This window comes from Eptesicus fuscus, chromosome 16 (assembly GCF_027574615.1).
Source record: "Eptesicus fuscus isolate TK198812 chromosome 16, DD_ASM_mEF_20220401, whole genome shotgun sequence".
In the NCBI taxonomy this organism is placed as follows: domain Eukaryota; kingdom Metazoa; phylum Chordata; class Mammalia; order Chiroptera; family Vespertilionidae; genus Eptesicus; species Eptesicus fuscus.
Window position 1 is genome coordinate 42436393 of NC_072488.1, and position 121896 is coordinate 42558288.

The 121896-nt window shown below is 44.4% G+C and overlaps 1 protein-coding gene across 1 annotated transcript; it reads right to left on the minus strand.

Moving 5' to 3' along the window:
• Positions 1–26726: 26726 nt before the first annotated feature.
• TGFA (transforming growth factor alpha) lies at positions 26727–121655 on the minus strand. Its single transcript, XM_008147492.3, has 6 exons — positions 121351–121655; positions 89307–89360; positions 46874–46994; positions 35071–35220; positions 32395–32504; positions 26727–30474 (listed from the first exon to the last, which is right to left on the minus strand). Exons 1-6 carry the CDS (start codon positions 121388–121390, stop codon positions 30467–30469), a joined length of 483 nt encoding a protein of 160 aa, XP_008145714.1. The 5' UTR covers positions 121391–121655; the 3' UTR covers positions 26727–30466.
• Between the last annotated feature and the right edge of the window lie 241 nt (positions 121656–121896).

Here is a 121896-nt window from a genome sequence, read left to right on the forward strand (position 1 = left end):
CTATTTTCACGTACATCTTATTTCCTCAGGATAAATTCCTAGAAGTGAAATTGCTGAGTCAAAGGAAGTACTTATTTTTTATGGCTTTAATGGTGCCAAATTGCCCTCCAAAAACATTTTGCCAAATTACACTTTCTCTGGTAGAGTAGGATAAAACTTATTTTCCCTAAACAACACAAGTATTGTTTTTGTATTTTTACAACTTTAGTTATGCACTATGTCATAACCAGAGGTAGAAATATCAGGGAACAGATGTCAGCCATATCAGAAATCAGGGTTCAGAGTCCTGGAGATCCTCTGCTAGTCATACATCAACCCTGTACTTGCTGGGTTGTGGGGTGCCAGGGCAGGTGATGGAGTGGGGGGAAAGGGGTCTTCTGGGCAGGAGCTCTTCACTGGCCAGTCTGAGGTAGCATGCTACTTGAATCGAGAGTATGGCTTTACAAGCAACACCTGCTACATGCCATTCCTAGTCACAGCTCTAAAGTGTCTCTCAATATTTATGAGGTTGAATGTCATTGACTATTTGGATATTTTTCTTTTGCCAGTAACATGTTCATTTTCTTTGTCCCCTTTCTATTTTTTTCTTATAGATTTTTTTATATATTGACTGCCATATATATTGAAAATGTTTTCCCCAGTTTGTTATGTAACTTTCAACTTAATTAAGGTGTTTTTCCCCCCTTAAAATATTTCAAATGTTAATGTAGTCAATCTTTTTCTCTTTATGGGTTCTGCTTTCTTTATCATGTTAATAAAATTCACCACACTTGCATAAACGTATATCTACTTATTTCATAAGTTCATTTTATGCACGTCAATCTTTCTGTGACATACATTTATATATGGTAAAAGGTATGGGTAGAGTTGTTCCCTTTCCCCCAGTGTTTTAGCCAGGTGCTTCATACCATTTATTTGAGCTGATTTCACTTATTATATCTAATTTAGTATGCACTTGGATCTGTTTCTGGACTTTTCTGTTTTGCTGATTTGTTGATCTAGTTCTCTACCTTACCACACTGTTCTTGATCTTAGTTTTGTAGTCTATTTTAATATATGATACAGTGAGTACTAAATTAATCTCACTTGCAGATATTTCTTTGCTATTTTATCTGTTACTTTCCAGCTGTACTTCCAAATCATGATGTCAAGTTTCAAGAAAATTCCATTGTATTTCAATTGGTGTCAAAACAAACTTACAAATTATTTTGAAGGAATCATTCCAACACACATCTTCTCCTTCTGAGCAGCATGTCTAGAATGCTGTATTTCCTTGATTCTAAGACAGCACCAATTATGAGCCACATCGTTAATTTGATAGATTTGCAAAAACCAAAACAAAATGTTATGTTACATTCAGAACGTAATAGTTCTTCTAAATCCCTTTGATCCATGGATAATAATCACAGTGGCAGGCTCCCTCCCTCTCCTCACTCCCCAGCTTAAGCAGTGAGGAAATGTATTTATCTTACATGTTTGGAAGTTCTGAGGTCAAACATGCTTCAGGGCTGGTTGATTCAGCTACTTAACAATGTCATCAAGGTTCCAGTTTGTGTCCATTTTTCTCCTCTGCCTCCCTGACTATCCTGGCTTCTCCTTCAGGCTGCCGGCAGGTGGGGGGTGGAGCAGTTCTGGCCCAATGTCCAGATACAAAGGGGACATTATTTCTTAGGATGAGGAGTCTTCTTAGAATTCCTGGCTCTGTCTTCTTTCTCATTTCAAGGATGGGGTGACTAGCCCACTCGAAACCAATCTCTGTCGGGGGATGGGGACCAGCATAATTATCTAAAGCCAAATAGAATGTACCCTTGATGGGTGATGGTGGTGGTTATTCATAATTGGAAATCTTGGACCTTGGGGACTAAGAAGAGAAATGGGAGGGGCAACAAAGATAGCACCTAATAAAATTAAATGGCCTAGTTTAGTTAAACTGTTTGAGTTAATATTGGAATTTAAAAATGTCTTCTGAAAGCCAGCTGGGAGCTTTAAACAGATGGATAATTCTTCGTAACAGGCATGACTTGATCACTCCAATCTGTCCTAGTATTAAATTCTAGAGTCTGAGGGACTATGTAATTGAGGTACTTTGTGTGTAGCAGGAAAAGTTCTATATAACAGGTTTCTGCTTCAGTGCTCCATATAATGTAATCTCTTTTCAAAGGTATTTTAATTGGTAATTAGGGATACAAATTTAAGAGTGAATGGCACTAAAATTGTAAATATTCAACTGAGATAAGAGTCAGATGAACAAATAACTTCTATGCATGGATAATTTCCCATATGTAGAGCTAATAACATTTTAACTTAGTTCTCTGCCTGGTGAAATTTCTTTTGATGTTGTCAGTAAGATATATCTTGATTTCCACAACATTAAAATTTGAAAAATCCAGTATCTTAGAATAGAGGCAGAATAGAATGGTGGTTTATATACTATGTTGGGTCACAGAATCAAACTTCAAGTCCATCCTGATAGCAATTAACTGAAACTAATAGGATGCAATTTAAGAGGGAAAAATGTCATGCACTTTATGTAATATAAAATCAGTAATATGTGAGGGCTAACACTTAGTAACTGTAGACTTGAAAAACATTTGAGGGATTTTGATGACATCAAGGTCAATGTGAGCTATATAATGTAGTGGATAATAGCTGAATATTTCCAGACTTTAATTTTTCACCCTGTATATTCCTCTTTCCCTTCCCTACATTAGGCAAGTAGTTTTCAGAAAGCCTAATCTTTTAGGGGAACAGGTCCAAGGAGCTCAAAGGGAGAAGGGCAGAGTCAGGGGAGATTGGTATTCTCCTCCAGGCTACAGATTTTTCCAAACTGACAGTGGGCAGAAGAGGAAGGGAGATAGCAGTTGGATCTGGGGTCCTTTTTTCATGGCAGTGAGCCAGGAAATGTCGAGACCCAGAGAATGGCTGTGTGGGCACTCTATGCACTTTAGGTGGCCTCAAATAAGGATCCCTTGCCCTGTGTGTGGCATAGTCTTAGCAAGGAGTCCCTGGATCCACAGGCCAGTGGGAACAGGGAAGAGGGAGCTTTTCAGGGGAAACCTGTGGGGACAGATGGATGACCAATGGGTCTCTTCACTCCTACCCCAGTTGATAGCCTGGTACTGACTGCATAAAATCCTGAAACTCCTGTCACCCAGGGGAGAACATGCCAAGGATAACCAGGTTAAACTTTCTGCCATTCTGTTGGGAAGGGGCATGGAATTAGAAACTGAATTATAAAAAAATATATTTCTTGCACACACTCGAAGTTAGCACCTGAGAAACCTACAGCTCATAATCTTAGGCTGAACTGACAGCAGCAGTGTGGCTATGATGTAATCCACTGTCATTTGCACTGTACTGTTCTCTACTCTGTTCTCTACTGTGTTCCAGGGGCCTGGGTTTCCAGTATGCAAGCAAATAGGAATGTTCTCATCCTCTAGGGCACATCCAAGGTTCTTTCTCTCATCTCAGGTGACACCCTGGAATGTGGATCCTGTGCAGGGACACAGAGCCTTCCTGATGGGGCTTTGGCCTCTCTTTGTATGAAGCCTGTCCTTTTCCTGAGTGGTCTGTGTGAGAAACTGGGAAAGCATGAGGTGGCTCAGTTCTACTTTGACCTTAAGAGAGAAAAAGGTGGAGGGATTAGGAAGAACAAGTTGATAGTCACGAGGATGCAAAGTACACATAGGAATTATAGTCAACAATATCGTAATAACTGTATATGGTACCAGTGGGTACTTGAAATATTGGGGGGATCACTTTGTAAAGTGTAATTGTCTACCACTATGCTGTACACCTGAAACGAATACAAAATAAATAAAAAACACACACACCCCACAAGTTATTTCAAGATCACTAACAAGGATGCAATAAATAAATGATCAAACTGCTGGAAAAAGAGCCCCCTCTTTCTCTCTGGAAAGGACTGAGTTTAAGATGTGGGCCTTGGGGAAAAAGGGCCTAGGAGTCAATGGCTAAAGTCATCTCACACATAACATGTCTAAAACTATAGCTCCAACCCATTTCTTTGTCAATCCTCCCCATCTCAGAAAATGGCTCTACTATTCACTAGTCTACGATTCATGGGCTCAGGCCAGTTAACCATCTTTGATTCCTCTCTTTTCCTCACAACACACATCCAAACCATTGGTAAGTTCTGCTGACTCTCACTTTATTTTTATTTTTTAAAAAATATATTTTATTGATTTTTTTTACAGAGAGGAAGGGAGAGGGATAGAGTTAGAAACATCGATCAGCTGCCTCCTGCACACCCCCTACTGGGGATGTGCCCACAACCAAGGTACATGCCCTGACCGGAGTCGAACCTGGGACCTTTCAGTCCGAAGGCTGACTCTCTATCCACTGAGCCAAACCAGCTTCAGCTGACTCTCACTTTAAAACATTCATCTCCATCCTGACCACTTCCCATTATTTCCACCAATACCAGCTTGGCCCAAGACACCACAATTCTTGCTTAGACAATTTAATAGCCTTGTTTCTTTTCTTCCATTTTTGCTCCTCTGTGGTCAATTATTCACATATTAACTTAGAATTATCTTTTAAAATGTAAATACTACTTTAAAATATACAACATTCCTCTGTGCAAAACTCTCTAATGGCTTTTCATCACATTGGAATAAAATTCAAACTTGTCACTACATTTCACTGGCTTACCTGATCCAACCCCACCAGTCTCTCTGACCTCATTTCCTTCCTCTCCTAACTGGCCTCATTCTTTTCAACTCCTTCCTCAGGTTCTTTGCATGGGATGTTTTTTTTTTTTCCTACCAAGAATACACTTGCCCCACATGCTCATGTCTCACTCCCTCACTTCATTTAGATTTTAAGAATTATCAGTGGTTCTTCCCCTGATTAACCTATCTAAGATAGCCACCCATATTATGGCTCTCTATCCCCTGACCCAGCTTTATTTTTTTCTCATAGCACTTACATCATATATAACATTATTATATATTTATTGCCTCGACTGGAATGTAAGCTCATGAGAGCAAGCACTTTTTTCTGTCTTCATCATTACATAGCCAGAGCTAAAACTATGTACACGTAGGTACTCAATAGACATATCATGAATAAATATTTGAATTAAAGAGAATGATGGTTCCTGGCATGTTCCTACATCAAGCATGTCAAACTCAAAAGGCTAACATAGGCCAAATAAACAAGGCCTGCGTCCTGACAGCCGAGAGTTTGACATGGCTGCTCTACATAGTTTCTTTAAGAACTTGTGATGGAGGTGAGTGGCCCTGGGTCTTAGCCAAATACCATCTCATGGAAATTAACAAACATAGTGAGGGCTGGTGAAGGGTCTTGCAGCCCGGTCTGATTGAGAAACCTGAGGGTACTTCTCCCGAAGAAAAGATTATTTAGGAGGGACAGACTGTTGTCTTCTAATGTTAAGAAGTATTATGTGAAAGAGGGATTAGTTTTATTCCTTATTGCTTTAAAGCTCTACTTTCCAAACTTTAAAAGCTCATCCATATCAGTAAAATATTTTCAGTACTCTTCCATTGAATGGATACTTCTTTACAAACTATATGCATATTAATCATGGATAATGACAAAGTGACCCAATTTTCTCTCTTGGGAAAAACCAATGCCAGCTTCTGAGACTAGACAACCCACTGGGTCCCTGGGAGAGCTTATTGGACCCGAATGACAATTGGCCCTTGTTTCAGTTCCTTCTGAGGGACCTTTGCAATCCAGGCTCAGAGTCCTATCCTGAAACCCCGCCTTCTGCATATGGCCTACACTACACCCTCATCACCCAAGGTCACCTGAGCGCATGTCTACCCTGGACCTGAAAGCACCTCCCTGAAACACTGTTATCTAAAGGAAGAACTTTCTCATGGTAAGAGCCATCAGCAGGGGAATATGCTGGCCTCTCAGGAAGTGTGTGTTGTCTTACACACTTGCTTCAACTCAGGTGTCCTGCCTTCCTGGAAATTTGGCATTTACTGGAAATTTGGACTAGGCTGTTTCTCAAAGAGTGCCATCTGCAACAGAATCAGCTGCTAGAAATGCAGATCTCTGGGCCTTACCCAGACCTCCTGCATCAACATACCTTGGGGGAGAATCTGCAAACTTATGTTCAAGTCCTGCTGAATAAAACACACTAGGAGCCTCCTCCCCATTCTAAGAGTCCATGATTCAACTTCTAGTGCTGCTTATTAACTGGGACTAGCAGGAAGCCCTTAGGCACATTAACCTTTTGGGCCTCTGCTTTGTCACCTTTAAAACAGAAGTTAAGCTACCATTTCTTCTAGCTCTTGAGTCTCATGCCTCTCTTTTCTACTTGTCTCTCTTTATGTGAAGCTTTTGCTTGTAGCTGGGTACAAGTGAGCATGTTAAAAAATGTTTGTTGCAGTCAAATGAAATATAGCAAGTGCTCAATAATTTTTTGTTGATTGATAGCTTGGTTAAGGGTTAGTCAAAGGAGACCATTCAAAACAGGAGGAAAGCCACATCTTAAAAGCCAGGAGCTTCCCAAATCTTGGCTCACTTCAGAGTCTAACATGAAAGCCGTTATTTAAGTTGTGCCTCTGAAGTGGGTTGGAGGCAGGAGGCAATGACTTACCATCACAGGTCTTCCACGGGCCAATAAATGCTCTGCTAGCGATGCTTGTTGCCTGAATGAGGTTTTCCCCCTGTGGCTTTATCAAAGGCCATGGCCGGCAGCCAGACACACAGAACTGTTCCTGTGTGGGCACAGAGACTCCTTGTCAGGCTGCCCCTCAGAGGAGCCACAGGGTTTTCCATCCCCTCTGTAGGGAGGAGGATGAAGGAGGAGAAGGAGGCCAATGGGGTTTGTCCAAATCCCAGAAACAGCAGGCAAGATAAGCAATACTCACGGTCACCTCTACTTTGTTTTAAAGAGAACATTTTTGAGTCAGGGACAGTGTATGTTTTTGGGAATCTGATGGAGGCTCCTGTCCATGGGACCTCTATGGCTCCTGTCAGCTGAAGGCGGTTCAGGTCAGACTGCCTGGATGGGGACCGGAGCTCTTTCATCGGAATCTTCACTTCTTTTCCAAGGACTGAAGGTCATCTGAGTGAGCTGTTCCTGAGGAAGGCCATCCCCATGCTCAGGGCCTAGGTGAGGACCCCAATGCGGTGACTCAGTGGCTCTCATCCTTTGTCCTCAGACTCTGGTCTCATACAAGTTTCATCCAGGCTCAAGAGTCCTCGAGTGTTCCCCTCACTTGGGCCCCTTCCTTGTCTTTCCTTAAGCTCCCTGCCTATACAGATAAACCCCCAAGATTCACCTGAGAGATATGAGGACTGGATGGCAGCCCAAGTATCTTTTTTTTCCAGCCTGTTCCCTCAGGGAAGAGCAAGAGGAAACATTTGCATTAATTAAACACCCACACATGTTTTTTATGCCAATACTCTCCAAAGTGGGGTGCAAGATCCCCAAGGATCTGGCAGAGCAGGAAAACATAACTAGGACTTCTATTTGTATTTATTTTCTAATCCAATAAAAAAGAAATTAAGCATTTAATGGAGACTAGCACCCTCATACATAGAACCTGAGGTATCTTGAGGGTAGAATGGAGGTTATGACCACAAAGAAGTGGCACCTTCAAGCTTTCATTTGTTCACTTTTAGTATATTAAGATAAACCATGATGGGCACAAAAGGATTTATAGATTTAAAAATAATCCTCACAAAGTAAACAAGTGGCTTAAAAGAAGCCATGGGTTGAACATAATACTGAAATTTAAGTATAAGTAAACAGAAAGGTAGTAGGGAAATACTTCCCCTCTTGGAGTGAGTTGTATCAGCCAGACATGTTATAAAGGAAAACAGTGGCCATCCAATCAGATCTAATGAGAAGTTGGTAAAAGCAGAAATTGGTAAAGACTATTTGAAATATGAATTTACACCCATAATCTGTAAGGGGATCCTCCTAAGTTTATACCATGCTTTGAGATAATACCTAGTGGGTATATAAAACCATCACATTTAGCAACATATTTAAAAACCGAGCACTCAAAACATGAAGATATGTCTCTACAGTTTTTCAGAAACATTTAAAGTCATAAAAAAATCAGTCCTGTTTGTTAAGAAATTTTAATAAACTTAATACCTGTTTAAAATCGCTTGGTTTCTTACACAATAGAAAAAGACAAAAAGCCATATACTATTGGAAAAATACTTCCTGATTTCTGACTGAAATACACAGAAAACAAGGACAAAAAATGATATTTCATCTGTCAGAAAATGATATTTAAAATTGTTGAATGATGCTCAGAAAACATTGCTGAAGATTTGAAGCAAGAACAAAGTATTAGATTGCTCAGTGTGAGAGCTATTCTACATATTTGGATGAAAGCAGAGTTGTATCTAACACATTTCAGCTTACGGTAATTCCTAAATTCCGTTTCAATGAAGAAATATAATAAAACTTCACTTCTTTATAGACTACAAAGAAGCCACAGGGGGTTATTGTATACATACTAGTAATGAGAAAAAGTTGGGCAAAGATTAAAAAAGAAGGTCATGAAATGTTTTGAACCTGTTAGAGAGCTGAGGTCTCAACCTGGTCAATTGAACTAAATTCCAGGGGATGGGAAGGTGTCCTGAGGAGAAACGGGAGGTGAACCCTTTGGTACAGTATGGTGGAAAGGAGCTGCCAAAACAACAAATAAGAAAAGGGCTGAAATGTTAATGAATTCTTGAGGGCCAACTGTGGTTCTAGAATGAAAATTTAGAATCCCTGGAAACTCCAGACTCAAGGGGAGCCCATACTTGTCAGCTCTTTTGTATGAGCTTCTACCAAGAGAAGACTGGGGGTGAAGTAGGAGACTGGGGAGTGTTCTCCCCACTGTATTGCACAGGCATGGAATCCAATTGCTTCCCAGATCCTATCATATGAAGCAAAAGCCACATGCTTCTGACATAGGGGGTGAGGAGAGGAAGGAAACTCTCCTATTCCCTGATCCTAGGCAAAGAGCTGCTACCACTAGGCTAAGGGTAGAAATAAAAGCCATCTGATACTCGGGGTAGGGAAGAAAACCTGCTTGGGGGTTTATAACATAGGCAGAAGGAAAATGCTAGACAAAAGTAGCACAAAGGATGAACTATTACTAGATATAAAGAGGGATGTTGCCGGGCCGTGTAGCTCAGGGGTTTAGCATCAGCCTATGAAGTAGGAGGTCATGGTTCAATTCCCAGTCAGGGCACATGCCCAGTTTGCAGGCTTAATCCCCAGTGGGGGTGTGCAGGAGGCAGCCGATCAATGATTCTCTCTCATCATTGATGTTTCTATCTCTTTTTCCCTCTCCCTTTCTCTCTGAAATCAATAAAAATATATTTAAAAAAAAGAGGGATGTTACATAATAAGAAAGGGGTCAATTTATTAAGAGGACATGATTCTAAGTATATATGTACCTAATAAAAGATCTTCAGGATACATAAAGCAAATACTGATGGAATGGAAAGAAGAAATAAATCCACAATAAATCCACAAACTTCAAAAAAGTTCACTACCAACTCACACTAACATTGAAGGTTCTGACTCTGAATTTTCTTCAAGCTATTTCTTTTTCCTTTTAAAAAATCACCTACAAAATGGGAGATATCAGTAATATGATCAACAATAAAAAATACGTTAAAAAATCACCTACAGGCAAGATGCAGACACTTTAGCCTGGTCTCCCTCCTCTGTTCTGAGAGGGTAAGTAGGCATGGTGAAGGCATACTTAGACTTTCAGAGCAAAGGCTACTATGAATGTCCATAGTGGAAAAGAGATTAACTAGAGGTTAGAGGCAATGACAAAGTCTATTCTTATCTCTTCATTTTATAGGTGAGGAAAATGAGGTCCAGAATCCTGAATAACTGCCCTGAGGTCACACCCCTGGTTGGTTATACAGCCAGGATTAGAACATAAGGACACCTGCCCTCAGTCCAGCACTGTTTCTGGCAAAGGAGGGGAGAGGCGTGGGGTGCAGAGTGGAGGGGAAAAAAAAAAGGAAAGGAATAGAGGATAGGAGGGAAAAGCAACCATTTTATAGCTGAGGACCCTGATGCTCAAATGCTTAAGTCAGCTTCCCAAGTACATGGGCTAGTAAGTGGCCAACTTGGAGTTTGATGCAGTTGACCTGACCCCTACTCACGTTTGGGGGAATGAGAGAAGGTGTGTAAGGGGAGTAATCATATTGGCACGGGCTCCCTTAGAGGGCCCTTGTGAAGAACAGAGAAGACCAAGGTGGATGGTGACACCAGTTGTGCCTGGGAGAGTCAAGGTTTCAGACAGAAACATCTTAGATGGCTGTAAGACCGGTTCCTAAATGTTGCTGACCATCAGAATTAATCAAGAAAGGTTAAAAAAAAAATAGGCCAATTCCAGGATTTCCCCTCAGATCTACTAGATCAGTATTTCAGGAGGAGGTGAAGGGGGGCTGAGAATCCACCTGTATTTGTCCCAATAGCTTCCCTGTAGGTAGATGGAGACCCTTGCAGGCCTGGTGGAACAGGGCTGGGAGCTGAGGCCGGCCTTAGGGGCCTCCAATCCCATCAGCTGCAGGTAGTTGCACCCCTCTTCTATGGGGGTGGATTTAGGGGTTTTCTGAATGGAAGGCCAGAGTCCTGCCTGCTACTCTGAGCACCTAGCTGGGTCGCATCAACAGAGCAGGAGCTCGTGATCTGTGCCACATGGACCCACTTACTGCCATCTGCCCAGCGACTGTGCGTACAGAAATGATTTCTTTGTCAAAACACACGACAGGGAGCCTGCTTTGGCCCCAGGCTTCTGTTTCATAACTCTTTTTTTATTGGAGCAGAAAGAAGCAGCACATTATTGTTCTTTTGTTCCACGTCTTCTCATGGATCAAGAAAGCAACGAGCACTTTGTGCAACTAGAAAAGGCTGCTTTGTTGTCTGAGGACAGGGAGGTGAGAGACAAGAAGAAGGCCTTTCACAGACCATAAAAGAGACACACCACACAAAGCAGGCTCGAGGTGGATGGGCGGGAGGGCTTGGGAATGGGTGGGAAGAAATCACTTGCACTTATTCACCCGCTCATCAAGTTTCACAAGGCTCAGTAGTAAAAGTGATCAGGGCAGGCATGTGTCAAGGCTCTCGGGAAGAGCCCTTTCTCCTAGGAGGACCTTTCTGGGACAATTTTTGTGCAATGATGATGTTTCTGTAAAACTGAGTGAGTTGATTCAGTTGTTGGAGGCATTTTGGTGTTTTAAGAAACCTTGGTACTAATAATATGGCAATAGGTAGTATGCTGTCTGTGTGTCAACTGCTCCTCCCCATGACCTGTGAGGAGACAAGGTGGCTGCTGTCACCCTCAGTGATAGATGAGGCAATCAAGATTCCAAGTCTGAGTTCTCTTCCCTCAGCTTACACAGCAGAGCCAAGTTCAATTCCTGACCCATGTGTTCATTTTACTTTATTCCAGTGATGTCAGAAACTAGTAATATAGCTATCTTCCTACATTATTTGCTTTACAAATAGGAATTTTTGCCCTAACCGGTTTGGTTCAGTGGATAGAGCGCCAGCCTGGGGACTGAAAGGTCCCGGATTCGATTTCAGTCAAGGGCATGTACCTTGGTTGCAGGCACATCCCCAGTAGGGGGTGTGCAGGAGGCAGCTGATCGATGTTTCTCTCTCATCGATGTTTCTAACTCTCTATCCCTCTCCTTTCCTCTCTGTAAAAAAAAAAAAATCAATAAAATGTATTAAAAAAAACACAAACAAAAAAACAACAACTAGGGATTTTTCCATTTTGGATTTTCCACACGCAGAAGTTGATTCAGCTGATAAGTTAGTACAACCTAATAAGATGTGTATGTGACTTTGAGAAACATCCCTCATTAATATAATTTTTTTTTCAATAGGACAGAAGTGAATAAATGAGTAGAAAATTTCCCCTAAGCTATGTCTCTGCCACTTCCAGATAAATGCTTTTTTTCTGGAGTAGTGATCCTCAAATTTTAGTGAGCAGAAGAATCACCTGGAGGGATTATAAATCAGATTGCTGGGCCTCACCCCTGGAGATTCTGATTCAGCTGGTCTGGGGCGGGGCCTGAGAATTTGCATTTTTAATAAATTTCCTAGGGATGCTGATGCTGTTGGTATGTGGACCTCACTTTAAGAACCACCGTTTTAAGACTCATAGATACAGAGAACAGACTGATGGTTGTCAGAGGGGAGAGGCGTTGGGAGACTGGGTGAAAAACTTAAAGGGATTAGGAATTACAAACTGGTAGTTACAAAATAGTCACAGGAATGTAAAGTAGAGCATGGGGAATATAGTAAATAATATTGTAATAACCATGGTGCCAGATGGGTACTGGAAATATCAGGGAAAACTTTGAAGTATGAAATTGCCTAACCACTATCCTGTACACCTGGAACTAATACAAAATAATATTGAATGTAAACTATAATTGAAAAATAACATTTAAAAAAGAATCACTGGTTTAGTGTCTTTTTCTGTTTATATAAAACACTAGAGGCCCGGTGCATGAAAATTCATGCACTGGAGGGGGCCTCCCTCAGCCTGGCCTGCCCTCTCTCACAGTCCGGGAGCCATCAGGGCAGGAGGTGACCTGGTGATCAGAGGAAGGCGACCCTACTAGCCGTTCTCAACCCATGGGTCGTGACCCACGGGTTGAGAACCTTTGCTGTAGAGCCTAAGACCATCGGGAAACACAGATATTTACATTACAATTAATAACAGTAGCACAATTATAGTTATGAGGTAGCAACGAAAATAATTTTATGATTGGGGGTCACCACAACATGAACTGTATTAAAGGGTCGCGGCATTAGAAAGGTTGAGAACCACTGCAGAGGATAGCTGTCCAGGCCCCATACACAGAGGGTATCATTTGCTCCAGATATTCCATCTACAAATGGCCTCAGCCGCACAGCCACCCTTACTGGAGCTGGAGGTGGGCGCCGGAGAGCTCCCACCTTGCTTAGCCCACAGTGACCAGCTCCTGAGGTCGCCGCTGCCATCTCTCGTGGCCTCAGCTACGCTGAGACCCCAGCGTCCCTTCCTCTCCATTATTTGTTGAACCTGTCTCTATTATTGGATGTTTAGGTTGTTTCCATTTTTCCTACAACAAACAAATACTACAACTCTTTTAATATATCTTTAACATTTGTGCTAATATTTCTGAAGAATAAAACCACAAAAGTGAAATAGAAGGGTGATAGCAATTTACATGTCTTATATTATGTACAAATGTCAAGTTATTCCCTCCCTGCCACACAGTTCCTTCCAAATTATATTTCTTCCAATAGAATTTGAAAAATCCCCCAACACTGAATGTTAAGAATCACTTTTATCTTTGCTTATCAAATAAGTGAAAAATGCTCTATTTTATTTATTAATTTATTACACACACACACACACAGAGAGAGAGAGAGAGAGAGAGAGAGAGAGAGAGAGAGAGAGAGAGCTAGATAGGTATAGAGAAACATTGATTTGTTGTTCCACTTATTTATGCATCCATTGGTTGCTTCTTGGATGTGCTCTGACCATCGATCAAACCCAGAACCTTGATGTACTGGGACGATGTTCTACCCAACTGAGCTACCCAGCCAGAGATGAAAAAAACCTATATTTAAATTTGTGAGTCTTTATTAGTAAAATTGGGAATATGTTATTGGCTCTGAGATGCCTGCTTATACCCTTTGCCTGTTTTTCAGGGAAAAGGAATCCAGAATGGCAGAAAAATGCACGGCAATCTCCTCACTGCGTCCGGGATGGCTTGGGCCTCTGACATGTTGCTGAAGCAATTTGGAGGAGCACAGAAGAGAAACAGGAAGCGAGCCACAGAAATGAGCAAAAATGATTAAGGGAGTGGATTTAGAAAAGCAAAATGAATTAAGATGGTTTGGGCCAGAGAACAGAAAGCTTGAAGGGGCAATGGAAAGGAGGAAAGCCTTAAATTCTGAATAGGGAGCCTTTTGAGAAGGGTGGCTGACATATACTCATTCTGCCAGGAACATGGGCCAACTTTAATTCCCATAGGTGAGATTTATTCAGTGGGAGGAAGGTCTTTCTGATTATAAGTGACAGGTCTAGTCAACATTTCCATTTTAGAGACATTTCAACTGAATTGGAAATAGTTTTGGTGTAGTTCCTCCTACACTTCAAATCATGGAGCACGATCTCCCAAATCCGTCTGTGTTCCTCTTTTTAAGCGAGAGAAATGTAAAATACAGTGGTTGGGTCAATCTGGTTTCATTTAATTAAAAGTTTGGAGCTCTTTCCAACCTACTTTCTGCTGTAGTGCTCGGAAGTGCCCCTCCCCCTCCCCAGCAGCATGTGACCCCAGTTCTTTGCAGGGCTCATTTGTGGAGCTATGTCCTTTGCCTGGATGTTGACTCTGGACCAGAATTTATATGACAGCAATCCAGCCCAGCAGCTGAGAGGTCCTCTCTCTCCAAGGGACCTGAGCAAGTGTTTTGCATTCAGGGAGTTTCCAGGGATCGGATCTAATCCAAATACCAGCTCTCTTTGCATTTGCTCTCTGTCTTTGCCCCATTGCCACAATCTTGACTCTAATATCATTACTTAGCTCTTTATCCTCTCCAGAAAGCATCCTCTTGTACTCAAAGCATTAGTGAGCAATGGCAGTAAGAGGGAGGTACTGTTAAGGCCCTGAAATACCCTGACTTTCATCTCCCAAGAGTAGAATTACAAAGTCCAAGCTGGAAACTGAGGCCTTGTTAACTGCTTCCAACCTCTTCCCATCCCACCATGCCACCAGTGACTAGATATTGCCACATATCTCTAAATATAAATTATCCTTATTATCCCTGGTTTAGTCTGTCCTTTCTCCCTTTCCTGAATGAATGCATTGGCCTGATGGCTTCTTCCAGTCAAATCCCTCTCCAGTCCATTTAGTCATTTATTTTTTCTTTCATCCATTCATCAACTGTTATCTGAGAACTGACGTGTCTTTGCCAAATACAGTCAAGCCATGCCACAAGATTGAATTATTAATTACTAGAGGCCCAGTGCACGAAATTCATGCACTGGAGGGAGGGGGAGTGTGGGGGGGTGCCCCTCAGCCCAATCTGCACCCTCTTCAATCTGGGACCCCTCAGGGGATGTCCAACTTCCAGCAGTCGGACATCCCTCTCACAATCCGGAACTGCTGGCTCTTAACCACTCACCTGCCTGCCTGCCTGATTGTCCTTAACCCCACTGCCTGCCTGCCTGCTCGCCCCTACCTTGATCTCCTGCCAGCCTGATTGCCCCTACCTTGCCCTCCCCTATCAGCCTGATCACCCCAAACTGCCTGTGCCTTGGCCCCCAGTGTGGCCTCCCTCTGGAGGCACCACCCCCATAACCCCAATGCTGCTGCCACTGCAGCTGGTTATGGCTGCCTGAGCCTTGGCCTTTGTAGCCACTGCGGCTTTGTCTGGAAAGATGTCCGGAAGACAACCACTCTAATTAGCATATTACCCTTTTATTAGTATAGATTTGGGGACCATTACAACCATGTAGAACTTGAAGAAAACACATGGCCCTGGTCAATTCGGCTTAATGGAGAGAGCATCGGCCTGTGGACTGAAGAGTCCAGGTTTGATTCTGATCAGGGGCACACATGCCTGGGTTTCGGGCTCAATCCCCAGTAGGGGGCCTGTGGGCAGCAGCTGATCAGTGATTCTTTTTTTTAAAAAAATATATATTTTATTGATTTTTCACAGAGAAGAAGGGAGAGGGATAGAGAGCTAGAAACATCGATGAGAGAGAAACATCGACCAGCTGCTTCCTGCACACCCCCCACCGGGGTATGTGCCCGCAACCAATGTACACGCCTTTAACCGGAATCGAACCTGGGACCTTCCAGTCCGCAGACCGACGCTCTATCCACTGAGCCAAACTGGTTTCGGCTGATCAGTGATTCTTATCATTGATGTTTCTATCTCTCTCTCCCTCTCCCTTTCTGAAATTTTAAAAATAAATATTTTTTAAAGAAAACACATGATCTTCACTTTGGCCTTTGTCATCTTACAATATCCTTTGTGCAGTGTTTTAACTTCCCTCAACTTTCCTTTACCCACCTTTAAAGTGCAATCTATTTTGGGGAAGATGATCAGGAAAGTGATTCCAGTGGGTAGAAGTTTTTTTTGGAGGGGATGGGTCATGAAGATATTTAAAAATTGAGCATGGTGATGGTTGTACCACTCTGAATTTACTTTAAAAAACCAGTTCATTGTACACTTTAGGTGACATGTACAGTATATGGGTTATATCTCAACAAAGCTGTTCTTTTATTTCTTTTTAAATAAAGACCAGTCTTATAATCAATTGCAGATGTTTTCAGAGGCCCCTCAAGATTTGCTTACCATGTCCCAAATCACGGCTGTGATTCCCAGTTGCCTCCAGTCCTGGTGGATCTGGATGGTGTGGTTTGCAAAGGAGAAGGTGGCAAGAGGCTTATGGAATTTTGGCAACCCCATTCCCCCGGTCTCCTCATAGGGCACCAGGGCCATTCCCACTGTGCCAGCTCTGCTCCCTTTAACCTGTTGGGCAAAAGAATCCTGCGTGCTCTGGCCAGAAAGTGCATTCTTTCTTATGTGGCCCGAATGCTTTTTTTAAGGTCATTTTATGGATTCAAAAGAATAAACAGAGATGTGGAAAGCTTTTGTCAAAATCCTTTTACATGGTTCTTCCAGTCTCATGGGAAATGAGATGTGGCTTTGAATTCATCCCAAAGTGTGTCTTTGGGCAAAAGCACCCAGAATGGCACAACTCCTGCAGAATGCCCCACACACTTTGCTGTCAGGACTCAGGGGGGCTTGAGGGTGAGCGAGGCAGCGGTGCCAGCACAGGACCTGGGAGAAGGTAGCGCTTTCTACACTGCCCAGGCCACGTGGACTACAGCAGTACCCGCCCAGGTGGGCAGGGTGTTTCTGCTGTTTTGTTTTGGTCTGGCCTCCACCCCGTCAGCCACGGACCTGTGCCTGCACTGAGACTGAATGCTTTGATGGCCCTACTTTTTGGTGGACAGTGGATGCACTCCCAGAGACTGGCAGTTAGACTCTGGCGGCTTCTGAGTCCCTTGCGGGGAGAGCCCGGCCCTAGGTCAAGAACAGACTCAGGCGTCCTCGGCCAGGAGGCCTCCTTGGGCTAGGGGCCGCCACAGTTTGAAGGCTGGCCATGACCCCAATTCTGGCAGGGGTCTCCTCTGGGGTGCTGGCAGGCCTGGGCTAATGGCCGCCCTGGTTTGGAGACTGGTCAAGCCCCCGATCCTGGCGGGGGTCTCCTCTGGGGCGCTGGCAGGCCTGGGCTCTGGTGCCGCAAAGGGAGAGGTTCCTGAACCTGCTTACCACACACCTAGGCTAGGATACATCTTGTAGGAGGCGGCTTCAATGCCGGGGGTCGGTGACCAGGTCCTCCGGAGCCTTGCTTTCTGGGTTGCAGTCCCACGTCTCCCAGTGCCCCAGCCTCGGATGCGCCCCCGCAGTTGCCCCCACCACCAGCCACCTCAGCGCAGGCCACAGCAGCTGAAGCTAGCCTCTTGGAAGCCAGGCCACCACACCCACCACTGCTGGTAGCTCTCTGCTGCTCACTCGCTGTGCCCTGTCCGCTGGGATGGGGGAGTGCTCCCAGCCCAGAGGCCCTCCCTCCCTCCGCAGCCTGGCTTGGGAAGCTGGCCTTGTGCTGGGGCTACGATGCCAGCGTCCCCACTCGGCCACTATGGGTGCGACGCGGACCCCACGGAGGCCAACCTGGAGAACGCGGACCCGAGCTCTGCATCCGGCTGCTGCAGATGGCCTCAGTGGTCAACTACCACCCTCTCCTTCCGCCGGCCCCATTGATCCCTCTCAGCACCAGCCATTTAGGCCAGGGTGGCGATCGCCGGGGACCCCCGCCCCGGGAGCGGCTGGCTGGGCCCGGCCACGCCCCCCCAGGGTGGCGATCGCCCCCAGGACTCCCGGAACTAAGAGGATTGGGCGCCTCCATCTTGGTCTTCTCAACGGCTGGATAGGCCACCCAGAGTCCCGCCCCCAGCCTCTCGCAGGCCCAATCATGGGCATAGCGGAGGTGCGGTCAATTTGCATGTTTCTCTATTATAAGGTAGGATAAAGAAAATATCCAGGCAATCAGCCCTCTGGGTTCAAAAGAGTTGGGGGGCTTTCTGGGGTGGGATACCAGAGGCAGATACAGTTGAGGGGGGCTTAAAGTGTATGTAGGTAGTGTGGAAAATGTCATGAATTGTCCATCCAGCAGTAATTCCTCATTCTTTCTGCAGTGGTGCTACTTCTCACATGCTCAGGAAGGCTGCATCTCTATTCATTTAGGCCACTTTTAGTTGAGTCTTTGGTTACTTGCAGCCCCAAGTATTATGCAGCCCAGTGCAGGTGTGGGGGGGCTGTTTCCTGGCTTGCAGTCCTGGGGTTGTAGTAGGCACTGTTCATTTCTGATTTCCCCAAGGTCAAGCCTGCAGACTACTATTATTAATACCAAATCTATAGTTTGACCCGATAGTGTGGGGGACAGGGGCTAGGACATGGGTCAGAGAGCCTCTCTTCCATTCTCATTTTATGCCAGGGACTGCCCAGCACATGCAGAAACATGAGCATCCAACTTGGAAAGGCATTTTGGCCACCATCTAGGTCAGAGGTCAGGCAACTGCTGTAAATGAATGAAATAGGCCTGTTAGCTTATTAAATATGTAGGAGTAGCCTTTATTTCATGAAGAAAGGTGTTTTCTAATTTTTCTTGAGGAAGATGGAACTCTTGACTTACCTTTTATTTCTCCAATGGTAATGAAAAAAGAAAGAATTCTCTATTGAAAAACAAACCACCTAATTCTCAGCTTCCAGGTTGGAGAGACAATAGGCTGTGCTGGGGGAAGTGGACCTATAAAGAATGCTGGCCTAAAGGGGATGGCAGTTGTTGCCACATGGGAATCCTGGAGCAGTATTTCAGGTCTTCTAATTTCTCATGAGAAGCCTGAACTATGATTGATTTAAAAAAAAATATACCTATGCTTGCTGACAATGTGAGTTAGAGGGACAGACGTCTGGAAGCAGAATCTGGGGACAGAGGCATTTGGGGTTAGGAGTGTAGAGCAAGTGGGTGAAGATACAGGAGATGGAGAGAGGAGCTTGGGCTTTTGAAGGACATGTTGAATTGTGGTCTATGTGAAAAACATGATAATGAAGTAAGCACACTATAGAAAATGCAGAAAAGCATAAAGAAGAAAATCCACATCCTGCTGTACTGAAAAAGCACTCATTTTTTCTTTTTCCTTGTAGTCTCCCCCTCCCCACCCCTATCCCCACCCCCACCTCTTACAGTTTTTCCTGATGTTAGAATGTGAGCATCCCCCCTCCCCCCACCATGAAAAGCTCTCTGCAAAGTTACTTCGAATGGTGATGTCTAGGTTTAGAGTCAGGGCCTTGTCTTGTGTCACCTTAAATATTCTAATTCTGTCAGAATAAAAGTCCTTCCTGAATCTTGGCTGGTTGCTGTGTTTGTTCTATATATTGGGTTCATCTGTCTCCTGTCCTACTATAGTGGTAGAATGCCTGCATCCCACCCTTGGGAGCAGGGTGGGGGGTGCTAGGAAAAGAAAAACCAGCAGAGCGAGAAATCTAGGGAGAGGACCAAGGTTAAGTCACTGCAGATCTTTAGGTGGAACTAAAATAAAACTTAAGCCGTGCTCTGAGTGTGATTCCTTTGAGGAAAGTTTAATTCAATAAATATAAAGCCACAAAAGCTCCTGGACTCCTTAGGGGTTCTGAGAGTGGGTAGGAAGCTTTTACACTCAGGCAAATGTTGAACTCAGATGGCCAGGCTAGGAATGGAAGAAAGGATCCAGGCAAGTTTATGCCCAGTTCTGGAAAGTTGCTTCAAAGTGCTCACTGAACCGTAATTTCCAATGGTTAGTCAGCCTTTCGAGGCCCTCTGGCTGTCCTCTCCAGGGCAGGTGCCTCCAGGGCAACCGAAAGGTGTGTGTGTGAGGAGGGCCTGCTGAGTCCCTCAGGAATGACATGGTCACATGGTCTCTGAGTCTCATTTTGTGTCTGTCACCTCTCACTGCCCCCTGGTTTAGGGGTGGGGGCCCTGGCAGACACACTATACCTGCTTTGTGACTCTGTGCACCTCCCCGAGGGCGTGTTCCCTGTGCCTTGTGCAATGACTGCTGAGTCGCTGGGCACAGGTCTGAATGCATTTCCCAGGCAGCTGGCATGATGAAACCTGGCTGGCCCAGCTTTCTTCAAACACTTGGCTCCTCTCATCTTTACTGTGTTCTCTTAACATGCACTTGACATGGTAGTGGGAACCTGCTTCAAAGATCATTCACAGCACACCTGTGATGAGTGAGATCTTGCTTAGTATATAACATGATTCCCAGGGATCAATCAGGGTGAAAACAACAAAGCAAATAGAAATGTAATGCAAATTGTTTGTATTGTTAATAATAATGAATACAATAGTTATTATTGAGCATTTGCCATGTGCCAATCTTTGGACTAAAAGCTTTAACTCATTTAAGCCTCACAAAACTTCCCTGAGTTTAGGTACAATTAATACGCTCATTTTAATAATGAGGAAATGAGGTGCAGAGAAATTAAGTAACCTGCACAAAGTGGTAGAGGCAGGACTTAATCACAAGCCTATGTACTTGACCTTGAAAACATGTTCATGGAATTAACTATAAACTAAAGAAAAAACTTAAGCACAGTCATTCAAGTATCAGTTATTTTAAAAATGTTTATTTTCCCATTGTAATTGTTAATGAAATATAGAAAAAGACAGTTAATTATTTATAACATCATCTAAACCAGAATCTAGACAGTCACTATTATTTGGTTTGTGTTTTTGTTTAAATGACAGAATTTAGTTGTTTTAACATAATCATCATGCTGTACATGCAGTTCTGCACCTTAACTTTTCCCTTACATTAAACCATAAATATTTTCCCATGTGGGATATAGAACAAAAAGCAACTAATGAAAAAAAAGAAACAAAAAGAAACTCATAGACACAGACAACAGTGTGGTGGTTACCAAAGGGAAAGGAAGTGGAGGGAAGATTAAAGAAGGTAAAGTGAGTCAATTATATGGTGACAGAAAGAGATTAGACTTTAGGTGGTGAGTACACAATGGAATATACAGATGACATTATAAAATTGTACACCTGAAACTTATATAATGTTATTAAACAGTTACTCCAATAAATTTAATTAAAAAGATAAAATACACAGTATGGTAGACACTGTTAGTTATCTATACAATATCCACAGCTTTTTTTCTTCCTGGCCAATACAATTCTAATTTTGTTGCTTGAATCAAGGTGATAAATTGTGATTAATTTAAGTAATGACAATCCTGTTGTTTTCCAGCTACTCCATGTCCCAGTGTCCCTTGCAACTAGCGGTGGTCATATAACCCAGTTCTGGTCAATAAAATATAAGGCAAAGACTGCTGCAGGATCTCTGGGAAAGTACAACTGTGGATGTCGTTACCCTTTCCCCTTTATTTTGAATATGAACATGATTGATGCCTGGAGTTGTAGCAGCCATCTTGTAACCATGGGGAGACAAGCATGGAGCAAAATGCCAACATGCTAAGGATAGTCGAGCAGAAAAACGTAAGAGCTTGGAGTCCTTAACCAAAACCCATTACTATTGACCTCCAGATCCTTGTTATGTGTGAAAACCAAGTCCTTATTTGTTTAAGCCTCTATTAGTACTGGTAATAATACAGGAACAGTGTTGACACTGGTCACCAAATACAGGATTGGGCAAAAGTACGTGTGGAAAACAATACAATAATTAATAAGTAATAATACAAGAATAAACTTTGCTTTGTGCACTCAAACTGTAAACCTACTTTTGCCCCATCTTGTATACTTTTAATCAGATACATACATATCTTTTGACCTAGCCATTCCTATGTATGACTCATCCTAAAGAAATGAAAGTGCCTGTATTTAGAGGTGTATATATAACATCGTTTTGGGACACAAAGAACTAAGAACAAATGGAATGTCTATCAATAGTCATATGGCTGAATAAAATGGAGTGCATACACACAATTAAATGTTATATAACTATGAGAGAATAATTTAGACCAGCAATTTTCAACTGATGTGCTGCAAGAATTTTTAAAACATTCATTACCTGTCTACTTAGTCAGGGGCACTGATCTCTTTTCCCTTAGATTGTCAAATAAAAAAATGACAACAGCCAACATATTGCCGTCTGGTGTGAATGAATCAAAATTACACCTGTTTTTGGTCAGATCAACCAAAAATACATGTTTGTGTGTGCTGCAGAAATTTAGTAATTAGTTTATGTGTGCCATGAGATGAAAAAGGTTGAAAATATCTGATTTAGACTGAGTTCTATTGACGTTGAGGAATGTTCATGATGTATTATTTTTATTACGTGAAAAATAGCAAATTGAATAGTTAACATTTATAATATAATCCATTTATTTGTTAAAAAATTCCGATATGTGTATAAATGTTTGTATATGTCTACACAAGAGCGTAAAGTTGCCTGCAGGAATGAGGGAAATTACACAGCTGAGTAAAACAAGCCTAGTAGAAAAAATAAGCTGCTCTAAGTATTATTAAACTTTATTTTTGTTGATCTATGAAGAAAAGCATCTATGATATAAATGGTATTGACAATTATATTTTAAATATGAAATTAAATAGAAGAAATATTATTTTTGTTTTTTCCTAGTTTCTTATTCCTTCTTTGTAGAATATGAATTCCAATTTTAATTCGCCCCATATCGATTCAAAGATAGGTTTCATTTTCTTTTAATGTGGAGGAAAGTGAGCCAGGTTATATCTTGTCACTCAAGTTTTCCAAAGTCATAGTTTCTCTAGAATGATCAAGGCAAATCATTCATTTGAGGAACTACTTGTGAATGTTCTTCAAAGTCATTGAAGATATTATCTTGACAAAGAAAAATACCAAAAATTGATTTCATTTTAATCGGTGAGTTTGAGGTTGGAGACCTTTCCTCAGATGACATGAATGATGTAATAACCCGCCCACCCCCCTCGTTAAAATTGCATTTACATCAAGACACTAGTTAGTCACATAGCCTCTGTGTAGTGCAGCAGCCAGCCATATTGTACAGCCAATTCACTGTGCATTGAACTGCCTGGGTCAAGCCAGAGTGGGAATCTAGTACACAGAGTTAATTACTACATCTTTCTTGTGTTCTCTTCTTACTCTTTTAGCAACAAAGACATTCCTGGGAATGACACAACGAATTTAAATTCTGCTTCCTTGCTGAGTAATGCCACCGTGGAAGTAAGTTTCATAAGTTAGTCCCATGTTAACATCAACATCACAGCAATTATGCTGACTAATTATGACCTGTCTACATTAAACTTTTCAAGAATGTTCTCAATGCAAAATAATTTATTTCCCAATGTTGTCTGACATGAGCACGTGTCCCAAAATTCTTATGTTAAAAACTGCAAAGCTAAAACCATTAACACCTACTGGGTTCCATAAATAAGCATAGCTAACCATATAGTATTATTCAGATTTGTGCTCTCATCAGTTATAAGAAAAATATGACAAATTATTTGTTTTCAACTAACTTGTCCTGAATGTTTTGAGCCTGATTTTCATCATGCTGAAGAACAGTATTTTCGGCAAATGTATATTTGTGTTGAGACAAAAACAATCAAAATCTCAGTCCATTTCTTTAGTTCAATGACTTTTTCGAGGCTTCCCCCTCTGAGCCCGCAGCTCCGGGAGGGGACCCAGCCGCTGTGGGTGCTGCACGGTCAGGGGAACCCTGCCTAGCACTCCCCTGCCTTCTCCTGGAGTTTAGCTGTCCCTTAGCTTGCCAACAGACACTCCCTGAGCGAACCTCAGCTGTTCTTACTCTCCGCCCCCGGACCGGGCTCAGAACAAATCTCTATTCAGCTGCCATTTTCCCCCACCAAGACCTCAATGACTTTTTCAAATGATTGTTTTTTTCCTTTTCTATGTAATGGGGTCTTTAGTTGTCTTTTGTTTTAGTAATAGCTTTATTGAGATGTATTTGATATATCATAAAATTCATCCTTTTTAGGTATACAATTAAGCAGTTTTTAGTATACTCACAAAATTGTGCAACCATCACCACTACTTAATTTTAGAACACTTTTAATGTCCCCCAAAGAAATGCTATACTCATTAGCAGACACTCTTTTCTACTCTCTCCTAGCCCCAGACAATAACTAATCTATGGATTTGCCTATTTTATATATTAGACATTTCATGAAAATAGAACCACATTTTAAAAAATCCATTAACAGTTGGTGGACATTTGTTCCCCTCCTCCTACTTTTTAGCTATTAAGAATAATGCTGCTATGAACATCAGGCACAAGGTTTTGTGTGAACATACATTTTATTTCTCTATGAAGAAAAGAAAAATATGCCTAAGAGCAAAATTTCTGAGTCACATAGTAACTCTATGATTAATAATTTGAGGAACTATTTCCAAAGTGGTTATATCATTTTACATCACACCAGCAATATATGAGGGTTTCAATTCCTCCATTTCCTTGCCAACACTTACTATTATCTGATTTTTTAATTCTAATCATCCTAGTGGGCGTGAAGTGGTATCTCACTGTGGTTTATTTGCATTTCTCTGGTGATTAATAATGTTGAGCATCTTTTTACATGCACATTGGCCAATTGTATGTCTTTGGAGAGATGTTTATCTAAATCCTTTTCCCATTTTATTTTTATAAATTTTTATATATTTTTATTGATTCAGAGAGGAAGGGAGAGGGAGAGACAAACAAACATCAAAGATGAGAGAGAATCATTAATCGGCTGCCTTCTGCAAGACCCCTACTGGGAACTGAGCCTACAACCTGGGCATGTGCCCCGACCAGGAATTGAACCATAACCTCCTGGTTCATAGGTTGATGCTCAACCACCAAGTCACACTGGCCAGGCCCTTTGCCAATTTTCAATTAGTTTGTCTTTTTATTGTTGAATTATGAATTCTTTATATATTTCAGATACTTGACTGTTATTAGATATATGATTTAAAAATATTTTCTCCTATTCTATGGACTATCTTTTTATTTTCTTGGTGGTGTTCTTTTATACACAAAATATTTTAATTATTTTGGAATCCAATTTATCTATTTTTTGTGTTGTTGTTTGTGCTTTTGGTGTCCTATCTAAGATCCATTTTTCAGCCTAAGTTCACAAGATTTACTCCTATGTTTTCTCTAAGAATTTTATAGCTTTAGTTCTTATTTAGGTTTATGATCTATTTTAATTGTTACATATGGTATGATAAAGGGGGTTCAACTTCCTTTGTTTGCAGGTAGACATCTAGTTGTCTTAGCACTATTTGTTGAAAAGACTACTCTTTCCCCATTGTATTGTCCTGGCAGCCTTGTCAAAGATCAGTTAGCCATAGATGTATGGCTTTATTGTTGGACTTCCAATTCTATTCCATTGATCTATTCTTTAAAGCAATCTTAGCTATCCTTGTGCCAGTGCCATACTGCTTTAATTACCATTCCTTTGTAGTTAGTTTTGAAATCATTAACTGTGAGTCCTCCTACTGTGTTGTCCTTTGTTTTGCTTTGTCCAGATACCCTGTAATTCCATATGAATTTTAGAATCAGTGCATTAGTTTCTACAAAGAGGTCAGACAGAGATTGCTTTGAGTCTGTGGGTCAATTTGGGGAGTATTGCCATCTTAGTAATGTAAAGTCTTCCAATCCATGGACTTGGGATGTGCTTTGGGTGTGTTGGGAAGGTTCTCCACGGGGGCTCCTGGTAGGCTTCACAGAGAGCGAGGTGTAAACATCTTTTTTAAAAACTGAATTTATTGGGGTGACATTGGTTTGTAAAATGATGCAGGTTTCAAGTGAAAAACTCAATAAAACATCCTCGGCACACAGCATCATGTGCCCATCCCCCAGATTAGTGGAGCGATTCCCTTGCCCAGCTCTCAATTCCATCTTTCTGACTTCCTGAGAGGGCCTCTTTCAAAGGACTTGAACTTGCCACAAAGACTTCATGGCAGCAGGGGCTCCTCTCATCCTAGGTTAGCTGTGCAGCTGCACATCAGAGCCTGAAGCTTCCATTGGAGCAAATGTACTGAAAGAGGACTTTCCCCCTCTCTCCTATTTCCCATTCAGCATAAATGTCGCTATGTTTTAATTCCCAATTTCAAAATTTGGCTCCCTGAAAAGCCACCACCCACTTGTAGCCATATGGTACTCCTCATGGCCCTTGTTGCCACAGGTGTTTTCTCACTTCTCTGCCTCTGATGATCCCACTTGAAAGGAGGCCCAAGCTTTCAAGAGTGCCCAGTGGCTAACATCTGTTGGACATTAAGGATACCCAAGTATGGGCTGAGGTGGGATGCCCTGGGTGGGTATGAGGTACTTGCAGCCCCAGGCATCAAACCTCTCCTATGCCATCTGCTCCCTGGGGCCTGGTAGATTCCAAAGTGTAGTAGGGACTGGATTAAAATCACTGGGAGAAATTTAAAATAATGCCCAAGGTTATAAAAATAGTAAAGTACAACATGGGGAATATAGTGAATAATATTGTGATAATGATGTATGGTACCAGATGGGTCCTAGAATTACCGTGGTGATCATTTTGTAAATATATAAATGTCTAATCACTAAGTTGTATACCTGAAACAAATAGAATGTCAACTATAATTGAAAAATTTAAAAAAATGTTCATGAAAGAAAAGTTCCAGTCTTGATTTAGGAAAACAAAAGTTCATTCCTTCATTTTTTCAAACAAGGTACAGTACAATTGAACAATGCACATTAATGAAAAAATGCAACTGCATTTTCTATTGCTCACTACTCTTTAAATAATTCAGATATTAAGGAAAAGACTGCTAATCACATTAATGCATTACAGAAATCAAAATTAACTTACCACACAAAATAAATTAAAACATTAAATATTAACCTTTTCAGTGCAACATATACAGAAGTCGGAGTAACAAGTTCTAAAAAAAAAGCATCAGGTTTGTATAATAAAGAGAATGAAAAGTTGAACACTTCAGTCAGTTATTACATTAGAAAGAGGGGTCGCTTTTCAGTACTGTGTGTGTGCTTACCACTGGATCTTTCAGAGAGTCTGGTAAAAATCAGTGGCTACAGAGCATAGGTCTTATGTTAGAACATTAGGAGCAAACATAGGTATTTATCTGTTTCTGTGATGTCCCCCATGGTCCTGGGCTTTTGAATCATCCCCGCTACCCCTCTTTACTGAGCAGGTTGGGAGAAATCAAAGTGCAGATCCTACTAAAAGGGTCAGGGTCCCCTGAGCAGTGTTGGAGGCTGGTTGACCCATTCTTGCCAAAATTGCCTGGAAAAGCCACCAGTGGCCCATGTGCACTGAGACAACCTGGCCCTGGAAGACCTGGTTGGAGATGCCAGATACTTTTTTCTACTTGCAGAGAATAGTCTCCCAAGAAGCTCTAGAACCAAACCCTCTCCTCCCTCATCAAAGTGGGTGGGGGAGTGTCAATCCTACCTCCTCCTCCTTTCTCAGGAAAATAGACTTGGGGGGCATTCTGCCCACCTCCTCTGCTGGAACACAATGGCAAGCTCAGAGCTTGCTTTTCCCACATGTGTCTGGACATGTTTTCCAGGCCAGGATTGGCTGCTGTATGTCTTCAATCTAGAGGACAATGTTTCCTGCTAATATGTTGAAGTTTTGGCTTGTAGAGCAGGCTCCATAAAAGATGTGGAAGCATCTCCTCCCCTTTTAAAAATGGAGTCTCTTCATTTTTCCTGAGGGAGATATGGAAACAGCTTTGTTTCCCACTCCCAGGTGTGGGAAGTCTTGGGAATGATTCCGGTCAAGTCTTGGGAATGATTCCTTAATCATTAGGAACACATGGCTTTCTAAAAGGCAAGGAAACACAAGGAACCCGTAGGGATGGATTAGAAGATGCATTTTTTTATCTTGAAATGGGGGCATTTTACAGCAAAACAAGGAAGTATCAATGCCATAAAATGGCTCAGGGATCCAAAGCTTGTTGGCCATCTGATTTCTAGGAATCACCAAAAGAAGACTATGTCATATCCTGGGAAGTGGACAAAGGTCCAACCAGGCCTGCCTTGACCCTGAACTTGCTTCCAACTCTTTTTAGGCCTGGTTTGCAGAGTACTGACTCCAGAGGCATGTCTAGGGAAGCACACATTCGAGCCTGTTCATTGCATGCTTGTACAGGCATAAGGAAGGGGGCGCTGGCAGCTGTGACTTCTTGGATCTGAGGACCAGGACTGAACTCAAAGACCCCACAGGGAAGCAAGAAGGTTCCCTCCACTTCCATCCATGTCTTCTCACACCTCTGCAAAAGCTCTTGGAAGCCTAAAGACCAGATACCAATCCTTCCATTCACTAGGTGAAGAAAGCCTCACTAACATTTTCACATCCGTCCAAACCTTTTAAAGGCAATCAGACCTCAAAGACTCTCTAAAAGACTGAGGAAAGATCGTCCTAAAGAAAAAATGTGACCTCAAGTTAACAAGTAACACTACTCCACTTCCATTAGTCTCTTTACCATCAGACTGTCAGAGGCTGAGGGGAAAAGTGAGTGCACACTGGGGTCTATAAGCCGGCATTAACTGGATTGGTCTCTGAGCGAGATGCTACATATATCAGCTTCAGCCCACATATCTGTAGGAATGGCCCAAGGAATGCAAACTTAGATCTATTTTCTTTTATAATTAAAACCTGAGAGCTGTGTCAATTACATGGTTAGGGGCCAACTGGTAAACAGATCCTATTTCTGCTCTCAGTGCTTTGGGTGTACCATGATTCAATAAAAGTGCCGAAGTTAAGACATGGGTCATATAACTGTCTCAACTGTAAGGAAGGGAGAGAAGATTCATTGAAATAGACTGGGGAAGAAGAATTAGGGGAGGACAAAATTAACTGGTCACTTTCAGGATGTGAGGAGCTCAATGCACTGAAGGGTTACTTGGTAGAAATCTTTCCTTTTTCCGAATATTAGTGAGGAAGACTTTCCTCATGTAAGGAGTTTGTACATTATTTCACTGTTATTCAGTTCCCGAATTTTAATGAAAATTCTTAGGGATGAACTCCCCACTACTTGGCAGGAGGGAGGCAGTGCTTCCCACAGGCAGGCCAGTGGGTCAGAATGTACCCTAACGCCCAGGAGAACCATTCTGCCCTTTTCGGAGGGGAAAGTGAGACTCTTATAGTAGACATGGCTTGTTAGGGTTTTTGTTAATAAAACCAGCATCCCGGATGAAAACAAACAAAAAGTCATTGAAATATTTCTCCTCGTGCTTGAAAATAAATAGAAAAGTTAATTTTTTCCTTTTAAAAATGAAGTAACAAATCAACCAAGTGACAAAATGGAAAATAAATGACCAGTCCCCCTTTCATGAATGTGGCCCCAAATGCCCATGGCTCTCAGAGGGCTCATGTTAATCATAGAGCAGTGTAGCAAGTCTTGTGTTTAACCCATGCAGACCCACACACAGGAGCATTCTTCTCTCTCCCCGACTGAGATGACACATCTATGCTGCTGGATTGGCTAACCTTTCCACCAGAATGTATCCAGGGGCATTTACCTGCTTTGTGTCTTAAATGGCACAATGTCTGAACCCTAATCTTTGTTCCCATCAGCAACTCAACCTCTGCTTCCATCTCTGTACCTCCTGGGTAGCTTTTCCTAAGCCTTAGCTGTCCCAAAGAGGCCAGACATTTTTAATCGGTATAACTTTGCAGCCAGCAATACATCCATCATTAATGTAGAAGTCTAAAAGAGTTTTTATGCTTTTTACATTGACTTGAGAGATTAAAAATAAAACCATCATCCAGCTAATAAATAAGAAATTATCTCCAAGGGTGGTGGTGACTTGGGAAGGTCCTCAATATCGCATGTTTGTGGAAGACGTTGGGCTGGTTGAGGGTCTCCTGGACAGAGGACAGACATAGCTCTTCTTAAACTTGGCATCCTCACAGAACAATAAGCAGCTACCCTTTCTCCACCTTCTTCCCCAACAAATGGATGAGAAAAAACTGTAACAACTATAGGAATCTCCGGTGTTGGGCAGGATGCATGCTGTCGTGGGTCCATGAAAAAGAAACACAGCCTGGCATCCATGAATGGTAGAAGACAACTACTCCTGGACTCAGACGCTGACTGACACACACATCTTGTACTGGTATAGGTAAACAGGAAGTCCGCCCCTTGCAGTTCTTTTTTTGACCAGTCTTTAAATTGTGATCCACTGATTTCTTTTCTAGGTCACACTGAATAACCCCAAGCAGACAGGTTCTTGACAGAGTTTTGAAGGAAGGCCCACACAAGACAAAAGGCTGCACAGGTGACTGCCGGCAGAGTAGGAAGGTCTGTCAGCACGTCCTAGGCATCCCTTGCTGGGCCGTCCATTCTTCATTAGGGCTGCCCCAGTCCACTTGGCCAAATTCCTCTTCTGGGCTCTTCAGACCACTGCAAGGAAGAAAAAACAGGTTAAGCTCTGTGGGCCAGACCCCAGCCATGCTGGCCAAACAGGCATGAGACAGAAACTTAGAGATGCATCAGCCAAGGTCACCAAGTTCTCTTGAGCACTCAGACCCAAGTCCAGATTCTGCAGGTTCAACTTCAGGGGAAGCAGCTTCTGAAACTGTGCTTTCAGTGCCAAAGAAAAGGCTGGCCAAAAGTGAAATGAGTTGTGGCAGAAGAGAAATGGGGATGTACTCTGTTTTGTGGGCCTCAACTCAACTGGAGGTGATTCGACCCAGTCTGTGGCTAGTACCCTCATAAAGTATGGTTTAGTGGGCAATTCATGAGCTGGTCTAGGGTTCTGGTGGTAGGATCACTTCCTCTACGGCCATACAAGAAAGGACCCATTTGTTTCTCAATGGGTGGGGGCCCTGAGGTCATCCTCTGTGGCTATAGTGGTGAGGCAGCATGGACCTCATTCCCAGCAGCTCCCCAGTCAGCCTGAACAACTTCCTAACCTTGGTCCCTCTCAAGGTCCCTCCGGAGGTGGGGAGGTATGCCTCATCTCAGAGACAGGGGCTTCAGCCTCAGTGGCCATCTCTGGAAGGCCAGATTTATCTCCAGGCTCAAGGCTAATGTCCTCTCAAATGTGGTAGAGAAGAAGTAATATTAAGGAGAAACTTAACTTTGCTCTGAATGACTCTGCTGAGGTGTGGACAAATGGTACAAAATTTACTATGAATTTTCTTGAAAGACGTAAATAACTTTTTTATTGGTGCTAAAAGACAAAATAAAATTTACCTCCATTAGCTCAATGGATGGCCCCAGAAGTAGTGGAAGAGAGATATGAGTGAGGCCTTCAGGGACCTTGGTTCTCATCCTAGTGCCCCCTCTCTCCTCCCATGGACTCATGGTGGGACCCAAGAAGGCCTTTGGCAGACTCAGTTTACCTATATCACCCACAAATCCTTCTCTTTGTTAAGGCTATTTTGAGGATTAATGCATTAGCATCCTCCCAGATCAAAAGAACTGCCCAGGCACAATTACTGTGGTTCTTAAAATGAAAAACAAATACAGGTGCTCCTGGGCCTTCCGTTCCCTCCAGGTCAGATACCATGAGGTTTCACAAACACATCAGTTGCTTTTCTCCCTATGCTCTCCATGCAACCTTGAGCTTCTGGAATGTCAACTGTTTATCAGAGAAGGACACCTTGGGTGGATCAGCCTGGGGCAATTGCCTCCTGACCCACTACTTCCTAAAAAGAAACTTTTATGACAGGCTCTATTGGTCTAAATAGCAATGCAGAAAAATGGCTGATGTGAGCTTTCTCAGAGCTTGTCTGGATAAAGGAGCAATTTGGATCCATGAGCTCCAAGCTAGTGATGCTTAGATGCGGGCTTCTGAGATGAGTGTTGGCTCACGTCTAGATGTCCAGTCCGCTTTGAGGATGTTGAAAAACATGCATGAAACAATGAAAAACGTAATGATGGTCACAGGATCTAAGAGTTTGAAGAGTCCTTAGAGACTTTCGATAGGCCAGCCACTCACTCCACAGATGAGAAAAGGGAAGTGATTTTTTTAAGAGAAAGAAAATGAACATCTATTACGTATCCACAGCTGGGGATACATGATACTAGATACTTTATGCCCATACTTACTCAATTTGCACAACATTTTAAAATAAGAAAACTGAGGCTCAGAGATGTTATGTAACTTGTTAAAAGTCACACAGTCACCAGTAAGGATAAAAGAGCTCCCCTTTGAGTAAAACACACATTAGGCTAAATTAAACCTGACTTGGTAGATAAATATCATATTTTCTCCCTCTTCCTGCTTCATCCTCCAAGAACCTCTGCCCTGACCTGGAGAAGGTGTCATTTCCACCCCCGAAGGGGAAAAGGCCCCTCCTCGATGCAGCCCCTTACCTGTTTCTGAGTGGCAGCAAGCAGGCCTTCCTTTCAGGAGGGCGCTGGGCTTCTCGTGCCGGCAGATGAGGGCCCGGCACCACTCACAGTATTTTCGGACCTGGCAGCAGCTGCAAAGACGCAGAGAACATGGTTGAGGCAGGAGCCTGGCAGGAGTGCCCAGCTGGTACAGTGTCTGCCCGAGGGGCCTTCTGGGCAGTTCTGGGCTTTCAACCAGCCTCCCATGGGGGCCTCCAGAGGGACAGACGCAGCAAGGGACTGAGGGCCTGGCTGGGTGGTGGCCTTTAGGGCAGATGCTGGCCAACAACAAAGACACCCATTGACCACCCCAAGGCCCCAGCTCTGTTTGTACAACTCTGCTCAGGGCAACTGAGCTCCAGCTTGCCCGATTGTCAGAGAGGCCCAGTCACCCACCCATCTGCCCGCCCCATAAAGCAGCAGAAGGGTAATTCCATGAGTAGGACTGGGACAAAGCAGCCGCTTCAGGCTGGCAGGGCTGTGAGGGCTTGGGAGGGGGGCAGCCCTCCATCAGGTATTGCCAGCAGCAAAGCAGGGGATGTGGATGGGCTGAACTGACTCATGGAAAGAACGAGAGAATGAGGCATGGATCTCAGTGGCTTTGAATCCTTCTCTGAGGACTAACATCCTCTAGTTGGGGCAAAGCTAACTTCCTGGTGAACCTGTGTTACCCAGAGTCCTGAAGCATTAGGACTGCTCCTGCCTCCTTGGGTGGGTAGGAAAGAACAGTTTGTAGAGTTAGCATGAAAAAAGAATCAGAGAACTCAAAGAAGGTCAGAGGAGAAGCACTAAGTCATTCATTACCTAGAGACACTGATGGCTCTTTTCCATGGAAGTCCCATTGAAGACTTCATTTCCTAACCTCAATATATACTAGTATATAATCTGTGAATCCACTGACCAGGGCTGGGAGAGATCTCTTGGCTGACATGAGCCCGAGAACAGACAAGGAAACAAGCCTGTTGCTGTGCTTCCTTCCCTCTTGGTGCCTGGTAGCAATTCACGATCCCCAGCTCTGGGAAGGTTCCTGGGACCCCTGAATCTTTGGGCAGCAGACTGAGAAGGGGCCCTGCAATACTTCTGCCCAACCTGTTCTGGCACAGTGGCCAGCAGTCTGCCTGGACGGGTCCCTCCTGAGTTACACAGTCCAGGTTGGGACCAGCTCCTCCCATGCTGAAGGCCTTGATACCAGATCCGTCATTGATTGCTGTCTTGCAATGAGCTGGCCAGGCGAGCTTGCCCCAGTCATGCCCCAGCCAGGAGCATCCCCAGGGCAGTGAGAGCAAAGTCTCTTTATCTCTCTGCCAGGGGATGAGTTGGTCCCAACCAACTCTGCAACTCAGGATGGCCCCCTACCCAGGCATCTAGCAGCCTGGTGAGCATGAGGGCTTAGTCTCTGGCTCAGAGATTCTGAAGTTGGTATCTGGCAAGGACGGGCTGGCACAGGACAGAGGAGAAGTGGGACTAGCTGCCTCCCTGGGAATGAGAGAGGCTGTCTAGTATCCTGGTTTATTCTTGTCTCCAAAAAATCTGGTGAAAATGAACCTTTAAGTCCCTCTGGAGAGGCCCATGTGGGCACTCAGTTTTATTCTAAGGCTCTAGGACCCTCCTTGCCACAGAAATAGGACTGTGAACGTGATGGGTGAGTGCAGGTAGCTAGCCAGCCAAGAGAATCGATGCCAGTAGTCCATTAAGTTGCTACTGCTCTCCCAGGGAGGGTCTTCATGAGTGGCAGAACCTGAGCTCTGCCCCAGCTTGGACCAGGGCTGCTTGTCCACTACCTACAGACATGTTTTTCCAAGATAGATGGGAATGGAACAGATAGTGCTAGGAGAGGAAGGAAAGGCCAGCCCAGTTCAGACCTCATCTCTCACCACTTAATGCTGGTTTATTCCAGGAGAAGGATGTGAGCAGGTTGTGGCTACTGTCAACTAGCTGGGGCTCTAAAGCGCATTTTATTCATTGCCAGAACCAGGGAAGATATGGGCAAGCAAACGGGGGTAAGAAACATCTGAAAACAATCTCTAATGGTCTGGGCCAGTGGTCGGCAAACTCATTAGTCAACAGAGCCAAATAGCAACAGTACAACCATTGAAATTTCTTTTGAGAGCCAAATTTTTTAAACTTAAACTTCTTCTAATGCCACTTCTTCAAAACAGACTCGCCCAGGCCGTGGTATTTTGTGGAAGAGCCACACTCAAGGGGCCAAAGAGCCACATATGGCTCGCGAGCCGCGGTTTGCCGACCACGGGTCTGGGCTCAGGAAGGCTTCCTGGAAGATGCAAGGTGGAAACTGAGTTTTGAAGGATGAGGAGGGCAGAGAAGTGCAAAAACGAGGAAGAGCTGTCATTAATCTGTCATAATATAACAGTGGCCTTTGACACGGCTTTAGGATTTACAAAGAGCTCCTGCCCAAATGAGGGAGAGAGGGGGGTTGCCTTTGTTCTGCGTGGCTTCCAGCAGTGCACAGGCCCACTGCTGGGACCCTCCCAGGACATGTGCCCTTTGACAGCTTGGCTGTCACCAAAGTTCCTCTTGGCTTAGCTGATACAATCAGACATCACAGCAACAAACTGCTGAGGTGACCCTGTTATCAGGGCATGCTGCAGATGTCCCTGGGAGGGCGGGAGACCTGACCTTAGGGCAGCAAATACTCACTGTATCAGCACACACGTGATGATGAGGCCAGCCAGGGCCACGACGGAAACCACCACTAAGGCGGTGATGGCCTGCTTCTTCTGGCTGGCGGCCACCACGGCCAGGAGGTCTGCATGCTCACAGCGCGCTCCGACATACCCAGAGTGGCAGCTGGGAAAGAAAGGGACATCAGCACACTCTCCGGTAGAAGGTCTTGTTTTCCCCAACTCCTCAGGGAAGGCTGGGCTGAAGGGAGCCAAAGCCCCAGGAAAAGCCCAAAGGGACCCCTCCAGGTATCAGGAAAGTCACCCCCACTTCCCTGCACAGGCACCTCTTGCTTGGAGAATGAGGGGCAAGGAACCAGCTTTATCACGTGGGGATGAAAGGTGCTGCTGAAGCACTTCATTATTATTGTCACCAAGCCAGCTCTTGGGGGAATGAAGGAGGCAGCAAATGTGTTTATGACACGGAGTTCATTTTGGCAGTTCATAAAAATTGAGGTTATTTTTAAACCAAATGTGTATATTCAGAATTTCTGATGATGAGCTTAAGAAAACACACTAAACCAGCAGGAGACACAGGCTGTGGTTTGCTTATCTTCTTTAAGTTTAATTAGTTCTGCAAGCATTTACTTGGTGGCCCAGTGCATGAGGCACATACTGACATTAGAACCAGCACTACTAACTAGCAATTGTAGGACTTGCGAAGCCACTGATCTCCTGTGAACCCTGGTCCTCATTTCCAACAACAGCTGGCTTTTCTCCACTAGAGGATTAGTAAGGGCACAAAAGAGGTTATGTTTGTGAGCTTTGTGTAATCTTTAAAAGGCAACATCAGCACAAGCCACTGTTATTATTGGTATTGCTACTATTCAGAGGCTCTTTGGCATCATTTATTTCAGTAACAGCCTCTTCCTATGTGCTAAAGGTGAATGCTGCTTCTTCCACCTTGCTCTGGCCTGTCCTACCCACCTCCATCCCCCACCCCGATTCTGGGGCAGCCACACGTGCTTCTCATGTGATGATTCCTTAGGACATGTTCTACTCATAGGAAGTGATGGCCATTTTCTGATGCAGGCATTTCCCCTCTTCAAAGCATATTATTCTTTTCAATAGAAGATACTTAGCTTACACATTGGTCCCTTTGTCTGGGGTGACTTTCAAATTGTGATGAAAATGTTTGATCACCTTGGCCTTCTCAGGTGGGGAGCCTTCCTTCTCACAGGGAACTTCCCAGGAGCAGCCTTGCACCAGACATCACACCCTGGTTTTATGTTTTGTTTTGCTCCCCCTCAGACATGGCAATGATAGCTAAACTTTTTTTTTTTAGTTTATAGAAAAGATTCCTTTATTAACCTTTGGTCGAGAATATATTTGTATATTTCCAGAAAACTCCTCCAAGCCTCTGTGTGGATTCCTGCAACAACGGACCCCACAGAGAAACTGACCAGATTTCTCCAGCCATGAAGACAAGAGGAGAAACAGTCTAGAGATGGAGATGGTGAAGATGCCTTGCCATGCTAGCAGTCAGCAGCTGTGCATCACTGCAGATTGCCAAGGATCAAGCCAGAGAAGGTCGGACCGGCATTGCCACCATTCAGACTAGCATATCATTGCTGGCATGTACACATAAGGAACTATTGAACATTAAAATTGGGACTCAAAAATCTGTTGGCCCAGAAAGAAACCCACTACAGACTGATTCATTTGCCTCTCAGCACAACCACTATTGCTTGTCTCATTTTTGTTCTCATATTTTTAAGGAAACGAAACGGGGGAGATGCAGAAAGCTGCCCATTGTCTTCACTAGCAGAGGTATGGACAAGGAACCCAGAAGGCTGGTGACCCTTGAGCTCTGTCAATGGTTAGAGTTATGCACCCATTGTTGAATCAAGACAATGGTAGCTGAAGCAACTTCCCTATCAGATAGTCATGTACACTGAGTGGCCAGATTATTATGACCAGCCCATCAGTACAATGAATTAGTTATGCTAATAATAATAATAATAATAATAATAATAAAACATTGAGAGTATTTGCTTAGTAAGTTTTCAATATTAAGTATTTTTGGAAGTGTCAATGAAGTACTGATGGGGTGGTCATAATAATCTTGCCACTCACTCTAAATACTTACTGATAAGATAGTCTGCCTGTTACTGGAAATTGCCTGCCTAAGGGCTATAGGTTTATCCCAAAATTGAATAAAGGGATGGTAAGGCCAGAGCCCAAGCAGAAAGGGATGGACTCCTGCCTGGTCCCTCAATATTTCCAAAGTATTTCTTGTCTCTTTTATTTGCGTGCGGCTCCTCTTCCAGAGCCTGAACCCTGAACCACATGGAACGTGGGGGAATCATTCACAATATACCTCATAATTTTTAAGACCTTATTTTGTCATTCTCAATGATAAATCATGGTTAAATCTTTGGATGAAAACTTTGTAATATTGCTCTTTCTCTTTAGAATGATTCCTAAAATGTTGAGTAGGATAGACTTCAGGTTAAAGGCTTTCTCACATTTTTTACAGTGTAAGGTTTTCCTCAGCTCAAAATGTACCAAATAAGAGAGATGTCTATAGTGGAGCAAGACCTAGCTCTACAAAAACTGGTGAACCACTGAACAGAATGGGCTGGGGAGCCTGGGCCTTGTGGTGAATAGTTAGATTTCTAACCAGGAGTTGCAGCCAAGCCAATAGCACTTCTCTGTAGACAATATTAGTGCAACTTCCTTCTAGAGAGGAGTAGTGATGAGGATTAGCATAAATATTTGTGAAAGGTCCAGGTTATAGGTAGGTGAACACCTATGAAGCAATTTCATATGGCTTGAAATGTTCCTCCTTTAACCTTCAGGCTATGGGAGAGACTGATCCTACCACCTCCCCAACCACCTGATTCTGAAAACCCTATGAATTAACAAATGAATGCTGGGAATTCTAAGAAATCTTATTTAAATAAAAGGGTGGCAGCCAGGTGCTAATTACAGCACCTATCATTTATCAAAGCAGTAGGCTAAACTCCGATATGAATTATCTCTTATTATTATTATTATTGTTTTAGAGAGAGAGAGGGAGGGAAAGAGAGAAACATTGATGAGAGATGAGAAACATCGATCTGCTGCCTCCTGCACACTCCCCAATGGGGATCTAGCCAGCAACCCAGGCATGTGCCCTGACCAGGAATTGAACTGGTGACCTTTTGGTGCACAGGATGACATCCAGCCAACTGAGCCACACCAGTCAGGGCAAATTACCTCTTAATCCCAACAATCACAGAGCATGTAAGGTCAGGGCTATATTTATCTTGTTTTGCAGATTAGGAAATGGGAACTTCTAGAAGTTTAAAAACCAATACTCTCAACTATGAAGGCTATCTTTCTGGGGTAATGCAAATTAGTTTGGATGATACTCTGGGATAGTGATTTAATGACAAACTCACAAAGCTCATCAAAAGAAATATGGGCTGCTGACTGCCCCATCAAGCATGGAAAATTGCAAAGATGCCCCAGATGCCCAGGAGAAAGAGAACATCCTGGGCTAGGCCACATTTTGTTGACTTCCCACGTTCTTCCTACCAGAGAAACATTTGTGTGTTCTGGGTCCTTCACAATCAGCTCTGCCTGCCTCAAAACAACCCTAGCAATGGTCCTAGCACATTAAGAATGTCTTCATGCCAACACTATTGCCTGTCACCTTAGTGTTACAGCTGCAAATACAGCTGAGCCTTGAACATCACAGGTTTGAACTATATGGTTCACTTATATGTGGATTTTTTTTCAATAAATACCTGTATTGTTTGTGATCCCTGGTTGGGAGTCCGCCGATATGTAGGGCCGACTATATGCATTCATCTATGGCATTTATATAGGGGACTTGAACATCTGCATATTTTAATGTTGGTGGGAAATTAATCCCCTGTGGATACCCAGGGATATCTAAATTTTTGGGGAGTCAAAAGTTAATATGTGGATTTTGTACTGCGTGGAGGGTGAATGTCATTCAAGGGTCTACGGTACTCAAATCTCAGTCTCATTGGGTTAAGGAGCCCAACGTGCTCTGAATGAAAACTTACCCAGTGAGGCAAGGAGGCACCCGGGTGACTGCCTAATAGGTAAGACTCCAGGTCATGGCCTAGGTGAGCTCTGAGAATAGCAAGTCTTAGCCCCAAGTAGCCCAAATGTAGCTGAGAGGCAGAATAGCCTGTGGTCTAGATGCTTGGGCTTTCCTAGCACATCCCAGGTCAAAATCACTCTGACAATGGGGTGTTTTAAAGAAAAGGCCAAAGGCAATTCTGATGAAGGCAGAGTTGACAGCCACCATGAAGGTTTTACCAGTGATATCAACTCTAGTTGCCCATTGGAATTGCCTGGAAAGGTTGAAAAAATCATGATGTCCAGGCCACACCCTAGACCAACTGAATCTGAATCTCTGGGAATAAGGCCTGAGCATCCCTATTGTTAAATCCCCCAGATGATTCTACTGGGCAGCCAAAGTTAAGAACCATAATTTAGACCTTCTGGCCTTGAGGTGGAGAGGAGGTCCTTTCTCTTTCTCAATCATTTCTAATAATGGGGATGCTTCCCAGATGGGGAAAAAGGAAAGGTTGGTGACTATTTTTTTGGTATTTTTTTAAACATCCCAAGCTTCTACTAATATTAGACTTAATTATGCTGATTATTTTAGGTACAAGTTATACAAGGAAGGGAAGAGTCACTTCACCTGGTCACAAATGAATGACACTTGACTCAGCTGCTATCCTCTCCTTTACCTCAGGTAGGCACTACCTGACTGCACATAAGAACCACCTGGGAAGCTCAGGGAAATGCCAGGGCCAAGGTCACACCCAGGAGATGACCATCCCATTGCTCTGTGTATCCAGGCGATTCCAGTGTGCAGTCGGGCCTAAGAACCACTGAGGTAGAACTATCATTTAAGTACACAGAATCAAGAACCAACAATGCAAAATCTGCCACTTCTCCTCCTCCCTCCCCCATTCTCTCCTCTATGGTCGCCCCTCCCCCGCCACTGGGCATTTCCTCAGAGTGGTGGCCATAAAATGGGCCACCTTATATCAAGTGCAGGAGAAACAGAGATGTTGTACTCCTATTTACAACAGGAATCGGAATAAAATAGGAGTTATTTTATCTATCACAGAGGGGAATGGGGAATGTGTAGGACTGAACTTTTTAAAAATATCATTTGACCATTCAATTTCATCTGTCTAGAGTGGGTTTTGCCAAACACAAGGTTCTAGGATGCTGTTTTGTCTTCATAATGCTGAAAATGAGGCTCTGGAATTACATGTAGGCTCTTTTTCCCAAAAGAAGAACCAAAAAGAAAGAAGTGCATAAAAAAGAAAGTGTAGCCCAGGAGGGCAAGGAGGTTGTCTGAGCTGGGAAGGAGGTTGTCTGAGCTGCGAAGGAGGTTGTCTGAGCTGCAAATGGAGCAAGTGTAGCTGGAGATAAAAGGCAACATGCTCCAGCCAGGCGAGTCCCTGAGGCCTTTGTATTTTTGTTCCTGATTATGTCTGAAGGTTACTTTGGTGCTTTTCCTAGAAGCAAATTTTGTGGCTGTAGGTCTCTCTGTTTTAACAGGAAGAGTGAAAGTATCTATGATAGGTCGTTCATTCTCCTCTCTTGAGGGCTTTAGAGTCCTCCAGTCCCGTCAAGTTGCTCAGTTTCCCCCTCAAGTCCCCTTTGTATGTGGTTCACAGCGAGCACCCTCTTTAAACTTTAAAGAAATACGATAAAGCATGTAGAGCTGTGCTCTTGAATTTTTTTCTTAGGAAAAAATTTCCCCAACCAGAAAAGGAATGTTTCTAAGCAAATTGTAAGGTATATAAATGATAATAAAGCAGAAAGAAAAAGAAATAAGAAAAGAAAGCCCACATTGTTACATACCCATATCTTCAAATGACAGTCCAATGAACATCTTCCCTTTCAGACTATTTCTATGTAGTTTTTTTAACATAGTTAAGATCTTTTTAATACTTTTGTATCAGTTTCTCATTTAACATCTCTTCACCATTTTACTACAGCATTTGAAACTCTGCAAAGCCGTTTAAAATGATTGTATAGTAATTTATGTACACGGTTTGCTTCACCAAATCCTTACCATTTAGGCTGATCCAATTTTGAGATCATACATAAAGCCAGGTGATTATCTTTGTGTACACGTCTCTGTTTGCATTTGGTATTACTTCCTCAGGACAGGGTCCTTACACGTTGGTACAACACAGTACAGGCTTTGGAGAAAAATTATCATGGGTTCAAATCCCATTTCCCACTTAATGCCTGTGTGACCTTGAGCAAATTACTGAATCACTCTGTGCCATCGATTCCACCTCTTTAAAATGTGATCGTCACTGTACTCACCTCCCAGAGTTGTTATGAGCGCTAAATGAGTTAATAATATATTGTGAAGTGCCTGGCACAAAGGAAGTGCTGTCAAAGTGCTAAAGATGTAAATAAAGGATGGGAGCATTTTTAAGGTTCCCGAGAGACCGAGAGACGTTGTCTTCATGAACAATGATGTCCTTTCTGGCAGGAGGTTAATGCTCTGATTTTTAGCCAAGCCTTTTGGCACAGGTCCCAAGACAAAGTCTTTAATATGGGGGCCAAGGACCAAATTGACTAAGGGCCAAGGACCTTGGTTTCAGAAATTTGTTTACATCAACTTGCCTTTAATATGGAGAAAATCCACAGGGCGGGGTTGGGAGTGAGGCCCCTGAGCCCAAGGACATCTGTATTGGCCTCACCCATTCGTGGCCTCTTTAGAACTGGCCAATAGGGTTGGCCAAGTCCTCTAGCCTCTCTGCTTCTGGGGCTCGGGGAGGAGTGGGCTTGATGGAGTAAAGACTTCCTTTGCAGCTCTGATTTACAGGCCTCATGGGACAGACCTGGTACCATGGTCTACCTGATTTTCACTGCTTCTTTCAGCAGAATCTTTCAATGTCCTTCAGCTGTGGTAATGGCAACACTAACCTGATCACAATGGAGTTAGTCCTGATGCCAACTGCTCTTATGCTCTGCTGGGAACTGGGCTTGAATGTTCTCCAGTGCTGTGTCATAGAACTTTCTGAGATGATGGGAACAGTCTCTATCTATGCTGTCTAGCACATCAGCCTCTAGGTATTGGGTGCTTGAAATGTGGCTTGAGCCCTAGTCAGTTTGGCTCAGTGGATAGAGCCTCAGCCTGCAGACTGAAGGGTCCCAGGTTTCATTCTGGTTAAGGGTACATGCTTGGGTTATAGGCTCAATCCCCAGTAGGGGGTGTGCAGGAGGCAGCCTATAAGTGATTCTCTCTCATCATTGATGTTTCTATCTCTCCTTCTCCCTTCCTCTTGAAATCAATAAAGATATATTTTTTTTTAAAAAGGAAACGTGGCTAGAGAGACTGAGAAACAAATTACTTTAAATAGCCTTGCCTGTCTTGTTAGTGTCTCTTGTCTTGAACAGCAATGGCTCTATCTGCATTATGGTCACTGGGTCCTCATCACAATCCTGTGAAGTACTAATGTCCTCATTTTATACACAAAGAAACTGAGGCTTAATGGGGCTAAGTCACTTGAGACTCAGGTCTGTCTGACCTTCAAATCTGTGGCTTTAACTGATGTTCTGTCCTGCCTACTGTGTGACCCTCAGTATCTGCTTCTGGCGGAGTAGACAGAGAGAGAATGAGGACACACACTTTCTGAGACATGTGGATGGTAGTGATGTCATAACTTCTTAAGGGGCGGGGAGGGGGCACCACCTGCTGGCTGTTGAAGTGAGAATTGATCTACATAAAGTGGCTCAAGCACCAACAAGAAACCTCCCAAGAGACCAGGATTGAGAGGTTGTGTTCCTGGTCACACACAGCAATCACTTTTCTCTGGTGTTTGACTCTGTTCAGATCCCACCGGAATGTGCTGTGGCCGGGCCATATGGAATGTTTTCCTTGGCCGACAGGGCTTTGTTTTCACACTTTGCTGTGGGAAAGTTGTCAGGGAGTTCAGTCACGGAGGAAGGAGGAGCTGTTTTGAACAGGTGAGAAACTTGAAACTTCAAACTAGTTGCCACTGGCTGCTGACACGAGAACCCTTAAAACTTGAAACTTGTCACTTGTCGCTTGGGTGGCTTCCTCCAACTGTTTTCCTTTGTTTGAAGGCATCTGCAGGCAGCAGACCAACAGTACGGAATCTGCCTCAGGGAAAATAATGTGCAAGTCCTGAGCTCGCATTTCTATGGCTTTACTGTCTTGGGATTTCTTTTCCCATTTGTTTCCTGATGTGGTTGGGTACCAGCAGAGTTTTATTAAAGGGAGACATAAAATACAATCTAGGGTTCATCTGAAGCACACATGTTTAAGGCCAGTTTTCACTACCTTTGGCTATCTCTGATGAGCTGTTTGAACTTCTTTGCTTGACCTCATAGTTTAGTGTGAGGGGTCACTTGAGATTCTCTGGAAACCTAAAGCCTATTTATTGGTCTTATGGAATACAAAGCTTAAGGATGACAGTACTGTAGAAAGAACTCCCTCTTTTGAGACTATGATCTTGGGTCGCTGTGGGTTTTCTTTATAAGGCCATGAAAGATGAGGCCTTACTTCAAGATATGTCAGTTTTATTGACCAGAATGTATTTGTCAGCTCCCCAAAGCTGGGGCAGGTCTTAAGATCAGGGACAGAATGTTCTGCTTTCTCTGTATGGGCTGAGATTCTGGTCTAGTGGGAACTGATTGACGAGAACAACTTCTAGGTACTGTAAATACAACAGGCATAAGGTTCGGTCCTGTCCTCACCGAGCTTACAAGCTCCTGTAGTACAGAAGTGGAGACTGGAGGACTGGAGAGGGCAAGCCCTGTGTTTATTTAGAGAAGCTGGGCCTCTGCATGGAGATGTAAAACATGGCTTCCAAAATGCTGACAGCTAAGTAAAACCACCAAAGAACAACATGGGTTGTCATTTACTGCCACATAAACCATGTCTGTGGGCTGAGTGCCACCAAGATCCAGTGGGGAAACTGAGGTAAAGAGGTGGTCACTGCTTGCACGGCTGTGCCTCCCCATAGAAGGTCAGCTTTCCCAAACTGCAAAACTGTCTTGGCTGTTTCCATAGACCCCCAACTGGGCCCACAGGAAGGACACCTTAGGAGTCTGTGATCAGGGCAACCAGCTGGGAAAAGACTCCAGCCTTTCTCTGGAGGAAGGTTTACCTGCAGGGGGAAGGTGCCAACATCTTTCCTGGAAACCAGGATTAGTGATTTCAGGTGAACTTTGTGAGGCTGAGGGGGTGTGCCCTCCAGGGCAGTGGCTGAAAACATGGGTTTGGGGTTGGAATTGAGCATCTGGTTCCCAGCTCTACCACTTACTAGTCCTGGGATTCTGAGCAAGTTGCTTACAATCCCTGGGCTGGCTTGGTGTTCTCATTTATAAAATAAGAGCAAGAATCCCTACTTGAAAGGGAAGCTGTGAGGACTCCATGAGCCACTGTAAGTGGTGTGCTGCGGCCATGCCGGGCACTAGCTACGGCTTTTATTGAGAGATCACTACATAGTAATATTTATAATGTGAATGGAGAAGAGACAATAATGTAATGGTGTGTAAATGTGATGGACAAGTTATCTCCCTGGGCCAAAAGCAGGGCTTGGGATCCAGACTGAGGAGAACAAAAGAAGGCTTCCTCCAGCGATAGGGGTCTTAGCTACACATGAGGTTATCGCTTTGGCTGGACTGCTGACCCAGGCTGGAGCCTGCCAGCTCTCAGAAAGTTTACACCAGCTCCTGATCTGGTGGGAAGGGAAAAGCTGAGCTTTGGACACAATGGATCAGAACTCAGCGAAGACTTGCCCTCTCTCTCTGAAGATGATCTTCTCAAGGCACAGCCAGGGGCAGCCTCCTGAGGTCCTGCATTGGGTACCTGGAGGGGAGAATGCCTTCTACCTGCTGTCTGGGAGCTTTCCTGATATCTGGGCCAAGAGGCAACACTTCCTCCAGGGCCAGTGTTTTTCCACAATGACCAGGCTGCTAACAAAAACAACCCCATCAGTCCCCCAGGGGCCCCTCTGTGTACCTTAATAAGAATGATAATAATGAATAATGACTGTGACTATTATCATCATTGTGCTTTGTATTTATGGGATGGGAAGGACTCCTAGCTCTGTAGACATGACCTGGGAGCCTCAGTCATTCCTCCAGGAGGAAGGTGGCCAGTGTTCCTCTCCAGGTGAGGCTCGGAGGCACCCCAAGGGGCCTGCTCAGCTCACACAGACACACCTCAGGAAGAAAACTCTACCAACCACCACTTACTGCCACAGCTCTCCTGGCTAATGCATTTTATAGATATTAAATCTCACTCTCTTTATTCTCTTCAACTAATCAACATGACCACCAGTGACACAACACTGTTATTGTCACACAACACTCAAAACTGGGGCCTCTCTGCACTCCAGGGAGACAAGTAAGGTGAGTGGGGCTTCCCTAATGAGGGCAAAGGAGTCTGGGGCGCATTTGATATTCTTAAGCATCATGGTTATGGACTCAGCCTGTCTGTGCTTATATCACAAGATCATTATGAGGTTTGCATGAGTTAACACATAGATTGTGCTTAGAATGGTGACTAGCTTGAACAAAAGCTCAACAAATGCTAGCTTTTATTAACATTTAGTATTATTTACTGCCACTGTTACATTGAATTTGCTGACTTTCAACCATTTTCAACCTTTAGAATGGTAACTTCATATAGATGGGTGGTTCTTAAGGGGGAAGGGGTGGTTTTGCCGCCAGCACCGGGACATTTGGCAATATCTGGAGACATTTTTGATTGTCGTGACTATGGGGTGGTGGTGCTACTGGCTGGCATCTGGTCGGTAGAGGCCAGGAATGTTGCTAATATCCTTTAATGCTCAGATCAACCCCTACAACAAAGGATTATCCAGCCCCAGATATCAATAGTGTCCATGTTGGGTATAAGACTACCTAACAGTTTTCTAGTATGGACAGATTGATTTTCTTAAAATATCCCTTTCCAAAACCGACGGCTTCCACTGCCTACAGAATAAAGGCTCATTTCCAAAAGGCCCTGGCCTCCCCTTCGTCTTCAGCCTCATCTCCTCCCTGCTGTAGCCGCACTGACCTGTAACAGCAGGTCTCTGACACTCAAGCCTGGAGTAACCTCTCTGTTCTCCCCACCACCCCAGCCCCAACACCTGCTCTGGGAAGCTTTCCTGAGCCTTTCTTCCCCGGCCCAGCTGACCATGGCTGGTGGCTCTTAACTAATGTGACTCCCGGGTCGCATTCCTACAGATTCTGATTCAGGAGGTTGGGGAGGGGCTCAGGTATTCTTTACGAAGCCGCTGCAGGGGGCTCAGCCTAGTGTGGAAACCGCCATGCCCTGGCATGCATCTTTATTTCCAGGCTCTTTCTTGTTCTGTTGCCACTTACATGGACTAATCCTTTGCATGTGCTTCTGCTTATTTTATTAGCTGCATGTAAAGATGCTACAGGGCAAAGACCTCATCTTAGAATCTCTGGCTACTCTAAAGATCCAACCCAGTGCCTTGCCGTCCAACATTTCTATGTTGTGAATTAAATTTGAACCCAGGAATTTTCAGACTTTGCTGAATTGGGTAGTTATTTGAGATGCTTGTTAAAATGCAGCTTCCCAGGCTCCCGGCTCTCCGGGGGTTCTGCCTCAGTAATTCTAGACTGGGGCCCTAGAATGTGACTTTTACATCAGCTGGGTTTTGATCCTCCAACATGTCAGGCTCCAGGAGTCTCGTGGAGGAAAATGTTCTTTGAATTGTTTGCCCGGCTGCCCCCAGCCCCAGAACCCCAGGACACCAGGGGACACTTACACACATGCTGGCTTGTCCTCCTGCACCAAAAACCTGCAGGTTCCGTGGAAGCAGAACTGACTGTGGGAATCCGGGCAATCATTAAAGTAGGACACCACAGCTGCGGCCATGGGTGGATTTGCTGGGGAGAGAAAAGACATTTGGTTCAGATCCATAGTACAGGAAGACACACCTGCTGGCCCCCACTGCTCAGGAGGGGCCGGCTGGGATTTTTTGGTCTGTACGGCATTCCCTCCACAGCTCTCACTTCTCTCCCAGCCAGTCCAGGACTAGTGCCTTCTACATCATGTGCTTGCCAGCAGGGCTTTATTTATTTACCTTTGTAGAAAACAAAACAACCTCCCCACCAGATTCTGTGTGAGTCAGAGACACCAGAGCCATTTTACTATTTAAAGCCTACTACCCCAAAGTGACCTAATTTTGCTTTGCAAAGTGACAGTGACCACTTTTAATTTTATTCTTACAATTAAAAATATTTTTATTGATTTCAGGGAAGAAGAGAGAGGGAGAGAGAGATAGAAATATCAATGATGAGAATCATTGATTGGCTGCCTCCTACACGCCCCCCTACTAGGGATCGAGCCTGCAATGCAGGCATGTGCCCTGACCCAGAATCCAACCATGACCTCCTGGTTCATAGGTCGATGCTCAACCATTGAGTCACACTGGCCGGGCAACAGTGACCAAATTTTAAAGATAGCCTTCATAAAAATTTGTTTTAAGCAACATGGAACCAGAAGAGAGGTACAAAAGAGTACTAGATAACCATTAAACCGATGCTTTTGCATTAATGATATAAAAAGATGTTTATGATACATTATTGGAAATTAGGTGCATTTCCAAGATGGTCTGTATAGTATCATTGTGCTGAAACAAACATAAAGGCTAGGAAGGGTATACATGCAAATGGTAGCAGGGTTTCTTGGGGTGGTGGGCATGGGAGATTATGCCATGAAGATGACTTAGGCACAGAAGTCCAACTGGGAGCAGCACAGACAGTAATGGGAAAGCTTTGAGGGGGGCAGGGAGGGAAAGAGAACAGAGTCGGGGGCAGAGACCGGTCCTACTCACAGCCCTGACACCCATAACTCTCAAGAGCCAGGGGCATTACCAAGCCTCTCAGGGCTTTCCTTCCTTGGCTTTCAGGAAGGAATAAAAATAGCCAGCCAGGGGCACTGTAAGGAAAAACACACGAACACATCAATGGACCAGCCCAAAGGGCATCACTTTGGATTTATCGAATTAGACTCCAATAGCCTTGTTTTGTCCACATAACCTGTGAGACACACTTGGTAGCTATTTCAAGATGACATGGTAGATGGTTTCTGTTGCTTCTTTCAAAAGGTCCTTTTATGATTGTGTTCTGGGTACTTGGGGAGTGGGTCTTTCCCACTCATTTTTTGGAAAAAATGTTCTTGGAGCTCTTGCTCTTTGAGAAAAGGCAGATCATTTCATATTGTGGGTTTCTAGACCACCACTGAGTATTAACCTCACATTGCTGCATTTCTATTCATGGATTGCTTCTAGAAGTACCAATTTTGGAAATCTCATAATTCCAGTGGAAAAAGCAGAAGCTCAAACTACAACAGAATCCTTGATGCAGAAGGTGAGAGAGACTCAGTGGTTATGAGCATGGGCTTTGGAGAAAGAGAGGCACAGGTCTGAATCCTGCCTCTGCCACCTGGAGGAAGTACTTGATCTTTTCTAGCCTGCGTGGGACTCTACAAGATGGGGAATCCACCTGCCTTATCGGTGGCTCTGAGGCTGAATGAGACAAAGCTTGATCCATACTGTACTCAACTGCCTGTTACATATCACTCAACTGTTAGTGTTGCTGTTGCCATCACTGACAAACCAAGATGCTAATGAAGTCCTATATGTGATAAGACCCCCCCACTCTAGTACACAACTTCCCCCTCCCTCCATAAGTTCAGTATAGTGTGCCTAAAAGTCCAAATGTCCCCTTTAGCCCTCAATGATAGCTACTTTCACATGTGAGGACAAAACAGGAAGCCCAAAGCCAGGTGGAGATGTCCACCCAGGGCTGCCGGCCAGCCTTGCTCCTCCTGGTGGCAGCACGTCCCTGTCCAGCAGCAGTCTGCAGGACACGAGGGCCAACTGCCTTGGCTGATCAGTTACCTGCAAGTCCCAGCCTTGGGTGGTTGATAAAAGGCTGGGCACTCGCTGACAGTAGACACTGGAAAGGTTTGCTGTAATTCACATAACTGGCTCCTCTGTGCTTACTAAACTTGTCATGGAGTGAACATGGCAAGATGAAGGGGCTAGAAACTAGCGAATCTGATTCGATTTAGACCTTAGAAAAGGCTTTTGATAAGCTCTACAAAAGGCCATTTAGACAACCATCTCCACGTGGCTGGAAGGAGTCCCTTGCCAGGGCTTGGAGCTGGCTCTGTGGACCAGCAGCTTCACCTTCCCGAAGCTTGTTAGGAAGCCAAGTTCCTGGGCCCCACACCAGCCCTACTGAGTTAGGATCTTCGGGGCAGGGCCCAGGAATCTGTGAGGCATGCTCTCCAGATGCTTTTTTAAAAGTCAGGTTTGAGACAGATTTCATATCAGTACCGTTTGCCCTCCAGGAAATTCATTATTGTTTGAGACACAGGCTTGTATTACACAGGAAACAACAGTAACCAAAAAAGGTGGAGACAAAAGGCCTCTTAGAGACAAAAAATGACAGGGATCCCTAAAGGCATCCTTTAGGAGCTGATCATCTTCCAGCAATTCAAACTCCTATTGCACTAAAAAGCCTGAACCTGCTGAAGTTCTTTTGCGGTCAAGTGTCAGCTCAATAGACTCTACTGAAAGAAAACCTCTGGATCCGTCTTTTGGGAGCACTACTCTCCAAACTGGTGAGGAGTAGACTCAATGTCCCTATCTTATGTATTTACTAGAGGCTCTGTGCACAAAATTCGTGCACTGGGGTGGGGGGGGGTCTCCCCTCAGCCCAGCCTGCCCCTCTCTCAGTCCAGGATTCCTCAGGGGATGTCCTACTGATGGTTTTAGGCCCGCTCCTCTGTGGGAGGCAACCGGGCTGATCAGGGGAAGGTGCTGCCCCATCACCCTGTTGCTGCTGCCACCGCTGGCCGCTGCGGCTGTGAGGCCTGAGTCCTGGACCTTGCAGCCGCCGAGGCTCACAGCTCCTTGAGCCCACGGCTGCCTGAGCCTACGGTTGCTGTGAGCCCACGGCTGCTGTTAGCCCATGGCTGCCTGAGCCCCAGGCCTCACAGCTGCTGGGGCTCATGGCTGCCTGAGTCCTGGGCCTCGCAGCTGCATGAGCCACTGTGGCTTTGTCGGAATGGAAGTCTGGAAGACATCCACCCTAATTAGCATTAGCATATTACTCTTTTATTAGTATAGATGAATACTTGCCTCTTCTCATTAATGATTTGAGGAGGCTTTATAAAAATGCTACCATAAAAAGAGGATGCAGATGGGAAAGGTGTGGGAGTGTGTGCACGTGTGTGTGCGTGCACACGTGTATGAGAGGGGGAGAGAGAGAGGAAGAGAGAAAGAGAGAGGAGAGACACACAGGAAGGGAAAAGGGAAGGAAGGGGGGAAGGAGGGAGATAGACACAGAGACACACAGAGGGAGAGGGACAGAGAGAGAGGCAGAGAAGGGGAGGGAGGAGGAAGAGAGGAAGAAACAGAGGCAGACACAGGTAGTGAGAAAGGAATGAAGATAAATGGGCAAAGGAAAATAAAGGTAGGTATCAGGCCATGCACGCAGACAAGCATCAGAAAATCACATTCATGTGCCGAATTTGAGTGGTGGATCCAGCTCTGTGGCCCCTAGCAGTCGAAGCGAGGACGCACACAGCGCATCAGATAGGAATGTACCCATATTGTACGGGCAGGACGGGCTCAGCTTTGCCCAAGTCTATGGTCAGAGAGCAAGTTCTCTGCTGTGGCTGCTTCTGCAGGGGACTTCATGTGCTGCGGTGAATGGCTTCCCTCACAATCTCCCAAAGACAATGCAGAAGCATCGGCCAATGGAAACCATCTCCGTCCTTCACACAGCTCACTAAGAAGCCAAAGAGGCCAGCGGACGAGGCAACTCCATGCCACCGTCACAAGGACAGCAGCCAACGTGCTGATTTTGCTCTCTGCAGTCACACACCAGGCGAGGACGGGGCTCCTCGCCCTCTACAATCGCATCTGTCTGACGCAACCGAACGTGCTGAGGGACCGAGGGAGCTCGATGCTAGCCGATTATCATGCTCACTTGATTTTTAAAATCCTCTTCCTGATTACAAAGGAATCACTGTAGAAAACCTTTTGTAAATGGCAATGTGGAATAAAAAAAAAAATCGTAGGGGAGAGATTTCACCTCTAATCTACCACCTAGAAATGTGTAAGTACACAATGCACACACGCATGGCAACTTAACTGTCCCTATTCTGCTACATGTCTTTTTCTCCCCTGCTATACCACAAACATTTTGAAAGTGAGCATTTAGTTCAAGCCGCCGCAAAGGGTGCGGTCCTGGCCTCTAACCCGGAGAAGTTTAATGTGTGTGACGTGAAGGGCGGGTCCTGGTTCCAACAGCACATTCTGCAGCTTTGGGGGATGTGGACAGGGAGGAGAGGACCCACAGCAGTTCCAAGAGTGAGCCACATTCTGGCCTGTGCTCCGACTGCTGCCTCAGGGTGAGCCAGCCCCAGACAAGGGGTGGCATCGGGGCGCTCGTGGATAGCCTCGTGGACTAATGCACCTAAAAGCTCTGTGCAAAGTGCAGAGCACGCCGCAGTGAGAGGGGGAGTGATGGTTCTTGTTTTGGGGCTTTTAAAGGGGTTTGTCTCGGATACCACCAGAATCGGCAAAGGAAACGCACACGGCAGCATGGTCAGGCCAGGCAGACAAAACCATCCAACTGATGTTCCCAGAAGCTTCAGTAAGTCCAGGAGGAATGAGACTCTGGGAAAGCTGAGGAGGGGAGGAGAGGGGTTATCACTTTGAGTGCCAGGTGCTGTCCTTACGGTCTCATGAATCCAGGCAGGGTAGGTGGTCACTGAGGATTTGCTCAGTAACTTAGGTAACGATGACCTTTATAAGGAAATCCCCAGATTCCCAGCATCTTCCCAGAGAATGACTCTTTCAGCCTCTCCGTCTCTTTTTTCCTCCCTCTCCCTATATTTTCTCTACCTTCCTCCACTCTTTTCCTCTCTCCTTCTTAGTTTTTCTTCCTCTTCTTTCTCAAAACTCCAGGAAATATCAAGTGAAGCAAGGAAAGGCCTAGACCCTCAAAGGGGAAAAATCCTGACTTAGAAAAGGAAGGCAGTGAAAGTCAACGGGGAAACTCCAAGGAGGCCCCCAGGAAGTCCAGGCAGAGGGAAGAGCTGGCCCTGTTCCCCAGGGCTCTGGCCCCTGCACTCGGCTCCTCCAGACACCAAGTCTGATTAGCACTCGGGGCGTTTGGGAAAATCAAATGTTCCGGTTTTCAGAACAGACCTCATGCTGAGCCCCTCGGCAGCTGGAGTTTCAAAGCTGTTCAGTTCCTGTTGTTTTGAAATTTATAAGAGGCTTCCAACATGTTAACCAAACGCATGTTTTGTAGACACCACTGTTTTCTGGGGAAGCTGTGAAAATCTATGGCCGGAGACCATGGACCCACTAATAGGGCTGGAGCCCAGCTTCACTCAGGGGAAAAAGTGCCTGGAATAGCAATCAAGGGGCAGGGAAACCAGAGAATCAAGTCACAGGAGGGGTCTCTCCAGTTCAGAAGGGCTGGGGAGGCAGTCATCCTGGCAGCTCCTTCCGACAGCCTTGCTCCCCAGGGAACTGCATCCACACCACCAAGCACAGTCACCCCCTTTTCAAAGCGGCCCTAATTGGACTTTCTGCTGGGCTGGTGGATGGTGGCCAGCTGAGGCCGCGGCTCCTCACTCTCTTCTCTAGATGTCAGAAGTTGCAAACACATTAGTCCGTTAGGAAGCTTACATCATTTATAGCCATTTCATTACTTCCTCAAATGTCATGACTAACTTTCTCATAATTTTCTGACAATTTAATAACGACGCCTGGCTTTGTAGTAGGAACTCTCAGCCAAGGTTTTTGACCTTGGACTAAATAATTTCTCTCTTAGACACTACAAAGGCAAAGCCAACGCATGCTGCTGGAATGTCCAGGAGAAAAGGCAGTAGATTAACTTAACAAAGATGGGAGTCAGCAAGCAGCCCCTCGTGACTGTAGGGGAGTGTACACAGCTGACACCCACTCTCTGAAGCTCCCGGGTACCAAGGCCTCCATTCTACCGCAGGGCCAGGCTAGAATCACACACAGTTCTAGGCTCAGTTCTGGGATGGGGAAGGCTTGCTTCAGGCCACCAGTAACCCATTCTACAGGGATGGAACTCCAAGCTCACAGGAGACAACGCACAAACCTTCACAACTGGCCAGCGTGTGAAGAAAAGGCTGGTACAGAGGGCCTGACAGCCGGGGTGGCGGAAGTGCTAAGCCAGTGGTACAGGATCCTCTCCAGATAGAACCTGGTGAGCAGGCACCCTGGTCTCCGGGCATTTGGGGGAGGGGGGTTGTCGATAAGAACTCTGAGAAGTTTTACAAATGATCCCAAAGAGGAAGAGCATTGTCAGTACCAAGTGTGGCAACATACTGACCTTTAGCACAGAGGGGAATGCCTGTCAAGGAAGCTAATCAATAAGGGCATTTCCCGAGGCTGGGTGAGAGGGCAGAGAGCAAGGGGGCAGTTTTCAAATGACCAGCGGAAGTCAGCAGAGTGCAGAAAAGCCGTCCAGTTACATTGACAGCAGGAGTGGGAAACTCATCTCAGTCCCAAGGACTACCGACCAACAAGGAGAACTCGATTTTGCTGTTTTGGGGATGTGTGCAGCGGTAGAATGAGATAAATATAATCACTCAACTCATACCCTCTTAAAATCAAGAACAGCGAGTACTTTAAAAAGAATAGATATGAAGCAATTTGAAAACAGTTTGGCTTCACAGTTCCAACATTTAAGAGAGAAGGGACGTTCCTTTTAGTGAAGCGATGAAAGAGAAAGGCAGTGCTGCAGTTCCTCCTGCCACCCACCGGGTGGGGTGTGTGTGTGTGTGTGGTGGGGGGGGGGGGGGGTAGTGCCATTTTGTCACTACCATTCTTCACCCCAAGATTCTCAATTTCCTGAGAGAGTAACTCCTATACTTATAAAATACATATTTTTTTCTATCACCTGATCCCTGAACACAGAGTAACTAATTCTTCAGCAATCTTTTTCAAACACTGGCTAATTCTGACCCTATTTGACCTTAATCTTACCCTGATCTTAAACTGGCTTTAAGCTCATCTACCTCCACTTAGAGGCACCGATACTGTACTATCTCATTAAACCCCTAACCAACCTAAGGGGCAAGCATTACCAGCCTCTATTTTTCAGACGAGAAAACAAAACTACAGCTTGGATAACCTTGCCAACAGACAGGTAGCTAGAAAGTACTAGAATTGGAATCTTATCTCAGTTCTCTCTGATTGTAAGAGAATCAAGAGCTGTAGAAAATCAGGATGCTATTCAAGTCTAGGAAGACAAGGGATGGGAAGGCATGCAATCAACATCTACAAATCATGTGGCAGAGGAAGGGGAACGCTTCTGAGGCAGCTTCTGGTCATCAGAAGGGCACTTTTAGGAGAAATAGGAAGTATTGCTTTATCTGGGGGCGGAGTGGGGAACTGTACATATGGAACTTATCATTCCCACAAGGGAGCAGCGGCTATAAAACATAAATAGACGACAAAGAGATTTCTATACGTCTATGGATGATGGTTAATTGAGGAGTAGCTGAAAGTAAGGTGGTTCCCACAAAGTCTGCCCTGGAGAGCCCCCAACCTCTGGGCTACATGGCACTCATGCCCTGAGACTGGGGACTTCTGGCTCACAGCAGTGCTCAGACTCTTGAATTGCGCTTGCAGCATTAAACAAAAAGCCACATCTGAGTTAATGTAATTCCCTCTGGTCATTTCTCTTTGGATAAAACCCAAGGGGTATAGGATGGTAGGGAACCATATTGAAAGAAAGGTATCGGTAAAGAAGCAGACAACATATTTTCTCCTTTCCTACAAAGGTATGGGTATTAGTGACACAGCATGTGTGTGTGATGGGGAAATAGATACACATTCAGAGAGAAAGTCACCAGTGGTATTGACTGCAATGGGGTTCATCCTGCATGTTCATCCTGTTAGTTCGAAGGCAAAGGCAGTATTTGCATCACCTTTGGTACTTTTTACTAGTCCTACAGGGAGAAGATAATCAGGTAACATGAACATAGAAATACTTTGCTACCTAAAGTACGTAAGAGCTTTTAACCCAATGTGGATTTTCTGAGGTTCTGGACTACGATGCTACTGCTGATTATTATTGTTATGAATAATAGTTACTATTAATAAATTGTCTACTAACTGCAAGCACGATGCCTAGCATTTTACCAGTATATAGAGAATTCCACTTAATCCTCACAAAAATCCTGTGAGGTAGCCATTGCTATCCCGGTCTTACAGATGGAAGTGAAGCCCAGGGAGTTGAGGCTGTCAGTGCTGCTAAGTTAGTAAAGGCAGGATCGAAACCAGAACTCATGGTTGCCTGTCTTTAAAGATCTTGCTCTTTCTAATACATCACCTTGACACCTCAGAGGGTGTGTGTGTGTGTGTGTGTGTGTGTGTGTGTGTGTGTGAGTGAGAGAGAGAGAGAGAGAGAGAGAGAGAGAGAGAGAGACAGAGGGAATATGAATGAATGAGTTGAGGGTTAAGAAATCCTTATGGGCACCATAAACAAATCAGAAATTACCAGGAAATTCTCAGGGCTATTTTAGAATTAAGAGCTAAAAGTCCCAAGGCAAAATGGCTTTAATTAGTAGAGACTTTAGGAATCTAAAATCTCAGTGAAATCATGTATAGTATGGGATAAAACCAGAGTCTGGGCATATTCAACTAAAGATGCAAAGCATACATATTTCAGCTTGGCTTCTTACCTGCACCCAGCTCTCAACCAATAATACTACTTCCTCAAAGGGCATAAGGAAGCGAGAGGCACATGTGAAATACCCCAGGTAGCCCCCAAACTGCATTCTAGATCCATCATGGGTTAAAATGGGATGGAAATAGAAGGGAAATGAACCAGACACAGATGACTGCTTCCTCCCCACTGAGCTCCTCTTCCTCCTCATGACCCCACTCTCTAGCTCCCAGGTTGCTCCTTCTATCCCTGCCTTGGCCTTAGTAATTTTAAGACGACCGCCCCCCCCCGCACCCCCCCCCCCCGCCCAGCCAAAAAAAAAAAAATTAAGAAAATCGCAGGTCATGATTTTGCTTTGAAGACTGAAAACCAAACCTCTTCTCTCTCTTTTACTATTTAATATTTTCATTTCAAAGAGACAGATCATGTCTTTCTTTCGTATCTTCAAACCAGAAAGTCCCTTATTCTAATTACATCCTCTTGGGTGTCAACCAGCATTTAGGAAATAATTCACTTCAAATTTCCATTTACAAAGTACACAAGGATATCTATGTTTGGCTCTCATCAGCCAGTGTTGAACCAGAACGTGAACGGCTCTGGGAACTGGAGCCAAGTCCTGCTGGACGGGGAATTCTGGTTTGGCTTTGTTGGAGGAAGAACCCCGTTGGAGCCCAGGGCTACCTGGCTTTGCAGAATCTGAGTGTCTGTGTTTTTTTTTTAAATTAATATAAAAATTGTTAGGTGAAGTTCTTGGCAGGAAATCCTTAATTTACCCTTAGGAAAAAATGCTTCCTCTTGTTGAGTCTTTGAACCATTATCCTTCAAACACTTTACACTAAATACATGTAAGCACTACTGGGACAATTGTTTTTCTAGAACAATCTATGCTCTCAGAACTTTTGACAGATGCCTTTTTCATTTACAGTCTGCGGTTGTAGTCTGCATGGATGAAGGATACTCTTCGTTTGAAGCACGGAAACTGAGGTATCCAGAAGTAAATTTCTGGCAAAGCTCAGTACCCTTAAAAACATTGATGTGCGTTTGTGACTGGGACTTTGTCCCATGACAAAAATATGACTCTTCCTTTTTCATCTGAGTTTTATATTGATGACTTTTGGTTGACCTAAGGTAAAAGCCCTTTAATTAAGATTATCTTCCAGAGGAAAAATAGTGTGGTGGGATATGGGCAATTATTTTTTTCTTTTATAATTTTCCAAACATTATAAAATGAACATTTTAGAGTTTGAAAATAAACATCATTAAAATGAAAACCGCACAACATTATAAACATGACTGTTTAAACTACTTCTTCTTTTTATTGTTTTACTCACAGATTGATCTGTAGTTTTATAAAAGAGTGGTCTTTTAGGAATCTAGATTTAAATCTGCATAAGATAAATCATGTTACTGCTTTGTCTTTGTAATGATGATGATGCAAGAAATTATTGACCACATGAAAAGATTCATTATATAAGAATGTTCTTGAGGAATTTCAATGACTTTCTCTACTCCTAAGAAATGGGAGATGTTGGATAATCCCTAATTTGTGTCTTCAAGACAGAAGTTGACATTGCATCTATGAAATGACAGCATGGAGCTATAAGCAAGAAGCAGCTGCAAGGAAATGAAAAAATACGGCAACCAGTTTTGAATTCACAATGAACCTATGAGCAACAGATTGGTTATTACAGTAAATCAAATCAGTGAAATGAAAAAAAAAAAAAAAAAAAGACTTGGGCAATTTCTCCCCAAATGCAGAAGGACACGAAGACAAAAATAATGAGGAGAAAAAAGAAATCTGAAAAACAGAACTAAATGATCCATTATACTGATAATAATAATGCCAAAATAAGAAAAGAAAGCAAACTAAGGTTGACATCGTTATCAAAGAAATAATTAAAGAGAACTTTCTTAAGCTGAAAAAGACTTTCCCTAAGACTGAAAACATTAACTTTCAATGTAACTAGACAAGTCTTCATTACAAAGAAAAAGACTCATTAAGCATTGAGGTGAAAATAAAAACAGATTATTTACAAAGGAGTATAATAAAACTAGCTGTAGGTTTTTCTTCAACCACAAGGCAGAAGTCCGTGATGGGAGTCCTAGGATAAATTACTGTGTCAAGTATGATGGGGAGTTAGGGAGGTTCCATCAGAGACTGTGGGATCCTGTCCAATATTTTGGGCCCAGATAGAGATAGAAAAGAAAACGTTTAAATATACTGACTTTCAGTAGGTGAAGAATCTGTTTGGTAGAAGCAGGAGACAAAGCAAATACACAGAGGATTGTATCTTTGGGTCAGAAGGTGTTTTTGTTTTGTTTTTTCCTTCCTTTGTTTGCCCGGCACCCATGCCAGTCAGGAGTAAGAGCTGAGTTAATTACTCAGTGTAGCCCTGACTGGTGTCTTTTCTGGGGCACTAATAGGCTCCAGATATACCTCCCCCAGTTCCACTGCTACACGGCCTGCCCTCACTCCCATAACCTGGCCTTCCAAGGTTGGACTCTTGATGTGTTTCTGCTCATGACAATCCCTTCACCTCCTAGAGAAGTGGTCGCTGCATTGGGGGATGAATCGCATCTCTACATCCAGTGGCAGAAATTCCTCAGAGCTTGGAGTACTGATATAAGATTAGAAAAAGTTTCATATTGCAGTGGTCACTCATATCAATGGGCGTCCAAGGGCAGATGGGAGAAAGGAGGGGTAGGAGTGGTATGCTCCAGTCTCCCTTCATGTTCCCGGAAGAACTTCATTCTCTTCTAGGCATTTCCTATATTATATGTATCCAGGGTGACCACATCCACCAACCATTTAAAAACTTTCTCCTTGGCTGTTTTAAACATGAGTGCATCCTCAGTTCTCTACATGGGAATCCCCAGCCCAGGGTCAGCAGTCCTTTGCATGTGTTCACATTGTAGGCTGGTTTCCCTGGTGGATGTGAGCCTGACGGGGCCAACATCCCCCAGAGCTGCATCCTCATCCCTCTCTCCGAGACCTGCTGGGATTCCCAAAGAGAAAACTCAGTGCCCACGTTCCTGCTCCTTCCATGATCTGAAGGCTTTGCCTCATGAAAAGTTGGGAATTCCTGGTTTAAACCCCATGGTCTTCAGTGTAAACCCACCACATCAGAACTTTGTTCTTAAAAGAAATATTACAGGATCCCCCCAAAATCAAGGTCAATAGTTTCTCCAAGCCATGCTGGTTCAGGAACAGAGACCTTATATTTTGCTGAAACATTTCTTTTCCATCAAAAGTACAATAATATAAATGAAGCTCTAAAGAAATCTCTGGCGATGGGCTTGAATTCTGTTTTTGGAAGCCACACAGAGTAAGTCTTCCTCACCAATGCAATAGTCCTTTCATGTATCTGCAGTCAGCCACCAAATCCGAGTCTCTCTGGTGATAACCCCCCTGCAATAGCCAGCCTCCATGATGGCTCCCAGTGATCCCTGCCTGCAGGTATCCATGGCCTTGTGAAGTCCCTTCCCACACCGTCTCAGGGTTGGTCTCGGTGACGGATAGAATATGGATGGTATGTGACTCCGGCTAGGTCGCAAAAGGCACTGCACCTTCTGCCTTACTTGCTCTCTCTCTTGGATCACTCACTCTGGGGGAAGCTAGTTGCCAGGGCATGAAGATACTCAGTGGAGAGATCCATGTGGCAAAAAACTGAAGCCTTCGGCCAAAAGTTGTGTGAGTGAGCCATTATCTGGCCCCCAGTAAAGGCTTGAGGTGACACTGCAGCCCCAGATGACATATTGACAGCAGCCGCTATGAGAGATCCTGGACCAGACTTCCAAGATAAGCTGCTTTGAATTTCTGACTCTCAGAATATCTGAGATAAATGCTTATTAATTTAAGCTGCTCAATTTTGGAGTAATTTGTTATACAGCAATAAATAACAAATATGCGCTCCAAGTTCTTATACAAGCCCTTTAAGCAAAAGAATCTATAAACTTTACACTTCAGGATAGATTCTGACTTAAAAAAATATTTTTATTGGTTTCAGAGAGGAAGGGAGAGTGAGAGAGAGATAGAAACATCAATGGTAAGAATAATTGATTGACTGGCTCCTGCATTGCCCCTACTGGGCATGGAGCCCACAACCTGGGCATGTACCCTGACCAGGAATCGAATCATGACCTCCTGGTTCATAGGTCAACACTCAACCACTGAGTCGGGCAGATTCTGACCTTCTTAAAACAGTAACTAGAATGTTACAATGACAACACCAATAATAAAAATATTGACCAAATGATTTAGGCGTTGGCCTCTGTGCTAAGAGTTTTACACGGACCATCCAAATTAATTCTTATAAAATCCCTATGACATAGTTCTATTATTCTACCCATTTTACAGATGAGAAGTACAGGTTCAGAGAGGTTTTAAGGCCTTTCTCAAAGGCACAGCACTAGAAAGAGGCAGAGAGGAAATCCGAAAACAGGCAGTGTGACCTCTGAGCCCACACTAAAACTCATCTCCTATGAGTTGATTTCTACACTATTGTAACTTAATTCTCCATAAATTTTTTTAGCAGTTCTGGAATGCGGTTGGATTATGTAAGCTTGTGGCCAACTTTAGCCTCTAACTTTTCTTCACATAAACTACTGTCAAACTTGGCCTTAATCCTTCCTAATTGAATCATTATTCTTAACCTAAATACTGTTAATGTGTCATTGTTCAATTTAATCTGGTCGGTTGGCTTCAATCTATCATTCTAGTCAATACTTTTGCATATTCTATCATTCAACAACACTTCAGCTATCGTTCCGGGCTTTGTCACCTCTACATTTCATAAATCTGCCTTCTATATCTTTCTTAAATTTGCTCATAAAATTCTCTGAGGAAAGGAGGACAATCCCACTGGCACACCCGACACGCCCCCCCTCCCAGGTCAACATGAATACAATGAATACATCGGTGAACATTTTCTGAGGATGCCCCGGTTAAAAACTTCCTGCCCTTCCCCAAAGCTCCCAGGTGAACCTGTATAGGGTATACCGGGGGTCGTTCATTCAAGGTCACTGTTATTCCATCTCACTGACAAGTCACCCTTTTTAACTCCTATTTTTCCATTTTGTTTTACTGACTACTTTATTTTGTCATGTTCCTTCCTGAAATCTCACTGTCTTATCGTGATAGCATTACCCTGGCAGCATTTCCCTCACCAGTCCTGTAACACTTAAAAAGAAATAAAGTTAGTCTGCTATGACTCATTCTGGTGAATTCACTCAGGGGCCCGAGTATTCATTCATGATCTGCTGTAATAATTTGGTCTAGAGTTTTCCTGGGAGTATCATTAAGTTTTATCTATATTGTAAAGAATCTTCAGGTGTTTTTTCCTTGTTTAAAGTAAGAAACATATTTGTCTTTTTCTACTCTTTGAGCATTTTTTTATATTTGCTATTATTTCTTAAGAATTACCAGCAATACTATATGTAATACTTTAAACAACAAAGAATAGAAAAAAGAAAGAAAAGTAAAAAAAAAAAAAAAAAAGAAAAAAAAAAGAAAAAAGAATTACCAGCAAGAATAGTTTTTTTTTTTTTTTTTTGCTACAAGCTTCCTTAGAATACTGAGTTGTAATTCATCTGTACCCTTGAAAATAAATTAATTTATGGCATTAGGTGGTATTTTACTAGAAGACCTTCTATTTCTTATTTACTATGTTTTATTTCCTCTTGTTTGAAGCTCCTTCTTGACAGAAAATAGAAAAACTAAATCATAGTACTAATTTTTTCCTGGTTCTGCACTAACATGGTTCCATCTGTTCCATGGAATGAATTTATTTCTTCCTTTTTTACGTGTTTGTTCCCAAATATAGCTTTAAAAGCGTGCGCGCGCGCGCATGCGTGTGTGTGTGTGTGTGTGTGTGTGTGTGTGTGTGTGGTCAATAGCCATGTGGGCAACCCTCAGTTTCTTCCGTCCCTCGGTCTTCCTGACATTCTCTAGACATCTGCCAGCCTGCAGAGCAACACCTGCTCCCAGGGAGGCACCAACCTGCTTGTTCACTCAACAAAGTGCTATTCAGTAGGGCTGTTCTGCCTCTTGGGACATGTCTTTCTTCTGATCTTCTCTGCATAACTCCTTAAATGGTGCACCAGAGAACCCCCTCTACAGATGCAATTGAGTCTCTTTAAATGTTTATTCTTTGTCTTTCTCATGCACCCTCTGACTATAAATTGGGAACCAAACTCATAGCCTCCCGACTTCCCCAGGCCTCATTCATTTTTAGAATCCTACTCATGGGATCACATCTGTTTTTTTCTCTGAATTTTTGTAGATGGTGCTTTTCTGAAGTTGAACTATGCCTAGTGTTTCTTTCTTTCATTGTTACAAACTTTAAAGTGATACATACAGGTACCACCTTAGTAGCAAGGCTGCATTCAAAAAAGCAGGTGTCCCTGTTGCCCTCTCTACCTCAGCCAACAGGTATGTAAGGAATTTTTTAGGTGCTCAATTTGTGGCATGCTAAGGTTTCCAGAAAAGGCACCAATCTGACATTTGCTGTCAAACCACATTCTATCCTTATGACTACTTTGTAATCAGGATCCAGACAGTATTAATTACTTGGATAAACCATCTATCCACAGAATGGATCCAGGATAATATTACTTTTGATAGTTCCCCTTTTTCCTCTTGAACCAAACATCCACATCCCTGTTTAGCTTGTGCTCAACAATTTAGGGCTGCCTGGTGAACATTTCCCCCTCCTAAGATCACCTAGATTTTTAAAAAATTACCTTTCCACCATGGGTTTACAGCCACAATAAGATGCCCCACCCTTCCTTACGTCCTCTCTCCCTAAAATTTGAATCTTGAGAAGACAAAGAGATGATGCGGGTGGAGTTCATGCATGACCACTGTGGCATGTTGAGCACAGTTCCTGTTCTGAAATGGGTTCTCTAATTCCCATTTCCTCGCTCCCTGGAGCCACATTGGTTACTGTTCATTTCCAAATTCCATTTTCCAGCTTTCTTGCTGATTTTGTGGGCTTCCAACAGCCTTCCAACAAGGTTGCTTTTATTTAAGTAAACCAGCTACAATCAATGTTCTCCAGAACAAGCATATTCTCCCAGTGACTTACCCCAATGATGTTCCTTCCCACCAAGTCTCCAATGTCCACAGAGTCTTGGAATTGGCCATTCAGCTCACTGGACTCACTCATGTATTTCAGTTTTTCAAAAACATTTCCTTGGCAAGCCCATAGGCGTAAACTGGATTAAAAATTCCAAGTTTAATCTACTCACTGCCCCCAATGTGAACTCAAAATCTATAGTTACCCAGGGTCTTAAGAATTATTTATAGTAATGCTGTGTTTTACATTATTACTGTTTTTTTCTTAATTCAAGCTCTCCCTTCCTAAGTTGATAAACACAACTCCATGGCCTTCTTTAATGGTTTGTGAAACTTAAAAATAAATTCAGGATTGTAGCAGAATTGAGAGTCAATCCAAAAGGGCTGAATGCTGCTTGGTTTTCAAACTGCACTTGCCTCTCTCTCCATAGCATCTGGCTTTACCATCCTTTTGTCTTCCTCTTTCTCTCCCCCACATTGCTGTTCAAGGACAACTGATCAGCTGGGTGGCTCTCTTGCCAAACAGGTACTTACTTCCCTGTCTTTACATGCTACAGTCTGTCCCTTGCTGGAATCTTTATAGGCCATGATCATAGTTTTCTGTCTGTAATGTTTATATAGGCAACAACCCAATTTGGGTGGCTGCCATGGCCATTCTCTATCATGTCTCAGAAAGATGGTCAACATCATACCCTTCAAAAAAAGAGTCACAATTCACAACCACACTGCCTCCTCCTGGAATTGGATCTTCTACTCTCCCAGGTGTCAAGGAGATAGTATCTGAAAGGCAAAAGCTCACATAGCAAAGTCTCCTAATTAATGTGTCCTGAGCATATATTTCTTAGCCTGCAAAGTCAGGAAGCCATTGCTTTTTATGGCCCACTGAAGTAGATCTTTTTTTGTATGTACCCATTTTTGAGATATTTCCTGCAAATGGAGAAGGTGTATATTTTGCCCTCAGACAACATAGCAAAAATAATGCCCTAGGGAGACCTAGAATAGATGGTGAAACAAGAAACTTTCAGCTCTATTCCACGGAAGCCCTTATAGGGCGGAGGGCTCAGGAATAAGGGCAGGACACTTTGCCTCCTTTGGTCATTGTTTGGGCACCTCTAGATGCCCCTCTCCTAGTGGCACCCGACCCCAACTGTAAGTGCCTAAGAGGTTTCTCAAAATCACCTGAGTAAATCCCACCCAGATTCTTACAACTGCACCCCATGCCTTTCTTTTTTTTCCACTTTAATCATTTTTAAAATTGCAAAAGCAGCATATGTTCAGGGCAGACTACTTGAGCGAACAGAAAAGCACAAAGAAAGGAAAACACCTAAGTTGCCGGTAAGTCCACCACTCACTGACAACTACCGTTAGCACTTCGGCACAGAGCCTTTACACTGTGCCCCCGTTCCTTCCCCAACAGGAATAAATGACACCATCATGAACCCGTCCCCAACTCAGGAAGTGTTCTAGGACAAGGTCATCTTCAATGGCTGCGTTTCTATTGATACATTTTCTTTCTCCAGTTTTCTCTTGTTGGACATTGTGATAGCTTCCCAACATCTCACTTTTGTAAATGATACAGAACGGAATATCTTTCTACATAGATCTCTGTGCATGCACACTTATGATTATTTTTCTGGGAGCAGAATTAGTGTGACAAAGGAATGCTCATTCTAAAGACTTCTGAGACATAATGTCAAGCTGCATGCTGGGACATTTGTAACAATTTATACTCCCGTGAGGAGGAGATGAATGTTTCTTCATATCCTTTCCAACACTGGATATTATCTTTCCTTTCCCTCTTTGCCAATCTCATGGAGGTATATTAATTTGCATTTTCTTGGATGCTTATGATGTCAAATGTTTTCTCCTGATTATTAGCACTGGCATTGCAACTTCGGTTAATTAGCTGCTTATATCTTTTGCCCATTTTCCTATTGATATGTTCTTTCTTGTTTATTTGTAAGAGACATTTAAAACAATAAGAGCTAAATAATAACAAATAATAACTATATATATAAAGCAATCTGTGGTTTATGTCTTCATTTTGTTTATGCAGAAGTCACACCTCAGCGTTATGGTGAGAGGCTTTCCCTCCCTTAAGATTATATAAATATTTACCGAGGCTCCCTTCTACTGCTTTATTGTTTACATTTAATCCTAAACCATCTATAATTTATTTTTGTGTATAGTGTTTGCTTTATTATTTTCTAAACAGACAACCAATGATCCCAATATCATTTATTGAATAGTTCATCATGTCCCTATTTATTTGAAATGATATCTCCGTCATACACTCAATACTTACTTTGTGGTCTTCCTGTTTAGTTCCATTTAGATTCTTTCTATTTCTATATCAGTACCAAACCATTTTATTTATTGTAACCTTGTCATTTGACTTAATGTCTGGCTGCACAAATTTGTCATTCACCCTTGCCCCACCCTTCATTTTTTAAAAACAGAATACTCCCATCTGTTTATTTTTTCCAGATGAACTTTAGAATCATTTATAAGTTTTCTCCCAATATCCAAATCTTTTGAAGAGTGTGACATTATAAATTAACCCACAGGTAACTGGCCCATCTGCACATCAAGTTTTCCTAGTCACAAACATGCTTTTCCATTTCTCCAGATCTCCTTTGTGCATCGTACAGTCAAGTTCCATGGAACTCCTGTGCACACAATTGCTGGACTTACTGTTTCTTGCAATGCTCTCGGCTTAGTGTTAACCATCCCTGATTGGATCTGCAAAGGCCTCTAGCCACACTGGCCTGCTGCATTAGCATGCGCTGGAGGCTGCAAGGGTGTGCCAGGGCTGGAAGGATGGCAACACAAGACACTCCAACTTGGCAGCCTGGGCCCTAGTAGTGACTGGGACAGCCACTCTGGTGACTCAGTTTACTCCTCTACAAAATGGGTTCCCCCTATACAGCCAAGGTTCCTTTCCTATTAACATTCTCATTCTATCAAAAGTGAGATGGTGGATGGGAGAGCCCGTGGAGGAGGACGGAATCACACAGAGATCCACATGTAATGTCTGTTATTAATGGTATGCTTAGATGCTGAAGGAGTAAAGAATAAAGGAGTGATTGTTTAGACGTGGCTGGTTTAATCTGAGAACACTTGTTGGAGAAGGTGAGCTTAAGCATGGGATGTTTAAAGGCACTGCAAATATATAAAATCAGTGCCCCTAATGTGGAACGTATATGTAAAGGTACAGGGGGTAGAGGTGGGAGAAGGCAGATTAGATGTAATTCGACTGGAGAGCAGGAACCATGGTAGACTCCTGACTAGAGAGCAACGCTGTCGGACAACAGAGTTTGAGCCAGTTTTTATGTATGTTTCTTTTAGTTCTGTCTTGAGTGGCAGTTCTATAGACTCCACCCACTCTGCACACAGAGGGCCTAGGGCAGAACGTGCAGCCCAATCCCAAGATTTCCTTGCTCCAAAGATGGTCAGAGAATCCAGGTAAATAACTCAGGGGTCTTGGCCTTGAATCAGACCTTTCCAGGAGCTGAGAGGGCACCGGGAGCAAGATGATCTTTCCACACCCAGGCCCAGAGTGAGGCTCTGACAGGCCGTGCACCCAGAGCTATGCCTGAGTGGCCAGGGCCCTGTCACCCTCGCGGGCACATGTGTCCTGGTGCCCTGCACAGCCTGCCTCCCCTGCAGGTGAGCGCCTTCTCCCACCAGCTGTTAGAGACGTGGGCGTTGGAATGCTGCTCCCAGGCACCCTGGCCTCCCTCAACCTGGCGGTTCACACACCCATTCCTTAACCTCATTCTCTGCCCATTTCATTCCTCTTCCCACGCAGTGTTTACTAAAATCTCTCTTCCCCATCAGACGGAGCAGGAGACCAGGACTCCATGGACTCCTGGGGAATGTTCCCACAACCGGGCGAGCCGCCAGGCCAGAGAACATGGGGTGCCACCCACTCAGGGGGGAAGGACCCCAATCTCCACCTCAGCGGGGACGGATGTTCGCAAGGTAAAGAAGACCATCAGGCAGTGTCTGAGAAAGAGGAGCTTTTCCTTTGGGGTTTGCAAACAACAACAACAACAACAACAATAAAACCTTATAGGAAAAGGAAGATAAAGAACTCCAGCAGCTTTGCTGTTTACAAAGCTGGGGACAGCAGTCAAGGGACAAGTGAGAACCTGTGCAGCACTTTGTAATCAGTGTCTACAGTCTAGTGTGTAGCTCTAAGTTGTCTTCTCTAGTCTAAGATCTTGCTGCTTCAAGTATGGTCCACAGACCGGCAGCGGTGGCACGGCCCAAAGCTCACCGGGGAGGCAGAATGGCAGACCCCACCCCAGAGCTGCTGAGTTAGAATCTGCATTTGAACCAGCCTCCGCCCCCCAGGGTTGTGTCCACATCACAGTTTGACAAATGCTGCTCTGGTGTCGTGCTTCTCAACCTTGGCTACACACAGGGACCACCTTGGAAAAGCATCCGTGCCTGGGTCCACCCCCAGAGATTGATTTAACTGTCTGGTGTGCAGCTGGGACAATGGGATTTTTACAGACTCCCCAGTTGATTCTGATATGCAGCAAAGTTTGAGAACCACTGGTCTAGTATTCATAGAAATAGATTTAAAGAAAAAAATTAAGAAATGCCTTCCTTTCTATAAATGGAATCATAGGAAGTTTTGCAAACAAGTAGGCAAAATTCATTGAGAAGAAACTCAACCTATACTGTAATCACCGATTTGATGTACTTTTACCATCTAGCTTTCAAAAATGATGTAGTTAGAAAGAAAAAAATTAAAACAAGGTTGAATCCTAGTCTTCAGTGAAGTTAGAAGATAACACTTCCTCTCTCCCATCTTCTTCCTGTCTTGTGACTAAAATAAAAACACCCGCCTCATACAATAATTTTCAAAACATGACCAGTGGGGATATTTTTGTGCTTCAGTCTTATCCGAACACTTTTATTTTTGCATTGCAAATTTTGGGTTTGATAATGCACTTCGCACTACGCTTACATGAGAACAGTGGAAGTTCTTGTGTTCATTTGGGAATACAGAGTTTCCTTTTACTCACATAGTCCTTTAATGTAGTTGGACATCAATCTTTCTAGCCTAGAAAGGAGGTTTTATTTCACTGCCAGGGAATAGAACTTCCAAAAAACACAAATGTCTTTCAGCATCATGTTGAGTAAATAATCAAGGGGGTATGAATGGGTCTCTCTCTGACTTCCTGCCTTCCTTTGCTTTAAACTCATAGGTGAGCTCTGAAAAGACATCTGCCCTAACGTTTCAGCCACCTAGGCAGCACGTCAGCCCAAAGCCAAGTCTAGGCTTCCGGGCCTTCCTGGGCTTTTCGAACGTTTATCTGGTCCTGGAGCATGCCAACACAATGCGTGGACATGTCTGGGTAGCAGTTGGCGCCTTTCCTTTCAATTCAAGCCATTCAATTCAATCCATTCAATTCAAGCCATTCATTGAAGTGACTCCTGGCTCAGGTTTCCCCAATCATATCAGGTTTTACATATGACATGATCATATTCATTGGGAACGGAGAGTGGAAAAAACGGCCAGTATTCAGCATTCCAAGCCCAGGGGCAGCACGGAGTTTACATACTCACCCACCCACCCACTTTTTAAAAAAAAAAATGTACTTGGGTGTTTTGTTACAATTACTCTCTATTAACACAGGAAGAAAGTAGAACACATGGAATAGATTGCAAGGTGGTTCATCATTCATCTTTGACTATATGCATTGTAAGTGATGTTGAAGAAGGTCTGATGGAGAAATAGGGCATAAGTTTTTCTGCAAAACTTTCACTGAAAGTATACAAATGGGGTCTATTTTTTAAATTATAAAATGAAACTTCCCCCAACTTGTAGTGCAGAAAAATGCCAATCCGTTCACGGTTTACCAAATCCCATGTGACAAATGTATTAATCCAGAGCTGAAGCTGCCAGCAGCCATTTCTTGGAGATGGTGACATAGAGGATTTCTGGGGAAAGATTCCTTACACATGCCTAAGGACCATGCCCCTGGGCCTCCTATGTTTTTTTTTTAAACAAATCTTTAAAAATATATATTTTATTGATTTTTTTACAGAGAGGAAGGGAGAAGGATAGAGAGTTAGAAACATCGATGAGAGAGAAACATTGATCAGCTGCCTCCTGCACACCCCCTACTGGGGATGTGCCCGCAACCAAGGTACATGCCCTTGACCAGAATTGAACCTGGGGCCCTTCAGTCTGCAGGCCGACGCTCTATCCACTGAGCCAAACCGGATAGGGATGTGCCTCCTATTCTTACCTCCAAAACATGCCTGCCAGAATCAAATCCTCAGAACATAGGACAGCTAGGTCCTATATGTCACACTTTTTCTTATCTCTTGAGATAATGGACTTGGATGGGCTGTTTCAGGATCCAGTGTCAAATCTACCTGAAATGTGCGGCTCATTTTATGCAGGCCCAAATACTGTGGGGGGAGAGAGCAACTCTCCTTAATTCATATGAGAAGACTGTCAGGGTCTCTAGGTTTTCATACCTGTTATGGATACTTTCAATACGTGTGAGTAAATCCACCCACCCACCCACCCACTTTTAATTTGACTCCTACAGAAAGCACTGTCAGCTCCCATGGTCCCACCACAAAGTTCTCTGACAGTGGGGCTGAGGACAAGGACCTGAACTGCTGGGCGATGCTTCTCTCAGGCTATTCGGCCCCCAGCTAGACTGGGTCAGGAATGGGGTTGAAATGGAGGCCCCCCTGGATAAACCCACATTGAGGCAGGCAACATTGAAGTGTCAGGAGGTTGGTCAGGGCAAGTGGCATTCAGTTTTGTGGTGTGCAGGGGACCAACAATCCTCCAGACCTAAACCAAACTTTCCAGCTTGGCACGATCCAGAAGTCACCCCACCACGTGTATGCAAAGAGACCTACTCTACTCAAGATGGTGCAACCAAAGCCCACCTGTGCTTCTGTGATCTTCCTTGGATTGTAAACTGGCTAAATAAAACTTGGTTTAAAAACATATCCATCCACTTTACCTTCTTGATTTTCAAAAGGAACACAAGTGTACATGGAAAAGTCTCCCTCTCACCCTGTCCCCAGCTAGCCAGGCCCCCTTCCTGGAGACAGTAGCATAACAGTGTTCCTTCTTGGTAGGGTTCTACTCTGGTTGGTGCAAGGTCCTCTTTGTTAGCCTCCAAGCCCCTAAGAAAGGCTCACATACAGCCTCCTTGCCATGTCCAAGATACCACAGCTTGGTCAGTTTCCTACTCTCATCCCTTGGACATGCCCAGGGCACCAGTCCACATGGCATGGATTAAGAGTTCATGCAGCTCAGGAAATGAATTGCACAAAGGTATATCTCCAGTGTTTTGTAGGTGAGACCTTCAATTCTATAAAAATTTTCACCAAATCTTAACTGAGCTCTTTATCCAGGTAGGGACACTTACAATAGAAGAGAAAACTTGCTGTAGAAGAGAGAAACCATGAGCAAGTCATGCCCTACCTTCCCAGGATCGCATACCTGGGTGAAGTTAATACCCCTTCTATGGCGATACAAAGGAGAGAAAAACAAAGATACCAAGAAGGATGAGAGGAAAGAAGGCAAGACTGTAGATAAAACCTTGGGCCTCAACACAATAAGGGGTTGAGATGGGGAAGAAGAGTGATAGAGCTCTAATACGGGAGCCTTCTACAGCCTACCATGGGCCTGGACAGGTACTCCCAAGTGGTACTTCCTTCTTCACACCTGGCCAAGGTGGGGCTGAAGGGAGAAGACTCTAGAGCACGAATTAATGAGCTGTGTCTTGGATCGTGGTCAGTTGAGCATGGCCCTGGCATCTTCTCAGTTAGATTTTGCATCCCTTGAGGCCAGGTGTGGACAAGATGAGTGGCTAAATGTGTCAGCCATGACCCCTATTTCTCAGCACCACCAGACAAGTATATATTATTTTCCCCATTTAATAGGCAAGGAAACAGACTCATGAGGTTAAGTGACTTGCCCAAGGTCACTGCTGATTAGTACATGGCAGGGACCCAAGAGTGTCTGGAATTGTTTTTTCCTTTTTCACTCTCCTAGGCTGTTTTGTTCACCGGCTGCTCCTTGATATCCTTTTTGATTATTGAACTGAATCCGGGTAAAGTAGGGGTTTTCCATATTCCCACATTTAACTTCAAAATGTCAGTTCCAATTTACAACCTTTCCACATGTTGGGATAACAAGTTATAACTACGAACGCCTCACATGTGTCTCAATCATCACTTGCGCTTCAAATGTGCTCCGAAAAACAAAGGTGTCTTTCATGCCATTCCCTGATAAAAACAGCTTTCCTTTGGGTGTGAATGCTAAATTTCACAGGAGTTTGTTTCTAAAGGTGATAAGATTAATTCATTCTCATTTTAAAACTTAGCTCCGATCCCTTATAGGCACAAACACTACTTTGAAAACTACATGTATACATTTTATTTTTTATCTATTCAAACTCAAACAGTAATGGATATTTACTATGGTTCTTGTGCTTATTTGTAGAAGAAAAATGTACGTGATAAAACTCCAAAATGCCCACGTACCAAGTTATTAAATATGCATACACTGCGGTATTAAGTGAAAATTGTCACTATTAATGTTTCAAACAGTTTTCTCAGCAGCATTTACTGTGTCCCTTCTGTGGGTCAGAAAGCAGACACCAGGTGAGAAGAAAAGACTGAAAAGACTGAAAAAGGCCCCATTTCTCTTCTGGGCAGGTCCTGTGGGTCTACTGGGCAAATGAATGTGGACACCTGGGTTGCTCCCCCTCAGGGCCTTGATGTGACAGTATAACCTCAAACTTCCCATTCTGTATGTGTAACACGTTGCATCGATTTGAAGTAGGGGTCTGAGTAGGAGGATCTTCTAGAACATCCTTCTAGAATGATCCCAGATCACGACAGAGACTCTCTGAGGTTTGCATGCCCAATCTCAGGTGCACCTTGCCATCCATTTGTCATAGTTCTAATAGCTTCTAACCTGGGTATGTCCTCACTTGCCTCTATAGGGCTTACGGCACTGCTCCAGGATCCTCCACACGAGAACACAGCACACACCCAGGCACACACCCCAAAAAGGAAAATGCTAACAATAGTGTAGCCAGCTTCCAAAACAAACTCACATCTACTCACCAGCCTCACCCATACACATCAGTGTCAAAACAATGACGTAGCTAATGATGGTCAACACATGCTGAAGGAGGAAAAGGACTTTAGGGTAAGAAGGGAACCTTCGGGATGAAGAAACTGAGATCTAGAGAGGTGGCTTCTCCAGGCTGTGACCAGAATGCAAGTCTCTGAACTTCTCATCTGGGAACCAACTAACACAGTGGTCGGTAAACTGTGGCTCGTGAGCCACATGCGGCTCTTTGGCCCCTTGAGTGTGGCTCTTCCACAAAATACCACAGCCTGGGCGAGTCTATTTTGAAGAAGTGGCGTTAGAAGAAGTTTACGTTTAAAAAATTTGGCTCTCAAAAGAAATTTCAGTTGTTGTACTGTTGATATTTGGCTCTGTTGACTAATGAGTTTGCCGACCACTGAACTAACATATAACTACAGCTCAAGTATAAGTTTGCTTTTTCACCTTTTTCAAATGTATTAATTTTCTATTGCTGCTATAACAAATTACCACCAACTTCGTGACTCCAAGCAACAGAAATTATTGTTCTGGAGGTCAGAAGTCTGAAATGAATCAATGGCGTTATATTCAAGATGTCATCAGGGCAGCTTCCTTTGCCATACTCTAGAGGAGACTCCTCTTTCCTTGACTTTTCCAGCTTCTAAATCTGCTAGAATTTTTTGACTCATGGCAGCATCTCTCCAATCTTTGCTTCTCTTATCTCCTCTCCAACTCTGACCCTAATCCTTCAACTTCCAATTCAGAATAATCTCCTCATTTCAAGGTCCTTAATTTAACCAATCTACAAAGTCCCATTTTGCTGTGTAAGGTAACCTGGTCACAAGTTCTGGAGCTTAGGATGTAGACATCTTTGGGAGACTATTCTCCAGCCTACCTCACCAACTGAAAAGGGAAGAGGAAGTCCACAGAATTGTACACTTATAATCCAAGGGCCAACACAAGTCAGAAATTCAAGCAAATGACTATGTCCACTAGTACTATCCAAACCTAAGCAGGTGTTCAATAGCAAAATGAGAAATGTGGCCCCAAATTCACAGTAACTTGCAGGATACAAAACTGATAAACTTCCATAAATATGGAGAAAAAATTCCCTAGACAATAGATCATCAAATGCATCGTTGCCATTTACATGTGTGACCTGAGCACTAAACATTCCAGGTGCTCCAGCAATATGGACACAGGTCCTATCCATCAGTTTCAAAGCAATTGTAAACTTCCCCAGCACTTCTTACCATATCAATGCTTGGGGTTTTCCTGATCAATATCTTGCTGCAATGAACATCATTGTAGTTGTCTTTACACAAATCTACCCATGCTTATTTCCTTAGGATAAATTCTTAGAAGTGGTATTTCTGGGTCAGTGAGTAAGCAGGACATTCTAAAGCCTTATAAGTATTACCAAATGGCTCTCACAAAAGTTGTAACAACTTGCACACCCAAAAATACCAGTCTCCAACCTTATCTGCTTTGTACTCCAACACTTATTTCTATCTTTGCTCATCTGATCAATGACAATATCTCAGATTAATTTGCATTTCTTTGATGACTAACAAGGTAGGACACCTTTTCTATGCTTATTGGTCACAGGTAGTTATTTTGTGACTTATCTATTCAAATAATTTGCTTGTTCTCTTACTGGTGTGTTAAATTTTTTGTTACCTATTTGTATGAGAAATTTATGTATTAAAGATATGAATCCACTTTCAGATTCAAATATTGGCAAATATTGCCTATGGATTTTCTTATAGTGGCTTTTTTGTGATGTGCAGAAAATTAGGATTTTAATGTATCTATTTCCCTTTATGGGTTCTGTCTTTAATGTTCTGATTAGCTGGCCTTTTTTGTAAGTTATATAAATATTCACCTATATTTTCTTAGAGAAAATTTATGCTTCCATTTAAAAAAAACATCTCAATCAGCTAATATGTCATTAGGTTTTCGTCTAACATTTAATGTCTAACCTGGGACCCCAGAGTCATTTGTGACATCATCCCCTTTTCCTTATGGATACAAGATGCCACTGTTTATCCTGTCCACCTGTTATGTGTAACTGGCTCTCTACTGGAGCTCCATGAATGTATCTATTCTTGTGCCAGTTCACAATGTTTTAATTAGTGCAGCTTTATAGTATTTATTCATATTGGATAGCACAAATCCCTCCACCTTTTAAATCAACATTTTCTTGTGCCTTATTCTTAAAGGTAAACTTTACATTTATTCAAATTCTCCCTTACCCATTCTGATCCTAAGGCTAACTAGAACTGCCTTAAGTTTCTAAAGTAATAACGGGAGGAACTAACAATTTTATAACATTATATTTTCCTATTGCGGCACAGGCCTCTTTATTTAGTCAAATAAATGACCTCAAAAAGAAAGTTGTATGGTATTTTTCAAATAGATCTCAAACACATATTTTTTGTTGTTTTTGTAGTTCCTATTTAGGTTATAGTTTGTTTTATAACTATTTGCAGGTGATCCTCTCTAGTATATTTATAATTGGTTATTGATGGTTTATAGGAAAACCGCTGATTATTTATTTTCTTAGTTGCACCTTATTAGATACTCTTAATATTTCTAACAGGTGGTTTGTGTGTGTTTTCCAGGTATATAATTATGTACTTTGTAAAAACAGTGATTTAACCGCCTTTCCAACCAGAGTGTAGCGTACTGAGCACCCTTTGACAGTGTTCTAGCCTAAGAAGTCTGGATGCTGCGCAGATCTCAGCAACACTGCAGAGCTGCCGCTACACCCACTCGCTGAACCTCCGAGCTCCTGCCCCTGGGGGAAGGGTGTTGTTACCAGAGCATCATCAATGCCGTCTGGAGCTTGGCCCTGCTTTCCATGTGATGCCATCATTATTTTTATTGTTTTCTTTTCCAAAAGCTAGGCTTTCTCAAATAAGAATCATCTATAATCCTCATGTTCAAGCAGATATCTATAACTTCCTCCAAAATAGGCATCTACTAGAACACTTGCTTGTTACTTCTTTTGCATAAAACTGTGAGTAATGACCTATTTCAAGGCCATGGACAAAAAGTTTGAAGTTATAGGAATAAAAAACAAAATACTTCCTACTACTCAATCGATGAAGGTCAGAATAAGGCAAAAGCTTAAGATTGAACCATAACCTCATAACTGATTCTGGCACAGACTTTTGCAGACAGGCAGACTGAGATCAAATATTGCCTCTTGGTTACTGATTATGACCTTGGGCAAGTCACTGAAACCCTCTGGGCCTCAATCTCCCCATGTATCAATAGTGAATGTTGTAAAGATGCAATGGTGATGTAAAGCACTGGGATGGCACTTAGTATTCCTTCATTCCTCCATTCACTCACTCACCAAAATATCAAGTGCCTTCTATTGTCAAACACTGTGCTGGGCCATGGGAATACGTGAATGGACTAGACAGACAAGATCCCACTCTTAGGTCTACGGAGGGGAGGCAGGCTCAGATAAGTAAATAACCAAATGAAATCATTACAGACAGCAGTGAGTGCTATGAAGGAAATGAACAGAGGTGTGATGGAGAGCAGTTGCAGGAGGTCCCCATTCAAGGAAGGCCACTCTGAGAAGGGGAAGCAGGTCTGAGACCTGAAGGACACAAATGAGTGAGTCATGAAGAAAACTGGGGAAAGAGAAACCCAGGAACAGCAAGTGCAGAAGCCTAGAGACAGACAAAAGTCTGACACATCTGAGAAAAAGAAAGGAGGCCAGAGAGTTGGAGCAGAAAGAGTAAGAAGGAAAGAAGTGTGAGCTACAGCTGGAGAGGGAGGCGGGGCTGCATACAGCAGGACCTCGCAGGGCAGGAGTGTGCTTGGGTCTGATTCTGACAGCGTGTTGATACTGTGGTTTGCATAATTGATGGTTAAGCGGCAGATATTGCATTGGGTGCGACTTAAACCAGAAGTTCAAATACATGTTCAACTATTTCATTTGTAGGAGTGTATACCACAGAGATCTTCTCTAAGGAGGCTCATTTTAGGATTGCTAAGCATTTCTATTTAATTCAATAAACCTCTAATGTCTCGATGAGACCTAACACCATGCATATATCAATGTTAAACACCAACAGCACCTACTACGCGTGAGGCACTGAAGATACGGAAAAGCTGCGCCGGTGATCCCTGCTGACAAGGCGGGGAGCTCCTTGAGCATCTTTTCCTTTGGAAACATCGCATTCCAGCCCTGCCGACTTCTGATTAAGGACTGCCGGTGGAGGGGAGGGTCAGGCTGATGGGTAGGAAGGCAGTGGGCTCCAGCCTTTGTTTATAATAGGATGCTCGACATAAAACCTCCACTGCCAAGGACCTCAGCTGTATAAGCATTACCAATAAGGATCATTTAAAAGGACCTATATCATAGCTGTCTAGGGTGGGGGAGTCTTTTGATCCTTTCATAAAGTCAACAATTCATATCAAATGCACAAATCTGGGTTTTCATAAGTAGTATTGCATTTATTTCCTATGAGGTACTCCTGCATTGTTCTGCCTTGAAAACTTTTAGACACGAGAGGAAAAATAATTAAAAACAGCTTATTCCACCATTAACTCTTAACTCTGTCAACGAAAGAAAGCCAATGCGGTATTTTTATAACTCAAGAAAACTGACTTCTGAGGCAATTTCCAGGTTATAGAATGGTAGCATTTGAAGAGGTTGTTTGCAAATCAGTTGGCTAGATCTCAGGATATAACCTGAAGCAAAATAAAAAGTGGGCAAGAGTGCCAGACCAGCTCACAAAAGCTGACCTCACTTATTGCATACTTTACCTCTGGGAGTGCCGCTGAACCTGCCAGTCCTAACAATACCACTATGGGACATGCCTAGGGTAAGAATTATCTGAAAATATGGCTTTCCTATGCTGCTCAACCATCAGAAAGCAGGAAGGGGCCTTGCCCAGGCCAGGTGCTTGCTGTCTGTCCTGGCATGGGACCAGGGTGTCAGTGGGGAATGAGCTACAGGAAGAGGTTGGAGAGAGGTTTGTAGGGGATTAGAGGTCCCCGGTTGAATGGAGAGTGAAGAGAAAGGGGCCTGGGGAAGGCAATGGCAGAATAAAGGTTAAGGGTTTTGGAAAAGGGCAAGGAAAACAGAGTCAGGGAAGGAGTTTTTTTTCCCTCTCCTTTTTTTCGCCTTGATCCCCAAGATAAGCAGACAGGAGGGAGCAGGGACGCCCACTTACTGACTGTAATATAAGGAGACAGATGCAGAGGTGTGGAGGGCACCTTCCTTCCTCTCCTGGCTCTGTGGGAGGGAGACAAATGTCATACGTGTATAAGAGTGTACACAGATCCAGTTTAGAAAGAAGTCCACACCTGCCAATGCATAACAGCCAGTATTTGTTCAGTCTTGTACTTTCACATGTTTGATCTCCACTGCCATTGACAGATATGCAAACTGAGTCTCAGGCAGTGTTAGGGTTGGGATTCCACAGGCCTTGCTTGCGCTCCCCCCACACCTGTGGTCTCTACCTCAGATTAGACTCCTCTTGGAAGTCTGAAAAAAAATTCTGATGCTTAGAGCTCAGCACAGCACCCATGAATTAGGGTCTCTGGGGGAAAGGCCAGTGCATCCGTTTTAAAAACTCCCAGGTAATTCCAATGTGTAGCCAAATGTCAGAACTCCTGTCTTACTCTGTGGTCTTCAAACTTTAGTGTGGGTATGGAACACTCGTGAAGTTAAAACTAGATTCTGAGGCCCTGCTCCGAGATTTGTATGTGGCCTGTGTACCAGTATAGGCATGCCTCTAATGGGCACACAGAAGGCTTGGTCATCCCCATCCCCTTGAAGTTAGGTTATGGCCACATGAGTTGCTTCAGGCAATGAAATGTGAGCACTAAAAAGTGACACATATGTGTGTGAGTGGCCAGTGCTGTCACTACACCTTACATCCCACTTGCTGATACCGAGGTTCAATCTGCACCATCAGCTTCCCTGGAGAGCCGCCCAGGGCCCACGGTGGACTTCAAGTGAGTAAGAATTTCACTTTTGCTATTAAGGCAATGAGATTTTGGGTCATCTCTGCTCACTCTCATCCCACTATTTTGCTGCAGCCCAGTGGCACAGTGGTTTCACATGTCACCTGCACCTGTGAAAGGTTCTGCTTAGGGAACCTGTTCTTTAAGATCCAGGTCACACATCTACTTCAGCTCCTATTGCTTTACGTTGGTTCACGGATGAGAGATCCTGGTTCCTGAACACCTAGGATCCTCCCAACACACATTTCCAAGCGTCCTGTCGTTGCGGAAGCTGATTCCCAAGCTGGGAAGGCCGTCCAGGGTGGAACACAGGTTCAACAGGCACCCCTGCCCCCCCACAGCGCCTCCTTCAGTGTCCTCAGGCAGAGGACAGCTGGCCAGGCCCTTCCTGACACTGATTGACTTATAACTCTTGGGGCGCAGTCATTTCATTCAAGGTTTGAATGGTTTGCATTCTCTTCTAAAGGTCTGTGGTTCTGTTCCTCACTCCCATCACTTAAAGGACCGTGAGGGCAGGGCATGACCCTGTCCATCTATGATGCCCAGCACAGCCCTCTGCAATCAGCCTTCACACTGCATTATGAGGATAAAAAAATCAGAAAAGTAAGCCAACTCTAACTGGGGCAATGGTCCCTTCAGTATATCATCCTATTTCTTCAGGATCCTTTTTTTCTCTTTTAGAAAAACTGGAATTTCTTCCAGGTTGTCATCTGATGGTTAATCCTAAGAGCCATTTAATCTCAACAGCTCCAGTTTCTCAATTAGGAATGCTCTTCATTTAACTATCTAATTATTTCCCCATCTTTATACAGTCTAACCTGTGCTCCCACTTAGAGTCTTAACTCATTAGAATCAAAAGGGGAAACAGTGAACTCTTCTCATATAAATCGCTATAAATAGTCCCCGCATGTAATCATCAATCTCTCCCTGAACCCTCTCATGAAGGAGGAGCAACCCAGCTCGACTTTATTTCAAACAACAGTGTCAAAGGGCTTCAAAGCAAGTGGGGACGTGAATTCCTCAGGCAAGTGACGGTGCCGTCTTCACTCTGTGCCCCTGTGACATGAGCTGGGCCCTGGGCACAGGGAGCGAGACTTTCCTCTTTGTTTTCAATCTCTCTGTTCAAGTCTGCTAGAAGTTTTTAAAATATATTTAGGTGCTCCTATATCGGGTGCATATATGTTTACCAGGGTTATATCCTCTTGTTGGATCGATCCCTTTAGTATAATGTAGTGACCTTTGTTGTCTCTTGTGATGGCCTTCATTTTAAAGTCTATTTTGTGGGATATGAGTATTGCTACTCCAGCATTTTTTTCTTTTCCTTTTGCATGGAAAATTTTTTTCCATCCCTTCACTCTCACCCTGTGTGTGTCTTTTGTTTTGAGGTGGGTCTCTTGTAGACAGCATATAATTGGGTCATGTTTTTGTATCCATTCAGCTACCCTACGCCTTTTGACTGGAGCATTTAATCCATTTACATTTAGTGTTATTATTGATAGGTACTTATTTATTGCCATTTTAATTCTGTATGGCTAGGTTTCTCTCTCTGTTTCTTCTTCTCATTACAGCAATCCCTTTAGCATTTCTTGTAATGCGTGCTTGCTGGTGATGTACTCCTTTAGCCTTTTTTTTTTTTTTGGTCTGGAAAGCTCTTTATTTGACCATCTATTTTGAATGATAGCCTTGCTGGATATAGTAATCTTGGTCTCAGATCCTTGCTTTCCATTACCTTGAGTACTTCATGCCATTCCCTTCTGGCCTGTAAAGTTCCTGATGAGAAATCAGGTGTCAGCCTTATGGGAACTCCTTTGTAGGTAACAGTTTTCTTTTCTCTTGTTGCCTTTAAGATTCTCTCTTTGTCTTTAATTTTTGGAATTTTAATTATGTGTCTGGGTGTGGGCCTGTTTGGATTCTTCTTCTTTGGGGTTCTCTGTGCTTCCCCTCTTCCTTTTCTGCCCTCTGGGCCTCAACTGGCTTTCAACCTTTCCACACTGTGGTTCTCTCCAACTGCTCTCTGTTCCTCCTAAATCTCATTGCTCAGAATAGAGCACAACATTCCACTATGTCTGCTCTGCTTTGGGTACAGTAATTCTAAAAGACAAGCTTCATTTTTTTGCATCGGCTAGAGTAGCACGTTTCATGACTCCACTTCCTGACAGGCAGATTGGGACGTCCTCTGAGCCACTCTAAGTTTCAAGGACATGCAGGCCCTTGAGCACTGAGTTATACGGCCTACTCTGTCACAGCCCTTTCTGTCTTTAAACGTCAATCATATCCTTGCCACCAATTGGCTCAGGCCATCTTGGTATTTCAGATACTATTTCTTACATGTGTGTTCCTGCTTTCTCTCTCTCTTTGTAAATCTTACAAATAGAACCTACTGTGCACCGGACACTATTCAAGCACTTTACATATGTCATCTTGTTTAATCTGAACAATGACCCTATGAGGTAGGCTCTATTGTTAACTCCACTTCACAGATGGGGAAACCGAGGCACGGAGTGGGTAAGTAACTTACCGAGGGTCACAGCCCCCAAGGGGCACAGTTAAGACTTGAACCCAGGCCACCTGGCTCTAAACTCTACTGTAACTACTGTGCTATCAGATTCTAATGATTTTATTTTTAGGCACCTTTCCATCAAGCCAAATTTAAATAGATAAAAAAGGCACAATTCCCTCACCTGCTAATGAGAAGCTGAAATCAAGTAAAGCAGAAGCTCTGAGAATAATGTGAGAATTTCTAACCTAGAAACCACCCCCCACTGGATATACACCCAAGGTAGCTGGCAAACGGGGAACACTGCACATAATAAAGCGAAAGAGTGGGCGGGCCGTGTAATTATCTACATGGATTTTCTGACTTGGAGCCCTATCGGCTTAATCCTCTGTGGTTCATAAGCCTAGTAACACAGCCATTTCACAGAAATCTATGAAAAGATTTTTTTAGGAAGCACCTACCTGTGACTAGATGTAGGCAAAACATTCACATAATAATGGTGTATACACTTCAGAACAACGTCCATGCACAGGCTTCCTCAGCCAGCTGCTGCTTTCTTCCAGCCTCACCTCTCTACCCCTACAGGCACATCCTCTCCCCCAAAGCCGGCCTGCCTAACTTCACCTCAGCCTCCGAAACTCAGTTCAAAGGTCACCGCATCTGAGACGCATTCCCTGATGCTTCCCAAGGACCTAATTTGGGTTCCCTCTGCCCCTCCCACAGCACCTGACAGCAGGCAAGCCACACAAGAGTGTGATTATTTGTTAGCCAGACAGCTCTGCTCTGAGATGGTGAACTTCTCCAGGGCAGGAACGATGTCTTAGTCGCTCCCCTGCTACTCTGCACGTTGTAGGAACAGAGTCAGTCTTTGATGGGTGGAAGAATAAATGTATAAAAGAAGATTCCACAGTTTCGTGTTAAGAACATAAAATTAGAGATTATATATACACACATGTACACACAGGAATGCTCACATATGTACATGCATACACGTACACACATGCTCATACTTTGCTTTAATAACCTTTTGCACTCGGATGTCGAGTGTGACTCGACACGGTTAGCATCAGTAGCAGCTTGAGAAAAAAGCAAGCGAGTGCAAAGGGTTAAGATATATGTCTAATTTTTAGTGGCAGGGAGGATTAAAAACCCAAGGAAGTGCAGTTCCCAATCTGTTTTGTGGAAGGGGAAAGAAGAGAATCACAGTTACTTAATAGTGCAAGGTGTAAATGTCCCCTCAAACAATGTCTGTGGTCGGAATGAGATTTATGTGTGTATTTCTAAAAGCACAAGAGGTGAAGTGCTTAGACCTCTGTAGTTATCTGGGATCAAACCCCAGCTCCGCCATACGTTACTTAACTTCTCTTGCTGCCGTTTTGTCAACTGTAAAATGGGGTTAATAATATTACTTTTTTCTTAGAGTTGTAGGAATTAAATGAGGATATATAGAACAGTACCCAGTATAAAGTGAGAGTATTATAAATTCTAGCTCAGATATTACTATTCGGATTCTATTGTGATCAATAAAATACAAAATTATTTTAAAGTGTTACTGAGTTCTCATAGCAGCTTTTGTATGTCACGTTAATTATTTAATTTAATGCAAAAGGCACAATGACTATCTGAGAGACCGCAAACACTGTTGATGTTCAAATTTGGTCTTGACTCTGAAAAAGGTTGGGAAGTACTGGCCTGGGGTTCAGTCCTTGGGAAATGGCCTCCACTGACAACTACAATCTGGTTATCATTTGGTTAGATGTGCATCTAGCTTTCCAGAGCCCTTCCCTGTGCTGGGCTGTATTTATTTAACAGCACATCAAATGGAAAGCCTGCTAGACCCAGAATTTTATAGGGGCTCTATGGACTGTTTTACATGATTCATGATTATTTTTTTCCATTTGTCGTGCTACAGAGCACCAGGAAGATTCCCCTGCAGCAGATTTCATAGAGGATCTTACACCTTCTATTTTCAAGATTCCCAAAGTACTTTCTAGACCTACTGTGTAAGGCAGAGAGAGAGATTTCACTATATCCCAAGCTCCCAAAAGTCAGGATGAAAACAGGCCCAGAAAAAAAAGATTCCTAGCCTGGTCGTTAAGTGACAATGGGAAGAAAAGTGTTCTGAACCCAGGCCGCATGGCACTGGCACGTGAGTGGAACAGGCCCTCCAGTCTGTTTCAACTTCTCCCCCACCCCCCACCCTTGTTTAACACTAGCGTGTTTTGGTATTTAGGAAATATTTTAGTCAATGCAACCTGGTAATAAAATGGCCAGATGTGTGAAGTCATATTCCATTACACATTCTGATAAGAGAGTTGGACCATAACTTTCAAGACAGGAAAGAAATCTGGGCCATAACTTTCAAGACAGGAAAGCTAAGAATGAATCTGTAAATCAAACAGGTGCTGAGCCTGCTAAGGAGGACACCAGAGCCTGGCTGGATTAAAACAGCTACAGGTCCCTTCATTAGTAAATAACCAGACACTCCAAGGTGATCCTCAAACTTGGCTTGGGCTCTCAGATAACAAAGCTGATGCCTTTACCCAAAGCCTCCCTTTCATCACAGCAAGGCTGACAGGAAAGAGGATGCTTTCAGGTGATGGCCCACGTTCCGAGGTTTGTGATTCTCATTACCAAGCTCCGGAGTGAATGCTGGAAAGTCAGTCCTGGAACACAGACATTTCATAGCCTCCCAGAACCCAGCACTGTCCAGCTGAGGAGGAGCGAGAGCTCCGGGGACAGGGAAGGGCTGCTGCCTTCAGGAGAAGGCACCTCAGCCTATCAGGGTGTGTACCTCAGCTTCTCCCCATCGGGCTGAGCAAAATGTGGTTGAGGACTGAAAGGGCAGATTTCTGGGCTATATTCTTAACTGTTTTCTCAGAAAACACTACCTATACCCATTAGTGATATACGTAGCCATCTTACCTCACACGCACTACCATTCAATATTGACATTCTCAAAAATATGCTGATTTGATATATGAAAACATAATATGTCTATCTTTCTTAGGGGAGTAGAAGGTCCTTGAGAAAAGGCCCTTTTTCTGTTGTGATCAGAGCCTGGTATATAGTAAGTGCTCAATAAATATGTGATTGAATGAGTGATTCAAAGAATCAGCCTGGAATAGGGAGGCTGGTCGTTGCCTCCTCCAGGTCTGATAAGGGACTCTGCCCTGCCCAAGTCCCACACTGCGCTTTGGCACCTTGCTACCCTGCAGCCTTCTCCTCCCAACCCTGCCACAGTTGCTGGGTGACCACTAACCAAGGAAGACAAACCAATCCGATTCTCCCTCGAGACTCTGAGCTAAGAGGCACCAAAGTGAAATGAGTTGGTGTTATCTTTATGGTAGGTATGGAGTACGTGGCCACAAACTGCCGCAGTGGAGATCTGAGCGGTCACCTGGCTCCTGCACTCCCCGTGGGCAGGCAGCTCAGCAGTGCCATGGATTCTCTAAGGGTTGACTCCTTAAAACCAACCCCTGTTAGGCTGATGTGTGGTTGGGTTCTGCTCTTGCAGCACAAGGTTCCTGGCAGAGATACCCTTTTTGCCAACGTCACAAATGGACCACCGCAACCAGAGGAGTGATGGATCAGCTGGAAAGACAGCCCAGCACCATGGGCCAAACAGAGTAAGATGCAATGTAACAAAGAGAATGAAAAGTAAACAGTTTGGCACTTGGATTAAAAATGGGAAGTCTGAATATAGTAGAAGTAGGTCTTTTCTTCAAAGAAACCCATCTTGGTAGATCAGGACTTTGCCTATGTTTATGATTGACTTTGGTATATAAAAATCACCAACATTAGCAATTGGACCCTAAGCCCTGTGATGGTGGGCCTCATTTGTAATCCTCATGTGTATCTCCAGAGCCTAGCACAACGCCTGGTATGAGGTGGTACTTGATTAATGTGCACTAAATAAATGTAAAAATCACTAAGAGGTGGGAGAACAGTAAGGCTTTAATAGGCCTAGGTTTTTTTAAAAAAAATCATGGAATTGTGTCACTTTTGTGCTTCTTACAAAGATGGCGGATGCTCTCTTCACTGGGCCTGACTAAACCAAGCCCCTGCTTCACCCACTCCTTCCTCTCCTTTGCTAAAACATCTAGACCCGTAGCTCAGTTAGTTGGCTACTCTAGTTTTCTAGCCCATTTCTGTTTTCACCCGTTAAGCTGTATATTTACCAAAGGACGTCTGTGTTTATTTCTAAGCCTGCTTGTTAGTTGCACTCATTATTGTATTTACGTAATTTAATTACTTATTACGTAAACGAATGAAATGTCTTTTCATAAGGAAAGAGCTGTGGTTTCTATTATAAGTTGAGTGTTTGGGAAGACTTTCTTGATAAAGGTGAACATAATAAAATCACTGTGAAATTAGGAATAAATAAGAACTAGAGACCAGGTGTGTGCGTGTGTCGGGGGTGGAGGGTGGGCGGTGAAAATATATAGGTCTAGAAGGATTATGGCACTTACTCTGCAAGTAAGTTCCTTCACTAAAGAAATAAAATCTGGAAATTATAAAGGTGTAATATGGGTACAGCTCCTACAAATAAAATGATGCAGAATGTCAATATAGGAATCCATTAATAATGAAAACAAGAGTCTCATGATATAATACTGGTCCTTTCTTCATATAATGCACTCCAAAATTCTCTATTCTAAGCTATTCAATCTCATAAAAAAAGTTGGTCATGACCCACTAAAGTGACTTAATGACTCACAGTTTAAAAAGACAATGCCTTAATGCCACTCCTTAATCTTGTTGATGGGAGAACCGAGGTGCAGGGCGATTTAAGAGGGCTACACTAAGGTCACCCAGCTAGTGAGTCAGAACTATGGATCCTGATTCCATATTCTCTGTCCTGTCTACTACCCTGAGCAACCTTCCATCTGACCCAGCACAGTTTCCTTTGCAAAAAGTGGAAGGTAGCCCAGCCAGTGTGGCTCAGGGGTTGAGCGTCGACCCATGAACCAGGAGGTCATGGTTTGATTCCCGGCCAGAGTACATGCCTAGGTTGTGGGCTCGATCCCCAGTAAGGGGTGTGCAGGAGGCAGCTAACTGTGTAGCTTCTATCTCATTATTGTTGTCTTTATCCCTCTCTCCCTCTCCCTTCCTCTTTCTGAAATCAATAAAAACATATTTGGAAAAAAAAGGAAGCTAAAATGAGGAATTGGATGACAAGGATAAATCCTAGAGCAGAAAGGAGAGTCCTTCCTTCTCTGAAGCTCTACATTCCTGTAAGCATGGAAGCGAGTCCCGGCACACACAGACATATATGCTTTTATTCCCAAACTAAGACACACCAAGTCTCTTGTGCTAAAGTCCCATTTGGATCAGTGCACCCTGTACCTGGGTAGAACACGTGAGCCTTCTAATTTTAGAAGGACTGCAGCTCTACATGGGAAAACTCCAGATAATGGAATGGGGAAGCAGTTTGCATTCTGAGAAGCTTTTGTTTGGCAAGGTGAGCAACAAACAGATCCCTGGCTTGCTGTCTGACCCATGTTCTACCTGTTTCCCCAACAAGTAACACCTTCCAAGACTTTTCCTATCATCTGCTTTGCCCTCCCTCTGTGCACCTCCAGCCCAAACTCGCCCTCTCAACATAGTTAAGCCTAATGTCACCATCAAAATCTGACTACCACCTCCTCAAGCAAGCTGCTAATGGTGACCTTCCCCATGAGTGACACCACTGTGAATTTTCCATGTTCTTTCATCACCACCACTGACACTAAATTAAGCAAGCCTTCAAACACTCCCCGATTCCATGTGGGTGGATTAGACACAGGCTAGAGGAAGGAGCAGTAGTTCAGAGGTTTAAAGAACCACCCTGAGTACCGTGATCATGCAAGGCAGATAGCAGAGGGAAGCCTGGAGCCTGGCTCCCAGGTGCCTGAGCGAGGCCCTCACCACACCCCTCAGTCATTAGAGTGAGTCTCAGGAAAACACGAGAACCAGATGGGCAGCCTGAGCACTGTGCAACATTTAGGAGGGTTAAGCAAGGAGCCACCCAACAACTTAACCGGGTGCATTCTGTCCCTTTTAAGGGACATTAAAAGGTGCTTTTTGAAGACAGGTCATAACTCCTTCCTCAGAGGGTGTGACAGATGTTCTCAGCTGTAGGTGCTGTCACCCTCACCCTGCCTCCAGCTAATGTTTCTCTGCATGCTTTACAAATTGTCAACCAACCAGATAAAATTTTTTGTCCTAACCCCCAGACTATTGATGTCACTCCTGTGTAGCCTTAGGTCATTATGCGGCTCTCATGGGTGCCCATGCTGTCTTTTCACCTGTATGGTGGGCCCTTTGAGGACAAGGACAGAGAAGGATTGTATAGTTGGAAAGAGAGTCTTGAAACCTGAGTGTAAAATAGCATCTGGTTTCAAGAGAATTAAATACATGACAGTCACACTATCACTTCCCTACCTTGGGTCCAAGGCAGGCATCGCCTATGATCATCACTATATTTCCTAACAGCCTAAAGGTAGCCTAATAATCCTTCTCAACAAAGCTTTCCAAGTAGTCTCCACCAATTCATTAGAATGTGAAAAATTTTACAGGCCATTCCTGATTCAAGTCCAACAAATGAGGAAACTAAGATCCAAATAGGAGCCAGAATAATAACTTGCTCTGGGACTTGGTAAAACTGAGACCAGCTGGGCCCAACTTCCAGGATTCCTGACCTCCAGCTCAAGGCATGCATCCCTCCAAGCCCCACCCAACGCAGATGTCTGAGAAGCATTTATTGATGACAATAATGTCAGTTTCCTATTCCTCTGGCATAATCTACCCTGCACATTTGGGGATCTAAAAGAGAGGAAGACTGGAAGAAATCAATGAAACCTCAATAAGACAAGCCAAGGTTAACTGTCAAGTAATAAGAACATGGAATTTTCCCCACAAGAATTACAAGAAAGCCACATGGGATCAGCCTCTATTGCTTTAAGCTCAGGTACCATCCTTGATTGGCATATGGAGTTTGCAATTTTCTCATCATGCTGCTCCATCGAAGTGTTTGAGCTTGATCTCGAGTATGCCTGCAGTCCTGCTCCAGAACTCATTCAGGAATGTATCAAACCCTTCTTATATCCACTATTGTTTCTTATTCCTGTCAATGCTTAGAGTGCATAGACCTGCATATTTACACCATGGGTTAAGCCCTTGTCACTTCTGTCCTAAAACGACCCATCTTTACACCTGAGTGGATAGATAGTCTGGGATTCGGTAAATGAGCCCGCCGAAATCCAGAGTATAAGAGGTTAGGAGGGATTCAGACGTGAAAGTCAGTCAGGCAGTATATAAATGAGCATGTTTTACAAAGGTAAATATACGTAGAAAGCAAAATATGAAACCATGAAAGGAAATGCAAATTAAATGAAGTGTCACAAAATTGAAAGCATCGTCATCTACCCTCCATATTTAAGAGTCCAACAAAAAAGAATCATTGTTGCTTTTGTGGTGTAATGGACTGTGGCTTTGTTCTAAAAAGTCCTTATCTGTTAGATAAAAGTAATATTCATAAGTGGGCTTTGCTTTAAAATATCCCAGCAAAGGGAAAAATAAAAAAGATGGGAGAACAGATGAAAGAGAAGTGGCAGAGTGATGCTAATGGTTAAGCCGGGTGATGGGTATCTGGGGATTGATTTCACTACCATTTCTCTTCTTCTAGTATGAATGTTTCCTTAGTAAACATTAAAAATGGTTTTACATATTGAATTAGCCAAGGGTAACACATACACACACACACACACACACACACACACACACTCTCTGACATTGACCTGAAATAACTAGGGAGACACAGACAGGTCAGGGGGTCACTGCAGTAACAGATGGGATGAGGGAACTGTGAAACTGGCAGACTCATGCATTACTGGTATAAAAATCAGCTCAAATTCACTTGGAAAGTGGCTTGGCCATTTGTACCAAGGATCATAAATATATTTATTCTTGCTCCTGAAGATATATCCTAAGGAAAGTATACAAAATAAGGAAAAAGCTTCTAGGCATGAAAATGTAGCATCATACCTTGAACTGAAGGCAACATAACTATCTAATGAGGAATACTTAATTCAATGACACATGTCCATTTTAATGGAACATCATGATATTTTAAAAGGATAAAATTTAGAACTTTCTCAAAACATGGAAAAGCACACAACGCCAAACCTTGAGTTTAAAATAGCAGGAATCAAAATAGTCTCCCCACTATGCCTCACTGTTAGTGCATACGGACAAAAGTGATGTGGGGATGTAACGGGGATGCTTCTGCAGCACTCTGACCGTGAGTGGTTTGCCTCCTCCATTTCCCCAACTTTTCAGTCTGTTTCTCCAGGGTCTTTAAAATGAAAATGTGACTACAAATGTCAAAAGACAAACCAGAACACAACTAAACCAAGATCACCAGGCGGAGGCAGACACAAGGGCTCAGGAATCTGGGCTCTTCTTTAGATGGATTATTAGATGAGCTAGTTTCAAGTTCTCAGGGCCTGCAGGCTGTTCCCAGCACCCCTGCCCACACTGGTTGTCTGGACAGAGAGATGGGAGGGGGTGAGCCCTGAGCGAGCAAATAGCTCCCTCCGATCTCCCAGTAGCACAGTCTTGGCCCAGGGGAGGCCAAGCAGAGAGCGCTCAGGGCACAGCTGGGCGTGAGCACAGCAGCAGGAGCCCCAGAGGGAAGCTTAGAGTTCAGGCTCCACAAACGGGCCAACGTCTGCTCCCTTCCCATCATCCCCCATGTGCCATCCCACACCAAGGGGCTGAGGGGACAGGACTCACCACTCAAGGCAGATGTAGTGTTCTCCAGGGCCTGACACACAGCCAACACAAGACCTGTGGGGGGAGAAGAGAGAGAGGAGAGAGTCAGCTCAGCAGCACATGACTTTCAGGATTTGATGGCAGGATTCTTTCTGAAAAGATAAAGACTGGGTAGTTTTGCAAGTTGGCCACAGGCAGGCTTGGCTACATCATTTAGGGGGCTCAGTGCGAAATAAAAATGCGGGACCCTTGTTCCAAGAGCAGGAACACTGTGCCATTAAAAGGACTAAACAGAAAGCTTTTTCCTTTCTTCCATGGTCTCTCTCTCTCTCCACCTGTCATGATGTTTCTTGTTTTTGTTTATACCATATAAATATTTTTATTGTAGCAAAAAATATATAAAATTTACTACTTTAACCATTTAAAGTGTAGAGTTCAGTGGCATCAAGTACATTGTTGTGCATGTCATGATATTTTCTATTTGCTACATGTCACTTCTGTCTTTGAAGTATGGGAATAACTGCAAGGTGAGCAGAGCCCCTCACAGGCACAGGGGCCCCAGTGACAGAGCATGCAAGGGCACGTGTGACCACCGACTGGCAGTATCCCTTCCAGCAGCATCTGGGTGGATATGCAGTGACCCGGAAGAGGCACAAAAGTCTAGTCAGTTGTTTCTTCTTTCTAAGGACCAGGTGCCCCAACCAGAGGTGGACAGGTGACCCCCAAGGGTATTACAACCTCTGCACCAGGATGTATTAGGTACCTAAATCAGGGATAGGGGAGAGGCTCATGCCTATCTAGTCATCCACTGATCATCATGAGGACAGCTGCTACCAAGCCCTGTCCCAGGATGCCGTGGCTGCATGCACCTAACCTCGACCATTTTTGTGTCCATATCCAACCAGGGGAAGCAGGAGGTGGGATCACATGCCCCTGTGCACACTCCATTGTCCCACTGGACTTCACTTATGAGAATACCAATTTAAAGGTAAAACTATCAAGAATTTCAAGACTGCAGCCGCAGCATCAACCTCTTGCCCAGGGCCCATCTGAGCGTGAGACTCTGCGGCTACACAAGTCACATGCCCATGAAGCCACCCCTGTCAACGGATGTCCTTGGGTGCCCAGACGTTACAGTAGCAGAGGTTTCTGGAAACACTGCAGCAATTTCCAATGAAAAAGGAACCTCTTATGCGTTATGCAATCAGCATGAACTGAGTTACAATGACTTCCTAAAACTGAAATGCAAAAGATGCCACGGTGGCCACGCAGAGTCCGGGCCACCGAGAGGTTAGCCTGGAAGGCAGATGAGTCAAGTCATGCAGAAAACAAGCTCAGTTCTTCACTGTGACCCCCTCCGCTGCACGGGACCAGGGCAAACCCCGCCATGCATGTGGGGTCTGTATTCCTCTTCCACTCGGGGGTAGACAAAGAAGCCTTGACTCTCAGTGGAGAAACACGTTTGGAACAGAAAGAGCAGTCATGCTCACAACTCTCCTGGGCCAGCTATTTGGGCTGGAGCCAGGGGGCTGGGGACAAGAAGAGAAAATAAGTAAAATCATCCTGTCTTCCCCGTGCAATTGCTTTGTGCTGCTCAATAGACACTACTTTTGGAAGCACAGCCCCTAGGTTCCCTGGACATAGGTAAAAGGCTCAGTTTGTAATCCACACACCAAGCGCTGAGGTGAGGCTTTCCTGCCAGAGCCAGAGGTCTTAGTGGTTCCACACTGTCAGCTGGGACCTGTCACACTGACTTTGCTGGCACTGCCACAAACCACTCAAGGGCCAAAGCCAGCCAGTGAACCTGTGGTAGCATAACAACGCGGGGATGCTTGGCATACCTCTCTGCAAGAAGTGCCACTGGCCAGTCACAAACTGTCCCTGAACGGATGAATTATCCTGCCACTTCCCTCCCTGGGCCCATATTCTGTAAGTCAGCGGAAGTCCAGTTCCTGAGCTCCACGTCGACCTCTGCATAAACAAAACCAAGACAAGAAAGCAAATATCGTCCAACTGCAGCCAGGACAGAGCAGAAACATCACTCACTCTCCAGGGCTGGGGAAGGGCCGCCCCTCAGCCTTGGGGCACGTTACTTGCCCCCTCTGCTCCTCCTCTGGGGGCTGTGACGTAGGTGTTTTGGGAACTAATCAGAGTCTGCAAACCCACCTTGTTCCACAGATGAAAGACGCTGGGTTTTGATTCATAATTTGAGCAATGTGAGAAGACCAGTTCCATGGAAAGCAGCTTCTTAGTGCTCTGGGCTTCTCTCTATAATCTTGATTGAGGCACAACCCAGCTAAGGCTGTGAGGAAAGGTGAGGCCTCTGCTTTCCCTTCACCGTGTGGTGAGCTCCCTAAGAAGGTCCCAGACCAAAAAAGTAGGGTCACGTCTTTCACTTCTCAAGTGGGTGTGTACCACTTAGTGGGCATGTGCCAGCACTTTTAAATGGGTTGTCTTTTGGGGTCTTCAGAATAACCCACAATACAGGCACCTCCCAGCCCCGCGACTTCTGGTCCAGCCTGTGGAAACAAGTGGTTTTACAGACAAGGAAACTGAGGCTCAGAGAGGTTAAGAAATGCGCCCAAGCTCCCGCAGCCCAATTCAAACTCAGGTCTGTCCAACTCCTATGCCCAAGACAGAGTTTAATTACCACACACACACACACAATAGTCCTTCCGACCATAGTGCGTCACGACACATTGGTAGGTATGTATTCACCAGTTACAGCCTCCAGAATGAGTCCAAACCACAGATTCAGCAGGTCTAGCATCGAAGCTGGAGCCCTCTCTTCTGGAGGCCACATCCATTGCCTCTTGGGAATTTCCACAGCCTCCAATCCCCCCTCTGTGAGCAAGGTCTCCTGAGGGGCAAGGGTGTGAACGTCCAGACCCCTGACTGCCAATCTGCGTAGGCCCAGGTGTCCAGACTGCCGGCACCCCTGGTTGTGCTTGGAAAGCCTGGCTCTGTGAAGGCCTTCCAGAAACATGTGGCCTCTGAGGCTCATCAGAGACACAGGAAATCCTTCCCCGGAGCACCTGTGTGGGGACAGCGCAGCCCTGGGACAGCTGCCACGCCCACTGACTCCAGGGAGACAAGGCACAGTTCAGACAGAGGCTTGTGGCCCGAAGCCACAGGCACCTCTCGCTTGAGTTTCAAAGCTGGACCTCTCCTGCCACAGGCCACCCAGGCAGCCTCCTTCTGGGGCAGGAATCCTTTTAAGTGGCTCCTGCCAGCATCCCATTTCTGTTTAAATAGTTCCAAAGAGGGGAATCCCTGGATTATGGACTTAAAAAAAAAAAGGTGAGAGATTGGTGAGGGGAAAACCACACACAACGGAAGGAAAGCCTTATGAAAGGCTGATCACCCCCACCCCACGGAGAGTGGGAACCAGACCTGCCCTCCAGGAAAGACGAGGGCTGCAATGCTTATAACTCAGCTGTTAGGAAGGCAGTAAGAATTTCCAGCAGAAAGCATGTCGGGAGAGGGGAGTCTATTAATCTCGTGAGTACACATAATGGAGCCAGCGTGAAACCCACTCACAGGTGCGTCAATGGGAAATGCTGTTGAGAGGGGCTGGGCCCCCATCTCGCCTGGACCACAAAGCAGGGAGCCCTCCCCCAACCCCTCTGGGCAGCCACTCACTCATGCACGGGATGGGCACCTGGGCTGTGCCTTCAGCATGGGACACCCTCCATCCTTTCCCACTCATCAGCCTGGTGGCTGTCTCCTCTGTGGACACTCAGCTCTGGTGCTGGCTCACACAGCAGAGTGGACCATGCCCGGCTCTGGCCTCTGTCACAGCCCGTGTTTGCTTCCAGGCTCTTACCCACTCCACTGTGCTGGTCAGCTAGCTGTCTTCTGGGAAAATCAAGAGCTCCACATCCCATCCATTTTTGGGTCCCCCATGCCAGGTTTTCTACACAGGGGGTGAAGGTGAGGTTTTGGTGTCAGGGAGATGTGGGGAGGATGGAGAGAGGTTGCAGCAGGTCCTTTGGATGAAGGATGCCCTCGAGTTAAAGGAGGTGGTGAGGAAAGGCATACGGGTAAAGAACGAATGCAGGCAGGAGGAGCAGGAGTCAGGCAAGAGAGATGCAGAAAGGAGTGTGGGTGTTTGGGGGACAGCTAGGATCCCCCCTTCCTCTTCTACCATGCTTTGGGGTCATGAGGGACAGAGCGAGGAGCTCAGGTAGTGGTGGGTGGTCCCTAGAAGGCAAGAATCCCGCAGCTCAGCATGCGGTCCACAGGGGATACCCCTGGAGCAGCCACATGGGCATGAACATATGTGTAAATGGGTCACATGGAACCCAGGACCTGCTGGCACAGGTTTTAAGGCCTCTTCCCTCATGAATTACATCCCAACATTAAATTTTATCTGCAAACATGGCCGGGTTTTAACTGCCTAGCAGAAACTGCAACGTTTTAGGGCTTTAACAGGATTTTTTAAATGCAAGAGGTTTTGACAGCCTGGTGAAGATGCTGGTTGCAGGGTAAGAACTGATTAGGAAGAACGGTTGTAGGAGCAGGGGGGAGCCCAGGAGACCACAAGCCCACCCTCGTGACAATATCCATAAATGCAGAAAGCAGCCCCGGCATCCACCATCGCCCCAGCACTGGGAGGCCAGCCCTCAGACAGGCCATGGTTGCTTTTGGAGGAGGTGACACTTCACATTTGCCCCAGCTCACAGACTCGAGTGACACTCAGTTCAGACGATGTCAGGCAAAGCTGCAGAGGAATTTGTGGCGGAACTGGCCGGACGGGATTAGGAAAACTCTGGGGATGGCAAGGAGAGTTTAGAAACATGTGACACAGGAATGAGTCACCTTGGGCAGACGGGCGCTGGACAGAGGGCTCTTTCTTTCACCATCCCAGCATCTGGAACACTGCTTTCAAAACACAGGTTGGACCCTGCTACCCAATGAGAGAGTCTTATCGAGGCATTATTTGAAAAGATTAGTGTTGTGTTTCAGGTGGCAGGTCTTTTCGCACGGAGCAAAGAAACCAACTATGCAGGGAGGGGCAGCTTTCGGTTCCAAACCACACAAGCGAGGTCCCGACCCCTGCGCCCAAACACAGCTGTGGCATGGGACAAGTTAACCCAGGACACAGTTCTAGGCCAGTGGCAGGTGGTGGAGGGAAGACCACTAGAGCCTGATTGGTGTCCTGAGCTCCCTCCATAGGATTGCCATTGTGGCTAATGGGATTAATAATAATAAGAGCAGCAACATTTGCTTGACTACTTACTATATGCCCTGCATCATCTTATTCAATACTTTAAGCAAGTCCTAAGATGTAGGTACCATTATGCTCCCATTTTAGAGGTAAGAAAGTGGAGGTACAGGAGATGAAGTGACTGGCCCAAGGTCACCCAGCTTGTAAGTGACAGACATTGCAGGCTCATATTACAGGGCCCACTGGCTTTACTTTGTTTCTGCTTGTCCTGTGAAGTACAGCAAAGAACACAGAAATGCTAGAAAAGACCACCTCCTCCTCTTCTCTCCTGGACATAATCCATGTATGTCCTGTGACATGGGGAACATAGCTAAAGGGGAGCCCAGAGACTAGGGTCATCCATGAATGGTGTCACCTTTAGCAAGTCACTTCACCTCTCTCACTCACAGGTTCTTTATATTTTTAGAGAGAGAGGAAGGCAGAGAGAGACAGAACCATCTAGCACACAGAGCACCAGCAAGGAGTACCACCACTGGCCTCCTTCCAACTCTTTGTAAGGTGGACCCCTTGCCTTGAAAAAGGATCAGACAATAAGAAGGTCATGTGTGTTTGTCTCAATGAGTGTGCTCAGTTGATGGTAATTTTGTCTTTCAGTTCAGCATGATGACCTTTACATCAACTATCAGAAGACGGAAGAGGTCCTAAATCTGAACCTAAAATTACTATGTTCCATCTCTTCATTTTCCATGCAGTCTTCCAATTTTAGTATATATGCTGCTGAAGCGAGCACAATGCGGTCTTAATTTAGGCTTGGTGATATATTGCAAGCTCACCATCTATGAGGGAATGGACTTGGGCCAGTGAGCTTGGGGCCCTCAGCTGCCCTTCCTAATGGGGTGGCCATAGGCAGCAAAGTCCAACTTGGTGAGGCTAAGGCCTTATGACATCATGGAAAACAAGCCAGTGCTACCTGAATGCTCATAGGTATTTTCCATTTCCATCTCAATATCTCTGTGACTAGGAAAAACCAAAGTTTTCAGCATGAACCATTAGGATCAGGGAGGTGGAAGAAATAAACAGATGGGTGTCCACACTGCAACCCTCTACCATTATCTAATTCTGACTCAGGGTCCGTTATGGCAGAGCAGAAAGGAGACTTGACATCAGACCTGGGTTCCAATCCTGACTCTGCCACTCTTTTCTTGTGAGACCTTGGCTATGTTATCCAATCTTGCTCAACTTGGTGTCCTCATACCGAGTACATAAGGATGACACCTCCTCATACAGCTACTGCAAGGATTAAATGAAGTGAAATGGGGTACACAAAGTCAGGGAGAAGTGGAATCTTCCATACCACAGCAAAGGCAGATGAATATGGGGTACCAAAGCAGCACAGAGCTCCCCCGTTCCCATAGGCACTGCCTCTGCTCCCCTGCCCCAAGCACCATCTCCAACCCTGACCACTCTTCAGAGGCCTGGCCCTCAAACCATGTGTTTAAAAATAACTTCATTTGGTCTCATCCCTGACCTGTTCCACCTCCTCCTCTTCACTTCTGGGCGGGGCTGAAGGCCCAACAGACATCATCCATCCCTCCCTCTCCTTTACCTGGTATCCAAGTCAAAGCCTCCTACACAACCTGCCTCCTCATTGTCCATCTCATCCATCCCCTGCATCTGCTGCCGCTGCCCCAGTTCAGGCCTCATCATCTCTCCTGGGCTATCGCAATAGTTGTCTAACTGATTTTCCTGCCAACAGCTTTTTGTACTTTGCTCCTGCTGCCAGAGAGACCTTCCTGAAGCACTCGCTGGACCACAGCACCCCTTTCCTCTAACCCCCCTATGGGCTTCCTGCTCACAGAACCCAGTCCAAGTCCCGAGCAGAGATTTAAGGTGCAGGTCTGGGTCCTAAACCCCATTTTCACCTGCTCTTCCCATCACTCCCATCAGGCACTGCCCTCCTTTCCCTGCACATGACTTGCCCTCACTCAGAGCTTGGTGCCTTGGGTTCACACCACTAGGGACCTGACAAGTCCTTGCAGCTGTGTGATATTTGCTTCACTGCCTGAGCTTTGGTTTCCTTCACTGTAAAAAAGAGAGAAAGCTATCCAGCTCCTGCACAGGGTTAAAGATGAAGTGAGGGGACACATGAGAAACGTGTAGTATGTTGAGTGGCACACACATGGTAGCTGCTATTATAGAGAGTTACCATGAATATCTATTGTGCCGATCTCTCAAGTTGGCAGGCCCCTCCCTCTACCCGTAGATATCAAATTTGCCTCTCAAAGCTTTACTCAAACATCAGAAATAATCATTTCTTCAGAGAAGTCCTTATTTGATTTGCCTTGTAGTTCAAAAGTTTTCACATCTGACCTCTAGTGTGGTCAGGAACCATGCCTTACTCATATCTACCCTCACACCTGGCATAACACCTACCTAGTTAGGTTTTTGATAACTGGAGCTGAATTTCTCTAAGAGGTCACAGAGTTGGAGGGGTGGGTATTGAGAGTGTGCACCTGGGGAATAAAAAACCCAGCTGATCCTTGGTAAATTCACTCCTCACATCTATCCTAGACCCCACACAGCTCTAAGCTCTAAGTCTTGGTTCTTATTCTGATTTCAGTGGAAATGAAGAACACTTGAACCCTGGCATTCATTCATTCAACAGGTGCTCACTGAGCACCCACCACATGGCAGACACAGTTCTAGGTGCTGCTGAGATAGCAAAGGACTAACAGTTCCTTCTCTCACGTCTGCAGCGCACTTGTCCCATGGAAACGAATCCTTCCAATTCTCGGAAACCATTTACATTGAACTCCATTACAAATGTCGGGCTGCACCACCATTCAGATGGGTGGTGAGTTAAAATGCGTCTTCTGTTTCAACAATGATGTTAACTAGTCTCGCTAACATGGAGAGAGAGTCTGGGAGTGTGGGGAAGTGCCGTCCTTCTGAGCTGGGAGTGCAGCTGCTGAACCGCATGCCAAGATGATCCTCAGTTGTTTCGCCACTGATAAGATGACCCCTGAAATGTTTTTTTTTTTCTTTTTAGATCCTTAACTCATTTTGTAGGCCCGCCTGAAAACTTTATGAGAAAACAGGAAGACCTGCACCTCGGACCCTACAGGGGAAGACAGAGGGTGTGTAAGGGGTGTAGAGCTCATTGAATGGCTTGGAGCTGCCGGTTGGCCAGCCAGCCAGTGTTTGCTGAGCACTACATCTCCAGGGGCTCCGCAGGCAAAGGCAGGGCTTGCCACAGGTTTACAATCCAGGTGAGGAGACACAACGGAAGCAAACACACTAACTTGTGTTCTCTGACTATCCACCCAAATGTGTGTACCTGGCTCAGATCTCCTAAGTACACTCACTAGTTTTTTCATGCCTAGAAAACCTTCCTGCTGCCCTGATCTCACTTCTATCCAGTCTTCCAGGCCCAGCTCCTCCCCCATGTCCTCCACACACCCTGCTGACCACTCCAGCAGGTAGCATTCTCACCTTTCACCTACTGACCCCTGTCAGCAACAGGGCCGGTGCATAGCCCACTCCCGTCACTCACAGCGGTCTTCCCTGTCCCTCTCAGCCCAGACCTCATTTTCCATCATTGATTCAGGAGAACCAATTACTATCTTCCTCTCCCCACTTCAAGGGAAAATGAGAATATTTATAAAATGCTTTCAGTTCTTTGGAGTCGAGGGCCTAATTAATGCCCAGGACCGACACCACATGCATCAGAGAAGTGTTGCAGCTGTAAAAGAAGATGACATGTGTTCTTTTGACTTCCAGGAAAGTGTGTAAAAAAAAAAATAAATGACTAAATAAAAAAGCCTTGGAGACCCTCTCAGGAGGAGATGGGTGCTGCCTTGTTGAGATACCTTTGTTTCTAAGGACCAGAAGGTGATACAATACACCTCTCCTCGCCATTCTCCCCAACTCCCCACCCACTTAAAAGCCATACAGAACACTGCAGTCTGCTGATCTGGTGGTCTGAAAGGACCCCTGCCAATAATGCAAAGAGCATAGAGGGGCAAATTATCTCTTCCAATCAAACAGTTAACCAGGATGCACGGGCATCTCCTCTGGGTGAGGAAGGCCTGGTGACTGATCTTATCCCCCCACATCTATGCTACACCCTTTTTGTTCAGAGGCAGCAGTCATATCTCCAGCAGAGTTAACGCCTTATCAAAGACCAAGGGCTGGGTCCTGAGTCAAACTTCCTCTTCCGCAAGTCCTGCTCCTGCGCTGGCGGGCTGAGGGCCCCCGTCCAGAGGTGGCAGAGCAGCAGGGCAAGTATCCCAGGCTAGCTGGAGTTCCCTGGCCACTGAATCACCAACAGGCTGTACCAGCACTGAGCTCCGAGGTCGCAAGAAGCTGTGCCAAGCCGAGGTGCTCTGAAATCCTGTTCCAGCTGACATAGAGTTGAGGCATTAAGGTGTCTGTGGAAGGGACTATGCTGGACACTCCCTGAGTCCCGGAGGAAAGAAGGGGAGGGAAATGTACTGAAGATAGGCCAGGATAAAGCAGTAGACACAATGGCTCTATTTGCAGGGCCCAGGCCCCTCAGTACTGTGAACCAGTGAGTAGAGACCTGGCTGCCAGGAAATTCAGGAATCAAATGCCAGGTCTGGAAGAGCCCACTGCATGGTGCAAGCCATTCCCCGTCCAGGAAGGCCCACTGGCCGCATCTCAGCTTCCCCTGGCTTGTGGTGGCCCCAGAATTCCCATCCTCTGGTCAGCAGGGGCTTTGTCTGTGCGGACCTCAGACCAGCAGCGTTAGCTTCTCAGCAGAACCAACCAAGCCAGGCGAATCCTTCAGCCCCATCAAGGCCATATGTAAACATCACTTACTACAAGTGGCTTGGAAGTAGGCTACGAGCAGGGAGGAGGTAAAAAATAAGCAATCTTTGACTTCTGCCCCACTTCCTCCATGTGAATAGCTTAGTAATGACAAACTCAGCCCTTCCTACCGCTCTACTCAGGGCAGCCCCGGAGCCACCCCGCAGAAGGCACTGTGAAATTTGGGGTTTGGGCTAAGATAAATACCTGTGTGACTTGGCAGAATTTCAGATCAATGTGGTACCAGCCTGTGGAGGGGCGGGGGTCGGGGGGGGGGAGGGGGCAGAGGGGACAGTGATGCCCCAGTGCTGATCACCACTGTCAGGCTTCCCCTGTGATCTGTGTCTTCCGGGGTGGCCACAGAACACCCCTGTGGAGAACTCATTTGACTAGATCAGGACCGCTGATTGAGAAGCAAGGTCCAAGCAGAGGAGACAAGTTTCCAGAACTCCAGATTTTTGAGAGTTAAGGGGAAAACACCGTGAAGTTCTGATAACCCCACATTTCTCAACCCACATCATGCTGCCAACTGGGACAGTGTCTATGTTCTTTTTCTTGGGCCCTGGAAGTGAGGGGCAGGAGGAAGAGGAGAAGGAAGAGAAAGAGGAAGAGGAGGTGGAGGAGGAGGAAGAGGAAGAAGAGGGCGAGGAGGAGGAAGAGGAGGAGAGAGTGGGTGAGAAAGGGCCTGAGTGACAAGTGCAGGTGCCAGCTGCTGAAAGGGCCTGGATGAGCAGTGGGCAGGAGGTGCTCAGACTGACCTCCTTTCCCCGGGAGACCCTGCCACCCTGAGCCCTGACAGGAGGGGCACTGCCGGCACTGCCTCCGAGGGAGCACCTGGAAACCGGTGAGGGTAGTTTTTTTGAGGGTAGTTTTTGGTTGTCACAATGACTCAGGGGCACTCCTGGTATGTAGTGGGTGAGAGCTGGGATGCGAATTTGCTGTAATGCACAGGACTTTGTCCTGAATAAGATGCTAATAGTGCACTCGGTTAAGAAATTCTGGACCCCAACAGGGAAACTCTCTTCAACCGCAGGCCATTCAGCCTCCGAATGAATGGGCAGAAGCACCCCAAACTCAGGGGAAACGGAACAAGCTGGCAGTCACATCAACAGCAGGGCCACTCATCAGAGCCTTGCAAAAGGTCTCGGGGAAGCTTGTAGAGCAGGGGTGGGAAATCTTTTCTCTGCCAAGGGCCATTTGGATATTTATAACATCATTTGCGGGCCCTACAAAACTATTAACTTAAAAACTAGCCTGCTGTACTTGGTCAAACATTTGATTAACTCACCTCTAATCCCTTGGCAGAGTCAGACCAAATGATTTCATGGGCTTTATGTGGCCCACGGGCCAGCCGTTCCCTACCGCTGTTGTAGAGTAGCCATGGTGATCAGCCTGCCCTCAGCTAACTGGGATGCTCCCTTCCCCATTCAGCAATTCCCTCTCTTCTTATGTTCATCTGTCTGTCTGTCCGTCTCTATATTAACCTAAAGTATTTGGGTTGCACAATACAAAGCCCACCTATAAAGTAACAAGACCGACAAGCCACAAACAAACCCACACCCCGTGTTTTACAGTCATGAGGTGCCAGACAGACTCCCAGGAGCCCCGAGAGGGAGGGAACTGACTCTCTCTTGGGCCACCTGCCTGATTTTAGGCCCCTGATGTATTGCCCTCAGAGCAACGCGAGTTCTTCTGACCTCGGTAGCAAAGCTGATCATGAATGCCGCCAAAGCACTTAGTTGTATGGGGAGAGTCTCGTTGTGGACTGACGCAAACCAGTAAGGGACAGGCTCCACAGTGTTGGGGCAGAGAGCATCAGATTCCTTTTAGTGGTGTCAACTTAAAGCATCTTAAAGGGAGACAAAAATCCAGGGAAGACACAGTAGCTCTTGCAGGGAAATGGGAGTGGGTCCCCCCCCCCCACCACCACCAACAACTCTGCTCCTGTACCTATTTGCTTCTTTGAAGACAGGTAGAGATGAGAAGCAAAAGAGCAGAAGGAGCAGGAAAAGAGGAAGTTTTCTGCCAGCATGGTTTAGCTCTAGCAAGAATAGGAGGACGACAGAAAGAAGAATGTGGGTGGCAGCCCTTTAAGTCCCAGGCAGGGGTGCAGGGAGAAGAGGGTGTTAGATTATGAGCATTCAGTGTATTATTGAAGCACTGTTTAGGAAAACCAGGCTCATCTCAACGAGAGTGGTGTAGGAACCAAAATCAGCTGATAAAATGGTACAGCCTCTTGGAGGGCAGTTTGGTGGTTTCTTACAACACTAACCACAGTCTTACCATATGGCCCAGCAACTGAGCTCCTTGGTATTTATTCAAATGATTGAAAACTTATGTCCACAGAAAACCTGCACTCATAATTGCCCAAACTTGGAAGTAATCTTCTATAGGTGAGTGGATAAACTGTGGCACATACAGACAATGGAGTACTACGCAGCAATGAAAAGAAGTGAGCTATGGAGCCATAAAAAGACATGGAGAAACCTTAAATGCATATTACTAAGTGAAAGAAACTACTCATAAAAATCTATGGACTGAGACTGTGTGATTCCAATTATATGACATTCTGGAAAAGACAGTAAAAAGATCCGTGGTTTCCAGGGGCTTGGAACAAGGGAGGGAAAAAGGTTATCCTTTAAGGGAAACGCTGGGGGTTGTAAGGGCAGTGAAACTATTCTGTATGACACTACAATGGTGGATACAGGTCATTTTGCATTCGTCAAAACTCATAGAATGCACAATGCAAAGAACAGACCCTAATGTAAACTAGGGGCTTTAGCTCACACTTAACTCTAGTTAAAAAACATTACTTTTAGTTAATAATAATGCACCAATAATGACCCATCGATTGTTGCAAATGTACCACACTAAGGCAAGATGTTAATAATAAGGGGAATTGTGTGGGGGTGGATAAGGAAGTATATAGGAACTCTGTACTTCTCACTAAATTTTTCTATAAACCTGAAATTTCTCTAAAAATGTCTATTAAAAACCCCTAGCTGAAAACAATTACAACCCTATGAGGCCATATTATTTTCTCCACATTCTAAATTGTCTAGTCTTACTGTTTCCCTAAGTCCAAGTACAACGTCCTTCTCCTAGGAAGTCCAAGCTGGCACAAGCAGCTTGGGTTGGACTTTTCTGGAAGACAGAGGAGACACTGTGCAGCCTTCCATGGAGCCCACGGCTCTGGGCATCATCACTGCCTCATCAGCTTGGCCGAGTATAAAGACAGACAACAACGCTGAATTCCTGACCAGCCTTTGCCATCACTGTGAATCCTGGCCAGCTGAAAACTTACTAGTAAGTACAAGAAGCACACTGATTTCTCCTCGGCTGTGAAATGTGTTGTAGGGATGTGCTCACTGAACGTTGACAGTGGCTCCCAGGAGAGGCAATGGTCAGCTTTGTCAGTGGCTGATCTGACTGGGCTGCCGTGTACCCTGCGCCTCCCTCTCAAACAGGGAGCATGTCCGATGAGAGAAAGCAGGGGACAATCACGTTCCCTGTGGAAACAGGTTGGGGAGAAGACAGGGTATGGGACTGGAGGGGAGGGAAGGGGAAATAATGGGTGAGGGGTCTTCAAAAGAAGTCTTCAAGCCGAGAGGTTGACAGGCACAGCCAGGAGTCTAAGCAGCCTCTGAAACAATCAAGGAAACCCAGGGCCCGGTTTCAGGGCAACTGGCCTTGCTTCTGTGGCCCCTCATGTAAAATAGATGATGTTCCCCAGTGGTTGAGTACTGACTTATGAACCAGGAGGTCACGGCTCGATTCCAGGTCAGGGCATATGCCCGGGTTGTGGGCTTGATTCCCAATCATGCAGGAGGCAGCCAATCAATGGTTCTCTCTCATCCTTGATGTTTCTATCTCTCTCACTCCTTCTTCCTTCCTCTCTGAAATTAATAAAAATATATTTCAAATAAATAAAATAAAATAATATAGATGACTTTTCCTAGATGTGCTGTCTCTCAGAGAAGGACAAGTTACAAATACACTTTTCAATCTGTTGTCACCCACCGTCAGCTCTGAGGCTGAGGGAGCAGAATATGAGAGTTGCTGGAAGGATAGTTTCATCCAGTTTCTTGACCTTCCAGCTGCATCTGAGAGTATGCTCCCCAGTAGGTGTCAAGCACAGCCTTTATCATAACAAAACGAAGCTACAGTTAGAGACTTTCCCATCCTCCTCTCCCTTCTTTCTTACACTGCAGGCAGGAAAGGGTCAGAACATCACGGGAGGCTGTTTAAGTGTTCCACATCATCCTTCTATGAACACCTATGAGCAAGGTAATGAAGCAAGCGGCTCACTCCCCATCCCCAGCTCTGTCACAACCTGACATTTTATTGTATGTTTGTTTGTTTATGTTCTGTCCTTTTGGGATCAAGTGGGGGGAGAGCGAGAGGTGGTGTTTTCTGGTTTGCTGTATTCTTCTCGGTGCCCAGACAGTGCCTGACACAAAGACAGCTCTCAACAGTACTCGTTAAATGAATTCAGTTCCTTTTTGAGTCAAACCTGCCCAGAGATGTCTAGGGAATGTGAACCAAAGCCATCAATATCTGAGCGGCAAAACTTTACAAGGACTGTGTGGAATCTAGGTTCTTCATTCTGGAATAAGACACTATGAACACTTGTGTGTGATGTCAGATCTCCAAGAAATAATGCAGACACTGGAAATGTGTGTGTGTGTGTGTGTGTGTGTGTGTGTGTGTGTGTGTGTCTAGACCAATAGAGTCATCGTAGATGTTCTTTCTGAACTGGTGACAACTAACAGAGACCTGGATAAATGTAGGGAACCAGTCCTGCAAATACCTGGGGGAAAGCATCCAAAGGTAAAGAAACAGCAGTGCAAAGGTCCTGTGGTAGAGTGAGCTTAGCCCATTCAAAGAAGAACAAGAAGGCTGGTGTGGCTGAAGCAGGACAGTGGTGGGAAATGAGGCTGGAGAGATGCAGACTTCTCTCACGGGGAGCACTGGAATGAATTTTATTCTAGGCTGAGCAGCTACTGGAAGGTTTTGAGCAGAGGAGCAATATGTTCAAAGGGTTCACTCAGGGTACTGAGAACAGACAAGGCCTTACCAGAGGCAAAGCTGGAAGTGGAAGGAGTGAAGATGAGAATACTGCAGAAGTCCAGGTGAAAGATGAGGGGCAGTGGGGAAGGATGTGAGAAGTGGTCGGATGTTGAAGATAACATAATCAGAGTTGACAAGACTCACTGAACTTGGGAGGACTGAACATGGGAGGTGCGCTTTGGTCCTGTTCCTCAGAGACCTGCTCTCTTTACCCATCTTCATCTCTACCATTCCCCTGCCTTCTCTTCACCTTCCCAGGCCTTCTTCAACTTCCAAGGCCAGTTCAAACATCAACGGCTTCAGAAACCTTTCCTGACCACTCTCCTCTCCCAAAAAATTAAAAAGCAAACAAATGAATAAACATAACAGAACGCAGGCCTAGAGAAATCCATTAGCAGGCTGAATGCCCACAAGGGTCAAATCCACAGTCTTATCTTGGTCCTGATGATCTCAAACTTCTCTAAAGAGCTTTTAATAAAATCCCTTCCAGGGTTTACCCACTATCCCTGAGATCCTCTGGGATGCCACAGGCTAAAATGAAGGTCCTTTCCTGGGTCATCTCCAGGCAGGTCCTAAGAACCTCAGTCTAAGGTAGCCTCAGACACACCCGGAAGACACACAAGGAGCAAAGCGAACAGGCTCTGTGCGGACTTGGGACCAGAACACGCGCACGTTGCAAATGTACAGACTCAGAGGCTATTCTCTGCTCCAGGTTTCTCTGCACTAAATGCCCTGCCTCTTATGCACCTGCGGGCACAGCCTAGCTCTCTAGTTTCCTCAGAGGCCCCCCTCCACCCTCCTACCCCCCTCCATCTCTCACCCCATGATGCCTGTGGGAGAGAACTGAACAGACAGTGGCCCTCACTGATGCAGGTGTAATGATACTAAGTTGGCCACTCAGCTGAGCATTCAACATGCCACGTATCCTCTTGGGGAAGGAGTCCTTCCCTCGAGGATGGGTAGAAGTCAGTATTCCTTGTGAATCAGGAGGCAGCCAGAACACTCTTGCTGATAACTCAACAAGGGCCCCAGACTGGCTGACTTGAGTCACCACAGAGCTTCGTCACCCAGCATTAGCTGTGGTTTTCTGCTTCTTACTTTGAAGGGAGGCAAACACCCGTGTCCTGAATGATGACAGGACATACCAGTCCACACCCTCAGAGGCTTCTTGCCTTGCTGGGATGCTAATCCTGCCTAACAGGACTCCATAACACTTCTATGGTTATGGTATTAGGTTTATGGAACACCTTTTAAAAATCAGAGTAGTGTGTTAAAAAGGGCATGAAATGTAAGTGACATAAGTGGTACGTACCATTTTCAATCAGTTCCTTGAAAACACATATATTTTTCTCATTCTTAAAGTGTCCTACCATCTCCAGCAGGAATCAAATACAATGCACATGTATCATCCCATCCATACTGAGCCCGCAGCAGACATTACTAATTGATCACAGCACTATTCCCACAGGTGCAGCCTTAAATCCTTCTGAACAGCCACTTCCAAGTAATCACAGTTGACCTAGAAAGTGGAACCATTTCCCACTTCTGCTCCTGTAATATCTGTTGTTACGTCAATGAAGTTTTGGAAATGAGGGTGGGAGGAGGAGGAGGAAGAGAGAATTGAAGAGGGAAACTGGGGGTAAATTACTTGTCATTAATAAAAACGTATTTGTCAACCACTCAATGTTAGGTTTTGTGCAAGGCACTGCAGAAGTTGAGAATAGGGGCAAGAAAAAGAAAAGGCCCATGAAGTAGGAAATGAAACCTCTACATGAAACGCACACACTCTCACACACAATTACTGTCAACGGAGCAAGAGGCCATCCAGAAGCACTGTTGGTATGACGACAAAATCAAAGTGGATTCCTTTCCCCCCAGCATAAAGGAGGTAGAACCCAAGAATATCAATAGCTATTTCTACCAATTTCTCCGCCTCCTCAAAGCCAAAGGCTTTTATATAAACAAAGCCCCAGATTTTCAGAAAATGTCTGCTGTGAAGCCTCTGGAAATAGCTAGCTCATCAGGTGTTAACATAGCTAGCCCAGGTGAAAACAATGACAGAACCATTTATGAAAGAGGCTAAAGTGGAGAAAACCAAGGACAGTATGTAGGTGGGTAGTTCAGAACAACCCAGATTTCTTTAATGCTTTCTATTGGGAGCCTAAACATGCTTTTCCACAGAAGTTAATGACTGTTATCTTCAAGGCCGAACAGTGAGGCCGTTCACCCACAGTGGCTCGGCTCAGCTCGCAGTGGAGTCAGATGACATCACAGCCCCCAGAGGGCATTCCTGGCTGAGCCAGAGCCGGGCTCTGAGCTGTGTAGGCCTCAGGGGTGAAGACCACGCACACAGGAGAGAGGGGTTGACTCTCTCTCCCAATCACAAGGGCAGCTGGTACCTGCCTTGGGTAGTGGTATATTCCATGGAAGGCACGCATCATATCCCATTTTCTGGCATAACAAACATACCCACACCCCTCTCTGGTTCACTTCTCAAGGCTGGGAACTCAGATAAACTGCCCATCTGCAGGGCAGGCCTGTGGGCTCTCTGCAGAGGGAGCTGCCTCTCAGACAGACCGCCTCCACCCTTGGCCTGGGAACAGTCACCGCTGGAGCAGAACCCTGTCCCCGCTTCAGGCACCTCCTCTCAGAGGAGAAGAGCAAACAGCTGGAAAGCGTTGTTCCCTGATTAGCAGGGGAAGCTCATCTAGGAGGGATTAAGCACATTTATTTTCTTTTCCGCTGGGAAAGAGCAGGCTCATTTCACCCAAGTCTTTTCCTTGTCATCACTCAATAGCTCCTTGCAATTCTGGTTCCTTGGGTTCTGAGTTGCAAGCTGGAAAGATGAAGGAATTTTGACCCAAAGGGACTGTTCTGTTCCAAAAGGTTAAACCTTTCTTTCTCCAGCTGAATGTTACAACTAAGAGCATCAATCAAGGAAGAAATGTTTGATAGTGGGTCACTAGATATTAGGTGACGCAAGTGAAGATCAAGAAAGCCTGTGGGGCAGTGTGCAGAAGCCCTGCGGAAAACACAGGCAGGCACTCAGCTCTGAGAACAACGCAATTTTTATAAGGAGCTACTATCTGTGTATTTAAACCTCAGGAGATAATTTAGTTTCCTGGCTCCCTAAAACATCAGTATTTCCTCCCCCATGGGCCAGCAGGATGGGCTTTTAACTACCAAGCAGTCACTATTGGGGGGTAGGGGTGGGGATTGAGGGGCACTTCAGTGGAGGTGATCCAAGTTAAGCAAACCAATTAAGGGGAGATTACTATAGAAAAGGATTATCAAATAAGGTCCTTTAATTAAGACACTGATTTTTAAAACGTACATTTTTTTTTTTCCAGCTGCTCACTCATTGCAAAGGAGGTCCGTCCCACTGGCTGTTTCAGGTGTTAGTGATATAGTTTGCCAATGCGTACAACACCTTCACCTTTACCTAAGGGGGAAAATCACCTTTAATAATCGTGGGTGGATGCTAACACCTGAGGATCCAGATATAAACTATCTCTTCAGAGGTGCAAGGGTCATCAAAAAATGCTGCCAACTGCATGAAGTCCCCATGGACAGGTGAAACCATAAATGCTATTTTGTTCTGATGAGCTACTCCACCAAATCAATGGAAATGCCTGTGCTTTTTTGTGGGTTCATATCATTGCTAAAGTTGGGGGTGAAGAGTCTGAAAGTAAGCCAGCTATTAGCAAATGTGCTAACCCAAATTCTATCTTTAGTTGGACTGTGAAGAACTAAATGTGTTAAAGTAAAAGTGTTAAAGACTCTGCCATGTTATCTGGGGGAATGTCACCTGGGGAGGTGTGGAAACGGGGTGAGGAGGAGGTGAAGCCAGCACCCTAGTAGAGGGCTTTAGAGACTACAGTTCACGTGCTGTGACTTTCAGGCATAAATGGAAGAGATCATCCTTTAAAACAACACCCTTTAAAAAATTTATGGCAGAGCCTGGCCAATATGGCCCAGTGGTTGAGCACTGACCTATGAACCAGGAGGTCATGGTTTGATTCCCAGTCAGGGCATATGTCCAGGTTTCGGGCTCAATCCCGTGTGGGGCATGCAGGAGGCAGCCAATCAATGATTCTCTCTCATCATTGATGTTTCTATCTCTCTCTCCCTCTCTCTTCCTCTCTGAAGTCAGTAAAAATATATTTTAAAAAAATTATGGCAGAAATGCCAACAGGCCTCCATTAATGAATTTCTTATTAGAGGTTCTCTGGTCACAACAAAAAATGGCAGGTAGGACAACTCATGTGATCTTCTGTCTTCTGAACATCTGAAGTCTTGACCAAAGGAGAGAAAAAAGAACCCTACCACGCTCATTTCTTTATGATATTTCACAATGTTGGGAAATAATAAGATTTCTTTTTAGCCAGCATGACACTTACATGCATGGAAAGTACTCTCAATATGGTAAATATTTAGGAAAGTGGCTGTCTGAAAATCTGATTACGTTGAGCCTAATGTCTGCTGCAAAATGGCACTCTCCCATTCAAGTGACTCCAGACACCTCAGCATCCAGAGCCTTCCATGACCGACACAGAGAAGCACACTAGTGAGATGGCTAGATCAGCGGGCAAGGATTCTCGGTTCAAATCCCAATTCTGCCCCTTGCTGACTAGGGGAGCTTGTGTGAGTTACTTTGTATTTTGTGCCTCAGTTTGCTCATCTGCAAAATAGGGATAACCATATCACACAGGATTTCTAGATGGGTTAAAGGGGTTTGTGAAACACATAAAGCACTAAAAGAAATTACCATATACAGGCACTGTGCTAAGCGGTGGCCATTATCTCCTCAAAGAGTACCTTGCCCTGGCATACCAAGAACCCTCCTCTTGATCCCTAGGTGCCCGCTGTGTACCTCATCATATTGTGAAAAACTGTGTGTCTGCTTCTGCTACGAGCCATGAAAAATTCAGGGGCACGGCACCAGAGCTAGGTCACGGCCCTCTGCATTAGTATCACCAAACCCTGCAGAGAATCTGCACAATCCATGCATAAAATAAGTAACTTCAACAAACAAGTAAACAGCATCCCTCACTTTGAGCTGATGAATCTTATTTTTGTTATTCAGCCCATTAGCTCTATAATACAGCATTAAGTGAATAAAGTGGCTACCATTGGTGAATTAAGAACCCCATTACATTAGCCCCAGCTTATAAAAACCACAACTGTTTGATCACTTGGAGATAGTCTACACGGGATGACAGTGGAGGTACTCTGAATGCCTCTGTTATTACTGTTAAAAGAAAAAAAATGTCCTGCCTTTTATCAGAAATAAAAGATAAATCCAATTTAGTTGAAAGGACTTTTGTTTATTTTCTCTCTCTTCCACACTAAGGGAAAGAGGCACTTCACAAGAAATAAGCTCACGTTACACAGTGAGTTGATGTTGTTTTCCTAAGCGCAAATCTCTAACTTTTAAGTTATTCACTGGGGCATAACCAGTTCATTCACCAAAACCTTTTACAACCTACAGGAGGTTCAAAATGAGAACTTACTTGAAATGATGGCCTTCATCAGAGGTCCCACTCTCTTGATCCTAATAGAGCATTTGATCCCAATATAGGAACTTGGAGTAATGCCTTTTGTACTTTTTTCTCCCCTAAGGAAATTTAAAATAGAGCAGAACTTTGCTTAACTAAGTCAGGGAGAAAACTGCTCACTGGAACTTCTAATTCACAGGTAGCAATGGAAGTTCTGCAATAATTACAGGTACCATATGGGGATCAGAGTTTACTAGTGATGACCTTCAGGCACAGAGAGACCCTGAAATAGCTTCTGAATCATGAAAGAATGATGAAGTTACATAACAATCTTTAATGTGTGTGCACCTAACAATAGAATGTCAAAATACATGAGGCAAAAATTAATTGAATTGCAAGGAAAAATAGAGAAATCCATTATCAGAGTTGGAGACTTCAACACTCCTCTATCAGAAATAGGCAGATCCAGCAGGCAGAAAATCAGTAAGGACATAATTGAACTCTACAACACCATCAACCAACTTGATGTAATTGACATCTATAGACTATTTTGTCCAAATACACATTTTTTTATCAAGCTCACATGAGCATTTATCAAAACAGATCACATTTTGGGCTATAACACATACACTAATAAATTTAAAAGACTAGAAATCATTCCATGTTTGCTTTTAGACCACAAAGGAGTTAAATACTGAAGATTAGGCAACACATTTCTAAATAATACATGGATCAAAGAAGAAATCTCAGGAATAAAATGTATTTTGAATTAAATAAAAATGGAAATACAACTCATCCAAATGTGTGGGATACAGCTAAAGCAGCACTTAGAGGCAAATTTATAACATTGAATAAATATATTAGTAAAGAAGAAAGAACTAAGATCAATAATTTAAGTTTTTACCATAGGAAAAGTTTGAAAAAGGAAAGCAAGTTAAATTCAAAGTAAGAAGAATATGATAAAGTTATTTACTTTAGTTACTTATTCTACTCTAAATATCTGAAAATTAGTCATCCACATGGGACAGTATTTCCCAAACATTTTCCTTAAAATCCCTGAAATGGCAAAGAGAAGGAACGCATACCCATTCCTTTAGAGTCTGGGGGCACAGTCTAAAACAAAGGAAAAAACACACCCTAATTTATTTGAGGTTTTATGTGTTGAAAGTTAATTTTGATATTTCAATTTTCCATTCTATTCACTAATAAATCTGAGTATGTTTTAATATAGAAAATGTTCTAACTTGCCAGCTAAGTTCCTTTTAGATGTTTCAATTATTCCTTGTTCCAGGGAGATGTTGCTGGGTTTGGTCTGTGGTTCCAGGTCTGCCACGGCATACTCCATAGTACTCCCATTTGAGAAGGGGGCATGAAAATATAGTCTCTGTTAACCAGAATATCACACGGTGGATTGTAGGCCTGCCTCGTGACCCCCAAATCCTGCAAAGCACAAATTCCAGAAAGAATAGGAGAGCACAGACAGGTTCATCATGCCTTTCAGTAGAGACCCAATGCTCATCAGTCCTCGACCAAACTGAGGATGAGTGAGGTAAGACATCCTTTCTCCCCAGGGATTGAAATATGGTAAGTAATCCTTCTCTCTGTCACCATAGGAAATGTTCGTTTCCTCCACCACCACAAGTGTTTCTTCTTCCAACATGCCCCGGGTGGGAGGGAAAGAGAAGTCTTGCCATGAGAGGGAGAAGTGAAGTGATACTCACTATAATACACTATCTGCTTTCCCAGTTCTCAATATTTTCTGCCCCAACTTTCTGGGGCACTGATGTGTTCCCAACGCAAAAGAATGATTCATTACAGGGTGAGCCTCATATTAATGAACAGGACAGAAATTCCACAAACAGAACCAGTACTTCTAAGAACGTATCAAGTGACAAAAGTGGGATTTGGATTCAGAAAGTAGATAATAAATTATTCAACAAATGGTGTTAGAGTAACTGGATCATTATTTAACAAAGGGCAAGTTAGACTCTTATCTCACGCCTTACACCAAAATACATCCCCAAAGAATTGAAATTTAAACCCAAAAAGTCACAACATAAATGTACAAGGGAAAATGAGAGATCAAACAGTCATTGAAATGCTTTCCTACCCCAAGACTAAGTATTATGCAAAAGTAGAAATCACAATGGAATAATGAACAGATTTTAAGTCCTTAAAAGTAAAAACACAATCATACTTCTGTAAACCTAAACACAACACATAAAAGTTTAAAAGACAAAATGAAGAAAATATTTTCAATTTAATTTTTTAAAAACTGCTTGCAAATCAACACGAAAACAACCTACTCAAAACATAGTCTAAGGACAGAAATAGGGAATTCACAAGCAAGTAAATTCAAATACTCAGACATGAAGAATCTTTAAATTGTACCAAACTTTGGTATTACCCACAGAAATACAAATTAAAACAATTAGATACCATTTGCCAACATAATTAGAAAAGTCTAAAAAATGATAATATTCACCACAGGCAAGGTTGCTGATAAATAGGTATTGACACATAGGTGGTAGAAGTATCAATTTGTACAGCTGTTCTGGAGGGCAGATTGTCAAAACATTTTAAAAGGTGAAAAAGTGTGTATCTTTGATCTTAGTAATCCGGCTCTGGGGATTAGTCCTTAAAAGATAATTGAAAGATGCTAGTAATAATTTAGCTGCAAGAATTTTCACTTCAGGTTTGAGTATTTAAAAGTTTGAAACAACCTACATCTCAATCAATAAGGGATATATAAATAAACAATGATAGTTCTATAATGGAATGTGTCATAGTCATTAAAAAAATATAGGTTGATAAGATATATTTATATTGTTTGCCACAGAAATAGTTTCCCTATGTAGTGTAAATAAAAGGCAGATTAAGAAACATAATCTACTAAATGGCATTTTGAAGGTAAAAAGTGAATATACAAATATCTATATTCATACCCAGAATGAGATCTGATAGGATACCTACCTGCTGGCTAAACCTAGTAAGAGGATGCTTCCAGTGAGTCGAATTTGGGCCTTTTTTTCTTTTTTTTGAGAGTGGAAGAGAGAGGGAAAAACAGAGAGAGAAACATCAATGTGAGAGAAACACATCGACTGGTTGCCTCCTGCACGAGCCCTGACCAGGGCCTGGACTGGGGAGGAATTTGCAACCAAGGTATGTGCCCTTGACTGGAATCGAACCAGGACCCTTAGGTTCGCTCTATCCGCTGAGCCAACCCGGCTAGGGCTGGGCATGTTTTTTAGATTCTTTTGTTTGTAGATTCTGATTTCTGTTTCATTTTGGAAAAAGAATAAGTAGGATATAACTGAGGCTGGCAGAGAAGGAGTGTGTCCTGGGTGGCCTGCATGGAGAGGTGGCAACCAGAGGGTGTTGAACACTAAGTGGCCTGCACAGTGGCCAGCATCAGTGTGTTTGTTTTGTGTGTTTTTTGGAGGGGGGCAGGGTTGTGGTTGATGAGGTTCAGAGAGAGTCCAGATCCAGGAGGATTCCCCAACTGGGTAATGTCTGAGTTTACCTCACCTCCCTAAAAAAACGCTCAGGCCCCAGGCTTGCTTTCTTCATTCTAGTTCAGAGACCTATGATTCATCCCCTGAAACCCTAATTATAACACCCAAGGTCTGCTATGTGCAAAAAAACATCTGTCATTGTTTCAGTTTGTTGGCAGGGGGTGTGTATAGCATGCAAACTGGCCCAATGACATGCTCCTCCGATGCAAAATAATAACCCAGGAGCCATCCCAAGGTGAGAAGTGCTCAAGCCCAGAGCTTCCATCTGAGCTGGGTGCCAAGCAAGGTGAACAGTTTATGTCCCTTCATCGTTCACATGCCAGTTCTTCCGAGCCACTGCCATGGCAAAAGCTACAGGCCTTGAGCTATTTCTTCTTCTTTTTTAATTGTTGACAGTATTACATATGTCCCCTATCACCTCTCACCCTTTGCCCCCTTCTACCCCACCTCCACCCCACTCCAGGCCTTCACTACACTACTGTCCGTGTCCATGTCTTATTTTTTAAAATTAAATTAAAATTTAAAAAATTATTGGGGTGATATTGATTAATAAAATTATACAGGTTTCAGGTGTACAATTCTATAATACATCTGTATATTGTATTGTGTTTTCACCACTTCAAGTCAAGTCTCCTTCCATCACCATTTATTCCACCTTACTCTCTTCTACCTCTCCCCCACCCCCGTTTCTTTCAACTAAGAAAAGTATCCTAAGTTTGTGTTTTCCCAGTTGGTTGCCAAGGCCTGCGGAGGGAGGGAGCAGAGTGTGTAATTGCAAACCTCTCATTTATCAGCGTTGGCCGCTTTTGTGTCACCAAATTACGTGTACCATTTAGCCAGTTAATCTCCTGTACCTCTTGGAAGTACACTAATTACACAGAGAATGCCTCAGACCTGGCAAGAGATGCTGAAGGAGCAGTTAAGGTACATCTATCCTCTAAGTGCCCAGGAGATTTGTTTACTGACTGACCTCATTCAAACTCAGATCATAAGCCTTAAGGAACTCAAGCTGGAGATAGGGCCTCTTTGTAAGAATCCAATATTTTGACCTAAAAGGAGTGATCTTCAAAACAAAACAAAAAAACAAACCAAGAGCAAATGAGCAAACAACAAAAATCTCGCACACAAGCCTGGGTCCTCTTACTTCAAATGCTCTAGTAGCATCTAGTAGTCGCTGCTGAGGCTCCACCTGTGTTCAAAAAGGCCAAGGGCAGAGATGAAGACCGAGTCTCTGCCCCCAAGCAGCCCTCAAACAGGTAGAAAAGAGAGGGCAAGTACCAACCAATGTTAATCCAAGGCAGGACATGGAGGGGCAGAACTCTGCTGCCGAGGTTCCTAGCCAGAAACGCTAACATATTCAAAGATTAAAACAAAAACGAAAACAAAAGCAAGGCAATAGCAGGCTTGAATTCCACTAAGTTATATGTACAAGCTTGTTACACAACGCAGTTATGTGTACATCCCTTGTTGAGGAAGCCCTAACCATCTACAAGTACCTGAAAAGTACAGGAAAGAAGGAGAAGGTGGGGAAAATGGAAAGCTTTGCAAGGTAAGAAGACAATGAAAAATTAAAAGCAAAGGTACTGAGATTTCACTTGACAAGCAGAGAGACTCTACATGAAAGAAAATGGTTTCCTATGACTTAATAAAAAGCACTAGCAAATACATGAAACACCATTTCAATAAACTTCCAACTTGTTCTTTAAGCCTAGGTAATGGTTTATTTAAGTCATATTCAATACAACCAATTCATAATATTTCAAAAGAATGTACCCAGATTTTTATTTATTTTTTTTGTTTGTTTTTCCCCCCAATTTTTTTATTAAGGTATTATATGTGTACATATCTTACCATTGCCCCCCTCACCCCACTCCCATATATGCCCTCACCCCCAGAGTTTTGTGTCCATTGGTTATGTTTATATGCATGCATACAAGTCTTTTGGTTGATCTCTTATCTTCCCCAACTCTCCCTAACCTTCCTGCTGTAATTTGACAGACTGTTTGATGCTTTACTGCCTCTGTATCTATCTTTTGGTTCAACAGTTTATAATGTTCTTTATTATCCATAAATGAGTGAGATCATGTGGTATTTTTCTTTCATTGACTGGCTTATTTCACTCAGCATAATGTTCTCCAATTCCATCCAGGTTGCTGCAAATGGTAAGAATTCCTTCTTTTTTATGGCAGCATAGTATTCCATTGTGTAGATGTACCAGAGTTTCCTGATCCAGTCATCTGCTGATGGGCACCTAGGCTGTTTCCAGATCTTAGCTATTGTAAATTGTGCTGCTATGAACATAGGGGTGCATATATCCTTTCTTATTGGTGCTCCCAGTTTCTTAGGATATATTCCTAGGAGTCAAAAGAATGTACCCAGATTTTTAGATTTGGTATAAAGCAGTGATTTCCAACGTGGGGCACATGCCCTACAGGGGGATAATTTGATTTTTAAGGAGGATACTTCAAGAATGAGTTATTAACAGTGAATTTTTTTGCAAGTTCTTATGGTTCTAGGGGCCTCATATATAGTATATAAATATATATTGTGACATATTTATGCATTTCAGTTCTCTATTATATGTTTTGAAACTTTATTTGCTATTTTTTTCATATTTCATATTATTATTATTTTTTAAACAGTTTCTTAGTGATTTCTTCCTCAGTACTTCAACTGTCCTTTCGTTCTTTTATTTTTCTCTTTCATGGATGCCATGTTCTTTGGAAACTTGTTTAATCCAAGTTAATGGCCTTTTAGGCTTCCTCCATGTGAATAGGAGTTCACTTTTTGAATAATAAGAATTATATGTCATGGGGGCATCAGGATTTTAGAGATGCTTAGGTGGGGCATGGCCAAAAAAGGCTGGGAACCACTGGTCTGAAGGGAATGTGCCTTGCCCTTGAAATGAAGAGTTCCTGAGAGATGGTTCTGGTAGCTCAGATTTCAGGCTTTCCTATTTCAGTTTTTTTATACTTGACATTTCATGGTGGGGGAGGGGAGGGAAGCAAAACAAAAGCAAAAGCACCCAAGTCTTAGATGCAATTTTAAACATATTAACGTTTAGTTTATACTTAAAAATAAAGTGATTAAAAATATTTGAAATGGCCTGGGCCGGGTAGCTCAGTCGATTGGAGTCTAGTCCCATACACCAAAAGGTTACGGGTTCGATCTCTGGCCAGGGTATGTATGGGAGGCAACCTATCAATGATTCTCTCTCTCTCCCTTCCTCTCTCTCTCAAACCAATAAAGTATATCATCGGTAGCAGAACAGCCGTCACTTTTGGTAATCCAAAAAAAAAAAAAAAGAAAAGAAAGAGTGACATGATTAGCACTGGTCAGCTTAAGTCTAATAACGTGGGATCCTCACATTTCCCCTGGGTAAAGAACACTTAGAACAATGAAGAGACTTCAGCAAGGGTTCTCACTCTGCCCTGGTCAACGAGGCAGGCACCTTTAATAGTTGCTCATAAATCCACAGGGGCATTTGTAAATGTCAGAATGTACTTGTAGATAAAATGCAATTGGTTAAGCCAGAAGCTTCCCTAACAGCAACGGACTGAAGAGCAGTGGTTCCCCCGTGTTCCTCCCCTGCCTCCCCAGCAGCAGCATAAGCCACACCAGGGAACTTGTTAGCCATGCACACTCTCCTGTTTCCCACCTGGCAATCTGGTTTACCAAACCCTCCAGGTGGCTGTGATTTGCGGGCACTGCTATGGAAGATGCTACAGAGGTTGTGCTTGTGAAACCAAGCACAAAATGCCCAGTTCAGTGTGCCAGGCTATTCCCTGTTTGGTTGACCCAACCTCCACTTCCCATTGCCCATCCCTTTCAGTGGGCAGCCCAAAGAGCAGGATCCTGTTCAAACACGCTTTCAAAAGGCTCTCAGAGATAGGGCTAATGGAAAAAGTCACCTAGTTTTTGTATGTTACCATAGTAACACAACGGCACGAAGCATCATTTATTCGTACAAGAAAGGGCCCCTTTGCAGGGGATGTGGCGTATTACAGAAAAATTCTGAGGAAACCAAATGTTGGAAAAGCAAATATGGGAAACTCAGCTTCTAAGGCTCCATATACACCTTTACAGCCATGTTCTAAGTGAACTTTCCCTAATTATGGCTGCCCAGTAAGGAAAACCTGTGTTCTGGGCCAACCCCCACTGTCTACACTGAAAGACGAAATTTCCATGCAATGGAGAAACATCTTACTTCATGCCTCCTACTGGCCTCAGTCCCAAATCCACAGGGAAGCTGACCTGTTTCATCTCTACACATCCTTAGTGACACTTCGAGTCCTAGGATGTCCTTCTTTAGGTCTACATCCAGTCCTCCTTCTGGGAGCTGCCAGAAAAATAATAATGTTTATTTCTAGATTATAAAACCTACTTCTGTATTACAATATCACCTTCATTTGTGTATAACCCTTTCTTTTTATAGTTTATAAATAGCTTCCACATTTCCATCTCATTTGATTCTCGTAATAACCTGTGAGGTGGGCACAGTTTTATTTCCACTTTACAGTTGAGGAAACTGGGACTTAGTGCTGAATTCAGTAAACAACTGACCATTAAATGTTATGGAGGACATATAAATATTTTGCATCAAAAATTAAAGAATTCACAATGTCCAAAAGAACTCCCAAACTTGCTTGAATTTGTCATCTGCCAAATGATATTCACAAAAATCATTAGGCAGGTTTTTAAGTTGGGTGTTTTTTTTTTTTTTTCTGGCTTAAGAAGGATGGGGAGCAGGGAGATGAGATGAGTAAGACAGACACTCTCCCAGTTACAGAATTGACATAACCTGCAATGAAATTCTATGGGGTTCACGTAACAGCAAGGATCACTTGATGGTGCTAAGATTAATTAAGCTCTTACTCCATGCCAGGCACTATTCTATGTTCATTACATACATCCAACAACCCTATTAATATCCCCATTTCAGAGATGGGAAAAGCAAGGCACAGAGAAGCTAGGTAACTTGCCCAAGATTTCACATCTTGCTCTATGGACGCAAAGGAGGACGTGGGACTGGAGATGCCAAGCCCCTGTGAGGTTTGCTCTGCCAGCGATGGAAACCTGACATGGGAGGGCAGCCATCACAGGAATCTGGATTACTTTTCCAGGGTTGCCATTTAATCATGAGTCTCCACACTCTCTCTGCCAAAACATCAATCAGTGCGCAGGTTCTCAGTAATCAGGAGTATTAGCTGCTTCTTTCTCAGAGTGTCCCCATGAAAATGGGGAAGGAGAGGAGAGATACCGGCTTTCTAGGTCTCGGTGAGCAATGGCACACTGCCTGATTTGCCTGGTACTCCCTTCAGCGACTTGAAGAAAATCAGAGAGAAAAGCAACTCTGGAGGAAATGGGCAAATTAAAGATGCATGTGGCACTGATGAGTATTTAGTAATCTAGCAGAAAGTAGAGGGAAGGCAGAAGTTCTAGTAAATGCTTTTATTTATTTATTTGTGTAGTTAGTTAATCGATTGGTTGCCTCCCACATACGAGGGTTGGACCTGCAACCCAGGTATGTGCCCCTTGACAGGAGTCTAACCTGAGACCCTTCGGTCTGTGAGCTTTTTTTTTTTTTTTTAAGAAATAGAAATAGCCGAAACCGGTTTGGCTCAGTGGAAAGAGCGTCGGCCTGCGGACTCAAGGGTCCCAGGTTCGATTCCGGTCAAGGGCATGTACCTTGGTTGCGGGCACATCCCCAGTAGGGGGTGTGCAAGAGGCAGCTGATCGATGTTTCTCTCTCATCGATGTTTCTAACTCTCTATCCCTCTCTCTTCCTCTCTGTAAAAAAATCAATAAAATATATTTAAAAAAAAAAAAAAAAAAAAAAAAAAAGAAATAGAAATAAAAATGAGTTCTCACTGGTGTAAATTACTCCTGCCTTCTTTTTCCTTGAGTTGCCCCCCAACTTGGCACATTTTGGAATTGTATGAGCCAGCTTTTACATATTAATCGACCTTTTAGGTTTCTACATCTTTTTCTTTTTAAAAAAATCTTTATTGTTGAAAATATTACAAATGTCCCCCAGTTCCCCCCATTGACCCCTTCTAGTCATACATCTTTTTCTGGAAGAAGGAAACAAAGATCAATTGAACTCCCTTTCTGCTCGATTACCAAATACTCATCAGTGCCACACGCAAAAGAGAACAATCAGATGATGAATGAACGCAGTCTTCATGGCCAGTTATACTGCGATGGGGTCGGGGAGACAACTTTCAGAAAGGGTCCTCAAATTTGTTTACCTTTATCATTTCCTGTCCCTAATTTTCACTAAAGAACTTAAGGCCACCTTGAGATCCTAGGAATTCAACAAAATTTAACGGCAAGTTCCAGAGCATTTCACACAATCTCTCCTCAGGGCGAAGTCCCAAACCTGGGAGAGGGGCCCACAGAGACCACAGTTAGGTGACTTTTCATAACCACAGTCCTTCCACACTCTTTAATAATCGGGGACCAACTACTTACGCACTGTGCGCCCTGTGCGCTTCACTTTCCTCCTCTATAAAATGGGGGTGCTAATTCCTTCTTCATTAGGTTGGTGTTAAATTAAATGAGTTAATACATGTCAAGCGCTTAGCACAGTGCCTGACACAGAGTAAAATGCTCCAGCTATTATTTTTACTACTAGAATTTGCGAAGAACATTACAACAGGGAAGCTGCATATAGGAGGCTTCTAGTGCATTGGTAATGTTCTATTGCTTTGAAAACATCTAAAATCAGAACAATAATCAATACAAAAAATAAAAAATAAAAAGGTCTTAGAAAAAGGGGTGTGTACGGGGGAGCGATCCATAATCATGCCACCTATTGGTGAGTTTCAGATGAGGCTCTAGCTGGGTGCTTCCACGCCACACTGCTCTTAATTCCCTTAGAGAATGCGGCTCTTAACCAGCGTGGGCAGGATTACAGAGGGGTCCGTGGACCCCCTGAAACTGAACACGGAACTGGGTAAGGCTGCGGCTCAGGGCGTTTGAGGGGAGGGGTTCCACAGCTTTTCTCGGACTCAGATGGAGCGAGCAACTTGCTTTACAGGGTTAAACTCGGGGGGTATCCACGGAACAATTCATTTCACAGAAGCGGCGGCAATAACCAGGGCACCTGGGCCGCTGACCTGCTGTCTCCACACCGGACAGACCCGAGAGTCGCGAGCCCGCCGGGCGGGTGCGCGGGGCAGCAGCCTCCTCACTTACAGGCCGACCCGTGAACTCACCGGCTCCGCAGACCTGACCCGGGTTTGCGGGTTTAACTTTCCCTCCCTTCCCCCACCCCCCGTCCCCGCTCCGAGAACAAACTCAAAGGAAATAGGCAACTCTCAGCCTAGGGTTTCACTCCTGCCCTCGGCTGACCCTTACACCACGTCTCCCAGGGAAGTTAATGAAAAAACAATTAATCCGCGCAAAAATCCAAAATCTGCTCCCAAGCTCAAGAGCTCTGTAAGTTAGAAGGTCCAAGGCACCTCCCCGCACCGCGACCGTCTGCTCGGGCTCAGGGATGGGAAGCGGGTACCAGAGGGAAGCGGGCAAGGTAGGCGGGAGGGTCGGGCGCTCGCCCCCCTCTGGGAGTCTACCCACTCCGGACGGACGCGCAGGGGCGAAGACAGACAGCAGCCAGGTAAGCAGGTAGGTGCGGGCCAGTGTACGAACACACAGGCGGCGGATTCAAGTCCCAGCCCGAGCACACACGGCTTCCCTCCCCGGGCCGGTGTTCTCAGCGCGGGCCAGGTGGCCACTTCGCGGGGGAAAGCCTGGGTGCTCGACGATCCCCCCTCTTTGGGATGGGCTCCCCCCATCCCTAGTCAGCCCTCCTGACTCCCCTTACCTCTCAGCCTCCAACCCCTGAAAAGCACTAACCTGGCTCCCCTCTTCTAGGCGGGCAGAGCAAAGCCCTCGTGGGGGGGAAAAAGAAACGGAGGGGACCGGGGAGAGCGGGGTGTCGCCGGAGGGAGGGGACGCGCAGCCGGCGGCATACGTACCGAGCGCGAACAGGGCGAGCTGTCCAGCCGAGGGGACCATGGTACGGGCGGCGGGCGGCGGGCAGCAGGCGCTCCAGCCTCCTGCCCTACCTGCGGTGCCCGAGTGGCGGAGCGGCGCTGCGGTGCAGGGGGAAAAGGCGCCGGCACGGCAAGGCCAGCCCCCGCGCGGGCGGGCGGAGGGAGGACCAAGCGCCTCGGCTACCCGGGTGCCTCGAGCTGTCCCTCGCTCCACGGCACGGCTGGGCGGAAATGGGGAGGCGGTTACCGGCACCTCTCTGCCACTCGGGACCCGGCACAGCGGACCACTCTCCCGCCCCAAGGGGGGTGCCCCCCTAAGGGCAGAGGAGGTGGAGGTTTGGGGCTGGGGGCGGGGACACTGCACGCACCGTGCAGGGCGCGGGCGGTGGGGCGGGGCGATCTGGGACTCTCGGAGCCCCACCGCAGGAGCTTGGCACCCAGGGCAACAAGCAAAAGGCAGGAAGCGCCCAGACTTCAGACACCACCCTCAGACGGGTAGTAGGGTCGGTGCCGGCTGCAGAGCCTGTG

Bases quoted from the DNA above. Each gene is read 5' to 3' on its own strand.
- TGFA (XM_008147492.3), bottom strand. From the start codon at position 121,390: ATGGTCCCCTCGGCTGGACAGCTCGCCCTGTTCGCGCTCG. The intron at 46,995-89,306 runs GTGAGTCCTGTC...TTCTCTCCCCAG, and splicing joins CACTACATCTGCCTTGAGTG to CAAATCCACCCATGGCCGCA. The intron at 35,221-46,873 runs GTAAGTGTCCCC...TTTCTTTCCCAG, and splicing joins GAGGACAAGCCAGCATGTGT to CTGCCACTCTGGGTATGTCG.